This window comes from Alosa pseudoharengus, unplaced genomic scaffold, assembly GCF_046254945.1.
Source record: "Alosa pseudoharengus isolate Yale_2024_CS ecotype anadromous, Long Island Sound unplaced genomic scaffold, YU_APseudo_1.1 YU_APseudo_1.1_scf_19, whole genome shotgun sequence".
Lineage (NCBI taxonomy): Eukaryota > Metazoa > Chordata > Actinopteri > Clupeiformes > Clupeidae > Alosa > Alosa pseudoharengus.
The window spans coordinates 9,872,845-10,001,110 of NW_027468657.1; the positions used below are offsets into that span (position 1 = coordinate 9,872,845).

General features: G+C 41.3%; 1 protein-coding gene across 1 annotated transcript; it reads right to left on the reverse strand.

Moving 5' to 3' along the window:
- Positions 1 to 67,191: 67,191 nt before the first annotated feature.
- Positions 67,192 to 121,253, reverse strand: LOC143132845 (cadherin-related family member 2-like). The gene is made up of 28 exons (XM_076292669.1): positions 121,174 to 121,253; positions 117,851 to 118,060; positions 117,309 to 117,377; positions 115,654 to 115,657; positions 115,458 to 115,583; positions 115,133 to 115,276; positions 114,872 to 114,947; positions 114,277 to 114,395; positions 114,018 to 114,185; positions 109,852 to 110,007; positions 109,041 to 109,202; positions 108,724 to 108,785; positions 108,226 to 108,472; positions 107,856 to 108,095; positions 99,066 to 99,645; positions 98,549 to 98,620; positions 98,398 to 98,447; positions 98,125 to 98,282; positions 97,845 to 97,944; positions 97,640 to 97,728; positions 80,037 to 80,102; positions 79,450 to 79,594; positions 78,906 to 79,033; positions 70,629 to 70,703; positions 70,263 to 70,346; positions 68,867 to 68,927; positions 68,530 to 68,580; positions 67,192 to 67,314 (listed from the first exon to the last, which is right to left on the reverse strand). The coding sequence occupies exons 1-28, from the start codon at positions 121,251 to 121,253 to the stop codon at positions 67,192 to 67,194; spliced, it is 3,645 nt and encodes a 1,214-aa protein (XP_076148784.1).
- Positions 121,254 to 128,266: the final 7,013 nt, after the last annotated feature.

Below are 128,266 nucleotides of genomic sequence, written 5' to 3' on the forward strand. Positions count from 1 at the left end.
TATAGGCTAAGCAAGCGAAAAGCAGCTGCAAGGCATCTGGTCAGGTTAATTGGCCAGAACCAAAAACTAACGTTTCCGAAACCAAAAACTATGGTTCCCAGAACGTTTTGGAAACCATAAACTGTTAGCTGGGTAGTATAGGCTAAGCAAGCGAAAGGCAGCTGCAAGGCATCTGGTCAGGTTAATTGGCACGACACATTTCAGTGCTCGTTTTGAGAGATAGAGAGAGATTTATTACACTCAGCTCTAAATAACTAAATTTAGCCAGAAGGGCTAAATGCTTTCCCCCGTTGTTGAACATTTGTAGGCCTACTGATGTTCTGAGGTAGCCTCGTGAGACCATCCTGATCTCGCGAGCTTCAGGGTTTCACTCGCAGATCAGTCTGGATACTTTCCGTTAAAGAAAATTTGGAGCAGTTCACCAAACGAACGTCCAATCAGCGTTGGCTTTGAGGCGGGTTGAGGTGTGACGCAACGAACAACATGACGGGCATCCACAGAGATGAGCATAGCTATCGCGCAAGTTTTATTCAAATTAGAAAGTATTCCTGGGTAAACTGTGAAGCTATGAGTCTCAGCCATGCAGCTGGGAGGAATGAACGACACAGACATCCTCCACGGCTGATTCCAGTTCATAATGGAGGAATATACTATCTTCAGAAGTGTAGGGCCTACCGTGAAAACTTGATGGGAATTGTCGTTGATTAGGTTCATAAATGGTAAGTTAAAACATCTTAACGTTTGTCTTAATTGTATGTTAAACGGCATTAGAAGAATACTTTGTTCATCTAATTGGTTGATTTGGCCCGTCGATAACCAACAAAGGTGGTGATAGACAGATGGTTTATCCAATCAGCTAACCAGTATGTCCGCCCCTTCCCAAAAGTTCTTCAATGAAAAGTTCCCAGATGGATATGCGGAGCAAATCCATCTGGCGGAGTCAGGTTAGTTCTGAGGAGCAGACGAGGATGTTACACTCTCTAACACTATAGCAAAAAATTGCAGTTTTGATACACAGTAGGCCTGCAATGTAGGATTTTTTCGTAAGGGAGATGTTTTAACAGTGACCAACTATAAACCATTAAATATCTAGAGGGGGCTGAGACAGCTTTCATTCACCCTGTAATGAGCCATTTAACCATCAAAGTGATTACAAAGCTGATGACATAAACATAAAACAGCATTAAAAAACCCAAGTTTCATGGGAATGAACATGTTCCATGGGAATGTGTTTAAATGTCCACTGAAATGTATGCAAATGCCCTATGCATAAGCAAAGCATTTGTAATTAGAGCTGAACATTGCAATCTCAAAAGTTCTTTGTATCCTGCAATGTAGTAGGCTAGTATGTTTTTGTTGGTTTGCCACACACTGATCTGATTCCATGATTTTGTAGAGGGTAGCTGTTTTTTCTCTCTCTCTCTCTCTCTCTTTCTCTCTCTCTGTGTGCAATCCCATTTTAACATCAAACATTTTACTGTCTTTTTGGTAGATCTCTGGCATAGATCAAACAACAAAAGAGCAGTCAGGTGATGGAGAGAGAAGGGAGATCAACAGAAGGAGGTGCAGAACATTTGCTTAATGATACATTCCCTGCAACCGCACACTTAAACGTGTGCAGTATGCACCTAGTAATTCAATAATAAATAATTTGGGCAGTCTAATGTAGTCTGTTGTCTACTATAATAACACCTTTTATGTACTGTATATATATAAAAAAATCCTCAGATAATCTTTACAGTTACATCCGGTTCAGCCGGCCTAAGCCCAGGTTGTCCTTAAAGTCTAGAAACGCCCCTGTCATCTACACTACTTGCCAAATGTCACCTTCTTTCCTCCAACCCCAGTTGGCAGGACATATTAATTTGATATATACTTGCCTGGCCCCAGATACAGACAGCTTGATAGGTTGCACACTTCACAAGAGATGCCCTTGTTGGTGGAATGGCATCATAGGACCTCTGCTTCTGTGCAAACAGGTCAAGTCTTGTTTCATCAACTTCATCAGCAGTGCTGTTCTTGTTGTACATTGCTATGATCCACATCATCCATTACAGGTGGGTATTGACTGAGCTTCTCAAAGACATTAGACACTTCAGGGCACACTTCTCAGGATTGCCAGGCAGTCCACTGAGGGCATGGACAAAAAGCATGCCATCTGACAGACTTACCATGATCAAATTCAATCCACAGCTCCTCTAAGCCTGCATTCCATAGAGTCCCAAAAACACTGTGTGCAATAGCAAGAATATCCGTGTCACAGGCCTTAATCAACACAGATTTCTTCTGTTGCACATGTAGCTTAGCTGTGTGTGTGGAACGTTGGTAAACCTCACTCCCCGACGCCTCAAGAGTGCTGCTGGCATGCAAGCTAGTAGCCTGGGCTTTTAGCTCAATTGTCAGCACGCTCGACTCCCAATCCAAGGTGCTGCTGTTCGCGGGTTCGAGTCCGGGCGTGTGCAGGGCTGAATCGCACAGGTTCAACACAATGCAGGTTACACGCAACTGCATGAAGGGCATGCAGAAAGATTCTAGTGTCAGCCTCTTCATGGTTGCAGGGACTTGGTTTATGCAAAGAACATTTTCTTCTTTGGTCACAATCACCACATTGTCTGGACACTAAGTCACAGTCTTGTTGTCATTGTCTCGCAGGAGGCTTTTCCAGTTAGGTGGTACTTTGGTTTTGTCAGACACACATTAGGGCTGGTGGGTTCTCAGTTATTCCAATGGCACCACCATCACCTTTGACAATTGCATTGGCCTGTTCATGGGCTTGATCAAAAGCCAATCCGAAAAACTCTGTGGGTCTTGTGGACCACAAAGTTCCCTTGCTGAAATTCATTGGCCAACTGAGGATGTGTTTGTTGTAAAGAGACCAGGTCTCTAAGGTGTATGGAAAGCCATCTAGCATAGTTGACATTATTGTTTGCAAAGAAGAAGGGATTGAGTGCAGACAATAATTGACAATGCAAAGTGAAGTTTGCTTCTCTGAAAGACCTGATCAAAGAGAACATCACCAATTGCATTGACATCACAAGCTCCCAGAATTGAACTGTGGACTCTTCATCTGCCTTTTCTCACACCAGTCTTCCCAACTTAAGTATGATCCCAACAAGAAGTATGGCCTTGATCGATATTTGAGAGAGAGAATAAATGATATTCGAGTGAGAAAGAGGATCAACGATAATCGAGAGTGAGCTTCGATAAACGATTTTCGAGTGCAGTCCAACTATTTCTGGCCGCCATCTTGGAAACTAGCCTTGAAATAGATTTCTTTCTTTGCACCATTTATTTTGCCATGTTAAAAAACATACAAATTGATGTCTAGATCATGTAAATACGCCCAGCCATTAAAGTTCTACAGCAAAAAAACGTTTTTCTTACATTTGATGTGGCAGCCATCTTGAGAAATGGCTGCCATGTTGGATTTTCAGGTGGCTAATGTGCTTTCCTCAAAAAGTAGGTTCTAGTGATTATTCATGCCAATTTTGGTGCTTGAATCACAAAGTGAACGATTGTCCTGGAATATGGACTTAACCTGCCGCACTATCAATCAAAACAACACAACTGCATTTTTACTGATATTACCTGAAATACACAATGAAATAACATGACTTATTAATGTTTTCAAAAATGGATTTATAGCGTTTTGGAAAAGAGCTCTTCATATGCTAGCTAGGCTATATCATTTTCAAGACAGTATAGGCTACTGGGAAAGTATGATGTGATCAGAGATGGTAAAAGTACTCACTTCCCGTACTCAAGTAGAAGTACAAATACTTGTGTTAAAAAATACTCTGGTAAAAGTAGAAGTACTGATTTAACTTCTTTACTCAAGTAAAAGTAACAAAGTACAGGCTTGGAAATTTACTTAAAGTAGTCTTGTGAATGACAACATTTTTTATGCAACGGTACCTGGACCACACAAATGTTACCAGAGTGCAAGTCTCTTTTTTTAAATCTTCCCATAACCTGTTGGGCCATTTCTAGGCTCCCCCCCCCCACAACATTGCACTGCCTACTTCAGAGGGTGTTCTTTTGGCCTACCATCAAATGCTGGACATCTTTAGAAAGCTAAGATCCAGTAGTTTCTTAAGAAGCACTGGCACAGAGTTACAGAGCCTAGAATATTGTTTTTTCTTTCTGCCGGATAACAAGCATCTCTGAATTGACCACATTTCAGCCCTCTAGGTCACTTGATATGATTTTAGAAACACAACTGAGCCCTAGCACCAGGTCTTGCGAAGCTGTGTGCAAAAGTAGATCAATGTAGAACGAAAAATAAGTACTTTAGATCATTATTTGCCAAGCTATGCTCATGCGTTTTGTAATGCCCTATGGAAACTCGCCATAGGACTTTTGGTTACCCAAAATGCATACTGACAATAAAAGTATGCATTTCTGAGGTTTCTTGTAGACTATCTGGATTGTAGCCTATGTCAGGTTCTGATATAGAATGACTACACAAAATTGAATAATTACACCAAAGTCTCTATTTTTGCATTTTCTTTGTTGGCTTCATGGGTGTGTATAAGATGGACTATACATCGGTACAACTAATATTGGATAAAACAACATGAATATTTAATTCCTATGGATCCCTGTGAATATTTCAAGACCAGGAATGTAGTGGTAAACTGGTGTTACCACTACCAGGTGGGTAAACTATGAATTCTGTGATCATGGTAAGGTGGACTGCGCCATGCGATATCAGATTTTTAGAAAAGGCAGAACATGTTTGATGATTGTGGAGGTTATTGTCCAATGTATATAACAATACAAGTGGCATTAAGTGGTTCATAGAGTGTTGATGGGTGTACATATTGTTATTGTGGATAATACAGTGAGATTTTTAAATGTTAACAGTTGTATTGGTGAATAAACTCTTTTGAGAGGTGGATTAAACTCTAATAAGAGATGGATAAACTATTTCTGAAATTTCAGAAGTGGAAACTGTGTTTTCTTGCGTTTAGCCTCCACTACATCCCTGTTCAAGACCCAAAGCTGCGTCTACTTCAGTGTTTTTCAACCTTTTTTGTGCCACGGCACACTTTTGACACTTAAAATGTCCCACGGCACACTAACATCCTGTGTGAAGAAAAAATAAACATACCATAGCCTAAAATTTCAAATAATACACAGATATGGCCTTATTATAACTTCTATGCAAGACCTGCTCAATAAAACAAGCGCCCTCTGTTTCATTTGTAGGTGACTATATCTAATTTAATTGTTGTTATGAACTGGATATGTGGTGATTCTGTGAATACTGGACATGGGGCCCCCGTTGTACAATGCCTGCATACCACAAATAGGGCAATCATACAATCAATGAGAGCATGTGGTTATAAATTCTTTGAAGCAACAGTTGCTTTTCTGGACCAGTGAGTGACATTTGGGTAATTTTCTGCGGCACACCTGATGATCTCTCACGGCACACTAGTGTGCCCCGGCACAGTAGTTGAAAAACACTGCTCTACTTATTGCTAAGGATAGGCTAGATAGATAGATAGATAGATAAGATAGATAAATACTTTATTGATCCCCAAGGGGAAATTCAGGAAATTCAGGCTACACTGCAGCTAAAAGTTAGGGAAGCTTCAAAGGCGAGGAGAGGAGGAGGGCATTTTTGACTATATTTAATTAAGACATACTACTACATGCTAACGTTAACGTTACTGCAATCAAGCTGTAATGATTTGCCGCGAATGATTGCCGCCCGGCCAGGCCAAATCTGTCGAGTCATCTTGTGGTGATGCGTCGAGTGCAACGTATATTCCCATCCGCTATTGATGACGCGAAAAATAATAACGGTAGGCCTAGGCTAACTCCACTGAAACTAGATGTACCGCAGCATAGGCGTGCATACATAGACACTAGGTGGTGCTAAAGCACTAGGAAGTTTGCCCTTTATCAACGAAAATGCCCTTTTGAAACTTGTTTTTTTTTATTATTATTATTAATATTATTAAGATTTTACTGAGGTCGGTTTTGAAATGATCTTTTGAAAACCTGAGCCATTAAAAACGACTGAAACAATGCCCCGAAATTAGCTACCTCCTTGCGCACACCCGACCAGCCTATCTCTCCACCATAGCAGTTCAGTAAGCGTCTTCAGATAGCAGGCATGGTCGCTGACAGGCTGCTTCTCCCGTGCCCCATCAGCCAGGTAACATACAGATCAAGCAAAATCTTACAGTTTGCCCTCTAAGTCCAACATGTAATAATTTTGTTGTGCAGTAAAATGTCTCATTCAGCACCAAACAATAATTTTTGCCGACTGGTCACCTGATAAACTAGTTGGTAGATGAAGCGTTTTACGCTGTAGCTCAAATCAATGACAGATAACGTGACGACCACGATAATTTCGGTAGATTTTGCAATTTTATGTGTTAGAAGAACGTTTTCTGTTGTATATTTTTTGTTAGGCAACATGTATTAACACATTCATTTGTGACAGAAGAAACGGGAAGTTCCCCATTACCTGTGAAAAATGCCCATCTGCATTCATTTAATGACAACAGTCAGTAGCCCACTATAACTCCTTCTCGTACTGTTTGGTCTCTTTATTGTCTTACAGATCAAGACAAATCGTACAGTTTGCCCTATAAGCCCAACGTGTAATCATTTTGTTGTGCAGTAAAATGTCTCATACAGCATCAAACAACTAAGCATTTTTAGCCGACTGGTCACCTGATAAAGTTGTACGCTGTAGCCCAAGTCAATGACAGATAACGTGAGGACGACCACATAACCTACAAATAATTTCGGTAGAGTTTGCAATTGCAAATCTATGTGTTAAGACGAACGTTTTCTGTTGTATAGGTTTTGTTAGGCAACATAAATTAACACATTTTGGTCTCTTTATTGTCTTAGTTGTATATTGATTTACTAATTGCAGCACAAGTCAAATTTCATTCAACATGTGCGTGTAAATTTTTTTTTATAATTAAGTGTTCCACGTGCTCTAAAAAATGCCCCCCCCCCCCCCTCCAGAGCACCTGCGCCCCAAAATGTCTGTGCACGCCACTGTACCGCAGAGCGGTACAAAATATGACTGCCGCCCAGTCCAGCACATTTTTTCCACAAAAATAAATCACGCTGAAAGGCCTATATGATTCTGTCTCACTAAATTGCATTATCCACACTCAATTCTCACTGATATCTGCTAGACAACAAGTACCAAAACATGATTAGTTCATAGATTTCACATGTAAAATTAATTTTATACAACCCCACCTCCATCTTGCCTGTTCATAATTCTGAGAAATTCTTGAATTGTGTGCATGTACATGTTTATGTTGTGTGTGTGTGTGTGTGTGTGTGTGTGCTTGTGTGTGTGCCTGCGTATGTGCCTGTGCATGCAAGCGTACATATGTCTACTGTGTGAGTATGTGTCATACGTATGATTACTGTGAATGTATGTGTGTGTATCTGTTTGTGCACATGTGTGCACATGAAATGGGTTAACATGACCCCTGGAGGCAAACGTACGGAAAAAAATGGTCATCCTAGTCCCTGCAGTTCTCATGATATTCACAGAGAACTGTGTCTGCCCTACCCTCCTTTCGGGGGTCCAGTCCAGCGGGGGGGCTACAGATCAAAACGAAACACGACGGTTCCATGCTATCCATGTGGGGTTACATGCCCACCAAGTTTTGTGTACCCCGGTCTTTCAGTGTCCCGGGAATCCTTGTTGGTGTACGTCACTAAATGTACACATACATTATTTTATTGTAAGGCCCCCCATGAACGAAAGTACACAAAACTTGGCATGCATTCGGAGGGTGTCATAATGATCCTACACTTTTAATTTCGTGCAGTTTTGACCTTGTCAGCCAGAGATATTCTGATGAAAACACCTAATTTTTTGCTTTTTAATTTTTAACTAGGTGGCGCTATACATGAAATAAGTGGTAATGGGATGGGTTGACATGCCCCCTTACATACATACAGAGGGTGTCATAATGATCCTACTAGGGCTGTCAAAATAACTGATTAATTTCGATTAATTAATTTGAGAAAAAATAACTGATTAAAAAAAATAACGCAGATTAATCGATTCTGTATGACCTTTGACCCCGAGCCGTTCTAGTTAGTAACCATTGCTGTAAAATGAAGGAGAGAGAAGAAAATGTGCTGCCTAGATCATTGATTGGAACATTTACTTTTAAAAAACGGCCTGATGGTGTTGACAAAAATAAAGTGTTGATTAAAATAAAGTCCTCTGCAATGTCTGCAGCAAGGAATTTGCATATCACCGGAGTTTGTCAACTCTAAAGTCGCACATCAATGGAAAGAAATAGTGTTGACATTGAGGGGAGTGTTCATTTATTTTCATTGTGTCCCCTAGGTTATATCTGTGGACTGAAATGCCTTGTATGTGAAAACAACTTCTTCCCGAAGCACTTTTGAATTTATTTCCTCAGCATATTAGGTCATATCATAGATTATTATGGCCATTATTTGAACAGTGAAAATAATAATAAAAGAGTTTTTGAACTTTAATGTCACTAATGCTGATTATTCAATGATTCATTTCAATTTAAATATTTAAAATACTTTCTCAGCAAAAATTATATATGCGATTAATTAAGATTAATTAATCACAGAGTATGTAATTAATTAGATTATTTTTTTTAATCGATTGACAGCCCTAGATCCTACACTTCGAATTTCGTGCAGTTTTGACTATGTTAGGTCACAGATACCTGCGATTACAACACCTCATTTTTACTTTTTTTTGTTTAACTAGGTGGCGCTATACATGAAATGAGTGGTTATGGAATGGGTTGACATGGCCCCTTGAGATCAACATAGAAAAAAAAATTGTCCTCCTAAACCCTATGGTTCTCGAGATATTCACAGAAAACTGTGTCTGCCCTACCCTCCTTTTGGGGGGTCCAGTCCAGCGGGGGGGCTACAGATCAAAACGAAAAACGATGGTTCCATGCTATCCATGTGGGGTTACATGCCCACCAAGTTTCGTGTACCCCGGTCTTTCAGTGTCCCGGGAATCCTTGACGGAAATTTGGGCATGCGAAAAAAAAATCTGACTAAACCTATATGATAAGTGTCATTTGGTTTTTGTCATAACAAGTTAGGATTAGGATAGGGTTCATGTATCATGACAGTGTCATGTCACTATTATGTCGATACTGTCAAGTAAAGTGTCATCATATCAATATCTATTCAAAAGCACAGTTGATCAGTGCATGACATGATCAACATTTGATTATTTAATATGGAAACCAAGTTCATTAATTTGGGTTGCTATTACATTCGAATTTCAGCCTAAAGCTGAATACCATGTTGTCACGCCTGGCTTTGCCGTGCTGGGTGTGCTCACTCCACCTTTGGACAGAATATGGCAGCACCATCTTACTCCTTTTTGCCTTTTTTGCAATACACATAGCCTACATTTCACTGATTTGCACTACACTTTTGATTAGCCTTTTCTTGTTTCCCATTTACTGACTTGATATATTCACTGATTCAAATTATGCTTTTATCGTATAATTTAAAGTTTTAATAAATTATCTTCATTGGACTTAAAGGGAAACTTGGCAGGATTTCCCCCTCTGCTGGAGAAATTGTGCATTATGCTATTTCAAACTGTGGAAAAAGGTAACGATAAAGCACATGGATTTGTTTACAAGCTAGCAAAACGGTTAGCATAAGTTTGGCAGACAATGTGGATGTTACAAGGTAAGAAACACGATTTAAAACTAGTTTCTTGTTTCTCACTTATCTTTTCGGGACGGTAGTCTCAATGTTGCAAGGTTGGTTTTCCGCCTGGGGACGCTAGGGGCAGCGGGAAAAGTCACCATTTTCACCGGAACAGGTCATTTAACCATCCAAATGATTTCTAAACGGGTTTATTACATTGAAATAGTTGCCAAGTTTCCCTTTAAAGGAACTGTATGTAAGATTGTGGCCAAAACTGGTACTGCAATCACTTTCAAATTACTGTAGAGCGGTGTATCCCCTCCCCCCTGACTGGCAGAGCTGGCAACCGGATCTGGATGCCGAAACACTACTGACTTTGTGATTAGTAGATAGGTGGAGGGTGGCGCATCCGGCCAAAACACAACATGACAACATCAACATCAGTTGAGGGCTGCAACTTCACATTTTAAATGACAATATCCTGGCTGGACTACTGTTGTCAGTGATTTAAGTATTTGAAATGAACATGATGTATTATACAGTATTAACTTAATGTCTAGTGACATATCAGGGCCATTTTATGATTAATTGAAATACATTTCTTACATATGGTTCCTTTAACAAACGGTGTGGTCTCCCCTATGTCATCGCTACTGTGAGCTAGGTAGTCATGGCAATGTAGAAATTTTCTGCAATTTCAAAAACGGATAACTTGGGAACAGCTTACTGTACAGAGGAATACTTCATAACCTTGTGTTCGGTAAGGTCTGCTGTTTATTCTGATATCTGGTTTGCCATGTGTTGAGTGCAGCGTTCGTGAGATATACTACGGAAAGTAATGGGTGGAGATGGACAAAGCGCTGTGTGCAGAATGGAAATATGACGAAATTTCATGTATATCTAACATTGATGATCTCGCAGACCTTTTATCACAGCATCTACCCGCTAATACTGTATCATTGGAAAGCTCTGGTTCCACCCTTTAATGAGATATATGTGTGATATACAGTATGTGTGATAAATTCTCTGTGAGCAATTCAACAGAGAATAGTGCATGTGATAATGTGAATTTGGACACATATTATTACTATATTTTTTAGGGGGGATTTTGATCATCTTAAGGTGGCTTGATTGGGCCTCTTCACTTTCTAAGCACCAAAGGCAGCGTGGCACACGGACAAGAGACTGGTCCTCTTAGCAGCACTCGTCCACTGCGGTCAGCAGCACAGTCTACACCAAAGATTCTAGAGCGGAGCTCTCTCTGTTCTAGAATCTTTGGTCTACACCCACCACCTACAGTAGTTGGGGTATCCTGTGTCATTAACCAAACGTGTGTTTGAAGCATTCTATGTCTGGACTGGCTTCAAAGTTTCCCTTCTGTAAATTATGTTAGAAAAGGTGGCTGACAAGATTCAGACCCTGTTGAGTGAGGGAGGGTTTGACTTACGACAGGTGGCCAGCAAACAGACTGGCGTCATAAGTCACCTGCCCAGTGACATACCGATCAGTGAACACTGAACAGTGGTGGAACCACAGCGATGCGGATCCACTAGAGCCTGCGCTGGATGTGCCATACCGATACACTGTGAATCATGTCACGGTTGCTGAAGTCATCTCCCGTTACGATGAGGAACATAAACAAGGTCTTGGCTAGCCAGGCAGACCTGGGAAAACGAACTCCAGCACCTAGACTGTATTTGCTTACCTTGATGCTATGTGAGCCCTGACTTACATCACAAATTTAGCAGATGGGATGTGCACATCTTTTGCGATGCTTTAGAGTGTGCCTATGTGGGCCGAGTGGTGGTAGCATTTATAACGGCTCGCTCAAAAGTGGACCAGACGCCAACTCTCCATGCCACGCCTGGAGTTGTGCACCGCTCTCACTGGTGCACAGTTGGCTAAGCTGCTGCAGAGAGAGCTTAGCGTGACAGTAAGGGAAGTCATCATGTGGACATAGTCCATGACTGTCTTGACATGGATCAAGTCAGACTACTGTCGCTTCAAAGTTTCAGGAGCCAAAGAGGCGGAGATCAGTCTGCTCTGACCGGCACAGCTGGAAAGTTTCCCGGAAGAGACTGAATGTCTTACAGCTGGAAAAGCCTTACCATCTAGCAGCCGTCTGTTGACTCTGGCACCAGAGTTTGATCAGTGCCTGCAGCTGATCCGTGTAGGTGGCCGCCTGCGCCACACACAGCCGAGCAGTACACATAGAAGTGCTCTACAGTATTAATACTGACCCCCTTCCTCATGGCCCTGAGAAGATTCATCTCACAGCGGGGAAAACCCATGAGGCACTATCATGACAGTCTAAGGGCTTCTACATACTCGACGCACCCGACCGGTAGCGCGACACCGTGACGTCAAAATGACGTAGATCTTGCTGGCGCGCCAGGATTTTAACCAGGTAGCGCGAGGTAGCGCACCACTCATTTTTTTTCAGACGAGCGCGACAAAGCGGAAACAGGAAGATGGACTAGTTCGAGGGCAAGCGAGAGTTGCAGTGTTTTGATACAGTCGTGAATTTTTAATAGTTTGCTGGATAAGTTAACAAAGTTACCAGCGAGAGTTGCAACACATGGAATTAAGAGGAAAGAATAGAAACGATTTATTTTCAAACAAAGGATATCTATCAAGGCCTGAACAAAATCTCTTTACACAAACTCAGCCAGCTGCTAGCTAGCTAGCCAGCTAACTAAACTGTTTAAATTATTAAAATTTCCCTCAGGATGACTAAAGTATCTATCTATATATCCATCTATCTATCTACCTGTGCGCACACCTTGGAAACTAGATGATAATGATGGTGGTAGTTGTGAATAGTAGCAACCAAAGTCTGAAGTACCATCACAGAGGCTAGCTAATAGCAGAGCCTGTTTACATTCTCTGCTACTAGTATTTCTTAATGCAGCTTCTTCTGCTGTGTAACGTAGTTAGCGTTAATCTTTTCACAACAGCGACACCTCTGTTCAGGAGAATATTGCAACTAGTGTCGTGACCACGACGCGCGAGTATAAATGGTTACGCCGCTTCTGTGACGTCACATTGTCGCGCTACCGGTCGGGTGCATCGAGTATGTGGAACGTTTAAAGCGCATCGTCACTAGTCAAAAGCTTATTCAAATTTAGTAGGATGTTCAGTCCACATTGGGAGTGTTTTGGTTATCAAACGTCGAGCGCATGGCGCAACAAGGTGTTCCTAGGTTTCTTAATCAGTCATGGGTGTGTTTGGGGCGTAACATCATTTAAACCAATGAGAATGACATCTGTCATTCCCTTTAACGGCGCAAAGCGCGACGTCAAAGAATGCATCAGTATTTTGACAGTCAACGGCGCATTTGAAGGAGTCTGCTTGCGAGACCGTATGGAACAGTCATTCCACTAAACCATGCTTTAGTAAAACCTAGCATAGCCTTTATGCATTTGCACTCGTCTATTATTTGAACTCATTGGCAAAGTGAAACTTCACCATAGTGTCAGTCAACGACAAGGTGTCAGGATCTGGACTGAATTGAGTGAATTTGTGTCACCCTGGTGGCCATTTTGTGTATTGTCCTGTGTTTGCTTTTGCCTGTTCCCCATAGACCTCTGAAGTTCGCCTACAAAAAAGCTGCCATCTTTGACATCCGGTATCTGGTGATTTTTCCTATGGGAAAATAACATGGGGATTTTGAATTATCGCACCTGTTAAACTCTCGCGGGGGTGAAAAAGTCTGAAATGCAGACGTTTTCCTGAACCCACTTTTGTCTTCTGCCTTCGAGTGGATACTGTGATCTCCGGTATGTGAAGGTGGCACACTTAGATTTTTGCTACCCCAGAGCTAACTTGCAATGCAAATTGCCATAGGTAGTTCGCTTTAATTAACAACCGGATGTCCTTATATGGGCAAAGATGGCTGTTTTGGTTCTTTTTTGTAGGCGAACTTCAGAGGTCTATGAGGAGACATAGCACTCAAAAAATCCTCCATAGAAATGCATGGGGCTAGTTTGTAACGCCAATATGGCCGTTGTCTACACATATCCCACCCCTTCCTCGGCAAAACGTCGACATGTGAATACACTGAGCCAATCATGTGGTGTGATGTGAATACATTGAGCCAATCATATGATGTGTTGTGAAGACATCGTGCCAATCATGTGTTGTGAACTCGCCGCTGGAGCAAAATTAGTGTCATGAAGCCTTGCGCACGCGCATTTCTGCCAAATAGGATGCCCGATGAGTGCCCAAAAAGCATTGCAATATAGCTTTGACCATGTTCACCTGTCTGCTGTCATGTGACTGTCTCCACCCCTTTCCCCTTATATGGTCTGCACTTCCTGTTTTGTCAGTTTCCCTCCGTTTCTGCTCACACCTGTTCCCCGTTATTGTCTTGTTGGTCTCGTCCAGTCTTCTGTCTTTCTGTTAATTAGTCTGTGTATTTCTGCCTCCCTGTTTTGTCTGGTTGAAGTATGTCTGTATGTCAAGTTTGCAGTTTAAGATAAAGTGTGTTGTCTGAAATACGGCCTGTAAGAGTCCTGCGTGTGGGTCCTATCCTGAGAATCGTGACACAAGGCAGTTATACGTAGTGAGTTACTTTTACTATTGACTGACAATGGGTTACCATCGAAAACATAGGCTGGATAAAGCAACACTTAGGGACTGTTCGTTATTTGTAAAAGGGGCCACCGGAGGGATTTTGAGTGCTTCAATCAAAAGTTGCATGACCCTCCCCTGCCAGCAAGAAATTTTTCAACGACCCTCTAGCAGAATTTTCAAAAAAAACATGACCCTCTCCGGCCAATTGTCGATGTCTTCCGCCCACGCTCTTAAGCGCTATGAAAACACATTGACTTAGACTATACCGTTCTAAAATCAACCTCTGCTTTCTGATCTTACACTTTACCAAGATGGTGGCCATTTCAGTAGATTTACTCACTAACATTGTTGTGGAAACACAATAAGCATGGGAACTAAATGCACACTTTCTGCAACTGCATTAGCCTACTTGAACAAGTTACTCCTCTAGTAAGTATTCACATGTAATAAAACAATAAAACATTGAGACCATTCAACAAAGCACACTGGGTAATAACAAATTCAACACATGAACTGGTTGCTATGGACTCGTCTCTAGGTTTCCTCAGTCATTGTAAAGCTGCCGAAGCATTATCCAATACTCCATTTCTCAGAAGAGCGTCAATTTGGGAGCTTGCATGCTACCACTCCTTCCTTCTCAAATGACATGAAAAGGCTGTTTGCACAATTTCACAAATAATCACAGGGACCGAAAAATACCTACCATGCCAACTTTTTCCGGGTTTATCACGTATTTTAACTTTTTCCCCGCTGTCTTGCCGTTTTAATATTTTCCCGTAGAATATCCCATATTACTGTAATACTCACTAACATTAGTCCTGCCATTTACCCTGTCTCTGTGTTGTCCTGTTGTTACCACACTTACTCATCTCAGTGTCAAAAAGACAGTTTGTTTGTTTTTTAGTAAAACACACACAGAATCTGACTGTGATCCTAAAGTATATATCTGGAGAGATCATTGAAACAGTCTCACATATTACATATCTTGGTATTATTCTTTTCTCCAATCTATCCTCCAACCACTAAATATAATCTGGCAAACTTTAGATATATTAGACACTGTCTAACAACTGTAGCAAAACTGTAAATGAATGCCATGATCATCCCCCACCTATACTGCATGACAAGCTGGGCCCAGACAGAAAGCTCAACACTGAAGCCTATTCTCTCACTTTACAAGCAAGCTCTCAAGGTATTTTACAGAAAACACAAATCTTATCATCACTGAAATATTCTTGATTAGTATAATACCCTTAGCTGGGAAAATATAACAAAACACACTGACGCATGCCTGATTTTTAAAATTCTAAATGGTAAGGTTCCACCTCCACTCTGCTTTCATAAAATAAAATAAAAAACAATAGTAGAGCAACAAGATCTGCCCTAAGAGGGGACTGTGTAGTCCCTCTTAGGACCAGTGCTTTTAGTCACTGCTTCTCTGTAAGAGCTTCTACTTTCTGGAACACTGTACCAAATCATATAAGAAGTTGTACTTCCCTACACACTTTCTCTCAACATCTTAAGGACTGGCTTTTGAGCAGTCAGACATGTGAACACTTTTAACTCTTATCTGTAGTACATCACACCATGTATGCTGCCCGTTGCTAGGAGTGTCTGTTGATGTGTGAACGTCCTTGATTGTGTTTTTCCTTGTGTATTGTTTTTTATCTGTGAGAAAAGTGAGTGGTAGCCTGTCCTGTGTTGTTGTTGTGTCTTGTTTTTGTTTATTTTTTCTGTGTTTTTGTGTGCTTCTTATGTGCTTTTGTAAATTATATTTTAGTGCTGACTTGTCACCCAGGAACAACTGACCAAGTCAATTGATGGTTCTCATAACATCTTGCCAAAGGACTACAGTTGAAAACATGTTAATGAATGTGCACTGTCCTTGTAAATAAATAAATGAAATGAAATGAAGTACCACCTTGATTGAGATTGAATGAATCTTGAACTAAAAGCCATTAGGATACGTGTCTTCAGAAGGACCCAGTCACCCCAAACCTTCTGCTGATGGGGCAGCTGGATCCTTCACTCTCTCAGGTAATGTACCACAACTAAGATGTTCTGAGTCATAGACCTTGGCGAGTGTTAAATGTTGGCTGATCATTTCTGGACCCAGTTTCTGCGACACTACTTACCCATGCTGCAGACCCAGTCCGAATGGCAAACCGACACATTGCCACTCCAACTGGGCACAGTGATGATGATCGATGATCCCCAACTTCCCAGGGCATCATGGCCGGTGGGGGAAATCATCAAGGTTTTCCCAGGAGCTGATCAGTGGCGGAACAAGTCAGAGCCGGGCCAGGGGCGGGGCACATGACCAGGCCCTTTATTAAACTCATCATAACATAATTTTACAACATAGGCTACACATGCCCGCAACAGCGGGTCTTACAAGCGTCAGCGCCACGGAGAGCAACTATGTAATTTTGAAGTCCATCGAACGTACATGAAGTGTAACCAAGAGAACAACAAAAACATTAGGCTACATGACCCCTAATAATAAAACAACAATAATACGCAGATCTCACTGAATGCAGAAGTTACTGCTGGGTGGTTGCATTGGCGGAGCGAGGGGGTGGCTTCGGGGGCTCAAGCCCCGAATCTCTTTTTCAAAGCCCCGAATCTTTTTTTGTATGTGTTTTCAATTTCCAACGATTTCTAATTTAACTTCCCCTCGGTTTCTCTATAAATGTTACAAAATGTAAAAATAATCTGATTTCCCACACGATGAGTTTAGGCAATGCCAGAGCCGAGATGTAGCGGTTTACGTCATAAACCTGGCAGGAAAGTTCAGAGCGGCGCAGTCAGTTTAAACAGCAAGCCGGTAAGAAAAACTATTGTCAAGACATTAGGCTGGGGCAACCTATAAGCCTAATACGTCCCACTCTGATGAAAATGATTGAAAAGAAACCGTTTGCATGATCTTAGCTCCTCCGGCCTTGTGCCGTGGGAGAGGCCCGTCCCACCTTACCCGGAGGTGGGGGAGGGGCGCCCTCGCACTGGGCCCCTGCGGGTCCCGGGCCAGGGGCGTGCCGCACCTCCCCCACCCCCTCAAGCTCCGACTCTGGAGCTGATGGACTGATCCGCACGGCAGAGGTTCGTATCAAGGACCGCACCTACATCAGACCAAGGACCGCACCTACATCAGACCAGTCAGTCGACTCATCAGGCTGCAGGCTGTCCAGCCGTAGAGAACCTCAAATTCGGCCAGCGGATTTGTGGGAGGCTGTGTTGTGGAGATCACAATAATATATGGACAGTTGTAGAATGGTGCCCTTTGAGTTGGTGTATTGCACCTGATGAGTAGGGCGTTTTCTGTTAGAATTTAATTTAAAACATGGTGCAGTGGTCTGGCTGTGAACTGCAGTTAGGCTACTCTGAACTTACAACATTTTCGGTGTTAATGTGTGCGTCCATGTATCTGAGTTATGTGTATGATAAATGTTTGAGCAAGATAATTATTTGTAAGATGTTATAGTTGTTCTGTTCAGCTGTCATATACATGTAGCAGCTATGGGTTTATAGTTCATGTAGCATATGTTTAGTTGTTATAAGGGAAAAATACAGGTATGCTGAATATGCTAATGGGGATTCATATGTAGCATTCTTAACATATTTGTTAGTGATGTTGCTAATGTTAACGGCAAGATTACCTGGTGTCCTCAAGGGCATACTGTAATAGCATTCTGTATTAGCCCTCCATTTTAGCATTTCATTGTGTATTATATACTATGCTAGGCTATTGTGCAATGTTGGTAATTAGATTTTCCTTTATTTTGCTTGCTTTATAGAACCACACATATCTACAACCACCCACATTCACACAAGTGCATTATCTGGTGGAAGAATAAAGGAGAACCAGTTGTGAAGAAGTCTCGGCCTGCATTCTTACCGATGCACACTCAGTGATTGCAAATCCTGAAACCAGTAACCAATACACAAAGTCTGCAATGACACGGTCATTTCTACCCAGTTAATAGGTAATGGTAGTAATAGTTAATAGAATCGATGTCACGGGCCATCATGCCATACTGATCTTATCATATTCGACTTTGGTTTATGAGTTATTTGTTATAACGGATACACCTTCTAAAGGGGCAAGCTGAGTGACCCTTCCAGTAACAGGAAATGTGAAATGTGATAACATCACATGTAGTGATTATACCTGATGGCACACAAATGAACATAACATGAATAAGCAAAACGAAAGGAACCATGATAGGACCAGTTAAGTGGAGATAGGTGTAAGAGGCTTTGTAGCAAAGTCAACCAGAAATCTTTTGTTGTACTTTTTTTAGATAGTCCCAGAAGGGAAATTTGTCTTGGGCGTGCAGTGCTACATTTGGCTGCTTAACATTCAACACACACCATTGTAACGCAACATAACACATAGGAGTGTGGAATCAGTACCTGAATCTGTGCAAAAAAACTCTTATTTGTTTTATATACAAATATGTGCACTAACCCAGGTGTTCCCAAACTTTTCCACAAGAAGGCCCCCCAAATACCACTAGTATCTAGCCAAGGACCCCCTTGATGTGTTATTAAACCCATCGACAATACTACGGCAAATGTAAAAATACATTAAGCTAATCCTAATAATTATTTTAGCCACAAGCACTTTGTGATGGAGCATACAGTGTGTAAAAATTGCATTTGGGGCTTTCTGCTATATGAGACCTATCACTCTACTATTATTCCCATTCATTATCATACAAATTATTATAATGGTATTGTATAACAACCCTCATTGTAATAGTTATACTTTAAATGTTTCAAATGTATTTATTAGTTGCTTTTATTTTTCCTTCCAACTTGCTGAGGACCCCCTGGCACCCCCTCGCGGCCCCCACTTTGAAAACCACTGTACTAACCCAAAGTCAACATCCAAAATGACATGTCAAGTTTACTGATAAGGTGTTACGTCCCTGTATGTTTTATTAGTGTTTGTTTGCTTTGGTCTGTCCTGTGTGTTTTGTTGTGCTTCAGACAGTCCAGCAGGGGCCTTAATTGCTGGGCCGGCCTATATAAGGTGCCGGTTGACGCCATCCGGGAGCTCGCTCACTCGCTTTCGGGATTTTGGTTGGGGTTGCCGCTGCCATGCCACGCTATGCTGCTTCGCGCAAGCCACGCGTTCCAGCAGTTCTGTCTCCGTCGCTCCTGCCTGCTCTCGGAGTGAGAGTCCGGGAAAAGGCTGGGGATTGCCTGGGCCTGTGTTTGAGGCCTTTCGTTTTGGACTTTTGTTGCAGCCTTAGTTTTTGTTTTATAATACTTTTTCTTATATTTTTGTAAATAAATATTTTTTAATTGATGCTCCGCAGTAGTTTTTGGCCGTCTCCTATCTTTTGCTCATGTCCCACAAAACCCCTAGACTGGGACGTGACACAAGGTGCCAGATTTTATCAGCTGTTGTGATTCATCCTTTTTAAATATCAGTGCCAGTAAGACACAAGAAGATGATCATTGATTTGAGAAAAAAACAGGATGCGACTGTGATTGACAACAAACTAACATTTGAGCAACAAGTCGATAGTGTGTGTAAGAAAGCTCATCAACGCATGTGCTTTTACCATAAACTCTACTGTAACCACTTTTATAAAGATGTTTTACTGTTTTTTTTATTGAATCTGTTCTTACGTTTTCTTTTACATTACATTTAGCAGACACTTTTTGACCAAAGTGACTTACATATATCAGCTATATTACAAGGGATCACATTGTCCCCGGAGCAACTTGGGGTTAAGTGCCTTGCTCAAGGGCACAACGGTGGAAGCCGGGAATTGAACCGACAACTTTAAGGCTACTGCACGCTAGCCCAGCTCCTTAACCACTACACTACCACCGCCCCAATATTTTATTTGCTAGTATGGGTCTTTAACTCTGAAGAACAGAAACCATCTCAATTAGTTAACGAATTGAGCAAGATTGCTGGGGCTACCTTAGTTAACATTCCTTCCCTGCATAAGATCAAGAGCCCTCAAAAAAGCCTGGTCGTTCCTGGATGATCCCAGGGCCATTGAACTGTTCAATGCTTCACTTATAAGGGATGAGGAGAGAGAGCCTCAGTCATTGCAAGCGCCTCATGCTTAATCACCCCTAAGCACACTATGTGGATACTGTTTTAGACTTAATTTAGATTTAGTGTTATTTAGTATAATTTGTATTTTAGTATATTTTTTATCTTCTACTGTCCTTATTGCTTAGTTGTGTTTTTTATATTATATACTTTTATTACTTGTTCTGCTGTTAGTGCATGTTGTGTGTGATGTCTGTATGCTACTGAGATCTTGAATTTCCCTTGGGGATCAATAAAGTATCTATCTATCTATCTATCTATCTATCAGTCAGTTCTCAGAGTTTACATTCCTTTTGTCTGGCCGTACATTTGTGTCCAAGAGATGTAAGACAAATAGATACAAGAACTCTTTTATACCAACTGTGACCAGCTTTTTAAACACTCACTTGAGTGTTCTTACAAGTACTATTTATTATGTTCTTTGTTTTCTATGTTCAAACAAATTGTCCCTTGGGGATAATAAAGACACCTTGAACCTTGAACCATTATATTGCATAGTCCCTCTTACAATATACCAATAAATATCAATATTGCACATTTGCCAGTTATATTACACAGTCCCTATTACGCTTATAGATATTGATATTGCACATTTCCCTAGAACTCACATACACTAAAAATACAGTAAACTAACATAACAAGGATATAAAAAGCCACAGATGCCTGAATAAGTTATCTACAGTAAAACCATCACTCTAGGATTATAATAGCAGCACAAGTACTTGCCCCCAGTAAGTTAACAACAGCAAACAATCGACGAAGTACACCAAATAGATTAAAAAAGGACATGCACACCAAATAGATTAAAAAGGATATGCACAGCCAGCTTAAATGATTAGCAGGAGACTTCCTTTTTTTTTGTTTTTGCACGTTTGTTGTCATTTAGTATTTTATTGAGATTGGGATAAAAGAGAGGTTGTAGCGGTTGCAACGCAGCATTTACTAAGAGAGAATCATCATGAGAATTCAATTCATTTGTTCTTTAATATAAAAACCTTCATCAACATGTAACTTGGTGGAACATGTGGAAGTTAATGGAAACTGTGGGTGTTGATTTGGACCTCAAATGCACAATCGGATGAAGTTTGCTCAGTGCACATCCAAGTATTTAATGCAGCCCTGTATCATAGTAAGCTAATCCCACACGCCCTACCGGTCCTGGCTATACCAGGATCAACCTCTAACTGGGCCAAAATATTCTCCTTAAAGATATGAGAATTACAGTTCACTAATCCTCTCTGAAGAATTATTAAATAATTATCTGATGAGATTTAGGATAAAATGCAATTGAAAATCCAAAAGCACAATTCAATTAAATATAATTTTATTGTTGTTCATATGTCATATTATTACTGTCAAATAATTGACAGTCATGAGTAATTACAATTACATTTATAATTCATAACACAAGAGAGTTGGTATTTATTAAGGAGCTTAAGCCATTTAATTTGATTTTAGTATTTCAAGAACAAAGACAGTGCTAAAAGTATGACAATACTATTCCACAAGGTGTCTTCCTTCCTCTTCATTGGTGCTGTATGTTGCAGATATTCAAAATGTTCAAGGTTGCTTCACTGGGAGCCGCATCTGAAAGAAAGTTCACAAAACAAAAACAAACATTTGAATGTGGGGCTAATGGTGTGATAAGTTTTCTAACATACAGCTGAAGCAGACATGGAAAGTGACTGTCACTCACTGATCAATGCTATTTTTAGCCTCCTGTTACTGTCAGAAATGCGGGAAAAAAAACACAAGTGCACAGCTCTATAACAGAGAACCATGCAATCTTTTTAGGAACAGAAAATGAGGTCATGAGTACCAAGAGATTTACAACAGAGGAAATGCAAAGGAGAAGTTGACAAGTGAAAGCTCCTGCAGAGGAAGGTCCTATTTGTGAACGCACGCCCTGGCCTGCATTACACAGCGACTCACCCTTGACCTTTGTGCCCTGCGTGTGCAAAAGGGTGGCTTTGGTGGGTTCGGTTTGGTTTGGTCATTTTTAAGGGAAAACTCCAGTCTAACAACAACCTCTGGGTCTGTTTGTGGATGTGGCGTAAATATTCCTTTGGGACCAAAAAAACGTAAATTGGTGCACTTACACAAGACCTAGTGATCAACCACAGTTAGCCTACTGCCTAAAAAAGGTGTAAAATCTGGCATGCACAGATGAGTAAATGGGATGCATAAGCCTATTATTAGACCAATGCCAAAAGTCACGGAATTTGAAGGTCTGAAAGTGCAATTTTCTTTGCAGCTTTAGTTGCATGTTAAATTTTTATTCAATAATAATTAAATACTTCTTGTAATTGAAAACAAGTCCATATGGGATGTTTTGGTGTAGGACAGGTTTCGGCCTCAGGAGAAGCCTCTAGGATTCTTGGAAGCTGGATCGTCAGTTTACACAGAGTGAAAAATAGTTATTCACACAAATACAGCAGAGATTTATAGTTTCATGTTTTGTGCACTAGTGTATTTCAGCTACTTAATGACTCAGTGACGATGAAGTTCGGACTGACGTGGATGGACTACTTGTGGAATGATAACGGTACTTACAGAATATGAAAATCAGAAGCACGCAACATGCCAATGACAGCAGTCATAATCTAGCAGTCGTTATTTGCAGCCAGGGGCGGTTCTAGGGGCGGAGCCACAGGGGCCTGGGCCCCATCTGAAATCTCATTGGCCCCTGACTGGCCCCTGTACCGTCAATCATCAATTAGTGTCAAACTTGTTGAGAACGACGATCAGAGATGCAATTCCATTCCCAAACAACTGGTGGCAGTAATGCACCGATGACGCTTGAAAGCTAAAGCACACATGCTGTAAAAGAAAGAATACATTTGGCTAACCAGAAATGTCTCTGCTAATGTGAAGAAACGATACATTTGGCTCACGGAAGACTCAGCTAACGTGAAGAACCAATACATTTGGCTAACGAAAGTATCAGCTAGAATTCTAACGTGAAGAACCGATGGCAGCGTTTCATCCTCCACAGAAGTTTCTTGGTGAGTCACAAATCTCTATGTTGGTTATCATCATTATGTGAAAGGGACGTTTATTTGTTTCTGTCACAATATGTTAAGTTTGTCAATTAAATTACGATGCAGCAGCAAGCTTGCAGTGAACTGTTAACTGACTTAGTCAGTGAACTGTTAACATTAACTTAACGTTAGTTTACTTGAGTTGAGGTTTGATTGTTTGTTAGCATGCTGATAGATTTTATGTATGGAAAGGTAATGTATGAAGTGTTTGAAATGGTGTTATATGAAATGCAGAGAAATGGACATCCTGTTTGTTTGGGGTCCGAAATTAATAATATTAGCCTACATGCGCTAGTGCGCCTTACCAAATGTAAGTAACGTTCGATTTTTTTTGCTTGAGGAAAACGTTTGGCAGCTGCTAACATAAACATGAGAATACATGCCTAATAGCTAACGCTACGTTTTTGTAGTTAATGTGAGCTATCATTGCAAAGTTATTAACCACTATTCTGAGTTTATTTGATTCATGGGCTTCGCATGAATTCTGTCTCAAAGTGTTAGGACAAGGAGAGTTTCATTGAGATAAATTGGTTACATTTTCTACTCTATTCACTCAAGCTTTATATGATTTTAATAATAACTGGTTTTACAGTTGCCAGACGACATGCTGAATACAAGCATGGATTTTGTGAAACAACCATTTGTGTTTCACCTACAGACTGGGATGGCGCAGGAGCTGGTGACTATAACCCATAGTCTTCAGAACCACCAGTCACCAAGCATAGCTGCTCCTAATGGTATGATGCTATTTCCTATTGCCACTATAGTGAGCATATTTTGTCATTCATTTTAGAAACGCCAGGTTGACAGTGGGTTATGAAAGTTAATAACAATTAAGTTACTCAAACTTGTTTCATTTTCTTCTCTCCAGACATTTCCCATTCTAGAGCAGATGGTTCTGTGCAACCTCTCCTAAACTGGTATTCCGCAAGATGCAGCACGGAAATAGGAAGAGGCCACTCAATGACTTCTGATACAAAGACTTCAAATGGTAGGAATATTCCATCTTTAGTGTTTTGCTACCCCTTCCGTAATTTTCGCTTTCAAATGACCCATCTGACCCATCGTCAGTCTTCAAATCAGAATCAGGCTTTTCTAACTGGAAGCAAGACGGTGGCTTCAAAGACCATTCCAAATAAGTTGTTGAAAAAATTGTGTAAATATGATGTAGTTGTTGCTCACATGCTGTGTGTGTGTGTGTGTTTGTTTTAATGTACGCAAACTGGCAGTGACAGTGGTTTCTCTTATCAACAAAAGGGGAAACAGTTAAAGTAAAACTTGTTTAATTGAACGGAAAATGTGTGTATGATGATGTATGATTTCTGTTTAAAATATCAATGTATTTCCACTGAAGTGTCTATTATATTTATATTGTGTTTTCAATGCACATTATAAATAAATGGGAAAATTGTTAAGAATTTTATTGGCTTTTTTGTTTTTTAGCATTTAGCATTCAAGTATTTGAACAAGGTAAGACTGGTGAAATCGAATGTATGCACCTTACTGCTGTGGTGTAGTCTAGTTAGCTGTAGTGGGTATACTGTGATCAACCCCAAATATTAATACCTATCCTTGTCTGTTTTAAGTGGGTATACTGAAATGGTGATGCTTTTTAAGTGGGTATACCAGAGACTTTCTAATGAGGAGACACAGCACTCAAAAAATCCTCCATAGAAATGCATGGGGCTAGTTTGTAACGCCGTTGTCTACACATATCCCACCCCTTCCTCGGCAAAACGTCAACATGTGAATACATTGAGCCAATGATGTGGTGTGATGTGAATACATTGAGCCAATCATATGGTGTGTTGTGAAGACATCATGCCAATCATGTGTTGTGAACTCGCCGCTGGAGCAAGATTGGGGTTGTGAAGCCTTGCGCACGCACATTTCTGCCGAATAGGATGCCCGATGAGTGCCCAAAAGCGTTGCAATATGGCCGTCGAGTGGAGGGACTTGCCTAAAAGGACTTTGGGTATACTGCGTATAGTCCTGCATATCACGTAGACAACGTGCCTCTGCCTTACTGAACAAGGGATTTTCTGTGTATGGATGTTGACCGGTTCTTGGCCCCTCAGTGTATGATGTGGCCCCTTTATGGCCCCTGTCTCAGAAAAATCCTAGAACCACCACTGTTTGCAGCGGTCAATATCATGAAATATTGGGCCTCCAAATGTTGACCCAGTCAAATTTTTCTTATTAATTAATATTTAGAGAAGTTGTTGCACATTCCCAGGCATAGTGAGGCATTAGCCTATTTATTATGACTGCCGCGCACCGAAGCGGCGGTCATATAGGTTTAGTCAGAGTTTTTTTTTTTTTTTACAATAAATTATGTTTATGTTACTATACACCAAGTGGCCTGTAGGTGGCCGGACACAGTTTTCTGTGAATATCTCGAGAACCGTAGGGCCTAGGAGGACCACCATTTTTGCATGTTGGTCTTAAAGGGCCATGTCAACCCATCCTATAACAATTAATTTTATTTATAGCGCCACCTAGTTAAAAAATGAAAAAGCAAAAATCTCTGGCTGACATGGTCAAAACTGCACAAAATTGAAAGTGTATGATCATTATGACACCCTCTGAATGTAATGTTATAGTGTAATATAATGTAATAGTTTTTTTTCACAGGCGGTCAGACTGTTGAATAGCTGATGCACTTTCTGTCTTTTTTGTACTATGCACTTTATATGTACTGCATGTGAGTGACAGAGCAAAATGCATTTCATTGTATTGTAGGCCTACTAAATACATATGACAATAAACCGAACTTGAACTTGAATGCATGCCAAGTTTCGAGCACTTCTGTTCATGGGGGGCCATACAATAAATTAATTTATGTATACATTTAGTGACTGTACACTAACAGAGTTTTCTGTGAATATCTTGAGAACATTTTTTTGCATATGTTTGCCTCCAGGGGCCATGTTAACCCATTCCATATGCACACATAAACAGATACACACGCACACACATACATTCACAGTAATCATACGTATGACACATACACACACATGTACACATGCATGCACACACACAGGCGCACACACAGGCACACACACAAGCACATGCACGCACGCACACACACACACACACACACACACACACACTTAAACATAAACATGTACATGCACACATGCACACAATTCAAGAATTTCTCAAAATTATGAACAGGCAAGATGGGGGTGGGGTTGTATTAAATGTTTTACATGTGAAATCTCCGAACTAATCATGTTTTGGTACTTGTTGTCTAGCAGATGCCAGTGAGAATTGAGTGTGCATAATGCAATTCAGTGTGACAGTTAGAATCATATATGCGGGTCATTCCACGTCAATTCAACCAGGGCCAACGCACTTAGGTCTCAAAATATTCTGAAAAAAATACCAGGTGTACCTATGTTACCCAGGAGACTCACTGTAAAATTACTCTTATGTAAGATCAATACTTTCCAAGATACAGCCAGTTTTACAGGGGGAGGGGGGTGTCGATTTTTTTTTTTTTTGTCAAAGTTCACAAGCCCACAGCGCAAGAACTAAAACATGTAGGAGGCTCAAATTGCATGCTGGTACATAAATAGGAATAGTAGGTAGCAAAATCATCACGTTTGGTCTGGATGATTCTGCATGGTCATAGCTGCCCCTCAAAGTTGATCAACATTTTATTGGAGTTTTTGGCTGGGCTCTGTTTAGGCTTTCAGAAGACATATTTGTACCCAACACAGGCTCTTGATTTATTTTCCTTACTAAGATAAGTAGAAAAACTCTCACAAAAAGCAATGAACAGAAAAGAAATCCCTTCAGGGTCTGAACAGCAGACCTCACAAGTCTGAAAAATAATTTTGGTTCTCATTTTTAAAGCACCTTGTGGGAATATACCCGATTCAGGACAGTCTGCCCTACACACACATGAAATGCATGTAGAGCTATGAGCTTGCTGTGGTAAGATAAATGTCAAAATATAAGAATTTGTTTTTTTTTTTTTTTGGCCCCAGCTGTGGCGCAACTGGCTGGGGCACCTGCACCGTACGCCGGCGACCCGGGTTCGATTCCCGTCCCGTGGTCCTTTCCGGATCCCACCCTGACTCTCTCTCCCACTCACTTCCTGTCATTCTTCACTGTCCTGTCATTAAAGGCATAAAAAGCCCCAAAAAATATACTTACAAAAAAATATAAGAATTTTTATAATACGCTTTTTATATTTTAATTCTTTAAAAATCAAAATAAAATCAATGGTAGTACTAATACACTCTGCTGAAAAAAACAATATGTATATATGTATGTGTATAATGTAATATGTATAACATATAATATGTGTGTGTGGCACTTACAATGACCAGAACTAGATGTACCGCAGAGCGGTACAAAATATGACCGCCGCCCAGTCCAGCACATGTTTTCCACAAAAATAAGTCACGCTGAAAGGCATATATGATACTAACTGTCTCACTGAAATGCATTATGCACACTCAATTCTCACTGGTATCTGCTAGACAACAAGTACCAAAACATGATTAGTTCATAGATTTCACATGTAATATATATTTTATACAACCCCACCCCCATCTTGCCTGTTAATAATTCTGAGAAATTCTTGAATTGTGTGCATGTGTGCGTGTACATGTTTATGTTTATGTTTATGTTTGTGTGGGTGTGTGGGTGGGTGTGTGTGCGTGCATGTGCTTGTGTGTTTGCCTGTTTATGTGCATTTCCGCCATATTGGATCTCTGCCATATTGGATTTAGCCCAAACTCTACAAAAAGTTTCAGCGTTCACAAATTTCTTCCGATTTTCACGGAACTTGGCTGAGATGATCATCAGACCGAGCCGCACAAAAAATAGTTGCCAGATTTTTTTTTATTTCAAAATTGTTTTTTCCCGTGACAGTCAATCAAATATGGTGAGGAAGCGCCTAACAGGAAGTGGGCTAACATCTCAGCTACGCTTTCATGTATGAAGTCCAAACTTGGTGCAGGGACTTTGTATGTTATTGTGAGGACGCACTACGAAATTGGCATCATGTGGCCTCTATAGGGGGGCGCTGTAATAAAGGAAGTGAGCTTGTATCTCAGCAACGCTTTGGTGTACAAAGTCCAAACTTGGTATAAGGACCTGTTACCTGATTATGATGACGCACTACGAAATTGGCATCAGGTGGCCTCTATATGGGGCGCTGTAATACAGGAAGTGAGCTCCTATCTTAGCAACGCTTTGATGTATGAAGTCCAAACTTGGTACAGGGACTTGGTACCTGATTGTGAGGACACTGTAGGAAATTGGCATCATTTGGCCTCTATAGGGGGCGCTGTAATACAGGAAGTGGGCTCATATCTCAGCAACCCTTTGTTGTATGAAGTCCAAACTTGATGCATGGACATATTAGCTGATTGTGAGGACATGCAAGGAAAGTGGTCTCATTTGACCTCTAGGGGTGCTGTAATAAAGAAAGTGAGCTCACATCTCAGCAACACTTTGGTGTATGAAGTCCAAACTTGGTAGAGGGACATGGTAGCTGATTGTGAGAGCGCACAAGGACATTGGTGTAATTTGGCCTCTAGGGGCACTGTAACAAAGTAAACAAGCTTATTTCTCAGCCATACTTTATCCAATTGCAATCAAACTTGCTGTGAGTGCTTGCTCATGCCATGGCAACGCCATTCCTGCTATAGCGCACTGCTTGGCCCCCACATTGCTGCTTGCAGCTATATTTTACATATATTATTGTTTCATTTGTTTCTGTATGACCTGTGAACAAGGAGGCACTTTTTGGATTCATTTGACATGTTTTACCACTCAAAGTAGCTTCCCCAACACAGAGAGCAAATACATAAAATGTAAACTTTTAAATACATAAATTTTCAAAATTCAAACCACTGTCATACCTTCATGTCTTGTTTCCTCTAGTATGGTATATGAAAACGTCTGCAAAAAAAACAAAGTGTCTTCATTTGCTCAAATTTCCCCAATTTGAGAATCTTCACAATGTTCCAAATAATACTCCCATCTACTGTATTTCCCCTAATGCTAAAACACCGGTAGCAGACTGTGCAGTGTGAGAAGCTGCATAAATCAAGAAAGTACAGTAATACTCAGTTAGTAATCGGGTCCAAGTACATGCAGGACACCTTTATTGTAAAAATGTAAGCTATAACCATGTTGTAAACATGTTTTAGAGGGTGGCATACATTCTAAAAAGTTCTTCATTGCAAGTTCATTCGTGGTAACCTGACTCGGGCTTTTGTCTATAAATGAGATAGGACCGTGGAGACTGACTGGAGATGAGAGAGGGCGAGAGATGGGAGCAGTATCAGTAAATGGCTAAACAACGGAATGAAATTAATTTAAAATCCAAACCATTGGTCCTTTACAGAAGTGACCGTCATCATAGACCATCCCATTGATTGGCTCAGCTGATTGGAAATCAGTTTCAATGGGAGAGGGGGTCAGATGGATTTCCAGGAGCAAATTAAATTAACTCTCAGATTTGGTTGCTTCCCAGGCTAATCATCATCTCCAACGATGCAGTCTGTAAGTGCATATCAGTCCTGTGGACTGAACCTCCTCAAACCTGCAGCAAGCCGTTATGTACATTATAGAGATTATGGAACCAGGTACACAGCAAGAGCCCAAGTTAAGTGTTTATTTTTCACTCTAAAGTGATATTGGTTACAAGTTGTGAGGACTGTGCAAAACATGTTTCCAAGTTGTTGTTCCAAGTACTCTTTCAAGTTGTTGCATCACAATACATAGAAGCCCCCTACCCCCCTCTTATTTTTTTCTGGTAGACTTACGATGATAATCAGAGAACTCATTCCAATTGTTGCGGGCCCTGTAAAGAAAGCAGATAATGAAGACCACATGTAGCAAAGGGAGAGAGTGAAGGGAGGGAGCAGAGTACTAAACCTCGTTGACATGGCAGTCAGAGCGCATACTCAACCGTAGTGACGGCACTCAGTCACACTGCCCTCCCCCTCAGGAAGCGTGCCCATGCACTTCACGCACACTAGCGTCCCTCACGCATCCACCAGCCATACCTCTCCCATCCCAGGGTGCTCCACACCCATCTCTGGGGTCCCCCACACGTTTTGGTCAAGTTGCACGTTGATTACCCCGGAGACCTGGGTTTAAGACCGGGTGCGGTCACTGCTCTCTCCCTTCCCTACACCACAAGTGTATTCATATTTCACACCAGGGAAAGAGGATATATGACATTAAAACATTAAGCCCACACCTCAAAAGACTACCAGACAACATTAAAGGAAAATTCCGGTTTTTAGCACTTTAAGGCCCTTTTCTGGTTTGTTTTGGATGAACTAGAGTGGTGGACACAGAAATTTTGACGATTGGTCCTGTCTCGACTTTTCTGACTCGTTTTGAATCGCCTTTGACTTCTCAGGGTGGCTGGCAATGGGCATACTGTAGTAGGCTACTCAAACATGTCCTAAAACAACCCTTATAACGTTCGTTTTCAAAACTGTGCAACTCACCGAGTGGTTAGTGGTGTTCGTTGATTATTAAAAGCACATATATCGGCGCAATGTATGATTTCCAGCCATATTTGCTATTGTGGAACTATTCACAACCGCTCAATATTTGAACCTGAAGCATAGACGGTGGCACAGCTATCAACGTGCAATAAGTCTTCCAACAGAAATCAATGGGATTTTACAAAATGCCAAATAAAACACGACAGAAACTGTATTTCGCTACGCTACTTGTTTTGGAACATCAACGAACACCACTCGGTGAGTTGCACAGTTTTGAAAACAAACGTTAAGGGTTTGATTTGTTTTCTTGTTTACATAATTATTAAAGAAAGGCAGGGAAAAATGACATGGAAAAATGAAGAGTGATGAAAACAGTGAGGGAGTGAGTGAACAGTGAGATTTTTTACATTTACATTTACATTTTTACATTAGCAAGATAAGAAAACCAAATATGTACTGTAAATGATAATGCAAACATATAATGGCAGTCTCTTACCTCTTACGCTTGCATACACCTGTGAACATGTAAGGTTCAGAGTTAAACAGAGCATTTACAGAAGACAACAATGAAAACTATGATATGTTGCACTGACACTAGGAACTACGGAGAAGGGTCATTGCAATATATTTTTTGGTATATAAGAAAACGTGCGCTCAGTTTACTAAATTGTGTGCACATTTTACTAAATCATGCGCAGATTTTACTAAATTGTGCACTCATTTTACTCAATTGTGTTCTAAATTTAGTAAAATGTGCTTTCATTTTAATTGTTGTAAATCTAGCGCACAATTTAGTAAAACGTGCGCACAATTTACTAAATTGTGCGTACTGTACGTTTTACTAAATTGAGAGCACAATTTAGTAAAATGAGTGCACAATTTAGTAAAACGTGCGCAGGATTTAGTAAAATGAGCGCACATTCTCTCAATACAAATATCTTGCAATGACACCTCCTGGGCTCCGTAAGGAACTGAGTTCAGAAGTACCATTCCGCCAGAGCAGTAAAAGCAGAAGGACCAGCAGGAAGAAGGAGGGCAGCAGATATAGAGGGACCATCACAGCTCCACTGCACGCACAGGAAGGCCACTCTTCATTCTGTTCCCCTGTTGGACACCAAAGAGTTTAAATTGCTGTTAGCATTTCTAAAGTTAAAAACATTCACTTTGTATGTGTGTGTGTGTGTTTCAACACAACATTTCAATATGATATGAAATATCAAAATGGTTAATTATGATAATATATTATAAAATATGTAATATTTGCCCCAGTCTGTGGTATGCTTTGTATGCTTTTGTAATTCTCACCGTACACCTGCAGGGACACTGATTTCATTCCACAGGTGTCCAACTCTACTGCAGCCAGCGGACGTTCTGACAACACACAACTGTAGCTGTCTGTGTTGCCCCCCTGCGTCTTTAGATGGAAACTAGCCTGTTTCTTCTGAGAATTCCACATTTGAACATCGATGATGGTGTGATTCCTGCAGAGGTATGCAAGAAGGACGCTGGTGTCGGGCGCATCAGTAGAGGAGCAACTGAGATCCACTCCTGCCCCTGATCTCACTGTGGACTTAGCAGCTATGGCTGCTGGGTAGACTCTATCTACGCAACCACACACATGAGAAAAGGAGTCAGTACTCTTTTCATAAATTATAAATCATGGGTTTCAAGTAATAACAATCAAACTGAAGCTCAGTTGTTTTGATCAGTTTTATTTTTACTTAATTGAAACCAACCCAAAACATGAGTTTGATTTATCATGGAATACACAATAGAAAAAAGCATGCTTTTGCATATTTGTTCAAATGGAGTTATCTAGCAGCTAGGCAGTTACAGTGCTACACTCTGGGGGCAATAACATGGGGGCTCATGAACATGTCCCCAGAGTGTAGCACTGTAACTGCCTTGCTACACTAGCTGTTGGCTGCAGCTACTCAAGATAGGTAGAACCAATTGTTTTCGTTTTTTTTTCGTACCAATACTACTTGGTGACCTCGAGAAATAGAGAAAAAACACCGGAATTGTCCTTTAACTCTTCAAAAATAAAACTTATGTAAATAAAACAAGTCACAAACCTGTATACTAATTCATTTATATTTAAAAATGATGGCAAATATTACTGCGATCCTGATGCGACAAGAGCTCTTACCAATCGCTTCAATGGAGATGGGACTCACTGGGATGCCGTTTTGTTTTGGAGAACATGCAATTGTAGTTTCCGGCATCCTCTTTAGTGACACATTTAATTTGGAAAATGGAGTCGTCAATATTGGTTGAGGCCCTCTCAATGCCGACTCCGTTCTTACAGAGGTAAACAAAGATTTCTTCCTCGAGTTTCTTAAATCCAAATGTGCTGCACCTCAACTCAAAAGTTCCCCCAACTTTAACACTTGAGTAAGATCCATAAATGCGTGCAGGGTGTACAGGATCTACATATGCAGCCCCTATAAAATATGATATATACACATGGTGAATTTATATGGCTTTGACATTTCATACATTCCTACTTTTCTGTATCACAATGCAACTAAACAAATACACACTTGTGTGCTGGACCACTGGGGGAAGTGCCTCAGTCACAGTAACTGTAACAGAAAGAAAAAAAATTAACAAATGAATGCAAATACACTGTATGAAATCAATAGTTCCCTGACTTAATTTTATACAACCCCACCTCCATCTTGCCTGTTCATAATTCTGAGAAATTCTTGAATTGTGTGCATGTACATGTTTATGTTGTGTGTGTGTGTGTGTTTGTGTGTGTGCTTGTGTGTGTGCCTGCGTATGTGCCTGTGCATGCAAGCGTACATATGTCTACTGTGTGAGTATGTGTCATACGTATGATTACTGTGAATGTATGTGTGTGTATCTGTTTGTGCACATGTGTGCACATGAAATGGGTTAACATGACCCCTGGAGGCAAACGTACGGAAAAAAATGGTCATCCTAGTCCCTGCAGTTCTCATGATATTCACAGAGAACTGTGTCTGCCCTACCCTCCTTTCGGGGGTCCAGTCCAGCGGGGGGGCTACAGATCAAAACGAAACACGACGGTTCCATGCTATCCATGTGGGGTTACATGCCCACCAAGTTTTGTGTACCCCGGTCTTTCAGTGTCCCGGGAATCCTTGTTGGTGTACGTCACTAAATGTACACATACATTATTTTATTGTAAGGCCCCCCATGAACGAAAGTACACAAAACTTGGCATGCATTCGGAGGGTGTCATAATGATCCTACACTTTTAATTTCGTGCAGTTTTGACCTTGTCAGCCAGAGATATTCTGATGAAAACACCTAATTTTTTGCTTTTTAATTTTTAACTAGGTGGCGCTATACATGAAATAAGTGGTAATGGGATGGGTTGACATGCCCCCTTACATACATACAGAGGGTGTCATAATGATCCTACTAGGGCTGTCAAAATAACTGATTAATTTCGATTAATTAATTTGAGAAAAAATAACTGATTAAAAAAAATAACGCAGATTAATCGATTCTGTATGACCTTTGACCCCGAGCCGTTCTAGTTAGTAACCATTGCTGTAAAATGAAGGAGAGAGAAGAAAATGTGCTGCCTAGATCATTGATTGGAACATTTACTTTTAAAAAACGGCCTGATGGTGTTGACAAAAATAAAGTGTTGATTAAAATAAAGTCCTCTGCAATGTCTGCAGCAAGGAATTTGCATATCACCGGAGTTTGTCAACTCTAAAGTTGCACATCAATGGAAAGAAATAGTGTTGACATTGAGGGGAGTGTTCATTTATTTTCATTGTGTCCCCTAGGTTATATCTGTGGACTGAAATGCCTTGTATGTGAAAACAACTTCTTCCCGAAGCACTTTTGAATTTATTTCCTCAGCATATTAGGTCATATCATAGATTATTATGGCCATTATTTGAACAGTGAAAATAATAATAAAAGAGTTTTTGAACTTTAATGTCACTAATGCTGATTATTCAATGATTCATTTCAATTTAAATATTTAAAATACTTTCTCAGCAAAAATTATATATGCGATTAATTAAGATTAAATAATCACAGAGTATGTAATTAATTAGATTATTTTTTTTAATCGATTGACAGCCCTAGATCCTACACTTAGAATTTCGTGCAGTTTTGACTATGTTAGGTCACAGATACCTGCGATTACAACACCTCATTTTTACTTTTTTTTGTTTAACTAGGTGGCGCTATACATGAAATGAGTGGTTATGGAATGGGTTGACATGGCCCCTTGAGATCAACATAGAAAAAAAAATTGTCCTCCTAAACCCTATGGTTCTCGAGATATTCACAGAAAACTGTGTCTGCCCTACCCTCCTTTTGGGGGGTCCAGTCCAGCGGGGGGGCTACAGATCAAAACGAAAAACGATGGTTCCATGCTATCCATGTGGGGTTACATGCCCACCAAGTTTCGTGTACCCCGGTCTTTCAGTGTCCCGGGAATCCTTGACGGAAATTTGGGCATGCGAAAAAAAAATCTGACTAAACCTATATGATAAGTGTCATTTGGTTTTTGTCATAACAAGTTAGGATTAGGATAGGGTTCATGTATCATGACAGTGTCATGTCACTATTATGTCGATACTGTCAAGTAAAGTGTCATCATATCAATATCTATTCAAAAGCACAGTTGATCAGTGCATGACATGATCAACATTTGATTATTTAATATGGAAACCAAGTTCATTAATTTGGGTTGCTATTACATTCGAATTTCAGCCTAAAGCTGAATACCATGTTGTCACGCCTGGCTTTGCCGTGCTGGGTGTGCTCACTCCACCTTTGGACAGAATATGTTTGGGAGGTCTCTCTCTCTTCCCCAGTCTGAAGGGGGAGCTGTCTGTTTTTGGTCCATCTGGGCTAGACAGCAGCTGATTGGCGGGACTGTTCAAAAACATCTCCTGCCAGTTGTTCGCTCTCTGCTCTGCACTGCTCTGGCCTCTTTGCTGGTGGCAGCACCATCTTACTCCTTTTTGCCTTTTTTGCAATACACATAGCCTACATTTCACTGATTTGCACTACACTTTTGATTAGCCTTTTCTTGTTTCCCATTTACTGACTTGATATATTCACTGATTCAAATTATGCTTTTATCGTATAATTTAAAGTTTTAATAAATTATCTTCATTGGACTTAAAGGGAAACTTGGCAGGATTTCCCCCTCTGCTGGAGAAATTGTGCATTATGCTATTTCAAACTGTGGAAAAAGGTAACGATAAAGCACATGGATTTGTTTACAAGCTAGCAAAACAGTTAGCATAAGTTTGGCAGACAATGTGGATGTTACAAGGTAAGAAACACGATTTAAAACTAGTTTCTTGTTTCTCACTTATCTTTTCGGGACGGTAGTCTCAATGTTGCAAGGTTGGTTTTCCGCCTGGGGACGCTAGGGGCAGCGGGAAAAGTCACCATTTTCACCGGAACAGGTCATTTAACCATCCAAATGATTTCTAAACGGGTTTATTACGTTGAAATAGTTGCCAAGTTTCCCTTTAAAGGAACTGTATGTAAGATTGTGGCCAAAACTGGTACTGCAATCACTTTCAAATTACTGTAGAGCGGTGTATCCCCTCCCCCCTGACTGGCAGAGCTGGCAACCGGATCTGGATGCCGAAACACTACTGACTTTGTGATTAGTAGATAGGTGGAGGGTGGCGCATCCGGCCAAAACACAACATGACAACATCAACATCAGTTGAGGGCTGCAACTTCACATTTTAAATGACAATATCCTGGCTGGACTACTGTTGTCAGTGATTTAAGTATTTGAAATGAACATGATGTATTATACAGTATTAACTTAATGTCTAGTGACATATCAGGGCCATTTTATGATTAATTGAAATACATTTCTTACATATGGTTCCTTTAACAAACGGTGTGGTCTCCCCTATGTCATCGCTACTGTGAGCTAGGTATTCATGGCAATGTAGAAATTTTCTGCAATTTCAAAAACGGATAACTTGGGAACAGCTTACTGTACAGAGGAATACTTCATAACCTTGTGTTCGGTAAGGTCTGCTGTTTATTCTGATATCTGGTTTGCCATGTGTTGAGTGCAGCGTTCGTGAGATATACTACGGAAAGTAATGGGTGGAGATGGACAAAGCGCTGTGTGCAGAATGGAAATATGACGAAATTTCATGTATATCTAACATTGATGATCTCGCGGACCTTTTATCACAGCATCTACCCGCTAATACTGTATCATTGGAAAGCTCTGGTTCCACCCTTTAATGAGATATATGTGTGATATACAGTATGTGTGATAAATTCTCTGTGAGCAATTCAACAGAGAATAGTGCATGTGATAATGTGAATTTGGACACATATTATTACTATATTTTTTAGGGGGGATTTTGATCATCTTAAGGTGGCTTGATTGGGCCTCTTCACTTTCTAAGCACCAAAGGCAGCGTGGCACACGGACAAGAGACTGGTCCTCTTAGCAGCACTCGTCCACTGCGGTCAGCAGCACAGTCTACACCAAAGATTCTAGAGCGGAGCTCTCTCTGTTCTAGAATCTTTGGTCTACACCCACCACCTACAGTAGTTGGGGTATCCTGTGTCATTAACCAAACGTGTGTTTGAAGCATTCTATGTCTGGACTGGCTTCAAAGTTTCCCTTCTGTAAATTATGTTAGAAAAGGTGGCTGACAAGATTCAGACCCTGTTGAGTGAGGGAGGGTTTGACTTACGACAGGTGGCCAGCAAACAGACTGGCGCAAGGCCGTAGCCATGATGTCAACATTGGGGGGGACCAAATCTGTGGTGCGGTCTGAATTTTAATAACAGAATTTCAATACATTTCCTGCCATGCAAAAATATTATTAAATTCACAAACAAGTCATTAGTTAAGTCAGTCAATTAAGATATACCAAACTTTTGACGGACATAGGCACGGATGGATTATGAACCTCTGCGCATAGATGCAAAAAAACCCTCCCCTGTTAAGATAGGGGCGCCCGGGGGCATACTTCTCCCGGAAGACTTAAAAAAAAATGACCCTTTATATTATGACGACTTGTGAGTTTTGTGGAAATAGAAGAGAAGGGCGGAGAAGCAACTTCACACAGTCTTAGGCTTTAGGGCCCCCTGAGCTCTTGGGCACAGTAGGTCTATTCAATAATCCATCCCTGGATATAGACCTGTGGTATGACTCCATTTGTCTCCAAAATGTATATTTTAAAAGAAAATACAAACTAGAGTATCTTTGATAACCTCTATATTACACTGAATGCTTACTCATAGGTTTGGACCTATAGCCCAATAATATTTTGTATTTTGATTTTATTATTCTGGCAGCTAATCACACAATTTTAAGGTAATTTGAAAGGGATGGGATTCAAGATAGGCTAGCCTACTAAGTCATGTCCCTCTTCTGTCTGACTCACCCCAAGTAATGCATATAGGCTGGTTTCTGACAGAAATTACGTTTTGTGTTAACATGTAGAAACACAGCCTTTATTTGGTGACTGGAGGTGGAAATTCCTTTCTTTGGTTATTGTCCGCGATTCACATTAACTGTAGGCTATCACCGCCATTGTAAACGTTTTTTCAACTTTTGTGCCGTCGCCACATTTGAGTGCTACTATACGTTTTGCCTGCGTGGATGCGTGATTGAGCGCGAATCTAAATGTAACATGCAAGATGCAACAGCCATTTCTAAGGCTTATAAACCGGTTCATTTCTGACATTACTACTAGCATATGAATACATTATTTATGTTGTAAGACATGTGAAATAAATGAATGACACAGGCACGCACAAATTCAAATAAAAGGACACTTTCGCTTTTTCACTTTCGCTATCATTGCGAGAAAATAGGCTACAATATGGAATTGCTTCAAAGTTCCCTTTGAGTCTGATCAGCTTAAAAAATGAATGGGGTTTCCTTAGACAGTGCTACACCTTTCCAACAAGTTTTGTGAGAATTATACCGGTATCTTTTGCGATATTGTGACAGCCCGCACCGCAGCAGGGTGCAGGAAGCTTTTAATAGCGCACGCCTCAAACGATAAACGCAAAAACCTCCAGGACAAACCACTCACAGCAGGGCCGTAGTCACCATAGACTTTGGGGGGGACGTGTCCCCCCCAATATTCAGACGTGACCAAAATGTCCCCCCTAATATTCGGACATAATAAATAAAGAAAGAAACGCTATAGGCTTACAGGAAACCAACAAGTCCCGCCATCTGAAATGCAATCAAACGTAAATAACGCACAAATTAGTGACCTGTTGATGGTTTCAGAGAGAGAAGCCTACACTGTGAGTGGTTTGTCCTGGAGGTTTTTGCGTTTATCGTTTGAGGCGTGCGCTATTAAAAGCTTCCTGCACCCTGCTGCGGTGCGGGCTGTCACAATATCGCAAAAGATACCGGTATAATTCTCACAAAACTTGTTGGAAAGGTGTAGCACTGTCTAAGGAAACCCCATTCATTTTTTAAGCTGATCAGACTCAAAGGGAACTTTGAAGCAATTCCATATTGTAGCCTATTTTCTCGCAATGATAGCGAAAGTGAAAAAGCGAAAGTGTCCTTTTATTTGAATTTGTGCGTGCCTGTGTCATTCATTTATTTCACATGTCTTACAACATAAATAATGTATTCATATGCTAGTAGTAATGTCAGAAATGAACCGGTTTATAAGCCTTAGAAATGGCTGTTGCATCTTGCATGTTACATTTAGATTCGCGCTCAATCACGCATCCACGCAGGCAAAACGTATAGTAGCACTCAAATGTGGCGACGGCACAAAAGTTGAAAAAACGTTTACAATGGCGGTGATAGCCTACAGTTAATGTGAATCGCGGACAATAACCAAAGAAAGGAATTTCCACCTCCAGTCACCAAATAAAGGCTGTGTTTCTACATGTTAACACAAAACGTAATTTCTGTCAGAAACCAGCCTATATGCATTACTTGGGGTGAGTCAGACAGAAGAGGGACATGACTTAGTAGGCTAGCCTATCTTGAATCCCATCCCTTTCAAATTACCTTAAAATTGTGTGATTAGCTGCCAGAATAATAAAATCAAAATACAAAATATTATTGGGCTATAGGTCCAAACCTATGAGTAAGCATTCAGTGTAATATAGAGGTTATCAAAGATACTCTAGTTTGTATTTTCTTTTAAAATATAAATTTTGGAGACAAATGGAGTCATACCACAGGTCTATGTCCAGGGATGGATTATTGAATAGACCTACTGTGCCCAAGAGCTCAGGGGGCCCTAAAGCCTAAGACTGTGTGAAGTTGCTTCTCCGCCCTTCTCTTCTATTTCCACAAAACTCACAAGTCGTCATAATATAAAGGGTCATTTTTTTTAAGTCTTCCGGGAGAAGTATGCCCCCGGGCGCCCCTATCTTAACAGGGGAGGTTTTTTTTGCATCTATGCCCAGAGGTTCATAATCCATCCGTGCCTATGTCCGTCAAAAGTTTGGTATATCTTAATTGACTGACTTAACTAATGACTTGTTTGTGAATGTAATAATATTTTTGCATGGCAGGAAATGTATTGAAATTCTGTTATTAAAATTCAGACCGCACCACAGATTTGGTCCCCTCCAATGTTGACATCATGGCTACGGCCTTGACTCACAGTGTAGGCTTCTCTCTCTGAAACCATCAACAGGTCACTAATTTGTGCGTTATTTACGTTTGATTGCATTTCAGATGGCGGGACTTGTTGGTTTCCTGTAAGCCTATAGCGTTTCTTTCTTTATTTATTATGTCCGAATATTGGGGGGGACATTTTGGTCACGTCTGAATATTGGGGGGGACACGTCCCCCCCAAAGTCTATGGTGACTACGGCCCTGGACTGGCGTCATAAGTCACCTGCCCAGTGACATACCGATCAGTGAACACTGAACAGTGGTGGAACCACAGCGATGCGGATCCACTAGAGCCTGCGCTGGATGTGCCATACCGATACACTGTGAATCATGTCACGGTTGCTGAAGTCATCTCCCGTTACGATGAGGAACATATACAAGGTCTTGGCTAGCCAGGCAGACCTGGGAAAACGAACTCCAGCACCTAGACTGTATTTGCTTACCTTGATGCTATGTGAGCCCTGACTTACATCACAAATTTAGCAGATGGGATGTGCACATCTTTTGCGATGCTTTAGAGTGTGCCTATGTGGGCCGAGTGGTGGTAGCATTTATAACGGCTCGCTCAAAAGTGGACCAAAGACGCCAACTCTCCATGCCACGCCTGGAGTTGTGCACCGCTCTCACTGGTGCACAGTTGGCTAAGCTGCTGCAGAGAGAGCTTAGCGTGACAGTAAGGGAAGTCATCATGTGGACATAGTCCATGACTGTCTTGACATGGATCAAGTCAGACTACTGTCGCTTCAAAGTTTCAGGAGCCAAAGAGGCGGAGATCAGTCTGCTCTGACCGGCACAGCTGGAAAGTTTCCCGGAAGAGACTGAATGTCTTACAGCTGGAAAAGCCTTACCATCTAGCAGCCGTCTGTTGACTCTGGCACCAGAGTTTGATCAGTGCCTGCAGCTGATCCGTGTAGGTGGCCGCCTGCGCCACACACAGCCGAGCAGTACACATAGAAGTGCTCTACAGTATTAATACTGACCCCCTTCCTCATGGCCCTGAGAAGATTCATCTCACAGCGGGGAAAACCCATGAGGCACTATCATGACAGTCTAAAGCGCATCGTCACTAGTCAAAAGCTTATTCAAATTTAGTAGGATGTTCAGTCCACATTGGGAGTGTTTTGGTTATCAAACGTCGAGCGCATGGCGCAACAAGGTGTTCCTAGGTTTCTTAATCAGTCATGGGTGTGTTTGGGGCGTAACATCATTTAAACCAATGAGAATGACATCTGTCATTCCCTTTAACGGCGCAAAGCGCGACGTCAAAGAATGCATCAGTATTTTGACAGTCAACGGCGCATTTGAAGGAGTCTGCTTGCGAGACCGTATGGAACAGTCATTCCACTAAACCATGCTTTAGTAAAACCTAGCATAGCCTTTATGCATTTGCACTCGTCTATTATTTGAACTCATTGGCAAAGTGAAACTAACTTCACCATAGTGTCAGTCAACGACAAGGTGTCAGGATCTGGACTGAATTGAGTGAATTTGTGTCACCCTGGTGGCCATTTTGTGTATTGTCCTGTGTTTGCTTTTGCCTGTTCCCCATAGACCTCTGAAGTTCGCCTACAAAAAAGCTGCCATCTTTGACATCCGGTATCTGGCGATTTTTCCTATGGGAAAATAACATGGGGATTTTGAATTATCGCACCTGTTAAACTCTCGCGGGGGTGAAAAAGTCTGAAATGCAGACGTTTTCCTGAACCCACTTTTGTCTTCTGCCTTCGAGTGGATACTGTGATCTCCGGTATGTGAAGGCGGCACACTTAGATTTTTGCTACCCCAGAGCTAACTTGCAATGCAACTTGCCATAGGTAGTTAGCATCAATTAACAACCGGATCTCCTTATATGGGCAAAGATGGCCGTTTTGGTTCTTTTTTGAAGGCGAACTTCAGAGGTCTATGAGGAGACATAGCACTCAAAAAATCCTCCATAGAAATGCATGGGGCTAGTTTGTAACGCCAATATGGCCGTTGTCTACACATATCCCACCCCTTCCTCGGCAAACCGTCGACATGTGAATACACTGAGCCAATCATGTGGTGTGATGTGAATACATTGAGCCAATCATATGATGTGTTGTGAAGACATCGTGCCAATCATGTGTTGTGAACTCGCCGCTGGAGCAAAATTGGTGTTGTGAAGCCTTGCGCACGCGCATTTCTGCCAAATAGGATGCCCGATGAGTGCCCAAAAAGCATTGCAATATGACCGCAGAGTGGAGGGACTTGCCTAAAAGGACTTTGACCATGTTCACCTGTCTGCTGTCATGTGACTGTCTCCACCCCTTTTCCCTTATATGGTCTGCACTTCCTGTTATGTCAGTTTCCCTCCGTTTCTGCTCACACCTGTTCCCCGTTATTGTCTTGTTGGTCTCGTCCAGTCTTCTGTCTTTCTGTTAATTAGTCTGTGTATTTCTGCCTCCCTGTTTTGTCTGGTTGAAGTATGTCTGTATGTCAAGTTTGCAGTTTAAGATAAAGTGTGTTGTCTGAAATACGGCCTGTAAGAGTCCTGCGTGTGGGTCCCATCCTGAGAATCGTGACACAAGGCAGTTATACGCAGTGAGTTACTTTTACTATTGACTGACAATGGGTTACCATCGAAAACATAGGCTGGATAAAGCAACACTTAGGTACTGTTCGTTATTTATAAAAGGGGCCACCGGAGGGATTTTGAGTGCTTCAATCAAAAGTTGCATGACCCTCCTAGCCTGGCTAACGTCATACCCTCATCTCAAATGAGACGGGGTCTGGAAACTAGGCATTCATTTTCTCGTATTTGAAACATGGTTTACGAATGCCCAGAGCCGTTTATTGGGCGCTACGAATGTTTATCAAATGCGTCTGTACGTAGCTCATAACGGCTTCGGTGTGTCATCATAGTCTTGCTGCACCCTCCCCGCTCTGTGATTGGTCCCCTATCTCAGGCGAAAATTTGCTCCATGGTGTCCAGGCTGCTTTGCAGCGCGAATTAAATCGCGCGTGCAAGGCAGCATGGGAAAACCCAGGCTATGACCCTCCCCTGCCAGCAAGAAATTTTTCAACGACCCTCTAGCAGAATTTTCAAAAAAGACATGACCCTTTCCAGCCAATTGTCGATGTCTTCCGCCCACGCTCTTAAGCGCTATGAAAACACATTAACTTAGACTATACCGTTCTAAAATCAACCTCTGCTTTCTGATCTTACACTTCACCAAGATGGTGGCCATTTCAGTAGATTTACTCACTAACATTGTTGTGGAAACACAATAAGCATGGGAACTAAATGCACACTTTCTGCAACTGCATTAGCCTACTTGAACAAATTACTCCTCTAGTAAGTATTCACATGAAATAAAACAATAAAGCATTGAGACCATTCAACAAAGCACACTGGGTAATAACAAATTCAACACATGAACTGGTTGCTATGGACTCGTCTCTTGTAAAGCTGCCGAAGCTGAACATTATCCAATACTCCATTTCTCAGAAGAGCGTCAATTTGGGAGCTTGCATGCTACCACTCCTTCCTTCTCAAATTACATGAAAAGGTTGTTTGCACAATTTCACAAATAATCACAGGGACCGAAAAATACCTACCATGCCAACTTTTTCCGGGTTTATCACGTATTTTAACTTTTTCCCCGCTGTCTTGCCGTTTTAATATTTTCCCGTAGAATATCCCATATTACTGTAATACTCTCATAACATTAGTCCTGCCATTTGACCTGTCTCTGTGTTGTCCTGTTACCACACTTACTCATCTCAGTGTCAAAAAGACAGTTTGTTTTTTAGTGAAACACACTGAATCTGACTGTGATCCTAAAGTATATATCTGGAGAGATCATTGAAACAGTCTCACATATTACATATCTCGGTATTATTCTTTTCTCCAATCTGTCCTTCAAAAAACAAGTGAAAAAGGTTATGCAAACCACTAAATATAATCTGGCAAACCTTAGATATATTAGACACTGTCTAACAACTGTAGCAAAACTGTACATGAATGCCATGCTCATCCCCCACCTATACTGTATGACAATCTGGGCCCAGACAGAAAGATCAACACTGAAGCCTATTCTCTCACTTTACAAGCAAGCTGTCAAGGTATTTTACAGAAAACACAAATCTTATCACTGCAATATTCTTGATAAGTATAATACCCTTAGCTGGGAAAATATAACAAAACACACTGACGCATGCCTGATTTTTAAAATTCTAAATGGTAAGGCTCCACCTCCACTGTGCTTTCATAAAATAAAATAAAAAACAATAGTAGAGCAACAAGATCTGCCTTAAGAGGGGACTGTGTAGTCCCTCTTAGGACCAGTGCTTTTAGTCACTGCTTCTCTGTAAGAGCTTCTACTTTCTGGAACACTGTACCAAATCATATAAGAAGTTGTACTTCCCTACACACTTTCTCTCAACATCTTAAGGACTGGCTTTTGAGCAGTCAGACATGTGAACACTTTTAACTCTTAATATCTGTAGTACATCACACCATGTATGCTGACCGTTGCTAGGAGTGTCTGTTGATGTGTGAACGTCCTTGATTGTGTTTTTCCTTGTCTATTTTTTTTTCTCTGTGAGAAAAGTGACTGGTAGCCTGTCCTGTGTTGTTGTTGTCTCCTTAATGTGTCTTGTTTTTGTTTCTTTTTCTGTGTTTTTGTGTGCTTCTTATGTGCTTTTGTAAATTATATTTTAGTGCTGACTTGTCACCCAGGAACAACTGACCAAGTCAATTGATGGTTCTCATAACATCTTGCCAAAGGACTACAGTTGAAAACATGTTAATGAATGTGCACTGTAAATAAATAAATGAAATGAAATGAAGTACCACCTTGATTGAGATTGAATGAATCTTGAACTAAAAGCCATTAGGATACGTGTCTTCAGAAGGACCCAGTCACCCCAAACCTTCTGCTGATGGGGCAGCTGGATCCTTCACTCTCTCAGGTAATGTACCACAACTAAGATGTTCTGAGTCATAGACCTTGGCGAGTGTGTTAAATGTTGGCTGATCATTCCTGGACCCAGTTTCTGCGACACTACTTACCCATGCTGCAGACCCAGTCCGAATGGCAAGCCGACACATTGCCACTCCAACTGGGCACAGTGATGATGATCGATGATGCCCAACTTCCCAGGGCATCATGGCCGGTGGGGGAAATCATCAAGGAGCTGATGGACTAATCCGCACGGCAGAGGTTCGTATCGAGGACCGCACCTACATCAGACCAGTCAGTCGACTTATCAGGCTGCAGGCTGTCCCTGAAGATGAAGACCAGCCGTAGAGAACCTCAAATTCGGCCAGCGGATTTGTGGGAGGCTGTGTTGTGGAGATCACAATAATATATGGACAGTTGTAGAATGGTGCCCTTTGAGTTGGTGTATTGCACCTGATGAGTAGGGCGTTTTCTGTTAGAATTTAATTTAGAGGAGACCAACCACATGGTGCAGTGGTCTGGCTGTGAACTGCCGTTAGGCTACTCTGAACTTACAACATTTTCGGTGTTAATGTGTGCGTCCATGTATCTGAGTTATGTGTATGATAAATGTTTGAGCAAGATAATTATTTGTAAGATGTTATAGTTGTTCTGTTCAGCTGTCATATACATGTAGCAGCTATGGGTTTATAGTTCATGTAGCATATGTTTAGTTGTTATAAGGGAAAAATACAGGTATGCTGAATATGCTAATGGGGATTCATATGTAGCATTCTTAACATATAGTGATGTTGCTAATGTTAACAGCAAGATTACCTGGTGTCCTTGTCCTCAAGGGCATACTGTAATAGCATTCTGTATTAGCCCTCAATTTTAGCATTTCATTGTGTATTATATACTATGCTAGGCTATTGTGCAATGTTGGTAATTAGATTTCCCTTTATTTTGCTTTCTTAATAGAACCACACATATCTACACACATCTTACACAACCACCCACATTCAGACAAGCGCATTATCTAGTGGAAGAATAAAGGAGAACCAGTTGTGAAGAAGTCTCGGCCTGCATTCTTACCGATGCACACTCAGTGATTGATAATCCTGAAACCAGTAACCAATACACAAAGTCTACAATGACACAGGTCATTTCTACCCAGTTAATAGGTAATAGTAGTTAATAGAATTGATGTCACGCCACATCCCATACTGATCTTGGGTTTATGAGTTATTATGACCGCCGCGCAGCGAAGCGGCGGTCATATAGGTTTAGTCAGATTTTTTTTGTTTTGTTTTTCGCATGCCCAAATTTCCGTCAATGAGTCCCGGGACACTGAAAGACCGGGGTACACGAAACTTGGTGGGCATGTAACCCCACATGGATAGCATGAAACCATCGTTTTTCGTTTTGATCTGTACCCCCCCCGCTGGACTGGACCCCCCGAAAGGAGGGTAGGGCAGACACAGTTTTCTGTGAATATCTCGAGAACCATAGGGTTTAGGAGGACCATTTTTTTTTTGTATGTTGATCTCAAGGGGCCATGTCAACCCATTCCATAACCTCTCATTTCATGTATAGCGCCACCTAGTTAAACACAAAAAAGTAAAAATGAGGTGTTGTAATCGCAGGTATCTGTGACCTAACATAGTCAAAACTGCACGAAATTGGAAGTGTAGGATCATTATGACACCCTCTGTATGCACGCCAAGTTTCGTGGAATTCCGTTCATGGGGGGCCACACAATAAATTCATTTATGTTACTATACACCAACTGGCCTGTAGGTGGCCGGAGACAGTTTTCTGTGAATATCTTGAGAACCGTAGGGCCTAGGAGGTCCACCTTTTTTATGTATGTTGGTCTTAAGGGGGCATGTCAACCCATCCCATTACCACTTATTTCATGTATAGCGCCACCTAGTTAAAAATTAAAAAGCAAAAAATGTGGTGTTTTCATCACAATATCTCTGGCTGACAAGGTCAAAACTGCACGAAATTAAAAGTGTAGGATCATAATGACACCCTCCGTATGCATGCCAAGTTTTGTGTACTTTCGTTCATGTGGGGCCTTACAATAAAATAATGTATGTGTACATTTAGTGACGTACACCAACAAGGATTCCCGGGACACTGAAAGACCGGGGTACACGAAACTTGGTGGGCATGTAACCCCACATGGATAGCATGGAACCATCGTTTTTCGTTTTGATCTGTAGCCCCCCCGCTGGACTGGACCCCCCGAAAGGAGGGTAGGGCAGACACAGTTCTCTGTGAATATCTTGAGAACTGTAGGGCCTAGGACCATTTTTTTCCGTATGTTTGCCTCCAGGGGTCATGTTAACCCATTTCATGTGCACACATGTGCACAAACAGATACACACACATACACACATACATTCACAGTAATCATACGTATGACACATACTCACACAGTAGACATATGTACGCTTGCATGCACAGGCACATACGCAGGCACACACACAAGCACGCACACACACACACACACACACACACACACACACACACACACCCACACACATAACATAAACATAACACAAACAATCAAGAATTTCTCAGAATTATGAACAGGCAAGATGGAGGTGGGGTTGTATAAAATTAATTTTACATGTAAAAATCTATGAACTTATCATGTTTTGGCACTTGTTGTCTAGCAGATACCAGTGAGAATTGATAATGCAATTTAGTGAGACAGTTAGAATCATATAGGCCTTTCAGCGTGATTTCTTTTTGTGGAAAAAATGTGCTGGACTGGGCGGCGGTCATATTTTGTACCGCTCTGCGGTACATCTAGTTTTCCGCATGTTTGCCTCCAGGGGTCATGTTAACCCATTTCATGTACACACATGTGCACAAACAGATACACACACACACACACACACACACATACATTCACAGTAATCATACGTATGACCACTGGCGCCTTAATGCAGGGGCTTACCTGGGCTTCAGCCCAGGGGCCTCGACCAATGAGGGGCCTCCTAATAATAATAATGATAATCAATAATAAACGGCGTGTCTGTATTCGCGGCGTCATTAGCCTACTCTGGAGCTAGCCTAAATAATTGAGCACATCGTACTGCTCTACAATTAGGCTACATCCATGCAGAGGCCCCCTTTGTCTTCTCCAATTCTAAAGTGTAACAATCAGGGGCGTCACTAGACCTTATTCACTGGGGCACGTGCCTTAGTAAAAGTCTCCAGTGCCCCAGTAAAATTCTAGCTGGAAACGGCATTCATGAGTTACATCACTTTGAGTAAGTCGTCCCCTGTTTAATGTTACAACAAATTCACAACTTGTTTGACAGAAAAAATGACAAGTTGATAGCTGTTAGAGAGTTACCCACATAAATAGCATCTGTTTTTCAATGCTTAGCGTCATTGTAGCCTAAATTTAGCAACAATTTACCAGCTTGTGCTCTCTCACACACACACTCACACCATGCGTAGGCTGCATGCACACATGCGGACAATTTATAAGGATTTATACGTATACTGTTACTGCAACTGATACTGCTACAACAATTGAGGGAGAGTGCTGGAGGAGGAGGAGGAGAAGAAGGTCGAAGAAGGAGAAGAGAGGGGAGAAAGAGCAGAGGCTGGGCAGTCCAGTACCAGGCAGGGGGAGGAGGAGAAGGAGGAGAGAGGCAAGAAACGCATGAGGACATGATGGGGGCTAGACGTAAAACTTCAGAGTATGGAGGAGGATGTCTGTGACCTAGGGGAGATATGTGATGGTCCAAATCAGGCTAGCCATTTATTTCATATTGCGCGCACAGTTATTATTATTTTTTTAATGTATTGGGAGTTGGGGGCCTGTGCCCCAGCAAAGCTCTAGGTCTAGAATCGCCCCTGGTAACAATATGTAACAAAACGTAATAAATCCCAACGGGTGTAGAGGAGCTAGAGGAGTGGCTGAAACTGACTGACAAACTTATCATACAAACTCTGGAGATAACGTGGGTAGGATTGAAGCAACGTTAAACGAATGACGTCGATTCCTGTAACTGTCCATGAAAACAGAAGGCATAGCAGGTAAATATCGTAGCAAATAGCCTGGAAATGAAACGGCTTTAAAAACATGTATTTTATTGGAGTGAACACAGAACATGGGCTGTGGCGCAAAGAAATGAATTAGTGATCTGCATCTCCGTTCACCAACAGCTAAGTTTGTGCTAACCCATTCGCACATATAATAGCCTATGTTATGTGTAGTATATTGATACTATAAATGTTTAACTGCGCATTTCATATTATTTGTAGTTAAGCAGTGCCATCTAGTGGTGACTTAAGTTATGCTGTAATCCCCGGATGTTGACTACTTTTGCAGTCGGAGAGTTTCAATAAAGATATACAGACGTGTGAAAGTTGTCTCCGTCATACTTAACTGTTATGGATATATTAACAGTGTAAGATCAGTCAAAAGTTATTACAGTGGCGACGAGGATGGGATCCTTTTTAAGTGAAAAGGGGATTCCAGTTGCAGATCTTGTGAATTAAAGTGTTTAGACGAAAGTAACGTCGACGTGACTTTACAAGATAGATAGCTAGCAAGACGAGCCAAGCTCGGGTAGCTAACGGTGCAGCATGTCAGCAGCCTTCATCGGAAACCTTGGTGAGTACAAGGAAGGTCAAGAAGACTTCGAGTCATACCTCGAGAGGTTTGAACAATGGATGATCGTAAATGAAGTGGATGGAGAGAAAAAGGCCAACGTTCTCCTGTCTGTAATAGGCGCAGAATGCTATGGACTGTTAAAAAACCTCTGCATACCAGATAAGCCAAGTAGCCTTACATATGCAGTGCTGAGCGGGAAACTTACAGCCCATTATAAGCCCAAGCCATTAGTTATCGCGGAAAGGTTTAAATTTCAAAAAAGGAACCAGCATGAACATGAGTCAGTGTCGGAGTATGTGGTGGCGTTGAAGCACCTGTCCACACATTGTGAATTTGGTCCCCATTTAGACGAAGCACTGAGGGACAGATTTGTTAGTGGTTTGAGGGTGGAGGCTATTCAAAGAAAGTTGCTTACTGAACAAAATCTGTCATTTGCAAAAGCATGTGAACTGTCTTTATCAATGGAAATGGCATCGAAGAATACGATGGAGTTTGCCAGCAAAATGAAAGGACCTGCCACGGTGAATAAGATAGACAAGAAGAGAGCAAGCAAGGGTGCGTGGAAAAGCAAACCAACGACCAGCGAGTGGAAAAGCAAGACCACAAGTGACAATTTCAGACCACAGAGAACAGAAACGCACCAACCCTGTTACCGATGTGCCGGTAGCAATCATGCAGCGCAAGTATGTAGGTTTAGAACAGAGACATGCCACAAGTGTTCAAAAGTAGGACACATAGTAAAGATGTGTAAAACTAAAAATAGGCAGGGACATACACAGTATGTGGCTGAACACAGCAGTCCAACTGACACCGCAGGAAATGGTGATGAACTGTTCGGGCCTTATTTCATGAATACAGTGTACACCACGTATACCGTGGGAAATGAGAAAAAGGACATTAGAGTAAATGTCAAGTTAGAAGGAACCCCTCTAGAGATGCAGCTTGACACAGGAGCTGCCGTAACACTTGTTTCTGAGATAGTGTATAAGAAACATCTCTCTCATCTGCCACTGAGAGAAAGTAAAGTGCGTCTGTCAACCTTTTCCGGTGAGAACATTCCCTTGATGGGACAAGTGACTGTCAGGGCGAAATATGGGAACCAGAGTGGTGATTTACCCCTAGTGATAGTGAAAGGTGACCGACCAGCCCTCCTTGGCCGTAACTGGCTCACAAACTTCAAGTTAGACTGGGCAAGCATATTCTCAGTTATACCAGCAGGGGGTTGTAATAACGCAGATGTAGAGGCAGTGTTGCAGAGACATAAAGCAGTGTTTTCTGAGGAGCCTGGCACTATTCGTGAGTTTAAGGCCAGCATCACAGTAAAGCCAGATACCAAACCGATCTTCAGGAAGGCCAGACCAGTGCCATATGCACTAAAAGACGCAGTCGAGAAAGAGTTAGACAGGTTAGAAAAAGCAGGTATTATCTCAAAGATTGAACATAGTCAGTGGGCTGCCCCAATAGTAGTGGTACCCAAATCAGATAAGTCGATTCGTATCTGTGGCGACTACAAGGTCACAGTAAATCAGAGTGTCGAGGAGGAGAGCTATCCACTTCCGAACGCCGAAGATCTCTTTGCCACATTGGCCGGGGGCACTCTCTTTAGCAAATTAGACCTGTCACATGCCTACCAACAGCTTGAGTTAGAGAAGGACTCCGAGAAGTATTTGACAATTAATACTCACAAAGGACTGTATGTCTATCATAGACTTTCATATGGGGTGTGCAGTGCGCCTTCTATGTTTCAGAATGTGATGGACCAGATCCTACAAGGCTTGGAGCATGTGACCTGCTTCTTAGATGACATACTGGTCACGGGCAGAGCACCTGAGGAACCTAGAGGAAGTACTAAGCCGGCTGGAGAGCTTCGGGGTGAGAGTAAAAAGAGCAAAATGCGACTTCATGCAGGAGAAGGTAGAGTACCTGGGGCATCTGATAGATAAAGAGGGACTGCACCCCACTGAGACAAAGGTTGCCGTCATAGTAAATGCACCCCAGCCTACAAATGTCACAGAGCTACGGTCATTTCTAGGATTGTTGAACTATTATGGCCGTTTCATGAAAGACCTGTCGACCGTACTGCAGCCGCTACACCAACTTCTAAAGAACGAAGTCGACTGGAAATGGACACCTGAGTGCGCAGCAGCATTCAAAAATGCCAAAGAACAGCTAGTGAAGAGCTCAGTAGTAGTTCACTATGACACCAAAAAAACCCTGAGATTAGCTTGTGACGCATCCCCTTATGGGATAGGTGCGGTCATGTCACACATAATGGAAAATGGGGACGAGAAACCCATCGCCTTTGCATCGCGCACGCTGACAGGGGCAGAAAGTAACTATAGTCAGATAGAGAAGGAGGCTTTGGCCATAATATTTGGCGTGACCAAATTTCATAAGTATTTGTATGGCCGCAAGTTCAGTTTAATAACTGACCATAAACCCCTCCTTGCCATCTTAGGACCTAAGTCTGAAATCCCCACACTAGCCGCTTTGCGAATGCAGCGATGGGCCCTGAGACTGATGGCTTATGACTACAGTATAGAGTACAGGACGTCAGCGGAAAATGCAAACGCAGATGCATTATCTAGACTGCCAGGGAAGGAAAAGGATAATACAGCAGAGGAGAGTAGTATCTTTTATTTCTCATTAGTAGATGAGCTCCCCGTGCAGGCTACAGAGATTGCACAGAGCACTCTAAAAGACCCAGTCCTATGCAAGGTACTGGAGCTGACTCGGTCCGGTTGGCCAAGTTCTATCAAGGATGACACACTGAAACCATACTTCACCCGAAGGAATGAACTGTCTGTGGAACAAGGATGCATTCTGTGGGGAATTCGAGTGATCATCCCGCCAGCACACCGAGAACGACTACTGCATGACCTACACCAAGGGCACCCTGGAGGGTGCAAGATGAAGAACTTAGCCAGGAGCTACTTGTGGTGGCCCCAGCTAGACAGTGAGATAGAACATGCAGTACAGCAATGTGATGCTTGTCAGAGTGTGAGGAAACTACCAGCAGCAGCACCACTACACTGTTGGCAGTGGCCTGCTAGGGTGTGGCAGAGGCTACATATTGACTTTGCAGAGAAGGATCAGCACCACTTCCTAGTGTTAGTGGACACTCATTCGAAATGGCTTGAGGTAATTCCCATGGCAACAACCACAGCCGCAAAAACGATTGAGGTGCTGCGGAACATCTTTTCTTCTTACGGTCTTCCTGAGGAGATTGTTTCCGACAACGGTCCGCAATTTACCTCGCAGGAGTACAAAACATTCCTGCAAAGCAACGGCATAAAGCAGACCTTGGTACCAGCATACCATCCCGCTTCTAATGGAGCCGCAGAGCGAGCAGTCCAGACAGTGAAAGCATCACTGCTGAAACAAGTGCTCGATGAGAAGAAACATAATGTCACTATAACAATGCAGCACCGGCTAGCCAACTTCCTGGCCTACAGGAGTACACCACACAGCGTTACTGGTTGTGCACCAGCTGAACTGTTCCTCAAACGTCAGATCAGAACCAGGTTCAGTTTACTGAAACCAGATCTTGCTAGAGTGGTGGAGGCCAAACAACAAAAACAGAAAGACTACCATGATCAAACCGCCTCCAAGATGAGACATCTGTCTGAGGGTGATTCAGTTTCTGATCCGGAATTTCCGTGGAGGAAAGGAGAGGTGGACGAAAGGAACAGTGGAAAAACGACTCAGACCAGTGACCTACCTGGTGTGGAATGGAGTGAATCGACGCCCAGTCCACATCGACCATCTGCTGTACAACCGACCGTCCAGTCCAGAGACATTTGAGGTTCAGGATGAGCAGATGGACGTCACCAACAACTACCCTGCAGTGGTTCATGCGGACTTAGGGGGGAAAGGCACACCTGGAGCAGTAGGTGGTAGCCCGTACTCACCTGAAGCTACACCGTTGACACAAATGCAGGCTAAGGCGCTTGCAACACCCTTACCAGGCTCAGTGGCCTGTGACAAGGCAGTGACACCTGCCGACCGAGCAGCCATTTCCCCTGAGGTGCTTGGGCGCAGGTACCCTTCGAGAGAGAGGGCGCCTCCTAAACGACTGACTTTGTGATCAGTCAGTTTCTGAGAAACATTGCCCCTAAAACAAAAGAGTTCCTGTTCAGACACAAATGTGAAAAAGAGTTCCTGAGACTGAAATGTAAACGGCAATTATGGGTCAAATAGGTTGTGTTGGCAGTAATTATTTAGTTACAATATTGGAAAGTAATTTGCTGTAGCAAAGATTTTGTTTAAGTTAGGAGTTTATTATTAGGAGGAACTTCACAGCTTAAGGGGAAGGAGTGTAGTATATTGATACTATAAATGTTTAACTGCGCATTTCATATTATTTGTAGTTAAGCAGTGCCATCTAGTGGTGACTTAAGTTATGCTGTAATCCCCGGATGTTGACTACTTTTGCAGTCGGAGAGTTCCAATAAAGATATACAGACGTGTGAAAGTTGTCTCCGTCATACTTAACTGTTATGGATATATTAACAGTGTAAGATCAGTCAAAAGTTATTACATTATGTTTTCTCCATTGTTAACGTGAGATATGTCATGTACTGTAGTGATAATGCATGTTCACGTCACATGAGCCAGCTTGTTCTTTAGGCTAAAAGTATTTCTGTCCCTCCCAAACTGTGTTAAACTGGTGTGTTAAGTAAACAGAATTTCAAAAAAACTCCTGGGGAACCCCCCGACACGACAAACACATGCACTTTTGAAAAGCTTTTAAACGTCCATATGTGTACCCATCTTTTAACTTGTAAAAGTTCAACGCTTGTTTTCGTGCAGTAGGCTAGCCTTTTTGATAAGCGATGTCATGGGTTGGCTGACGTGATTCGAGGACTTTCTGTTCCTGTTTATGTAAAGGTTTTACATAGGCGCTCAATAGTGATAGCTACACTGCATGTTATTAACCAAAAGCGCACGCTATGTAAATAGGCGGGGCAGATCGCGGGCCGGGTATCATTTAATCATAATTGATATTTGCGGTTGGGGGGGGGGCTTAAAAAACATATAGCCCAGGGGCCTCAGGTGGTATTAAGGCGCCCCTGCGTATGACACATACTCACACAGTAGACATATGTACGCTTGCACAGGCACATACACAGGCGCACACACACACACACACACACACACACACACACACACACACACACATAACATAAACATGAACATGCACACATGCACACAATTCAAGAATTTCTCAGAATTATGAACAGGCAAGATGGAGGTGGGGTTGTATAAAATTAATTTTACATGTGAAATCTATGAACTAATCATGTTTTGGTACTTGTTGTCTAGCAGATATCAGTGAGAATTGAGTGTGGATAATGCAATTTAGTGAGACAGAATCATATAGGCCTTTCAGCGTGATTTATTTTTGTGGAAAAAATGTGCTGGACTGGGCGGCGGTCATATTTTGTACCGCTCTGCGGTACATCTAGTTTGTTATACTGGATACACCTTCTAAAGGGACAAGCTGAGTGACTCTTCCAGTAACAGGAAATGTGATACTCAATAAACATCACAATATTTATACCTGATGGCACACAAATGAACACAACATGAATAAGCAAAAAGAAAGGAACCATGATAGGACCAGTGGAAATAGGTGTAAGAGGCTTTGTAGCAAAGTCAGCCACAAATCTTGTACTTTTTTTAGATCGTCCCAGAAGGTAAATTTGTCTTAGGCGTGCAGGGCTACATTTGGCTGCTTAACATTCAACACACACCATTGTAACGCAACATAACACATAGGAGTGTGGACTCAGTACCTGAATCTGTGCAAAAAACCTCTTATTTGTTTTATATACAAATATGTGCCAAAGTCAACATCCAAAATGACATGTTGTCAAGTTTACTGACAAGGTGCCAGATTTTATCAGCTGGTGTGATTCATCCTTTTTAGATATCAGTGCCAATAAGACACAAGAAGATGATCATTGATTTTAGGAAAAACCAGGATGCCACCTCCCCTGTTCAGAGATATAAATATCTTGGGACTGTGATTGACAAAAAACTAACATTTGAGCCTCAGGTCGATAGTGTGTGTAAGAAAGCTCATCAATGCATGTGTTTTTACCATAAACTCTACTGTAACCACTTTTATGAAGATGTTTTACTTTTTTTTTTATTGAATCTGTTCTTACGTTTTCTTTTAATTGCTAGTATGGGTCTTTAACTCTAAAGAACAGAAACCGTCTCAATCGTATAGTTAACGAATTGAGCAAGATTGCTGGGGCTACCTTAGTTAACATTCCTTCCCTGCATAAGAACAGAGCCCTCAAAAAAGCCTGGTTGATCCTGGATGATCCCAGTCACCCCTCGTTGTCAGAGTTTACATTCCTTTTATCTGGCCGTAGATTTGTGTCCAAGAGATGTAAGACAAACAGATACAAGAATTCAAGAACTCTTTTATACGCACTGTGACCAGCTTTTTTAAACACTCACTTGAGTGTTCTTACAAGTACTATTTATTATGTTCTTATGTTTTCTATGTGCTAACAAATTGCCCCTTGGGGATAATAAATACGCCTTGAACCTTGAACCATTATATTGCGCAGTAATACACCAATAAATATCAATATTGCACATTTTCCAGTTATATTACACAGTCCCTATTACGCTCATAGATATTGCACATTTCCCTATAACTCATTAATCCACATACACTAAAAATAAAATAACATAATAAGGATATAAAAAGCCACAGATGCCTGAATAAGTTATCTACAGTAAAACCATCAATTGCAATAAATTATCACTCTAAGATTATAATAGCAGCACAAGTACTTCACAATCACAATGTAACAAATTACGTAGTCGGCTAAGCATTTTAAACTTGCACAAAACTGCATGAACCCAAAATCGGTGTGTCACATAAAACACAAATTGAAGCATCAGATTGACCATTGGACAATCCTACTGCATAGCCTTTTCATAGGCATGCTACGTTTAAGACATAAAAAGTGGAATATGAACGAATTTCATCACAGAGCTGACAATTAATTACGCAGAAACATTTTAAATGGAACACTGGACAACTGTAAAGCGTTATCATAGGCATGTAACTTTTATGACATGAAAAGTGGAATTTATTGAACGCTTTCGATCACAGCAATACGCCGTTAGGCCTACATGAATGTAGCTTCGGTGTGTCATCACATCAAATTGAAAGAGATTGGCCATATACATGGGTTTCATGAGGTCCCTTTCCACAGGTGTATAAAATCAAGCACCTTAATTATCAATTCAGACTGCATGGTGCTTGATTAATACACCTGTGGAAAGGGACCTGATGAAACCCAAGCCTACTGCAAATATGAAAACTTTGTTGGGGAGAGAGAGAGAGAGACCTCCACGGTTTGCAATTAGAGAGAGAGAGATCAGAGGTTATAAATAGCTACATGAATTTGAATAAATAGCTACATGAATCTAGTGGGGTCCGTGGACCCCAGGTTGGGAACCACTGATCTAAAATACTGTGCCCATTTTACTTATTTTATCCATTTCTAATATAAATTGAAGGGACTGATAGTTATAATTATTGATCACCTTTATGACCTGACAGAGAGAAAATGTCTGAGTAATTACATTTATAATTCATAACACAAGAGAGTTGGTATTTATTAAGGAGCTCAAGCCATTTAATTTAACAAAGACAGTGCTAAAAGTATGGCAATACTATTCCACAAGGTGTCTCCCTTCCTCTTCATTGGTGCTGTATGTTGCAGATATTCAAAATGTTCCAAGGTTGCATCACTGGGAGCCGCATCTGAAAGAAAGTTCACAAAACAAAAACAAACATATTTGAATGTGGGGCTAATGGTGTGAAGTTTTCTAACATACAGCGTGACTGTCATTCACTGATCAATGCTATTTTTAGCCTCCTCCTGAGTCTGTTACTGTCAGAAATGCGGAAAAAAAAAACACAAGTGCACAGCTCTATAACAGAGAACTATGCAATCTTTTTAGGAACAGAAAATTGGGTCATGAGTACCGAGAGAATATACAAAGGAGAAGTTGACAAGTGAAAGGTCAGAGGAAGGTCCTATTTGTGAACGCACGCCCTGGCCTGCATTACACTTGACCTTTGTGCCCTGCATGTGCAAAAGGGTGGCTTTGGTTTGGTTGGTCATTGTAAAGGGAAAACGAATATAAATAATTCTTTGGGACCAAAATAATGTAAATTGGTGCAGTTCTTTATGATAAGACCTAAGACCAGTGATCAACCACAGTTAGTCTACTGCCTAAAAAAGGTGTAACATCTGGCATGAACAGATGAGTAAATGGGATGCATAAGCCTATTATTAGACCAATGCCAAAAGTCACGGAATTTGAAGGTCTGAAAGTGCAATTTTGTTTTTCTTTGCAGCTTTAGTTGCATGTTACATTTTTATACAATAATAATAAAATACTTTGGTAACACTTTAGAATAACATGTGCTTATTAGGTATTAACAGTGCATAATAAGCAGTTAACAATTTGTTACTAACAGTTAGTTAACTGTTGTTATCCTTTAATAACATTAACTAACTGTTAACATGCAGCTTGTAAGTGTTAATAAGCAGCCTTTTAAGCTACTTACAAGCATATTTGTTAACAGTTAAAGGGGTGGTTCAGGATTTGTAAGTGTTAGAGGGGTGGTTCAGGATTTTTGGTTCAGGACCTCATTTCCAAGTAAGCAAGTTTGATATTTATCAGTGGAGACCGTTTTCAACACGTTTCATCCAGTCCTTCTAATTGCAGTTTGCAGGTGCTAGGCTAGCGCAAGTCAACGGTATGTGCTAGCCTGCCACTAAAAGCAGTCTTACCCACTCCAAAGTACATCCAAAATCCAAAATCCTGAACCACCCCTTTAACAAGCAGCTTGTTAATGTTGTATAAGACAAAGAGGTGGATAACTAATATGCGTATAAGACCTTTTTTACCTATTTGTAGTACATTTTGCAGCCCCCCAATCTAAAGCGAGGACCATGTAGCCTATAGTTCCACAAGCCCAACTTTCTATCTATACTACTGTATCGCTGAAATCGGGAAATGCACCTTCAAAATTTCTGCACCCAATATGGTTCCCTATGGAATTCATGGTTTCCCTAGGTCTTTACCCAGGAGCTCTAGTCGGCTACCGTAGCTGAATACACAAAAAACACAATTCAGTACTGTGAATACACAAGATAACCTAGTCACAACGCAAGAGCTTCAATACAGTGGCGTAAAGGAAACAGGAATTTTGGGGGAACCAAATTGGGTGCTTCAACGGCAATGTTTCACCTCATTTTTAGACACATGATGTGGAATAAAGACGTCTCCTCTCCCCCTGTCAGAATGTTGCGCCATCTCTATCTAAAAATGGCTTGCGATCCGCTTCCTTTTCAACTTTAAGGTATCATTTCAGATAACATCTGTAATATGGCTAAATTCTTTATCAGTAATCACACCGTTTCAACCAGAAACTCAGAATGCGCAAAAATGAAGCAAACACATTGCGACATCGAGAGTTTTTATGAGAAGAATGAGGTTATCACTGTTTAGCTTTCCACTTGAACATACCATACCAGACCATGAACATACACAAGCCAGACATGCATAGAGTTCTTCTCCACTACAAGACAGCTTTGTTCTATCATGTACAGTTCTGGCTTTGTTTTGAAGCCTCGAAACTATTCCAGCACAATTGCTTCGAACTGTTCAGTCTTTCAAAGTCTGGCTTTGGCCATCCCTAACTTTGTACAGAATTGTAACGATTTGATAGCGACACACTGAATTGTCCAATCAAAAGGTTTATTAGCTGAGAACGAGAGCAGGGACACAGACACAATACACATGGGGCAGGTCAAGTACACACACACACTACACATACAGGGGAGGACGCAGCCCCTCACACAAAAAGGATCACACACGAGGGAGAACTAAAAGGGAAACATGTTACAATAAAGACGCTAACATTACACTCAAAACTACGGGAATAACGACATAAACCCCCCCAAATGTTCGGTCTCGTATCCCAGGATCCCCTGCGCGGGAGAACGCTAACACTGTCTTTTGTGCCGACGTTACAGTATGAACCAGGGTAGGAATTTCACGGCGGCCACGACGGCCATGGCCGTTGTAGCCCCTTGGGTTGGCCGTGAGGCCCCTTTGAAAATCAGAGGTTTACAGGCCACGGGGGCCTTGGTGCCCCCTTCTTTCAATATTCTGCTTTGCATCCTACTAATAGCGATTTTTATTTAGCCTGTGGCCTGTCAAAATTATCTTAGCATTCACAGCGCAAATTAATTTAGTATTTTACGCAGTGGAGAAAGTGCGTCCAAATTCACCCATTCTCAGTTGAACTACTCACGAAGTAGTCTATTCATCACACAGACATCACAAGTATCACATGAAAGAGCTTTTTCTCAGATTTTAAACGATGTTAGCCAATAATTGCTGTGTTGAACGGTTTGCGAGAAAAGTAAATAATATAATTCAATTTAATCATACATTCTACTGAAGGTTTTGCGTACCATGATCTCCCTACCCATTCATCTCGGTGGAATACTTTACGAACCCTTCTTTTACAAACCAATATCAGAATAAACAGGAGACCTTACCGAACACAAAGGTGTAAAGCAGTACCCTGTACAGTTAGCCGTTCCAGAGTTATCCAGTTTTGAATTTGCAGTAAACTTCGACATACATGGATGTCTCCAAATTTGGGCTTTAAGTTTTACAACGTGTTTAAATTGTTCCGCATGATTTCATAACGGGCCAAATACAAAATAAATGTTACAAATATCGCCTAGATATTGGTAAATCAGAGGACAGCTGACTAAGAGTTTGTGAAAGTAGCCTTAATGATCACAAAATGCTAAGCATGCATCTAGGCTATTTGAGTTTCTTAAAGCTGAGCTGTGCTTAAATTGTTCAATACATGATTCCATAACATGCCAAATATAAAATAAATGTTATTTATAGCCTAGATATCTGTAAATATTAGATGATCAGATGATTTACAGTTCTACTGTATGTACTGTAAAATGTCATGTTTCATGTTTTTGTAATGTTTCACACAGTGATGCAGGTCTACTGCAGTGAATAGGCTAAATACAACTTTGATAATTTTTATAGCCAACTACTGTATAGTTAACTTTGGCCTTGGTGCCCTGACGTGTGGCCTTTGTGCCCCCCACCAAATATGCCCAACTGAAGGCCAAGTGGCCTTGCCCCCAGAATGGTGAAATTCCAAGCCTGGTATGAACAAAGAGTGTAAGTCAGGATAAGAAGGCCTATATTTTAGTTTGAAGAAAAAAAATCATTATTATTGACAAAATTAAATTTGTTGCTTACCTTTCTCCACATGACAGTAAAAGAAATGGACGAACAGACTCCGTTGCTTTGAATGGGAGGGCACTGAATTCAGTTGGTCCCCCCCAGTACAGCGCTAGCCTGGCCTCTGCCTGCCTACTGTACGTACTTCCGCTCGATTTCTTTTCCCTACAGTACTCAGTCTGGAATAGGTTGATTTGCCCTTGTTTACTTCGGAGGTTGGGCAGCCGAACCAACCAGCGAACAGAGGGCGTCCCTGAGAGCGATTACGTTTCCCAGGCATGGTGTTTTAATTACTACGTCCCCGCCCCCAAAGCAGACCCCATGGAATACAGCAACGTAGGGAGTGAAAAGAGCTTATACTATATCTTTGAGCAAATGTGAATAAAAGGCCCAAATAAGGTTGGTGTGAGTTATTTAAGCCTTTTTTTAGTTTAGCCTATTAACAGGAGTGTCACGAACGAAGTCACAGTCGAGTAGGATGTTATATCATCAGCTAAACTTTAGTCATAGATTTTGTCACTTGAAATAGGCTACGAACGTACCCAGAGTCAAACTTTAGTTGAGTAGACTACATGGTCGCGTCAAAATCTCTATTTTTCAAACACTAAGAAGGCTCGACATAACATGAAACTTTGATCGAAGCATCATCAGTATCTCTACATATGAACTCGAGCATTGAGAACATTGTTCATGTACACATAGTTTACTAAAAAGAAAGATTTTGGACAACTCACTCCTTGCCAGATGGCAGCGAGCAGAAAAAACAAGTGAGTTGTTCAAAACCTTTCTTTTAGTAAACTCTGTGTACACCAACAATGTTCTCAATGCTCGAGTTCATGTGTAGAGACACTGATGATACTTCGATACTTCAAAGTTTCATGTTGTGTCGAGCCTTTGTAGTGTTTGAAAAATAGCGATTTTGACGCGATTGTATCAAAAAAGTAGTGGCCCTGTAGGATTCCAATTCAAAAGGTCATATCACCCGAAAACGACAATGCATTCAAACTTAAAAGTGGCGCTTTGGATGTATTTATGCATTTATATGAAAGTTTGACTTGGGTACATTCACAAAACACTATATGATGCATTTTGGCGAGAGTTACACAGATGAAACGTGTGACTGTTTGCTGATAAGATGCACGCTTGCTTGTTATGGGCGTGATGCAAAGAAACTTCTCTGTATGACGAAACGCCGGTTGTTAGTGATTGGTTCAAAGTGGTTCAAAGGAACTCCAATGATTTTAAACCTCAAACTGTGCCCTCCCACCCGGAAATAAACGTACGTCTATGGATCTAGGCCAGACTCTCTGCAAAGTCAGAGTCTCTGGTTTCCAGGCTAGTACAGCGTAGACTCACTCTTAACTTTGTGTTAGCCATCATACTTAATCTTGTAACTCATATGATAGATGGTTCACACAGAAATTCTTCTCACTTCCTTCACCTTCAAAGTCATCAAAGTAAAATATTCATTTATGTATTATTAATATCATCCTCACAAGTAATATCAAGTTGTGTTAATGTTGAAACTACCAGACATGATTATCTTCAAACACAGTCATGGTAAAACAAAACTGAGTGGTTAGTGGTGTTTGTTGATTATTAAAATCAAATATATCGGTGCAATGTATGATATCCAGCTGTCTTATTTGCTATTGTGGAACTATTTTTTCAGACACCTTACAACCGCGTATAAACTTCCTGTTGGCAGCTACTCTGAGTAGTCAAAGGCGATTCAAAACGAGTCAGAAAAGTCAAGACAGGACCAATCGTCAAAATTCCGTGTCCACAACTCTAGTTCATCCAAAACAAACCAGAAAATGGACTCAAAGTGCTAAATACCGGAATTTTCCTTTAACATGCAATGGTATTGTATGCTACATAGCTTTGTTCATTAATTTCCGTGCTGGCTGGACTGAGCTTCTTATCCAAACAATATAGTTATCTCCCTACGGTGTGTTAGCTTCCCTAAAACCGGAAATTCTTATTAACGTCAATCTAGGCAAAGATCTAACGAAAAAAAAATCACCAAAATCTCCAGCAATTATCTATTTTTTTTGGGTTGTTCCAACTGACAGGCATGTATTTATGGTCTTGTCTAGAGAAAACTAAGCTTTTGACGATAATAAAGATACATTTTACCCATCTAGCCAGATAGACTCCCATTCATTCCGCACTAGCTAGCAGCGGCCCCTAGAGGAACAATGAGTTAACTGCAACCAGGTTTGATACAATGAAGTAAACAGGCTCTCCGTAGACAGGCTCTGGTTGAGGCCACATACCTCTTGTCTCGTTGTAATCTCACTTGAAGTTGCTGTAGATCTGTAGAACATTTACTTCTGTGCTTTAACATGGTCTGCTGGTTGTTACTTTTATAATCATGGGTCAATGCTTTTGGCGAACGAGACAAATGAAAAAGCCACGAGAAAGTTGATTTTCTGATGTTTCAACAACAAAACCGAGTTTGCCATCATTGTGAGAAGTTCCCAAATTTTTCTATCGCTGGGGATGGGCAAACGTTGCTAAATAAGTAACACTGACAATATGGGAGAACTTTAGGGCTTCAGATCCCCGCTCCAAGATGGCGGCGGTGTTGACGCATGCTGAGAAGCAGAAGACAACATCTAGTCAGTATATATATCTATGCCTCCGACCTCCATTGATTTTCTACTTCCGGGAATTTGCCTACCCCCTGTACCGAATTTGGTTGCACTTCCACCAGAGTTCGACTGTGCAGAATAGAATAGAATAGAAAATGAATGGGTTTCTATGGAGCTAGTCGGCTAAATTTGTCTCCTTCACCTGATTGTCGTTGAAAAATGGTCGATGTTATTGTAGTTTCTATAAGTTCAATATGGATTATACTGTAGGTCGAAAGTCTTATGAATGAGTACTTTCCATTTTCCTTTCAATTTCTTACAGGGTGGGTCGTTGTTGCCTGTAACATGCTAGCATTTTGCTAATTAATGACATCATTGGCACGTTTGAAAGGCTTTTTAGAACAAATAACATGACATAAACAAATAATGTGTGCCACATGACAGCAACCAGCCTTTCACACTGGGGCTCTTATACAGGGCTCTTCTTAATTTCCCAAACGTTTGGCATGATGGCAGGTGAATAAACAAATCGGATCAGACTCCAGTACTGTCACGGTTGCTAGGGGAGAGCTTGACCCAAAGGCAGGTCAAAGTACGGCAAGGCAAGGTAAGGTAATCTTGAACAAACCGTGTGTAACACAACACACACATTGACTAATAACCGACAAAGACTGAGGGGAGACAAAGGGTACACAGGGGTTAAGGCCTATTCACACCAAGAACGATAACGATAACTATAACTATAACCATAACGATAAAAGCGTTCACACTAAACAACGATAAACAAGGTCTCTCCTTGTGTTAATGAATGTGACGGTTAAAATACAATGGGTTCTGATTGGCTCTGAAAGTGATCCCCAACGATATCGTTCTTCATGTCGTTATCGTTATAGTTTGTGTGAACGTCGTCATTCATATTAATGAGAACGATATTTATTTATAGCTATCGTTATCGCTGTGAATGGGCCTTAACAGGGCACAGGTGGACAATGAACAAGGTAAAACAAGAGACAGGTGGAAACCATAATTAAACTAACAGACTAACGAGATCAGGTAAGGGGCGGAGACACAGGCACAGAGAACAGAAACACATGGCAAAACAAACAAAGGAACACATGAAACAGGGGCCTATTGCACAAAACTAGGATAAGGGATTGAGCCGGGATATCTTGGTTATCCTGAGGGGTATTTCACAAAGGCAGAATTAAGACATCCAAGATAAGTGATAACATAGCGTTGTCTGGTTATCCTAGCTCAACTCGTTTAACTAATGCCAATCTAGGATGAGTAGGAGCGACTATGTCAAGCCAGGGCCTATTGCACAAAACTAGGATAAGGGATTAAGCCGGGATATCTTGGTTATCCTGGCTCAATTTATCCGTGATCCAGTTGCACAAAAGCGGGATAGGGGGCAGCAGGATATGTTATGGTATAAGTTACCATGGCGATTTATTCTTTGGAGCTAGCCTGCTCCAGACCAGGCTAAGTTCCAGGATCTATTTAATCTCATCCCTTATCTCAGTCAGCAGTCACCACAAACGGAAACCAATAATTATTCCACTGCCCACTACACATTGTTATCACATATACCTAGACCCATTGTCATTATTTAAACGTTTGTGATCATTAATTAACTTTTACATACTCGCCATTCCCGACCTGTCATGCGACAATGTGACACGACGGGAGTGCCTAACCATTTCGCACGTGGTGGTCGCGGAACTAGTTGCAATATTCTCCTGCTGTTTGTTGCTGTTGTGAAAAGGCTATCGCTACCTACTTCACACCGTAGAAGAAGCAATGAAGCCGCTAGTTGCCATGGTGAATCAGTGAATCTGTGATCGGTGGTGGGGTCTATTTGAGGGAGACGTGAGCGCGCACTTATCCAGAATAGGTTTCACCTGGCTTGATGAATCCGTGTCTGCTCATCCTGGCTTGGTCTTTGTGCAACCAATTAAGCCTGTACGCTCTTGTTTTGGATTCATTGAGCGCAGCTCAGTAACTTATCCCGGACGTCTTAATTCTGCTTTTGTGCAACGGACCCCAGGTGTAAGTAATTCAGGATGTGTGGGCATTCTCGTTTCTGCTCCAAAGTGCCCACGGTTGGAATAAAAAAAGACACGGAAAATAGCGTAATTCACACAAAGTGAACCACCGCTTTTCCGCTTTTGATATGTAGACTAACAATGAAGTAAAGTTGTCCCTTTTGGATGGGGAATTATGGCTATTTGTGTAAAACAGCAGGAGTAGGCGTGGTAGACCAACTGAATGCAAATTTACGTTTTGTTTTTCGAGCAAATACATTTAGCAAATAGTATATAAATGGAATAAAGCTCCTTAAAAATGAGCACAGAGGTCTGATTTGAATGACAATTATGTTGTTATTGGTTCAGCTAGTTATCATTAGAACTAACATAGCTTGGCTGTTAGCCTGGTTGGGACCAGGCTAGGTGCAGAGAATAAATCCCCATGGTAATTTATGTGCTATCTCCTTTGTGAAACCAAGTCAAGGCTAAATTCATCCAGGATAACCTAAAAATCCCAGCTTAATCCCTTATCTAGGTTTTGTGAAATACCCCTCTGGCTCAATTTATCCGACTACACATTGTTATCACATATACCTAGACCCACTGTCATTATTTAAATGTTTGTGATCATTAATTAACTCTTACATACTCGCCATTCCCGACCTGTCATGCAACGTCATGGGAGTGCCTAACCATTTCACGCGTGGTGGTCGCGGCACTAGCTGCAATATTCTCCTAAACAGAGGTGTTGCCGTTTGTTGCTTTTGTGAAAAGGCTATCGCTACTTACTTCACACCGTAGAAGAAGCAATGAAGCCGCTCTAGTTACCATGGTGAATCAGTGAATCTGTGATTGCTGGCGGGGTCTATTTGAGGGAGCCGTGAGCGCACACTTATCCAGGATAGGTTTCACCTAGTTTGATGAATCGGAGTCTGCTCATCCTGGCTTGCTCGTTGTGCAACCAAGCCTGTACGCTCTCTATTTGGATTCACTGAGCGCAGCTCAGTAACTTATTCCGGATGTCTAAATTCTGCTTTTGTGCAATAGGCCCCAGGACACAGGAAGTAAACAAGAGGAGCAGACATGAGGAAAAAAAAAACACAACAGGACCTTTACATTACCCCCCCTCTAAGGGCCGGATTCCAGACAACCAAAACAAAAAAAGGTCCAAACAGGGTGGGCGGAGGGGGCTAAAGGCAGGAGGGTCAGGCGGGTGGCCGGGTGGATGACCGGTCAGGGAAGGCTGGTCCAGCGACTGGGCTGCCGACGCCGGGACTGAAGCCGGAGTCGGGACTGGAGCTTGAGCCGGCGCAGGAGCCTGACTTGGGCTTGGAGTCAGAGCAGAATCAGGAGCCGGCACAGGAGCCTGACTTGGGGCTGGAGCCGGAATCGTGACTGGAGCTGGAATTGGGACTGGAGCGGGAACCACAGAAGGAACTGCAAGGCGTTGGGGAGCTGGGACTGGAGAGGGACCTACCCGTCCTCCTCAGAAGACCAGTCGTCCTCAATGGTTTCCCCCTCCTCTTCATCCTCCCAGAACAGCTCCCAGGGTATCAGGTGCAGTGGCAAGTTGGAATCAAAATCAAAAAACTTGCATTCTTCCATGTTTGCTGGTCCTATATTCTGTCACGGTTGTAAGGGGAGAGCTTGACCCAAACACAGGGCAAAGTACGGCAAGGCAAGGTAATCTTGGAATTAGAAGAATCTTTATTCTGAACTGAACAAACCGTGTGTAACACAACACATACATTGACTATTAACAAAGACTGAGAGGAGACAAAGGGTTTAAATACATGGGTAACAGGGCACAGGTGGACAATGAACAAGGTAAAACAAGAGACAGGTGGAAACCATAATTGAACTAACAGACTAACAAAAACAGGTAAGGGGCAGAGACACAGGCACAGAGAAACACATGGCAAAACAAACAAAGGAACACATGGAACAGGACACAGGAAGTAAACAAGAGGAGCAGACATGATGGAAAACACTAAACAGGGAAAACAAAACACGACAGGACCTTTACAAGGACTTTCGCCACAATGGCATATTTATCTCCATTCTTTCATCGACTTAGGGGATGTATTTAAAAACATAATCAGTGTATGCCCTTCAACCAATAATGCATTATGGCATACCATCATTTCAGTAGGAAATATAATATTACTATGGTAGCATATAAATGATTTAAAAAACTAAACAAAAAACAAATCATAAACTAGTTGCTGAAAATGATCTAAACATCTAAATGATATTTGTAAAATTAAGGTTTTAACACATGCCAATATACAGTACATACATACATTTACTTTTAATCACCCATAATGTCTCATTTTAGTTTAAAAACATCGTGGCATCGTGGTTCTTCGTTGCAAGCGAAATACAATGTGACAGTAACACGACATTACCTGCCTATAATAATGCATTTGCTTATGTTTCGTCCTATTGAATGTGTTATTTTGCAAAGAAACATATGTTACTCAACATGTACCAATAGATTATTTAGCGTGACAGTGACAGGAACAGACATGAGACTGGATTACTGGCTCGTAGTAGCTATTGTCGTGGCCATTCTCCTCTTTTTCCTTGATTACCTATCAAAGAAAAACACACAAAGAGTGACAAATGCACATACACAAACAGAAGCATAGAGAATGTAAGAACACACATGCAAGAACACACATAAAATGCACACATAAACAAACACACAAGTTGACAACAAGGCACACAGACACAAACACAAAACCACCCATGAGAAAGTATGCACAATGTAATTTCTTAGGTAATATCTCTTCATGATTTCTCATCTATGTCATGTTTGGCACATGTCATTTTATCACACAGTTGATAGGACTTATTTTTTTAATCCAAATGTGTTACCATCACTGGCATAGTGTCTTTCTCAATGATGTCCATATAAATGTGGTCCACGGAACTGAGGCTAAAAATGAAACACAGATGACCACAGAACATCAGAATATCACAAAATAACACCATCTTAATGTAATAAGACAGAGGGTACTTAAGGGATGTTACCAGTATGGACAATTGATTTGATGGCTTGAAAGAAAATCAGATGAGGTTTAGTGTATCCACAGGTTTCTAATATCCCATGAGGTATTACATAAAAACTGGGTGCAACTTCCACTTTTTAAAAGTTAAATGAATGGAGGGCATTTGTGGGGCTTTTTTAAGTTTAAGTTCTGTAGACATATTGATTTTGATTGGATTTTGGCGATGGAATGTGCCATTGTTGGTAGGAACACTCTGATTTGTAGGCTTATGTTAAACAAAACGTATGTTTTAAAATTCTTAACTTTCAGCCCCATTTTGAGTGTTTTGCCCAACATTGCACATCATCTACTTAGGAGGGCACTGCTCCCACTTTGGCCCATCATCAAATGTTTGATCTCTTTTGAAAGCTGAGACCCAGAAGAATTCTCAGAAACAGTGTGACTGTGATGTACTGGCAACGAGTTACAGAGGTCGGATGTTGTTTTTTCTTTTAGCCAGTAACATACATCTCTGGAATTGCCCACATTTGGGCCCTAGGTCACTTGAAGTGAGGCCTAGGTCACAATTGAGGCCTGAAACCAGGTCCTCTGAAGCTGTAACTCAAAGTAGATGACTATAGAGTAAAATATGGATTTTTCACAAATTTATTTGTGTTGAAATACCTGTGTTTAGCTCAGTGTCATTTTTAGACAACAGTAGTAGCAGATTCATGTGTAAAATGCAAATCTCCAGAATGTTAGCTTTCATTTGACACCAAGATTATGCGGTTACACTTTACTTGACAGTGTCGACATAAAAGTGACATAACACTGTCATGATCGTGTCAAAAAGAAGTCATAAACGTTCATGACATAACGCAAAAGGTTTTTGTCATAACAAGTTAGGGTAAAGGATTAGGGTTCTTGTGTAGTAAAACTTTTATTGTCAGTAGGCATTAGTACATTTCCCGATACTGTTTGCATGATGTTTGAGGGGTGTTTAGGGGGGGGGGGGGGGGACTTGCAACGAGGTCGGTGCTGGTGGAGCTGGTATTATTAATCCACTGAATTAGTTTAGTCCAGTTATACTATATGTACAACCACAAATAGCACATGTTGTCCCTGAGCTACATGATGACATCTCTCATACAAGGTTTCAGACAAGGTTGATACACTGTTTGATCAAAGCAGTATCTCATACCAATACAAATAGAAGTCGAAGCAGTGGCATATCTATTTAAAGGACTAGTAGTACACAGCTTTCGGCTTCTGCCTTATGTTACCTAGCTCTGTAAGCATTGGATTCCTCCTCGTTGAAGCCCTTGTCCTTAGTTGTGTCAATATTGAACTTGTGCACCGGGTTTGCCCTGTGGGGATACAAAACATGCCCATGGCCTGTCAATCACTCATGTCTGAATTGTCAGCGATCCTTAGGGCCTATATTCTCAAACATCTCAGGACAGCCAAAACTGGCTTGATCCTTCACAGTTGAGAAATGACTGACTGAGCAAGTTATGACTGTCTGGTGTGATACATTGCCATTTAAGAAGACTAAAGGCCCTCATTTGAGGGAATAGAAACTCATGGCATTCCAGCAATTATCAAAACAGACTAAATAGGTGTCATGATGGTCATGCACCCTTACTCACCCTTTCCTTGTGTACTTCTTGGTGCCAGAGTTAGCGAAGATCATGGCTTTGGCTGCTTTGAGCTTTCTTGTGTACCTGAAAAGACACCAGACAAGTCAGTCTATATGTGACAAGCTTCCTTACACACCTCTGTGATAAAACATGATGAATGACTTGTGGATGAGGTGCCATCACACACACACACACACACACACACACACAAATACTTAAAGAGAAACTATGCAGTTGTGGCAATTTCTTCAATGTTTTCTCTGCAGAGCTCCCCCTACAGCTTCAGAGTATATATTTTATGACACTCCTCAATCAGTCAGTCTGCCGTTTCCTCTTTCCCTGTTCTTCTGACAACGGTTTACTAGCTTTCTGCTTCTTTTTGCTGGCTCTGCCATGACAAATGTCTGAGAAACTCCATCGCTACATTGTTCTAGCCCAGCGTTTCTCAAACTGTTATTTACTTAACTGTGTTATTTTTTATCTGTAGCCTGGGCCCAGGTAGCACCCGATTCGCAATGGACGCACTGTGTTATTCACCTGGAAGCGCTCGTGCCAAGGCAGCTTAGTTAGTCCCGAACTACATGAGATTTTGAACGTTGTTGTGAGAGTGGTGAATTTCATCAAAACCCGGCCCTTAAAAGCGTGTCTATTCTCCACACTTTGCGAAGAGATGGTAGCTGACCAAAAGGCTGTACTGTTTCACAGCGAGGCAAGGTGGCTTTCCTGAGGTAAAGTGCTGTCGCGCAAGTTTGAGCTCCGAGTCGCCTCTTCTTGGAGGAAGAGCGCATGTTTGAATCTGCAAGCACGTTCACTAATGAACATTTCTTGACGAAGCTGGCCTATCTTAGCGATATATTTGATATATCTTAGCGATACATTTGAGTTAAATGTCCAGTTACAAGGCAAAAACAAGCACCTACCTCACCTAGCAAATAAGATTACTGCATTCACCAAAAAAACTTGAGTATGGAACAGGTATATTTTATTTGTTACATAGCATATAACAAAGTACCAAAGGCCTCTTTACAGAGTAACCACAGTGAAAAATAATAATAATCAGCACACAAATAAAAAAAAAGTCCATAAGCTATCTTGAAAAGATGGGTTTCAAGAGCCGTTTTGTATTGTGAGATGGAGTAGAGAGCATGAAGGTGTGAGGGGAGTGAGTTCCACAGTTTGGGTGCAGCATAGGAAAAGTCTGGAGATGTTCCTGAGGTGAAAAAATGTAGTCTGACAGACATTATTGATGTGGTTGGAAAATGAAAGGGTATACTGTCTAGGATAACGCTGTGACTCTTCACCTGTTTAGAGACAGGTATGGTGGTCTCACCAAAGGAGATTGAAGAGATACTGATTTTTGCAAGCTAGTAGATGTGGTCCAATGAGTAACAGCTCAGTTTTTGTACTGTTGAATTTCAGGTAATGGCTTGTCATCCATGTCTTTATGTCATGGAGACAAGCAATGAGAGTATTTGGAGGGAGAGTGGTAGTTGGTTTGGTGGACACAGCTGTGCGTCATCAGCATAGGAGTGGAAGTGGATGCCATAGTACCTGAAGATGTTACTGAGGAGAAGGATGTAGATGATGAACAGAAATGGCCCCAGTATGGAACCCTGTGGGACTCCCTGGTCGAGGATGGAGCTTTCTGACCAGTGGTCCTGAATTTGGACATATGTTCTTTCTGCTAAATAGTGAGCATGAGCTGTGCCACAAATTCCAATGCGCGCAGCGAATCGGCGGTCATATAGGTTTAGTCAGATTTTTTTTTCTTTCTTTTTTTTTTTTGCATGCCCAAATTTCCGTCAATGATTCCCGGAACACTGAAAGACCGGGGTACACGAAACTTGGTGGGCATGTAACCCCACATGGATAGCATGGAATCATCGTTTTTCGTTTTGATCTGTAGCCCCCCCGCTGGACTGGACACCCCGAAAGGAGGGTAGGGCAGACACAGTTTTCTCTGAATATCTCGAGAACCGTAGGGTTTAGGAGGACCATTTTTTTTGTATGTTGATCTCAAAGGGCCATGTCAACCCATTCCATAACCACTCATTTCATGTATAGCGCCACCTAGTTAAACACAAAAAAGTAAAAATAAGGTGTTGTAATCACAGGTATCTGTGACCTAACATAGTCAAAACTGCACGAAATTGGAAGTGTAGGATCATTATGACATCCTCTGTATGCATGCCAAGTTTCGTGGAATTCCGTTCATGGGGGGCCACACAATAAATAAATTTATGTTACTATACACCAACTGGCCTGTAGGTGGCCGGAGACAGTTTTCTGTGAATATCTCGAGAACTGTAGGGCCTAGGAGGTCCACCTTTTTTATGTATGTTGGTCTTAAGGGGGCATGTCAACCCATCCCATTACCACTTATTTCATGTATAGCGCCACCTAGTTAAAAATTAAAAAGCAAAAAATGTGGTGTTTTCATCACAATATCTCTGGCTGACAAGGTCAAAACTGCACGAAATTAAAAGTGTATGATCATTATGACACCCTCCGAATGCATGCCAAGTTTTGTGTACTTTCGTTCATGGGGGGCCTTACAATAAAATAATGTATGTGTACATTTAGTGACGTACACCAACAAGGATTCCCGGGACACTGAAAGACCGGGGTACACAAAACTTGGTGGGCATGTAACCCCACATGGATAGCATGGAACCGTCGTTTTTCGTTTTGATCTGTTGCCCCTCCGCTGGACTGGACCCCCCGAAAGGAGGGTAGGGCAGACACAGTTCTCTGTGAATATCTTGAGAACTGTAGGGACTAGGATGACCATTTTTTTCTGTATGTTTGCCTCCAGGGGTCATGTTAACCCATTTCATGTGTACACATGTGCACAAACAGATACACACACATACATTCACAGTAATCATACATATGACACATACTCACACAGTAGACATATGTACGCTTGCATGCACAGGCACATACGCAGGCACACACACAAGCACGCACACACACACACACACACACACACACACACACACACACACACCCACACACATAACATAAACATGTACATGCACACATGCACACAATTCAAGAATTTCTCAGAATTATGAAAAGGCAAGATGGAGGTGGGGTTGTATAAAATGAATTTTTACATGTGAAATCTATGAACTAATCATGTTTTGGTACTTGTTGTCTAGCAGATATCAGTGAGAATTGAGTGTGGATAATGCAATTTAGTGAGACAGTTAGAATCATATAGGCCTTTCAGCGTGATTTATTTTTGTGGAAAAAATGTGCTGGACTGGGCGGCGGTCATATTTTGTACCGATCTGCGGTACATCAAGTTGTTTTGGTGGTAGGTCCAAAGTTGAGATGCAACTACCTTATCCAGTATTTTGGAAATGAATGGCAGGTTAGATATAGGATGGTAATTATTGAAATTGTTACAGTCAAGATCCATGTATGTATGTATGTGTGTATACGTGCCGGTGTACTTTTATATAAGCGTACACTGCTGTCACGATGTCGTCCATCCATGGGCCAGTCGAAAACTCCCATCTGATGGTGCCTGAGTGGCATTTGTAATTGACCTCTCTCAATTGGGAGCGTCCAGAGCTAAAGGGATCACTCCTGCTGGAGGTTGGCACAAGCCTTCTGGCATGTTCACACACACCACATTTAAACACAAAGCTTGCGTATGCAAAAATACTCCATCTTTCTCGCTTACGGTCAGATGTATCAAGAGTGATTTTTTTTTCCTCCACACCAACTTCATGTCTGGTATACGCACATTTCCAATGTGTATCATCAGTTGCCAACACTTAGAGGCAACATAGCACAACAACAGCCTAGTTTAGGGGTTCCCAACCTTTTTTGGCAGGTGACCCTATTTTGACGAGTAAGTGCAGTGCCAAGTTTGACGTTGTTTGGATAAGAAAAGCAAAGGCTATTGTTAAATATATCGGTAAAAGAAGCACACGTTGGCTTTCTCCGCTCTACTGTAGCCACTGCCCTTCTCACACAGTACAGCGCAGGACCAGAGGCAGAGAGGGTAAGCAGAGTTTTGGCAGCACTGAATCACGGGTCACAATAAAAGATAAACTAACTAAACTATGGTGCATTTCCATACTCATAGAAATTAACATTGTGAGACACTTATCTCTACTATGATCTCATCCCAGAAATATTTTCTTTGACTTGTTAGTTTTTTGAATATTTATGTTTTCTACGACTCTTCGACAGTAAACATGATGAATTGAATTCAGAAATCCTTGCACTATGCAAAACTATTTTCCGCTAGCCTGAAAGCTAATTGCCTTCATGTTCTTCTTAAAGTGAGTCACTCAATTAGACTTACAGTACACACCACAAATGTGATGATATTAAAGACAAGTGTAGCCCAATAATTTAAATACCAATATGATGTATTCAAATTACTAAATATGTTAAGCTATTAGTAATTATGCAAATTATAAAATACTATAAATCATATAAAGTTTATATGAATTCCAAAATATGAAATATAGCTGCAAGCAGCAATGAGGGGGTCAAGCAGACAAGCTGGAGTTGCCATGACAACTTAATGTTGTTACATTAGACATAGAGCTATAATAAGCAGTCACAACAAGTTTCATGTCAAACAACCCAAGATAGGTTGAGATACACGGTCACTTCCTGTTTGGTGGCATTGCCACCTATTTCGATTGGCTATGATGGGCAAACAATTTTGTCAATTGTTCCAAAAAGTAATGCACTGATAAGGCATTGTTTGAAGATGGTCTGTACCAATTTTGGCAAAGATCGGATCAAATGTGTGACCTGTAAAAATGTTTTTGTTTCCAAGATGGCAGCCAGATCATGTGTGTCAAGTTTCGTGTAGATCGGACAAAATTTGACCTGTGAAAATGTTGTTTCACTTTCGCTAAATTCCAATATGGCAGAAAATCCATCAAATGAAATTGAAATGCAGCATTGGGTGCATTGAACTCGGCTTGGTCCAAGGATTCCAATGATACCACATTTTTGAAAATCGAGCCAACGGGTCAAACGTTACGTGCGTGAACGCACATCCAACGTTGGCCTGTTGGTGGTGCTAGAGCACTCGAGGTGCCGACATTAAACTTAGTGAAATTAATCATGGACTGTCCCCAATCAGTGTGCCAAATTTCACAACTTTTTACCAGATGGTTCTATGGGCTGCCATTCGCCTTATTCACCCGGCTGCCATAACGAGGCTGAGGGGTACACTTGCCATTACACCTCAGTCCAGCAGATGGTGGTGGTAATGCACTTCGTTTGCAAACTGCCAAAAAAAGCTCACTGATTAAAGAAGAAGGGTTCACTGGCCTGTTCTTCTTCAGTGAATAGTTTTTTTAGCAGTTTGCAAACGGAGTGCATTACCACCACCATCTGCTGGACTGAGGTGTAATGGCAAGTGTACCCCTCAGACTCGTAATGGCCGCCGGGTGAATAAGGCGAATTGACTTCAATGGCGGAATAATAATAATAGGAAAACGTAGAAACACAATGGGTGCCTCGCAGCTTCACTGCTTGGCCCCCAAATAGAAACCAATGACAACCATCACTTTTTTATGCGTGTGTGTGTGTGTGGAGGGTGAATCAAATTCTATTATCACCACTGATGTGAATGATCACACAATATTCAAAATTGATGGTTTGGGGGCCCCCCCATCACCTTGACGCCATCAGTAATATTGAAAATTGTGTGATCATTCACATCAGTGGCGATCATAGAATTTGATTCACCCTCCACACACACACACACTACAGTGTCTTTCTCTGCCTTGGTCTATCAATTCAATTCAAGTGAGCTTTATTAGCATGACAAATGTTTTTGCATTGCCAAAGCAGAACATTTAAACATACATTTACATAGAGAATGCTTTGAATACATGATTTTATGGCATTCAGTGACGTATTTGGCAGCAAGACCAAAGTCTTTCCCTGCTGTCCAAGTAAGACTGCCAGAGACCACATATCTTTGCTCTCATGGCAATCAGGGTTTTTCTTAGTCTGCCTTTTTCTATGGTGAGACTGTGGTCACTGAGTCTGTATTTGGTCAGGGTCTGTTTGCTTTAGATCTCTAATAGTAAAGAGATATTCCTCCAATTGGTATTCAGATTTTATGGACCGGTAACATTCTAATTTGATTTGTTTTTTGTCTCCTTTTACCGATGATCTGAAAACAGCACTTGTCTGAGAGAAGTTATTAATAAAGGGGAGATTAGTTAGTCTCAGTACAAACTGACTCAGAGTACTCTTTTCAGGGTTCAGAGCTACAGGGGCAGCCGTGGCCTACTGGTTAGCGCTTCGGACTCCCCGACCAGTTGGCCACGGCTGAAGAGCCCTTCAGCAAGGGACCTAACCCCTCACTGCTCCCCGAGCGCCGCTGTTGTTGCAGGCAGCTCACTGCACCGGGATTAGTGTGTGCGCTTCACCTCACTGTGTGCTGAGTGTGTTTCACTAATTCACGGATTGGGATAAATGCAGAAATCAAATTTCCCTTACGGGAACAAAAGAGTATATATACTTCAGTTTTTACTGCATTAAAATGCAGTGTGTCAGTAATGCAGTTGTTTGGAGATACATCCGGAATTTGATAGCTCTTTTTTGCATGTTGATGGCCACTGGGAATCTGCCTAGTTCTGCCCTGCATGCATTGGTTGGCGTTTTCTTTTGGATTTTTAAGATCAATTGGCAGAACTCTGCATGTAAGCATTCTATAGGATGTTTGTCCCATCTAATGTGCTCATTGAGTGGACCCCATATCTCACTTCCGTACAGCGCAATGGGCTGGAATACACAGTGAAATATTTTGCACCAAATTTGAATAGGTATGTTTATGTTCCAAAAATGTATTTTTATTGCATATAGGGCTCTGCAAGCTTTTTCTTTTAGTGCATTCACTGCCATGCTGAAACTCCCTGATACAGTCATAATTAAGCCAAGATAAGAGTACAGCATTGTGTGCTCTAGGGCGTTGCTGCCTAGATTGAAATGGCATTTGTGGTACTGACATCTGGGCTTCTTTTGGACTATCATGGTATTTGTCTTTTTTAGATTTACTGTCAGGGCCCAGTGCTGAAAGTATTCTCTATCAGGTCCAGGTGCTGCTGTAGTCCCTGTGCAGTGGAATATATCAGCACCAGGTCATCTGAATAGGAGACATTTTATTTATTTCTCATGTAGAGCAAGGCCAGGAGCTGTAAACTGGTCCAACTACACCACTAACTCATTGATGTAAATATTGAACAGTGTTGGACTGAGGCTAAAGCCCTGCCTTACTCCTCCCTCTTTTTTGAGGCAAGGACCAAATTCTGTCGCCAATTTTCACAGTGTTTTTGTTTTCAGAATACATTGTCTTTATTAACTACCATCGAAAGCGTGCTCACCTGCTCCATCCTGGTCTGGTATGGTAGTGCCACCAGCCAGGACAAACAACAGCTTGAGAGGGTAGTACGCAGGGCCTCTGAAATCATTGGCTGTAGTCTGCCTACCATAGCCTCACACTACAACACCAGAATTTCCAGGAAAGTCAAAAACATCATCTCTGATCCCTCCCATCCATCACACCATTTATTCACACCCTTACCATCAGGGAAAAGGTGCAGTAGTATCACATGTAAAACATTACACCCTTACCATCAGGGAGAAGGTGCAGTAGTATCACATGTAAAACATCACGCTTTAGTACCAATCCACAAGCTATTCGTCACCTGAACATGCACTAAGCACTTTATGGTTTACTTCATAACCTGGTCTACCTCTCTTTGCACTTTTTTTTGGCACAATTGAACCATTCTGCTGCATTCTCTGTAAACCACGCACTTTCAATGTGTGTCAAGTGTTACACCCTGTTATTTATGTGCCTTTTTGTCTTTTGTCTTGTTATGTTGTGTTGCATTGTTGTGTGAAACATGTGAGCATACCAAAGCACATTCATATCAACTGTAGTATTATTGTTGAAATGCCCATAATAATAAACTTGATCTATGCTTGCAACATGCAACCTCTGCACTGGGCATCATAAAGAGCCATAAAGTCTCAGGGTGCGCACAAACACTGCCCAGCAGGAGGGAGATAAACTAACCTGGGCTTGTTAGGAGAGGGTGTGGGGATGATGTTATTGCATAGGAATAAAACACACACAGGCACAAACAGTCTTATATGTACACAAACACTCATACATGCACACACACACACACACACATATAGATCATTCTAACTGTATATTTTCTTGAAAAAGTAAGAATAATTTTAGTTTCTTCCTGTATTTGCCATGGTAAAACTGCTACTTACTTCCTTCTCATGAACATCAGCAAAGTTGTCGTCATGACAACCAACACAATCACCAGGCCTCCCATCAATCCCAGCAAGAGGTACAGCTCTGTATTCAGCTCTCCTTGGTTTTCCTCTAAATCAGTGTTCTTGACAGGTCAAGACCACAGAAAAGTAATCAGACAACAGATTCTAAATCCTCTCTTACACATTGTAATTATACTGTGATATAAGGTGATGGTTGTCATTTAGTGGAATGTTGTACATTTATAAAGTGCAGTTAATACATTGAAATGAACTATGTTGGAAAATATGTTAGACACTATAATCAGACTAGCCACTCTCCTCCAACCTTATATTGAACTAAATGTGTTTTGGCCAAGTCTGTCTATTTGGAGGGGGGGGGGTTCTTGTCAGGTGTACTTCCAAGCAGGCTGCAAACCAAGATCATCTTGACCAGGCTTGAGCAAGCTTTGACTGACACCTAGGATAGACTACTCGCCTGCTCAGCTCCTTGCTACTGTCAGTCTCAGTGTGGTGAAATGTTTTCTTCCTCAAAACTCACCACTCTTGAGAAACCGTTCTGGGTGAGTATGTCTCTGTACTCTGTATTGGGGTTGCCATTCAGCATGTTTGAAACGGTGTTGGATTTCAGGGCGGTCCCATTAGGGTAGATGAAATAGGTTTCCACAACAGTTAAAGCGGTAGCTCTGCCATAACAGCAAAGAGAGGAAATTACTTTCCCATACACAATATGGATGAACAATTTAGGCTGTTGTGCAAAACATGACATATTCATGTATTTAGAAATGGGTTATTCATGGTTGGTCCTTAGGCACAAAGGAGGAAAGACATCCTGTCATTTTGCTTGAAAACAAATATTACATTCTAATAAGACGCTACATAAATTTTCATCCAGAGCCATATAGTGGTGAATATTTGGTGATGTTTTGTGCAATTAACCCAAATGTACAATACTGTATACGTCTGTGTTCCTCTTAGATGGCAGAATGGTTGTTTAGATGATGGCCCGCCCTATAGTGACATTAGTTCTGCTACCTTGTCAATTTTACTGTGAATGCATTCTTTCCATTCCTTTCACAAACACATTCAATTGCACAGACTATTAAACTGTTGAATACTGGATAGTACCTCTGCTCTGTTCGTGCCGAGACTTTAACAATATGAACTGTTGTTCCAGTGGCCGACTCAAGTGCCCTAGAATTCAACAGAATCAACATCAAAATCAGTACATTGCAGTTTCCACACACCGAAACACAAAACATCACAAGGTACTAAAAAAGAAGACATACAAATTACCAAAATATTCATGGGCAAATGGCTAGGAAAACCCTCAGAGATATGTATAAAAGTGTAGCGAATGGAGAGAGAAGTGACCGCACCTGGTCGCAAACCTGGGTCTCCAGGGTACTTAACGTGCAGCTCGACCGCAACACCAAAGAGCAAGGCTTGTTAGTATTGTTAGACTTTCTGTTTGTAGATTGTCCTCCTAGTGTTTTGTGTATTTTTCCCCCTCTGCAGGAGCTGTTATGTATCACTGCTGTTGGTCTGAGTCTCCTGCTCCTGGGGCCCATTGCACAAAAGCAGAATTAAGACATCCGGGATAAGTTACTGAGCTGCGCTCAATGAATCCAAAACAAGAGGGTACAGGCTTAATTGGTTGCACAACGAGCAAGCCAGGATGAGAAGTCACGGATTCGTCAAGCCAGGTGAAACCTATCCTGGATAAGTGCGCGCTCACGGCTCCCTCAAATAGACCCCGCCACCGATCACAGAGTCACTGATTCACCATGGCAACTAGAGCGGCTTCATTGCTTCTTCTACGGTGTAAAGTAGGTAGCGATAGCCTTTTCACAATAGCAACAAACATAGGAGAATATTGCAACTAGCGTAGCGACCAGCACGTGCAAAATGGTTACGACGCTCCCGTGACGTCACATTGTCGCATGGTCGGGAATGGCGAGTAAGTAAAAGTTAATTAATGATCACAAACGTTTAAATAATGACAGTGGGTCTAGTTATATGTGATAACAATGTGTAGTGGGCAGTGGAATAACTATTGGTTTCTGTTTGTGGTGACTGCTGACTGAGATGAGGGATAAAATTAAATAGATCCTGGAACTTAGCCAGTGGGGTATACTACGAATCTCGATTAGTGGGTTAGCGAGGTATGTTGCGCTCAAAGCCAGGGTATGCTGTGACACGAAAGTGGATCTGTTTTAGTGTCGCTATATCACCATGGTATCTTATGCTGTCAACCAAACCTGGTCGGGAGGAGGTTATGTGCTAAGTTATAGCTCAAATCGTGTAATCTACCGCCCACTGACCAATCAATTGTCTTAAAAACGAAGTTCTCACGCGTGTAGGATTCTGTCATATATCTTACAGGTGGAGCTCCGCCTCTACTAACATTTTGGATCTCGAATGCGCTTTAATAGTGCTGTGCGTGCAAATATCCCACTATGGACGTGCATACCATACAACAACATTGTTGTTGATTGATTTTTTTGATGTTATAGGTTAGATACAAAAAATAACCGCAGTGTAGATTAAGCTATCGCTCATGAATGCGGAAGTAATTGTTTTTGAGGTGGTCTTGTGTGTCTCCACATTTCACGATTGGCCAACGTCATCCCAACACTGAGAACGCGCACAGATCTGAGCTGAAAGCCTAGTTTGACAAATATATCACATAACTGCTATCGTAGTTTCACTTAACGTATACCCCTGAGTCAAGGCTTTGTGAAGCCTCGATATGTCTACATAGCCTAGATATGTCTAACGTGCTTCGTAGTATACCCCACTGGTCTGGAGAAGGCTAGCTCCACAGAATAAATCGCCATGGTGACTTATACCATAACATATCCTGCTGCCCCCTATCCAGCTTTTGTGCAACCGGGGGCCTGTTGCACAAAAGCAGAATTAAGACATCCGGGATAAGTTACTAAGCTGCGCTCAATGAATCCAAAACAAGAGCGTACAGGCTTAACTGGTTGCACAACGAGCAAGCCAGGATGAGAAGACACGGATTCATCAAGCCAGGGGTCCGTTGCACAAAAGCAGAATTAAGACATCCGGGGATAAGTTACTGAGCTGCGCTCAATGATTCCAAAACACGAGCGTACAGGCTTAATTGGTTGCACAAAGACCAAGCCAGGATGAGCAGACACGGATTCATCAAGCCAGGTGAAACCTATCCTGGATAAGTGCGCGTTCACGGCTCCCTCAAATAGACCCCGCCACCGATCACAGATTCACTGATTCACCATGGCAACTAGAGCAGCTTCATTGCTTCTTCTACGGTGTGAAGTAGGTAGCGATAGCCTTTTCACAACAGCAACAAACAGCAACACCTCTGTTTAGGAGAATATTGCAACTAGTTCCGTGACCACCACGTGCGAAATGGTTAGGCACTCCGTGACGTCACATTGTCGCATGACAGGTCGGGAATGGCGAGTATGTAAAAGTTAATTAATGATCACAAACATTTAAACTAGATGTACCGCAGAGCGGTACAAAATATGACCGCCACCCAGTCCAGCACCTTTTTTCCACAAAAATAAATCACGCTGAAAGGCCTATATGATTCTAACTGTCTCACTAAATTGCATTAGCCACACTCAATTCTCACTGGTATCTGCTAGACAACAAGTACCAAAACATGATTAGTTCATAGATTTCACATGTAAAATTCATTTTATACAACCCCACCTCCATCTTGCCTGTTCATAATTCTGAGAAATTCTTGAATTGTGTGCATGTGTGCGTGTACACGTTTATGTTTATGTGTGTGGGTGTGTGTGTGTGTGTGTGTGTGTGCGTGCTTGTGTGTTTGCCTGCGTATGTGTGTTTGTGCATGTGCATGCATGCGTACATATGTCTACTGTGTGAGTATGTGTCATACGTATGATTACTGTGAATGCATGTGTGTGCGTGTGTATCTGTTTATGCACATGGAATGGGTTAACATGACCCCTGGAGGCAAACATACGGAAAAAAATTGGTCATCCTAGGCCCTACGGTTCTCAAGATATTCACAGAAAACTGTGTCTGCCCTACCCTCCTTTCAGGGGGTCCAGTACAGCGGGGGGGCTACAGATCAAAACGAAAAACGACGGTTCCATGCTATCTATGTGGGGTTACATGCCCACCAAGTTTCCTTACGGCCCTACAGTTCTCGAGATAATCACAGAAAACTGTCTCCGGCCACCTACAGGCCAGTTGGTGTATAGTAACATAAATGAATTTATTGTGTGGCCCCCCATGAACGGAATTCCACGAAACTTGGCTTGCATTCAGAGGGTGTCATAATGATCCTACATTTCCAATTGCGTGCAGTTTTGACTATGTTAGGTCACAGATACCTGTGATTACAACACCTCATTTTTACTTTTTTGTGTTTAACTAGGTGGCGCTATACATGAAATGAGTGGTTATGGAATGGGTTGATATGGCCCCTTGAGATCAACATACAAAAAAAAATGGTCCTCCTAAACCTTACGGTTCTCGAGATATTCACAGAAAACTGTTTCTGCCCTACCCTCCTTTCGGGGGGTGCAGTCCAGCAGGGGGGCTACAGATCAAAACGAAAAACGATGGTTCCATGCTATCCATATGGGGTTACATGCCCACCAAGTTTCGTCTACCCCGGTCTTTCAGTGTCCTTCGCAGCGGTCATAATAATGACCGTGGGTCTAGGTATATGTGATGACAATGTGTAGTGGGCAGTGGAATAACTATTGGTTTCCGTTTGTGGTGACTGCTGACTGAGATAAGGGATGAGATTAAATAGATCCTGGAACTTAGCCTGGTCTGGAGCAGGCTAGCTCCACAGAATAAATCGCCATGGTAACTTATACCATAACATATCCTGCTGCCCCCTATCCTGCTTTTGTGCAACTGCATCACGGATAAATTGAGCCAGGATAACCAAGATATCCCGGCTTAATCCCCTATCCTAGTTTTGTGCAATAGGCCCCAGGTAAAATCTATCCTGGATAAGTGCGCATTCACGGCTCCCTCAAATAGACCCCGCCACCGATCACAGATTCACCATGGCAACTAGAGCGGCTTCATTGCTTCTTCTACGATGTGAAGTAGGTGGCGATAGCCTTTTCACAACAGCAACAAACAGCAACACCTCTGTTTAGGAGAATATTGCAACTAGTTACGCGACCACCACGTGCGAAATGGTTAGGCACTCCTGTGACATCACATTGTCGCATGACAGGTCGGGAATGCCGAGTAAGTAAGTTAATTATTGATCAAAAAAGTTTAAATAATGACAGTGGGTCTAGGTATATGTGATAACAATGTGTAGTGGGCAGTGGAATAACTATTGGTTTCCGTTTGTGGTGACTGCTGACTGAGATAAGGGATGAGATTAAATAGATCCTGGAATTTAGCCTGGTCTGGAGCAGGCTAGCTCCACAGAATAAATCGCCATGGTAACTTATACCATAACATATCCTGCTGCCCCTATCCCGCTTTTGTGCAACCGGATCACGAATAAATTGAGCCAGGATAACCAAGATATCCCGGCTTAATCCCTTATCCTAGTTTTGTGCAATAGGCCCCTGGTTCTCACCTGCTTCCATTGGTGTCTCTGATCTCCCTAACAATCAGCCTCGACTGTTTGCAATCTCAGCTGGCTTTAAAATGGTCAGCTTTCTGACCATGCAGCGACTCCCTCTCCACACTCCGCTCCTCGGGAGCCCAGGCTTCCTCCCCCTGAACATTATGCTGGGGAGCCCGGTACATGCCGATCCTTACTCACTCAAAGCTTGTTAATTTTTGAGTTGCAACCTCTAACCTTTCCCAGTGATCGTTCTAGGATTGCCTACATTATATGCCTACTAGTGGGCAGAGCACGTGAATGGGGAATGGCTGTGTGGGATTCTCGGTCTCCAGTCCGCGTGGATTTTTACCGAAGAGATGAAGCATGTCTTCAATTGGTATGTTGTTGGAAGAGAAGTGGCCAGGGAGATTCTGCATCTTCGCCAAGGTAATCGCCCCGTCTCCGATTATTCATTCATTCATTCATTCATTCAACCTTTATTTATTCTCGGAGGGTCATTGAGGGAAGCCCTCATTTTCAATGAAGCGGAGATTACAGAAACAATGGAGTAACAAGATGTAAAAAGAGAGAAAAAAGTATAGGTATAGGTCTAGCACTATAAATAAAATAAAACAAAGTAAAATAAATAAATAACTAGATGTACCGCAGAGCGGTACAAAATATGACCGCCGCCCAGTCCAGCACATTTTTTCCACAAAAAGAAATCACGCTGAAAGGCCTATATGATTCTAACTGTCTCACTAAATTGCATTATCCACACTCAGTTCTCACTGGTATCTGCTAGACAACAAGTACCAAAACATGATTAGTTCATAGATTTCACATGTAAAATTCATTTTATACAACCCCACCTCCATCTTGCCTGTTCATAATTATGAGAAATTCTTGATAGTTTGTGTTATGTTTATGTTATGTGTGTGGGTGTGTGTGTGTGTGTGAGTGTGTGTGTGTGTGTGTGTGTGTGTGTGCGTGCCTGCGTATGTGCCTGTGCATGGAAGCGTACATATGTCTACTGTGTGAGTATGTGTCATGATTACTGTGAATGTGTGTGTGTGTGTGTGTGTATCTGTTTGTGCACATGTGTGCACATGAACTGGGCTAACATGACCCCTGGAGGCAAATATACGGAAAAAATGGTCATCCTAGGCCCTACAGTTCTCAAGATATTCACAGAGAACTGTGTCTGGCCTACCCTCCTTTCGGGGGGTCCAGTCCAGCGGGGGGGCTACAGATCAAAACGAAAAATGACAGTTCCATGCTATCCATGTGGGGGTACATGCCCACCAAGTTTTGTGTACCCCGGTCTTTCAGTGTCCCGGGAATCCTTGTTGGTGTACGTCACTAAATGTACACATAAATTGTTTTATTGTAAGGCCCCCCATGAACGAAAGTACACACAACTTGGCATGCATTCGGAGGGTGTCATAATGATCCTACACTTTCAATTTCGTGCAGTTTTGACCATGTCAGCCAGAGATATTGTGATGAAAACACCTAATTTTTTGCTTTTTAATTTTTAACTAGGTGGCGCTATACATGAAATAAGTGGTAATGGGATGGGTTGACATGGCCCCTTGAGATCAACATACAAAAAAAAGGTGGACCTCCTAGGCCCTACGGTTCTCGAGATATTCACAGAAAACTGTCTCCGGCCACCTACAGGCCAGTTGGTGTATAGTAGGGGTGTAACGGTTCATGTATTCGTATTGAACCGAAACGGTACGGGCGTCACGGTTCGGTGCATAAATTTACACTGAGAATACACGGTATAAAAATACATAAAACTCGTGTGCGCATTAATTAATGCCATGCGCAATTACTGTTAAGTAGCGAGAGTTACGGGAGTTCTTTAGCGACACCTAACGCTAATCTGTAGCCTCGCTTTAGCTCTGAAGCTCTGATTGGCGCCTATGTTTTTTTTGTCAGGTCGTCGGTCGAGTCCGTCAGTCATTAGCAGCACTAAGGTTAGACCCACAAGAGTTAGAGGATCCGCTGGTGTCTTTAATATTATCGCAAGTTTGAGAACTTCAGTTACAGTAACGTTAGTACAGGCGAAAGAGTGGTGGATAAGATGAAACTGTGTGTCGGCGTTGTTCAGCAGTTGTTGGGTATGTGAGTGGAAAAAATGCTACACATATTCGAAGCCATCACCCAGATGATGTAGGCTACCAATAACTGAAACGAGGGGAAAAAACTTCCCCTGCTCTTCAGCAGCCTTTGGATACACATACAAATAGGACCAAAACCTATGGCTTAAATTAAATGATTTCGTAATGACAGAAAGCTATGTAAATCGCGTGGTAATTACCTTTATGTTGGGGTAACTTGTAACTTCTCACATGAGGAGCTGGTAGTGTTAAGTGCATAGACAGTAAAATAAAGCGACAACGCTAACCAGGCTAATAAACAAACCATGCTACGGTGAGTTAACGTCAAAGGGCAAAGTCACGTGACTTCTAGTTGTAGTCTGTTTATGAAATGAAAGGAGCAATTTCGTTTTTTAAAAAAAGGCAAAATAGTGTGATATTTTCACAGTTAGTAGGCTAGATTATTACTTTACACACAATAAAAAAAATATTGAGGCAAATTGTAGACCCTTCCATATACAACTAAACACAGATATTGAAGGTCTTGCTTAAGTAGATTTTTAAAAATCATTTTTCTATGTAATTTGCACTTTCAGAAATAAGAGATGCTGTAGGCCTATTTTCAGTTTTATAGCTGATTGTCTTATTTTGTTTACAAGTTACAGATGGAGTCTACTGTACTGTTTAGCCTACATCTTACACACTTCAGGCTGTTGCAAATAGCTCAGGGAAGAGACTGTATGACACTAGGTGGTACAGCCTGAGACATGTACAAAAAAAAATGCTTTCTGCATTTTTGTTTTGCTTTTCCCTCCATTGTACCGAACTCGTACCGAACCGTGATGTCCGAACCGAGGTATGAACCGAACCGTGACTTCTGTGTACCGTTACACCCCTAGTGTATAGTAACATAAATTTATTTATTGTGTGGCCCCCCATGAACGGAATTCCACAAAACTTGGCGTGCATTCAGAGGGTGTCATAATGATCCTACACTTCCAATTTCGTGCAGTTTTGACTATGTTAGGTCACAGATACCTGCGATTACAACACTTCATTTTTACTTTTTTGTGTTTAACTAGGTGGCGCTATACATGAAATGAGTGGTTATGGAATGGGTTGACATGGCCCCTTGAGATCAACATACAAAAAAAAAATGGTCCTCCTAAACCTTACGGTTCTCGAGATATTCACAGAAAACTGTGTCTGCCCTACCCTCCTTTCGGGGGGTGCAGTCCAGCGGGGGGGCTACAGATCAAAACGAAAAACGATGGTTCCATGCTATCCATATGGGGTTACATGCCCACCAAGTTTCGTCTACCCCGGTCTTTCAGTGTCCCGGGAATCATTGACAGAAATTTGGACATGCGAAAAAGAAAAAAAAAAAAAAAAAAAAAGAAAAATCTGACTAAACCTATATGACCGCCGCTTCGCTGCGCGGCGGTCATAATAAGATAACATACATTACATTAGAGGAGGAAGGGGAAAAATACATAAAATCTTAATAATAAAATAACTAGATGTACCGCAGAGCGGTACAAAATATGACCGCCGCCCAGTCCAGCAAATTTTTTCCACAAAAATAAATCACGCTGAAAGGCCTATATGATTCTAACTGTCTCACTAAATTGCATTAGCCACACTCAATTCTCACTGGTATCTGCTAGACAACAAGTACCAAAACATGATTAGTTCATAGATTTCACATGTAAAATTCATTTTATACAACCCCACCCCCATCTTGCCTGTTCATAATTCAGAGAAATTCTTGAATTGTGTGCATGTGTGCGTGTACACGTTTATGTTTATGTGTGTGGGTGTGTGTGTGTGTGTGCGTGCTTGTGTGTTTGCCTGCATATGTGTGTTTGTGCATGTGCATACAGTATGTCTACTGTGTGTACACACGTAATGGGATGGGTTGACATGCCCCCTTAAGACCAACATACATAAAAAAGGTGGACCTCCTAGGCCCTACGGTTCTCGAGATATTCACAGAAAACTGTCACCGGCCACCTGCAGGCCAGTTGGTGTATAGTAACATAAATTAATTTATTGTGTGGCCCCCCATGAATGGAATTCCACGAAACTTGGCGTGCATTCAGAGGGTGTCATAATGATCCTACACTTCCAATTTCGTGCAGTTTTGACTATGTTAGGTCACAGATACCTGCGATTACAACACCTCATTTTTACTTTTTTGTGTTTAACTAGGTGGCGCTATACATGAAATGAGTGGTTATGGAATGGGTTGACATGGCCCCTTGAGATCAACATACAAAAAAAAATGGTCCTCCTAAACCTTACGGTTCTCGAGATATTCCCAGAAAACTGTGTCTGCCCTACCCTCCTTTCGGGGGGGTGCAGTCCAGCGGGGGGGCTACAGATGAAAACGAAAAACGATGATTCCATGCTATCCATATGGGGTTACATGCCCACCAAGTTTCGTCTACCCCGGTCTTTCAGTGTCCCGGGAATCATTGACGGAAATTTGGACATGCGAAAAAGAAAAAAGAAAAATTCTGACTAAACCTATATGACCGCCGCTTCGCTTCGCTTCGCTTTGTTTATTATTATGACCGCTGCGCAGCGAGTTGCACAGTTTTGAAAACGAACGTTAAGGGTTGTTTTAGGACATGTTTGAGTAGCCTACTACAGTATGCCCATTGCCAGCCACCCTGAGAAGTGAAAAGGCGATTCAAAACGAGTCAGAAAAGTCGAGACAGGACCAATCGTCAAAATTTCGGTGTCCACCACTCTAGTTCATCCAAAACAAACCAGAAAAGGGCCTTAAAGTGCTAAAAACCGGAATTTTCCTTTAAGTAGACTAACCATAGGTTAATAATGCATTTTGGTGCAAAACGGTGTTTTGACCGCAAGTGCATGGTAACATTATGGGATTCCATTCCCCAGATTTCGCTCATAGCCTAGCCATAGAAAGAAAGAGCCGTAAAAATGAACAAAATCTCCGTGGACCGCCCTTAGTGTGCGTCCAGCTGCCGGTGACCTGGAACTATGCCAATTTTTTTTTTCTAAACTTGATCATCAGACTCTGCCCCGCCTATTTGTCAACCCAGGAGCCGCTACTGAAGGTTTGTGATTACAGATATGAATTGATTATAGGAAAGTATAGGAATTAGGGGCACTATAACAAAAGGCCGACTTTCCCAACTCCGAGTGGATACGAGGAACCTTGAGCATCAAACAGTCATTTGATCTGGTCATGCCATTGAATTTCGGACTCTGGTTGCTACCTGCTACTAGAATGACGATGCACTGTATGATGCATTTTTGAATGATGCATTTTTGAATGGATTAACTGGGTCAGTAAAGGACGAATTAGCCTCCTGTGAGTTGCCAAAGGATCTGAATGCTCTGACTGACCTGACGAGCCGCATTGACACAATGCTCCGCTTACGCTGGATAGAGAGGGGTCAGGGCAGATCCGGACGACTCAATTTTGGTCCTAGTCCTATGTCTGGCACGTCTTCAGTGTCTGCTTCACCTTTGCCAGAACCCATGCAAGTGGATCATACACAAGTGTCAAAGGAGGAGAGACAACGCAGGATCTCAGCCAACGCCTGCCTTTACTGTGGCCAAGTGGGCCATTACCTCTCTTCCTGTCCGGTAAAAGCCAATTCTCACCAGTAGCCCGGAGTGTGGATTTTGTGACCGGCCTTCCAGCTTCCAAGGGTAACACTGTTATAGATAGGTTCTCCAAGTCAGAGGCAGACGGTAGCTTGGGTAAGGGCACAAAATGGACTGAGACCACACAGCTTTTTATAACCCATGTTTTGAGTGCATGTTCTCCCAATCTGTGTTGTGTCTGTCCAGGGCCCTCAGTTTACCTCAAGATTCTGGAAGGCTTTTTGTAAACTGCTTGGTATCTCTGTCTGTTTAACATCTAGGTTCCACCCTCAGGCAAATGGGCAAGCAGAGTGTGCAAATCAGTCTCTGAAGACGTCTCTTCGCTGCATGGTATCTCAAAATCCTTCCTCTTGGTGTCAACTGTTCCTCTGGGTTGAATATGCCTGTAATTCTTTGCCTGTTTCTTCCATTGGCATATCTCCTTTTAAATGCTGTTTTGGATACCAACCCCCCTCTTCCCGTACCAAGAGATGGATGTATGTGTTCCCTCAGCCCAGGATTTTGTCAGTCGCTGTCGCAGGACCTGGAAGAGGGCGAGTGCCAAGCTCTTGCATTCTGCTGCTCAATACAAGGTCCAGGCTGATTCCCCCCCCCCCCCAAGATTTTGTACTTTTACAGAGTTTTTTCTGTTTTAGCCTGCCTGTGTTTTTGTTGTCAGTGAATAAAGACTGGCCTGCTGCCGTGAAGGAGGATTGACTTTTGTGTTTTGCCTGCACCCTGTCTGGAGTGTCCAGTTGCCTGTGCCCTGTTTTTCTCCTGCCGGTGTTTTGCCTTCTACGACTGTTTTTCCTGAACTGTTCTTGTTTGTTTTCTGAAGACTGCTTTCTGTTGAAGATTGGCCCAGTGTGTTTATCCCTGTGGATTACTCTCAGGACTGTGGAAGCTCTGTTTTTTGTCTCTGCTAATAAACCTCCTCCTCTGAGTCAATTCTGGGTGTTTGCCTTATCTGATCCTAAGTCCCTTTCTCTTAAAAAACATGACGGGAATGGCAGAGCACATGCTCAACCAGGGGCCTGTACTACGAAGCGGGGTTACTGGCTTATCTGGGTAACTTTGAGAGTAACTTGGATCACGTGTGGCGTAACTTCCCGATTAACCCGTACTACGAAAGGTGGATAGGTTTTAACCGAGGTATGCTGCCATGGCAATTTACGCTGCATCTCAAACCTGCTCCGAGCAGGTTATGTTCTTGGTTAACCCGAGGTTTCCGTTAACCACACACTTTATAAGTAGTCTACCACCCCTCCACTAACAATTCGAGACAATGTCGGCGTACCTGGATGATCCATACGACATTGGAGCGGAAATTGTGAGGGGCTCTCTTCGCAGGGGTTTTAGAGACCGCCATATATAGACTATATACCAGGACGATATTCTATATGAAGATATAGATTGTCAGCCGAGGGAATTCATTATCTTTGTCAGATGATCTAGGCAGAAGGTCTCTAATGTCACCCGTCATAGCAATGCCCTTATGTGGACATTCATGTATTCCATCTAATCGGTGATGCTGAACATCTGTGCAAGAATACTGTATGTCCGAAAATAAATCGGACATAGGCCTAGCCACAGTAGGCTATGCTGAACATCTGAGTAAGAATAGCCTAAAACAAATCGGACATGGCCTACAGTAGGCCTAATAAATTAAAATCACCATTTTAACAAACTTGTTGAATTGAATGTCATATTACTGTACCCTGCACATAAAGGCTACACATTTCCACAGCACCAGAATCCGACCAAATGCCTCCCTCAACCCCTTCCATAATCGGCCTTCCACTATTATTTGCGATGGCCAACTCCTCTGCTACTGTAAAACACTCCTTACAGTAGTGTTCAAAGACACCTTTTTCTTGTTAGCTGTAAAACAGAGGCCAAGTGAAGGCTATAAGCATACTAGGCCTACATGTTTTCATAATTAAGAAATATTAATGCAAGCTAAAACTATATAAACCTACTATTCTGAATAATGTTTTTGTGTTTTATTTTCACCTGCTGCCATGTGCGTTTGGCAATGGTGTTGCATCTGAAATGTTCACAGGATTAGGCATACACTAAATCAGTCAATGGGGGCTACTTAAACATTCAATTATCCTTATTACTGTAATCTATATGCCCACTTCTGAATTGTGTTGCATCTGTAGGTCTTTCTATGAACTCAAAATAGGCAATTTAATTATTTCAACTCATTTCAGATATTCTGCAAGCTATTAATCCTCCGTAACACATATTTGAAGAACCTGTGGAAATAAAACTTTACTTTTGGGCATTTAGACTACCCACTCGGCAAAACGTTGCCAACAGCCTTGTCTTGCTTTGTTTGCTGCCGACGTATATTTGATTTTTGTCGTAGAGTGAGTTTTAATTCCTCGTAACTTGTCACAATAATTGTGCGTTCCTCGTCCGTAAAATAAGATGATCGCGTCATCATTGAAAGTGGTGACTTGCGCTGCAACCCGCCCCTTTTATGTGAACGCGCCACAACTCCAATTAGGTTAACCCAGGTTCAACAAATCAACTTCTTAATCGGCGTTGTAGTACCGATTAACACCACTTATGATAACCAGGTTTTGTCAACCCCGGTTTAACAAAATAACCCTGGGTTACATCTGGGTAGGTTAAGCTCCCTTCGTAGTACAGGCCCCAGCACTTCATCACACTGCTCTCCCCTTCGAGGAAGCATGCCCTTGTGCTTCACATACACTGGCATCCCTCATGCATCCACCAGCTGTACTTCTCCCATCCCAGGGTGACCCATACACCCCATACATGGGTGCTTCACCCATCTCTGGAGTCCTTAAAGGAGAAGTTCGGTGTGAAATTGACCTTAGCTGTACTGAAAGATGTTGCCGAGTACTTACATGTGTCCAATAGGCACCTTCGCTCACCCCCTAGCATTCCGAATTATGACGTTTTTAGCCGAGTAGCTGTGGGGGGCATAGCGTAGCCTATGCAGCTAAATCGCTATTTTTACACAATTAAAAAGGTTCCAAGACCCTCAGAAGTCTACCAATGCAGTGTGGAGTTACTTGGAACTTTTTTAATGGTGTAAAAATAGCGATTTAGTTGCATAGGCTACGCTATGCCCCCACAGCTACTCGGCTAAAAACGGCGTAATTCGGAATGCTAGGGGGTGAGCGAAGGTGCCTATTGGACACATGTAAGTACTCAGCAACATCTTTCAGTACAGCTAAGGTCAATTTCACACCGAACTTCTCCTTTAAGACAGGTGTCAGCCTATCCTGGGAGTCCCTCATACAGCTTACAGATTGGGCATGCCTCTGGTAGCCATCCCACTTCTGACACCAAATTTAGTGAAGGGAGAGAGCAGTGACCCCGCCCGGTCTTGAACCAGGGTCTCCGGGGTACTAAACGTGCAGCTTGACCGTCTGGGCAGTGCCAGTTTCCTAACAACACTAGATCTCAGTAAAGGATACTGGCAAGTAGGGGTGCACCGAATCCAAGGTTCGTTTAGGATTCGGTCGAATCTTAACCTTTCAGACGGGATTCGGTTTCTGCCGAACCTTGTTTTAAAATCGAACCGAATCCTACTCAGTGTTTCTGCCACTGCTAGAATATGAGTGCCATTGCAATAGGCTACACAAGACTTATCTCTTATGATCCAAAATAGATATTCTTTGAGTTGTTAGGTTTTTGAAACTTTTTTTTAACTAATGACCAGCAGCATGCGGTCCATATGGGCAGGTGGGGCAGCGAACTACCTGAAGCATCCTCCACAAAAAATAGTTCCTCAGTAAATCATTGCTCCAAGTCTATTTTTAATAATGTGATTGTTTCATTAATTATCTATAGCTTCTGTAGGCTTTCCAACTATTTTTGGTCTATTGACATCAACTTTTGGATGATTGTGGCGATTCTCGTTGAGTTTAATGTGTCATGCAATGTTGGGGCAGGGCACCTTGACGATCGCATTCCTCAATAATTTATCGTATAACCCTGGCGGCTTCAATAAGGATTGCAATCCGCGCTAAAAGACGCCTGTATGGTCGTAAAGTAGTCTGCCCCATGATCATATTCTAGAACTGCTCAAATTATTCCGCCAGTTATAAATTAGGCCTATCGTTTCATTTCAAGATGCAGAAATGGCGAGTAGTGTTGTACCTGTTAACCGTGTTGAGTTTCTGTTAAAAAAAAAAAAAAAAAACAATTTGAGAGGTTGAAATTAGAATATATGTTAGCTAACCCTGGTGTCTTCCTTTAGTAGCTAGCTTCTAGTGGATTTAATAGCATCTTTTGACAGCGCAAAAACGAGAAGGCAACGTTGTTCAAAGGTAGGCCTAGCATAGGCCTAGGCTGCTGCATTCAGAATGAGATATCCTATAATATAGCCTAGTTTCTACAGCGAGTGGTCAGACAATTATCCATAACACCCAACTGTCTAGAGTTGCAGTTATAAAACCCAACTACTTAAAAATATTAGATAGTTAGCAGGCCAGACATAACACAAAAAAATAGTTTTGTTATGCTTCGCTGGTTTAACGTGATGAGAACGGTGCAAACTGATGGGTTACTGATCTACAATTCTGACTGTGACATGATTTAAGCATACAGCAAAGTCCTGTAAAAGTCCTGTAAAATATGACTTTCTGCCCTACCAAAATGTATGGTCACCGCACACTACTGCTAATGACATAGAAAACATGATGAATTGTATCCACATATCAGTTGCCTAAAACTATGATACCCAGCCTTCCTCAGAAACTCGCAGAGCTCTTAAAGTGACAGGCACTAATTAGCCTCACGGTCTTAAAGTGACAGGCACTCAATACACACCACCAATACATTGTAGCCTAATGACATTAAAGATAAGTGAAATAGTTTAGCTCACAGGCAGAATGTGGTTAAAATGTTGTTTCATATCAATTTCTACCAATAATGTAAATCATAGGTTCTCAAAGTGCGGCCCGGTAGCCAATGGTGGCCCGTGGAAACTGTTCTGTGTGCTTTGAAAAGAATGAATCTCTGTTTAGTGGCCGTCAGGTTTTCCTGTGGTGCTTTGGTAGCTGGAATTGGCCCTGAATAAGGCCTATGCTGATAAGAAGCAAGGCACACTGAGACTGTTTGCTCTAAATAAGTTTGTACTTGAAACGGACTGCAACCAGAACAGTTATATCCCAAATTTGTCTGTTGAGGGTAGAGAACCCCAGGGATTGTGTGTGCATTGCAATTTTTCTTAAGATTTTCACAAGTTTTGCCAGGTTTAGCCTCAGTTATGAATTTAAATGTGTTTAATGCAATACATATAAACTGTAGAGATGCAACCTGGTAATTAAAATGATTACAAATGGGATTTTTTTTTTCTCCCCCCCCCTTTTGGCGGCCCTCAATTAATGTTGGGTTCCTGAATTGGCCCTCACCAATCAAAACTTTGAGAACCCCTGATGTAAATGAAAAAGTTGAACAGAAAAAACATGAATAATCCTGTCTATAATATGACCAGTTCACATGCTGCAATAATCATTCTTTGTAAATGTAATTTTTCCCCCACAGTTTTATGCATGCAACACATGACTGGGATTCGGTATTCGGTTTAGTATTCGGACGAATCTTAAGGAAGGTATTCGGTATTCGGCAGAACCTTAAAAATCAGGATTTGGTGCATCCCTACTGGCAAGTGTCCATGACAGAGGATGCTAAAGCTCTAACTGCTTTTAGAACACCTTTTGGCTTTTACCATTTCTGTTATATGCCCTATGGTCTGCAGGGGACACCAGCAATGTTTCAACACCTCGTGGACCAAGTGCTGGAGGGGGTGGAGGAATACTTCTCTGCCTACATAAATTATGTGGTAATCTTGAAGACCAGAAAGAAAAAAGGCCGCACTTTGCATATACGTGTTTTATTGCACAGACGCGTTTCGGCTTAGCGCCTTCCTCAGTGCACATTTAAGTTTGGCCAAGCACTCTAAAAAGTAACATAAGAGACTGAGTGAAGCCTGCTCCTACCTTGAAGACCACCTGGTCCATGTGAAGGATGTGCTGAGACGGTTGAAGGAGGCAACACTTACTGTCAACCCTAAAAAGTGTGCAGTGGCCCAGTCAGAGGTACAGTACCTGGGCCGCCAAGTGCCTCAAGTGAGGAAAGCGAGTGCCATCATGGAGACCCCTGTGCCGACCACCAAATGCCAAGTCCACTCTTTCCTGGGTGCGGTGGGTTGGTACAGGTGGTTCATTCCGCACTTCACCACTAGGACGAGACCTCTGACTGACCTCACACGAAAGTTGAGTCCTAACAGAGTGGCCTGGACAGATCACTGTTCCAAGGCTTTTGAGGATTTACGGACATGTTTGACCAAGGACCCCATTCTACAGTCCTGACTTTTCTCTGGCCTTCCTAGTTCAGACAGACGCATGTAGAGTAGGGCTGTGATGTCCCTGAGCAGGAAATTGTTTCCAAGGGAGGCTAGGTATTCCATGGTGGAAAAGAAATGCCGCGCCATCAAATGGGCATTAGACTCTTTGAAATATTACTGGGTGGAGAAAGACTTTGCTCTGGAGACAGATCATTGGGCCCTTCAATGGCTCGATAAGATGAAAGACACAAATTCCAAAGCGACCAGGTGGTATTTATGACTACAGCCATTTAGATTTACTGTGAAATACCGTAGACCGACTGAAGCATATTCTATTTAACACAGCTATGTATTCTATTTAATACAGCTATGTATGTAAGCTATAAGTGTGCATCTTAACATTAAATTCTTACTAGCTGATAAAGTGGAAATACTATGTCTGTATGGAGGTATGTATGGATGTGTATATGAACTAACTAACTGTACTTACCTGTCTGTGCTTGTGTTGCATTTTGGGTACATGGGAGAAAACTTGGGTGCAGGGCACGGAGAACATTTATGCACTGTAATTACGCACTCTGGTTTGGGAAGCGCTCATTGGAGCAGGAATGTTTAGAGTGTTATTACTTTACTGGCTTAATGAGGTTCTGTTGGGCAGTGTAATTGAATCACATTAATGTCTCTTAGTAATGTGAATTGCCTGTGTGTGTTGTGTTATCTGAAATGTTGTGCAATTGATTTGTGTCTATGCATGGTTTAGACCAGTGGTTTAAATAGGAGCTACATAGCTCAAACGAGAGATTCCTCTGTAGCGAGAGGTCATGCCAAAAGACCTCCAAGGTAGGCCTAGTTACATGTGAGCATATTCCCTGTGTTTATTTCTTCTTTTGACTCAGTGTTTTGTTTATTTTGTCATCATTATTTTTGTTTTGTATGAACCTGCCGGTAGCCTAAGAAAATTAATAAAATATATATTTTTTTAATTCAGTGCAGCATTTGTCCCATCATTCAGTTCTGACCAACCACCTGCTCGGGCACACTCTTTTACAATATGTAGAAATTAGCTTTTTGCCCCCACCCCAAACAAGGCATCAGTCAGACATTATCCTACCATTTGATTATTTCCTGATTCTTGTCAAATTCTTCCACTGTAGTTCGGAATTCCAGGGAGACTCTAAAAGACTGGTCCACTGTGAAAATCTACCACAAACACAAACAGTTGTCAATAATAAAAGCAGAGTTCCTGTTGTTTCCCCACAGGTCCTGTGTTACACAGATGTGTATATAATGGGTGTGCAAAGGAAAGGGATGCTTACCACAACGTCTGAAGTTGAATTCCGCTCCTCGTTTATGTTTTTCACCTGAACTGTGACCACATATTTCCCTTTCTTATTAGGGTCTAGGCTCTGGAGAGATCTGAAGGACGATATATGGAGCAAGATTTAAGAGTTAAATCAATTGTTATTAATTTTCATGTTTTCCTAATCAAAATGTGGATAAATGAACAAGCTTGAACTAAAAGCTGATAAATGACTTAACACGTTTGGTTCACATGTCAAATACATGTTACAGATATTAATTTGCTAAATCTCTTACTTTATTATTGCTAAGCGATCTGTAGATGTTTGTGGCTGGTCCTCCGCCTGGAAGATTTTGCTCATCCCTTCAGTCTGATTGTTATTGCTGACGAACTTCACCGCCAGCACTTCAAATGTCATGTCTATGTTCTCCTTGTCTGTATCACGGTCTGTTGCCTTCAGATAGACCATTTGAAAATATTATTCCAGAGACAGTCAAGTATTCATGGATAGAAAAGACCATAAGTCACCATAAGTTCCCAACAACAATGATGAGATGATATGAACTCACAGAAACACTGGCCACTGAGGTGCCCTTTTCTGTGCTTTCAGCAAGGACAACTATGGGAAAACAGAATCTCCTCACAGACACAGGAACATTTCATATTTACAAGAAAATGGGTAGTATAATGGGGGAGAAGTAAAAATCATAAATGTGTTACCAAAGTTGGGTTGCACTTGGATGAACTCTGGAGCATTGTCATTGATATCCTTTATTTTGATGGTAATTGTCCCTGGAAATGCAACATTTATTTTAAATCCCATTTTGTCTTAGAAGTGCAAATAAAATATAAATACACATATTAATCTAATTAGGTAAATTGCCTTATGATAACAAAAAAGTAGAATCCATAAGATATATTACGTTTTTATTTATTACATGTTGTCCATGTATTTATCTCATGGAATTGTTATTATCCACCAGGCTTGTGCAAAATTCCAGAATTGAATTGAAACTAGCTCTTAAATTCCAATTCAATTCTTTTTTTTGGACTTCACTTGCATTTCAATTGAGGTAGCAAACAGGAAACAGAATTGCATTTCGAATTGTGTACAACCCTGTTATCCACGTCACCTTGAAACACAGGGTTGTGTACTCCCAGTGTATTAGATCAAGGATTGAGACATATATTCATTAACAAAGTAACTAACAAAAATATACTGTACATCTTCACTTACCCTCACTGCTGTTCTTGCCAAGCTCTGTTAAGACATCAGTCACTTGCACATGCAAGAGGACCTCGTCGCACATTTCATAGTCAACCACATACTCTGGATTGAGCATCACCTGCCCTGAAGGCTCCACCAGGAACCATTCCTCCTGGCACACTCCAGTCTCATTGCACGGACACTCGGTGCTGAGAAGCTCATACTTCAGCTCGTTTTTGGTGTCTACATCCTTGCCTACGATCACACCGACCTTTCCTCCAACTATGGTGGTGTTCTCAGTCACTAACATCACGATTCCGGTACTCAAGCTCGGCGTCTCGTCGTTCACGTCCTCGACGGTGAGGTGCACGGTGGCCGTGTCCGTCCTCTGCTCCGGGTCCAAGGCTTCCACTGTGAACGTGTACGTCTTGCGTGTCCAGCGTGCAGTCCTGATCCACGCTGATGTTCCCCCAGTAGCCTGCATTGTCTGGCGCTTGGACGCTACGGACGGAGAACGTTCCCGCGCCGCCGCCAGTGATCCTGAATAAGATCCGGTTGTTCTGCACTGTCTGGTCCAGGTCTTTGGCAAGCACCGAATTGATGAAAGCACCTACGGGAGGTAAACAGCGTGACATTACATCAATAAGATCATTAATATGTCAAAATACAGCCATGACCTCTCCTAAGTGGGAAATACATAGGCTGCAGAAGAATCTAGAGGACCTACCTTGTTCACTTTCTTTCACAGTAAATGTATACTCTTTTTGCTTGAAGAGTGGCTCGTTGTCATTGATATCCTGAAATGAAATCCCATTTTCTTATTAAATACAATTGTGATGCATCTATTGCAAGACAAGATGACCATGAAATTGTAATTAATAATTTGTAATTAACAACCTAAGCAAGTGGGGATAGCACTGGTTTGTTCATATCATGGCAGATGCATGACATGGTAAAGGTTAAAAAAACTAGATGTACCGCGTAGCGGTACAAAATATGACCGCCGCTCAGTCCTGCACATCCATTCCGCGAAAATAAATCATATTAATGAATTTGTCTCCATCTTCTACTCCATTCCCCACTCTTGAAACTTTTGTGTATGCTTGTTTGAAATGTGTGTTTGCACACATTCCGCACACAAAGTAGCCTACTGGCGCTGCAAAGGTGAATAGATTTGTTTCTGGGCCAAAAAATCTGTAACATTGTTATAAAACCTTTAAAATCTCTAAACAATCACAAGTAGGGCAGTTCATCACAGTCCATCCATTCCACTGGACTGATGAAAGGTACACCTGTAGGCTACATTGTATTTGGGAAAAGCAGAAGGTAGCAGCATAATGTATTTATTTATTTATTATTAAACAAAACAATCCCTGTCAGTTCCATGCAGTTTTCAACAGCTATCAAGAAGAGAGGTCATGTCATGGATTTTTGTGAATGTTTCTTCTTCTACATATGCATAAGTTTAGTCATCTAGTTCAAATGATATTCAGCTTTATTGTCAATGCACAAATGAAATACCAGTAGTCTAAAACAAAATGCCGTTTTTCCCAGTGGTGCAAATAACTGACATGTCCAAAGGGCCTTCATGAAATGCGTTGCGAGACTGTTCATACACATTTTAACGGGCAAAGTTGAAGAGCTACTCTCCGTTATTGTTTGTGCAAATAATATGCTGATTCATGTTCCCTTTCATTTTGCAACCATGAGGTCAATGGTTAAGCTCAATCTTTTGACGCAATCTTTTGATTTTCACCCAGCCTAGTCCATGGTAGGCGCCCGATAGAAATATTGTTTAATTTTGCGATTGAGATATCCACGCACTGGCGCCCCCCCTGCGACGTGTTCGCCCCCTGGTTTTAGAGCTATTCTAAATGCAAAAAGGCATAGAGGGAGTTATGACAAAACCGTGACTGTTAACAAACTATAAGCTATATAAGGTAGGCCCTATGCTAGGCCTATTACACAACACAAATTGTCGCTGGGCTATGCTGGCGACCCAAATAAAATCTCCGTTGGAACCAATGGCTTACACCTTACAGTATCAAGCTGCCACCTCTTGGCGAAAAAGTTAATAGTTTTGCATATCAGTAGTAATACATTTCACGTAGCTGTGAATCACGGAAAGGGCGAATGAAGTGGACACTTCTAAACGGAACCCAACCCACTGTACAGTAGCTCAAGGTCTGTGGCTAAAGCAGCCATAATGAAAGCGTTATCATTGTTTGGATACTTCACACACACGTGTTTTTTTAATCGCATAGACTACAACTACCAAGCTGGAATCAAAGCACATCGACTCCCCTCTCACACCCTAAACACGCACTTCGAACAAACAAAAAGCGCCTCAGTCTCACGGAATAGCCATAGGCAAAACTGTATCTGACCCTTGTAACGTTGGTACTAAATCATTCATCGCAAAGAATGATTTTTGTAGCACGTGCAACAAATATGTGTAGGTACAGCCCTGCCCTGAATACATCTCAACGTGCGCTCTAAAACATCTGGTTTAAATGGAGATTGTAGATCATCACGGGATCATAGACAGGTTATCTTTCAGGTAGCCTATATATTTTCCATTAAAAACCATCACGTAGCGAACGTGTTGTGGCTAACTCACTTAGCTCCTGTTAGTAGCCTAGGTTATGGTCATAAGCAAATGAGATGACAGTCGAAAGATACAATTAGTGCTGTTATCGATTTGCTTGGTAGCTTATAAACGCATTTATGGTTTTCTACAAATACATCAATAATCAAATTGGCCTCCATCACTCAACCATGCTAACGGTAACATTATTTTACCTACGTTCTGCTATTGATAGGATTAACGTAGCCTACCTGCAGTAAAAAACAAGCATGTCCGATAAACATTCTCAGATTTATTTCGGCTTCAAGAGGAAATGGGAATTACATGTCATGCAGAAATCATCCTACCCTTAGACGTTCTCTGCGGTAAACTACTGTAGCCTACAGTCTTGTCCTTGTAGGAAGCATAGTGTCTTTCCAACCCATTTAAGATTAACTTCCAACAAAATTACGTCTCACTGCAACGATGCGCCATCTAGTGGACAATTCAATTTCAATTCAATTTCAATTTATTGTGCTTATAGAGCGCCAAAACATAACACATGTATCATGGCGCTTTACAGAATGTAGGCAATCAGAGAAAGAAGGAAAGAAAGGAAGAAAAGGAAAGCAAGAGAGAGGCCCATGGGTAACAGGGGCGAGGAAAAACTCCCTAGAATTGGAGATATATATAGGAAGAAACCTCGAGCAGATCCACGACTCAAGGGCCTGACCCATCTGCCTAGGGTCAGTACATGACAGTAAGGTCTGTATACATGACAAATGCATATGATAGTCGGGTGTAGAGAATAAGACATGGTGTTAAGCACTTGAGCTGAAAGTTACAAGAGGTGGGATGATTACGTATCCGTTATGGTAATTCGTTATTCCTGATTTAGTGACAGAAAGTTCAATAGTCCAGCATTGGGATTGTCCAGGGGAAGGGAGTTTCCGAGGGGCATGTGGTGGGTTGGTGGATGGGCCAGTAATCCAGGCAGAGTTGTCATAGGCTGGTGGTGGGTCGCTAGGCTGTACGGGCCAGGAGTCCAGATAGGGGGCAGTAATAGGGCAGTCGAGGATGGGACTTCAGGTGAGATGGGTGAGAGGAGGGCCAACACACGGATGGTTGATGGCTGGTGATGATATACCTCACAAGTGAGGTACAGTAAGGGGGAAGAAAGAGAGATGTAGAGTGGGTTAGTATTACTGAAAATCAGAATGGTTAATGTCAATAAGTAATCAGTAGTACTATATATTGTTACAGTATACCATGGTGGGAATAGGCAAGAGAGGGAGAGTTGAGAGAGAGAGAGAGAGAAGGGGGGAGAGGAGAGGGGGGGGGTTGTACGGCGTGACACATGAAAAGTCCATGACAGCACTATGCTATAGCAGCATAACTAAGGCATGGTGAGGGGTAGTCGACACCAGCGCAGGTATGGTCAGTGACCACCATCGCACGTGCGACTGGGGTGCCAGTCACACGAGGACTCAGCAGGGTGGTCCATTCCAAAAAACCCTGAGGTGGGTGAATTTCCACGCACCATACCTAACTATGGGAGGCAGTAAAGAGGTATGTTTTAAGTCTAGACTTAAAAATAGGGAGGGTGTCTGCTAGTCGAATTGAGGTAGGAAGATTATTCCAGAGGAGGGGTGCGCGATAGCTGAAAGCTCTGCCTCCTACTGTAGTTTTTGAGATTCTTGGAATTACAAGAAGGCCAGTATTCTGTGATCGTAGCGGTCTGGGTGGGTTATATGGAACTAGGAGATCTTTAATATATTCTGGTGCCTGGCCATTAATGGCTTTGTATGTTAGAAGTAATATTTTGAAGTCAATGCGACTTCTAACAGGCAGCCAGTGTAGAGATGCCAGGATAGGGGAAATATGTTCATATTTTTTAGTTCTAGTGAGTGTGCGAGCAGCTGCATTTTGTATAAGCTGTAAGCTCTTTAGACAGGTGTTATTGCAGCCAGCGTATAGAGCATTGCAATAATCAATCCTTGAGGTGACAAAAGCATGGATTAATTTCTCAGCGTCTGGTAGGGATAAAGACTTCCTTATCTTTGAAATGTTCCTTAAATGATAGAATGAAACTTTGGTAATCTGTTTTATGTGATTACTTAGTGATAGGTCTTGGTCAATTGTAACTCCTAGATTTTTAACACATGTGGATGAGGATAGTCGGAGATCAGTAAATGTAGCCTGTGATGAGGATAGGATATCCCTCATCTTTTTAGGACCTAAAACCATGACTTCTGTTTTATCTGAGTTCAAAAGCAGGAAATTGTTTGTCATCCATGTCTTTATGTCTCGTATACATGTGTCAAGTTTGGCTAACGGAGTCAATTCGTCAGGTTTTATGGAAAGGTATAGTTGTGTATCGTCTGCATAAGAATGAAATTTAATGCCGTGTTTCCTAATTTCTGAGCCTAGAGGAAGCATATAGAGAGAAAATAACAGGGGCCCTAGTACTGAGCCTTGAGGCACCCCATATTTTACCATAGTCTGGGTAGATGGTTCATTGTGAACCTGTACAAATTGTCTGCGGTTGGAAAGGTATGATCTAAACCAAGCGAGTGCTGAGTCTTTAATGCCTATCGAATGTTCAAGCCTGTGGAGTAGTATGTTGTGGTCTATGGTGTCAAAGGCAGCACTGAGGTCCAGGAGGACCAATATTGATATATGTCCATTATCGGCAGCGATGAGGAGGTCATTAAAAACTTTAACTAAGGCTGATTCAGTACTGTGGTGAGCTCTGAAACCAGACTGATATAATTCTTGGATTTTATTCATATGCAAGAAGGTACCAATTTGTTTCGACACTATTTTTTCTAGTATTTTTGACAAAAAAGGGAGATTAGATATAGGCCTATAGTTGGCCAGGTTGTTAGGGTCAAGGGTAGGCTTTTTGAGGGATGGCTTAATGACAGATAACTTAAACGACTGTGGTACATGGCCTGATAGCAGTGAGTTATTTATAATCTGGAGCAAAGCATTATCCAACAAAGGAAGAGCAGTCTTCAGAAGATGAGTAGGAATAGGATCTAGTAGACTAGTTGTAGATTTTGATGAAGAGATTGTGGAAGTGAGGTCTAATATGTCAATAGGTGTAAATGAATTCAACGTTGTTCGTCTCATCTGTGATTCAATTATGTTTTCGCTACCGTTCAGCAATGGAGTATAAATATTTGGTGAGACTGACTGGATATTAATCTTATCTCTAATTGTTTCAATTTTGTCATTGAAAAAGTTCATGAAGTCATTACTGTTTAGGCAAATAGGGATAGATTCGGTTACTTCGGTGTGGTTCTTCGTCAGGCGGGAGATTGTGGTAAAGAGAAATTTTGTATTGTTTTTGTTTTCTTCGATCAGCGAGGAGTAGTAAGTTGACTTGGCTTCGTTGAGTGCTTTTTTGTAGGTGATAAGGCTATCTTTCCATGCTTGGCGAAAAACTTCCAATTTAGTGGTACGCCATTTTTGTTCAAGTTTACGCGCTGTTCGTTTGAGTGTTTTTGTCTGTGTGGTATACCATGGAGCACGCCTTACTTGTTTTCTCATTCTCTTTTTGAGTGGTGCTACTGAATCAAGGGTTGAGCGTAATGAGTTCATCACATTATCAGTTAACAAGTCGACCTCGGCTGGATTAAGGAATGGGCCTTCTGATAGGCCTACTACATGAGTCCGGAATGGGGCAAGCGTAAGCGAAATTTTTTCTAGAAAGTCTGCATTAGTTTTTTCAGATAAGCCGCGGCTGTAGTATTCAGCTAAATTGGGTACTGCATGTTGTAATGTCATTGTAAAAGTAATTAGATGGTGGTCAGTTAAGGTCGGGTGTTGTGGCAAGATTGTTAACTGCTCTATGTTTATGCCGTATGATAAGACTAGATCAATAGTATGGTTATGTCGGTGCGTGGGCGAATTAACATTTTGGCAGAACCCGACATGGTCAATTAGGGATTGAAATGCAATTGTGAGACAATCGTGCACATTATCCATATGAATATTAAAATCACCCAATATAAGTATTTTTTCTGTTTGGATAGTTAAAGTAGAAAGGAAATCAGAAAATTCCTCTAAGAAATCAGTGTAGGGGCCAGGGGGTCTGTACAATGTGACCACAGTTACAGGCTGATTAGTTTTCCAGTCTGGCGGTAAAAAATTGAGGACTAGAACTTCAAAAGATTTAAACTTGTGTGTGAGCTTGGGAGATGTGAGAAGACTAGATAGATAGATTGTAGCTACTCCACCTCCCCTGCCAGTGTGGCGTGGTACATGATAATTCAAATGGGAGGGAGGTGTAGACTCATTTAATGGAAGGTATTCATCTGGTTTAAGCCAGGTTTCAGTAAGACACATAACATCTATATGATTGTCAGTAATAATTTCATTAACCAAGGCAGTTTTACTTGACAGTGATCGAATATTAAGTAAAGCAAGTGTAAGTTGCGTTTTTGGAGGAATTTGCTTCACCGAAGAAGTTTTTATCGTAATAAGATTGCTACGAATAATTCCCCTAGTGGGTCGAGTAAGAGTTGACAGTCTTGGTACAGACACGCTCTCTATTTGGCCTTGTGTGCCCTGTATACCTGGGTGACTGTTAGGACGGCAGAGATCTGTGTAAGACCTTATCTCTGCTTCCTGGATCTCTGGTTCGTCAGGAACTAGCCTCGGTTAAGTGACGGTCTATGTTCCTTGAAAGGAGGGCAGTACCCTCCCATGTGGGATGGATACCGTCTCTTTTCAACAGTCCAGGTTTCCCCCAGAAGGAGCTAAAGTTATCTATGAAGCCCACATTGTTATTGGCACACCACTTTGACAGCCATCGGTTGAGGTCCGAAATTCTGCTGAGCATTTCATCACCTCTTTTAATGGGTATGGGTCCAGAGAAAGTTACAGAGTCAGACATCTGTTGCGCGAACCTGCACACGGAGATAAAGTTTTGTATGGTGATCTCCGATTGACGCAATCGGACGTCATTAGTGCCAGTGTGGATAACTATTTTCGAGTATTTACGATTAGCTTTAGCCAGCACTTTCAAATTTGATTCGATGTCGTTAGCTCTGGCCCCAGATATCGATTTTACTATGGCCGATGGAGTCGCTAGCATCACGTTTCGTATAGTAGAAGCGCCAATGACCAGAGTAGCAGGTTTCTCGGTTTCTCTAGCTAGGGGGGAGAATCTATTAGAAACATGAATAGGTTGGTGGTTAGCAGTGGGCTTCCTTCGTTTGGATTTAGATCGATCCAGGCGAAACAGGCCCAACGGGCTGCTTTCGCTTGGGTCTGGCTCCCCTAACAGTCACCCAAGAACTATCCCCTTGCTGCGAGGGGGCTGTCATGGTTGCGCTAACTGTGCAGTCGGCTGGTGCATCCACACAATTTACCAAAGGTTCTGCCACTAGCTGTTTGCTAATCTGATCCAGTGTGTGGATACGATTCTCTAGTTCACCTATCTCACAAACGACTACTTATCGCCAATACTGGAAATGCAGCCATGATGATGATGATGAATATTTATTTTGGTTTTCTTTTAATCCTACTGAATTTGTAATTATGTATCGGCCGTTCTAATACCGATAGTATGTGGGTGCCTGTGTGTGTGTGTGCATGTGTATATGTGTGCACCACCATCTACAGGCCAATGAGTGTAGAGTCACTAAATGTACACATAACTTAATTTTTTAGACCCCCCCATGGATGAAATTCTACGAAACTTGGCATACCCCCAGAGAATGTCAGGTTAATCATACACATAAAATTTGGTGCAGTTCTGAACGTCTTTACTGAAGAGAGGGGCGATTAAAGCAGAATGATATTGCATTTTCATTTTTTACCGGGGGGGTGCAAATCACAAATGAGTGATTATGGGCTAAGTTGATGTGGGCCCTTGAGACCAACATACCATAAAAATTTCTTCATCCTCGGTGCCACGGTTCAGGTAGTTATTGAGGAAAAACTGCATTTTTTGGGTTTCGGGGGGCCCAGCGCGGAGGGGGAGTGGCCCCCGGGGACCAAACGAAATTTTTCCGTAAAAGTCTAGTGGGGCTACATACCCACCAAATTTCATGTGCCCTGGTGTTTCGGTGCCCCGGGTATCGTTGACCAAAATTTCAGGAAGTAGATGACGGGAAAAAAAAAAAAAAAAAAAAAAAAAAAAAACTTTGACAATCCCTATATGACCGCTTCGCTAGCTTTGCTAGCGGCGGTCATAATAATACTAAAAAATGAAGTGAACAGGCACATAATCCTATCATTACCTCAACATTGATCTCCACTTTGACCCAAGTCCCAAGGGGTGGTGTTCCTTTGTCAAAAGCAGTCACATTTAGCTCAATCACTCCGTTTAAACTTGGGTCCAAAGCTTCCCTGTCCAGAGGCCCATTCAAAGTTAAAACACCAGTGTCCTTGTCAAGTTTGAAATAGTTACTGAATTCATCTGGGACAATTTGATACTCGATCTTGCTGTTGTCTGTGTCAGGTTGATCAAAATCAGTAGCCTGTCAAAAGAATAAGACAATCACCACCACCATCATTATCAGCAACATAATTTTCATTGTCGTCATCATGATCCAAATGATTTAAGAGGTCACAGTGATACTTCACTGTCAGGATAAAGTTGTCACGTACCCGGATTTTCATTTCAAAGACCACACCAGGTCCCTCTTTGACAAAAGCGATGTATGTCTCCCTGATTTGTGGCGCGTTGTCGTTCTTGTCCAGGAGTGTGATCTCCAAGTTGGCAGTGCCAGTGTTGTTGGCCTGGTCTTTTGCTTGCAGCGTGGCAGTGTAAAAACTCTGACCCTCTCTGTCCAGCCTGTCACCATCTCGAACTGTGATTTTCCCTGTTGCGGGGTCAACAGTGAAGTACTCCGTACTGAAGAAAAGAGAAATCAGGCAACACACCTCAGAGGGATACACAGATGAAATGTTAAATGTTGTATGTTATGAAAATGTTAATGTTATAATGTTATTTCAGAAATAACAAAAAGAAATGATTTGAGGAATATTTTTCACATATTTTGGAACGAAAGCTAAAATGTGCCCTAATTGTTAAATGAATCTGAATTTTAGTCATCATTCCAAAATGTCTGCCTTTTACCATACAGTACAGAACACTGAACCTACACGTTCTCTGGAAGCAGTCGGTACACAATCTTCCCAGCATCGTCTTTGTCGTCATCAGTTGCCTGTCAAACAAACAGCCATATTTAATACATGGTGCGCTTTATTCACAGACTAAAAGAAATACTCAAGATTAGCCTGTAAGCATAGGAATAAAATAAGGATGTTGTAATAGCAGAATACATTAATCAGACAATAAAATAGTTCATTTTGGATGACATAAAATTACGTGTGTGTGTCAAGGAGTGGTCTGTAGAACCAAAGCTATATATCGTCATATGACCACAATATACAAATTGCTGCCAGTGTATTAGACTTACTGTGATGATTGCTATTTCTGTTCCTGCTGGACTGTGCTCCTCGACTGTTAGTTTGTAGGTCTCATTTTGGAATTTGGGACTGTTGTTGTTGATGTTGTTGATTGCAATGGTGACAGTGGCTGTAGATTTGAACTCCTCTTTGTTGGTATCCACAGCAATCACCTGAGAGAGAGAGAGGGAGAGAGAGAAGAGAGAAAGGGAGAGAGAGAGAGAGAACAAAGAAACATGTTGAGTGCTCTGTTCTCTTCTCCTTCTTCCTATCCTATCACCTTATTAGTGCTAACTAGCCATCTCAGCCATGGTCACTTCAGTTCTGCCCAGCCTCCCCTCAGACTGTTTCAGACTTAGCCATGAGCTAATGTGCCATGTGACTTAGGTATTGTTTGAAACAGCTGAAAGTCAGGGTCTTGTACTACTGTGTGAATCGCGTAAAATCTTATCCTTTTTGATGTGGTGTCTTTTTACAGTTTTGACCTTTGACCTGTCTGTATAGCTGACTTGTGTGCTTGACCTCCAAATCAGCTTCTGACTTTTGGATTGTACTTCATGTGGACTGGCATTTCTGCTCACAAAAGACTTCTTGAACACCTCTGGGTTTGAGTCATCACACATCCCCTCCTGATGGTAATAATCCCTTTGTGTGCAATTGATCTCATTCACAATTGCTTGTCTTAAATACGCAAAGCCCCTTTTCCTTTAAGCCAGGATAATTCTGGCCAGTGGAAATCCCAACCCATTTTAGAGCTGGGATTGGTGTTGATGGACGGGTGTCTTTTGTGCGTGCCAGGAGCCACTGGCTCAAAACACTCACCGTCAACGTAATGGACGGGGTCTTTTCGTAGTCAACGTCTGCAGGGCTCCTCATCAGGATCTGGACATTGGCACTTGATATGGCGAGTACTGGGGAGATAGAGAAGGCATCCTTGCCTTGGCCGTCAATACTTAGGCTGAATTTACTGTTGTCACCCTGACAAATGTAAAATTAAACACATTTGTTGTTAAAAAAAACAAATGAGAAAAAGCATGCCACTAATTTCAGTATTCAGATTAAAGAAAGAAAAAGATGGGAAACAATAAAGGTTATTTGAGGTTTGAGGTATGCCATCTATGGTAAGCTTATATATGCAGCAAAATTATTAATAAAACTGAATACTAACCTTATCCTTGTCTATCACTCTCATATTTATGCCCAACACAGGGAGGCCAATATGGAGTAAAACTTGTGTCACCTTAAACCAAATTTGAATATGAATTTGAATATGAATTTGAGCAATTGTATTGGAAAACCGAATTTGAATAGTATATATTGAAACTGAATTCATTAGATTGGAACTGAATCTCAGTCAACTTGAAATTGAATATAATATTTTGAAATTGAACTAATTTGCTCTGATACATAAATTATCCTGACTGAAAATGTCGCTCTTGGAACTTTCACATTCAGTTCTCAAAATTCAGTTTCAAAACGTGAAATTCAATTTCAGTCTACCGAGACAAAAACAGCTGGTAGCTAAGGAAGAGCAATCGAGTGCAGAGCTATTGTGATCGCGTGACAAGTGCCGAGCGCGAAGCAAAGAGCATAGCACCCTCTTAGCAAGCTGTCTCCTGAACCTCCTTACAGTGTCGAACAGAGAAAGAAGAGATGGAAGCGACTGGCACATCAGAAAACGTCCAAGTAAGTTGATATCATATGCCATGTCTGTTAACGTTACTTTGTATATAATGTACATTATATGCTAGCGCTGGCTGGCTAGCCAGCATAGTTTCATCGACTAAGTTAAAGTTTTTTCCATAATTCAGAACCAGTTAGACCAGTGTTTCTCAAACTTTTTCAGACCAAGGACCACTTAATCAATAAAAATAGCCTCACGGACCACCTAGCTAAAAAAAAAAACTATAACGTTACTCTTTCATAGAACAATATGATTGGTCATTGTCATATCATTGTGCCTTTTAGGCCTGTAAGAACACGTTACAATCTCAGGTTAAACAGTATCATTCATGGAAAACTGGATATGTCCCCCTAGTTAAGCTTTTTTCATCGTTGTGTTGTCTGTTAGCTAAGGCTACGTGGGGCAATTTTTTCGTGCCGTGATGTTGCCAGACAACTGGATTGCGATAACTTTGTTAGCAAATGGTAACTAGCTAGCTTCTAAGAGTTTCAAACTGAATATGTTCTATATCGATAATATGATCGATCAAGACTCAAGAGACCCTAGTTTAACAGTATTTCTACAGGCTGATTTATGCTTCTTCATCGACTCCATGCAGATTTTGTAAAAGTTATTGAGAAATAGACACAGTATATTACAATAACCTAATTATTATACTTTAACTGTGTGTTGTCTTGATACTTCTGTTTCAGTAATGTGTGTGTAGATTGCAAATAATGTGTTGTATGACGATAGAAATGTCCTTGGTTCTTAATTAACTCATTGTATTGACCAAGTCGTGTGTGTGCAGAGAAGGTGTAATGATATTTATTATGATGTATACGATCCAAGGTATGAATGTGTGTGTGAGAAACAACTGATTGTCTCTTAGGTGCACAGACTTGTGTATCCTGATTGCCTGATGCTTATGAGACCTCTTTGCGCAGAGATGAATAAACAATTAACGAGAAAGACTCACAGTAGACCTTTAAGCTAAACACTGATTGTTTGTTGGTTTTATTTTCATAGGTTGAGAGGCCTCAATGAACAGTGGACAGTGAGATAGACTGAGGACAATGGACTGGCACCGATCAGACATGGACACCGAAGCTTGATTTCTCTTAATAAATATCTTTGCAAGATGCAACACATATTGTAAAACCCTTTACACACTAATAAACATGTCCACTGTTGTTTTCTCTGGAATTGATTTGTTTGCCATTGGTGGTGATGGATTTCCAAATGGATTTCCAAATGTATGGGCAATCTAAATTTTAGTTTATGTGTGTAATCAGCTGATATTAGATATGATATGATGCAATTGCAAAATCATGAAGGTTTATCCTTTGCAACATAAGGAAGAACAGACCTTATCTGACACAGGATTCCACACAACTTCTTGTTCAGGCCATGGTCATCTCCAAGCTGGACTATTGTAATTTACTATTAGCTGGTTTACCTGCTTGTGTAGTAAGATTGTTACAGCTGATTCAGAATGCTGCCGCACGCCTGGTCTTTAATCAGCCAAAGACATATGTAACTCCTCTCCTAGTTACTCTCCATTGGCTCCCTATTAGGCAGAATTAAATTTAAATCTCTCACTTTGGCCTATAGGACACTGACCGGATCTGCTCCTTGTTATTTTAATTCAATGATCAAGACGTACATCCCCAACTGCCCACTGCGGTCTTCTGAAGAGTGTCTGTTGTGTCGACCAGACATAGGTCAAATTCAAGACTTTTCCTCAGTGGTTCCATGTTGGTGGAATGAGTTGCCCAGTGCTCTCTGTTCCTGTGATAGTTTTGGGTCTTTTAACAGGGGTCTAAAGACGTATCTGTTCAACATGCACTTGAATTAACACTTATGGTTTGTATAGTATTGTTTCATTTTCATTAGGCTGTTGATTAATTTGACATTGTTGTTTATTATTGATATTCTCCATAATGTAGTCTTACCATGCTATTGTTATTTTTATTATATTATTGACTGAATGTACATTATTGTTTATTATTACTATTTTCCCTTTTTTCTCATTGTTTATGTCATTAGGCTATTGATTGAATTGACATGGTTGTTTATTATTGCTATTCTCTTTATTATAGTCTGACCAACATCTTCATTTGTTCCCTGTTCAATTTTAAGTATTATATTGTTTTGTATTTATGTTGCTTTGGACAAAAGCGTAACCATAACCATATGTAATTGGAAGCAAATAAAGGTAGCCTACACATCATAGTATTACAAGAGTGGCTTTAAACGTAAGAAAACGGTAATGATTTGTCCTTTTTTGGTCATTCAAACATGTAGATTTTTATTCACATAATTACTAGGTTGTTGCCTTTTCTATCCAGTAGGTGGCAGTCCAGGATAAGAAATAGAGCAGTAGTTGAGTAGGAAAAACGAAAACGAGAGAAAGTTATGCCCATGACATTTTAAAGAATGACAGGCTAGAAGTTTGCAATTGGTAGACAGTACATTGATGTTTGATGGCTAGCTGAGTAGTTCTGTATGGACTGACAGGCTGGAAGTTTGAAATGTAATACTGTAAAAAATGTTTTAGCCTATTTAAAATTACAAAAACGGTAGGTAAGACCATACATCGATGTTTGATGGCTAGCTGGGTAGTTCTGTACTTCAAGGATTGACAGGCTAGAAGTTTTAGATGTAATACTGCAAAAACATTTTTATTTGTTTAAAATTACAAAAACGGTAGGTAAGTAGGCCTAGGTTACATCGATGTTTGATGGCTGGGTAGCCTAGGCTAGTTCTGTATTTCAAGGATTGACAAGCTAGAAGTTTGAAATAATACTGCAACAAATGTTTTATTTGTTTAAAATTACATAAACGGTAGGTGAGACAGTAGGCCTACAATCGGAATGTGTTTTATGAATCGTGTGTGCAGATCTAATAAGCATGCAAACCAAGTGCCCACACTATGCTCTGCTTCGCGCTCGGCACTAGTCACGCGATCACAATAGCTCTGCACTCGATTGCTCTTCCTTAGCTACCAGCTGTTTTTGTCTCGGTAGACTGAAATTGAATTTCACGTTTTGAAACTGAATTTTGAGAACTGAATGTGAAAGTTCCAAGAGCGAAATTTTCAGTCAGGATAATTTATGTATCAGAGCAAATGAGTTCAATTTCAAAATATTATATTCAATTTCAAGTTGACTGAGATTCAGTTACAATCTAATGAATTCAGTTTCAACATATACTATTCAAATTCGGTTTTCCAATACAATTGTTCAAATTCAGCAATTCAAATGCAAATACAACATATTCAAATTCGGTTTAAGGTGGCACAAGTTTTACTCCATAGGCCAACAGCTGAATGCTCATTGATATTCCCAGTGAACGTATTCTGAATCGCACAGGGTTCTGGGGTGCAGGAGTAGAACTTTGGCATTTCGTCATTTACATCTGTGATAATGATCTGAAGTTCACTGTTTGCAACTGCATTAACATTATTCACATCCAGTATGGTCTCCTTTGCCTAAAGGAAGAATAATTTCCAATGACTCACATGCATTGGGGTGAATGGAAAATTCATGTTTTGCAAAACAGAAGAAGCCTGTGGAAGATACCTCTATTTCCAGAGTGACAACTCCATCTGAATCCAAATACTGCTCCCGATCTAACAAGGAACGGACAGTAATGAGCCCACTAGTGGGATCGATTTGGAAGAGGCCATCCACAGAGGAGTCTGAGATAGGAGGATATGGTTGAAGAATATACACATAAATGGAGAGGACCTCTACTACTCTTGTAGGTATTTTTTACAGTCTATGGTACCCACCTCCTACGGATGGGCAGTTAATAGGAAATATACAGATACCATCATTTATGACAAAGATTTATTTGGTTTGATTAGTTGTGATTGGTTGTGATAATATTATCCTGTTCTTGATAAATTTGTGAACCAATGATATTTTAAAAGATTATGATATTTGACAGGTGATTATTTTCCCCAATATATCAAAGTGATATTTTGAAACTGTCCAATACACAATAAATTAATTTGAATTTATTTTCACCAAGGTAAGGCTGTGAAATAAGACAAATCTATTTTAAGTTATATTACTCAGCACTATGCAGCAATAGAACAGCTCTCCCTTTAACAATACACAATTTTACAGGGCACGGCACGCATGACAATACAATGATTGACAATTCACTCACGTGTAATGCTGTACAGTATTGGTGAATTGACGCCTATATCAGGGTCTCTGGCTCGCACAGTATACACCTCTGTTCCCTAGGTTACCAGAATGGCAGGGAGGACATCACGCGTTTCAAGCATATCTTATTTATTTATTTGTTTATTTATTTGTTTGCTTGTTTGTTTGTTTAATTAACATAATTGTTCTGATTAACCGGAGTGTAATGTTTTGGGACATTCATTATCATCATTTTCATGGTACAGAATGTTAAATCACTCACAACATCAGCTCCTTCTGCCACAGTGGCTGTGCTGGGAAGATTAATGAACTGAGGGTCCAAATTTGGAACATCCTCCACGGTAAGAAAGATGAAAGTTGAACTCGACTGGATGATGAAGTTATCTCCAAGAGGCCCGCCACCATCCTTGTAAATGAAAATAATTGATACCACATATAAATGAGATATATTGAGATTTATATACTATTTCTTATAGATTTATTTTACATTAAGGGGAAATTTGTGTATGGAGCATTCCTGGAAGACATACAAAACTGAAAAAATGAGACAGGGTATGATAATAGGTCATGGCCATCTTCACATTTACCTTTGCTGTGACATTTAACAGATAGAAAGTGCTTTTCTCTGTGAAGCTGAGCTCTCCCGTCAGACTGATAACCCCCGTGGATGGACTTTGAATGGCAAAGAGACCTTCTCCATCAGGTGGTGAAACCTTTGGGATCAGTTGGCATTTGAATGATTCAATTAGTAACTGTCACCAGATCTTCATAAATATGGCTTACCCCACTGAGAGAATAGGACACAGATGCAGCAGTTCCTGAATCAGCATCACGTGCCGTTACACGAAAAATAGAACTGCCAATGGCTGTATTCTGTCGGGGATGTAGCAAAGAAGATTTTAGAAAATACCTTTATCCAAAGTAAATGTTATCTGTATGGATCTTTTTTCTAAAATGGGTTAGGGTTAGAGTTAGTATATCAAAAAATGGCCACGTAAAAGTAAATGGTTATAAGGGCCATGTTTATGATGCTTCAGCTTTCCTTCCCTAAGCCATATTAATCTTCAAGATTCAACATTTACAAAACATTTAAACATTGTGTATAGTTTATCTATGAATTCACCTGCTTATGTTTCAGCATATTGCATTAACACATCAAATATACAACAGTGGTCCCAACAGGTCAAATTGAAAATGGCATGAAGCAAATGGAGTCATATAGTGCAGTTAGATTTCAAGGGACTTCCATTGTTGCAAATGGTCAATTTATCTTCAGTCTTTGTTTTTAAAGTACCACTTTTAGTTTTGAGCCAGTTGTATGCTTTTGTATGGACACATCACTCTCAAATCACTTACCTCTGGAATTCGTACATTATATGGTGTTCCTTGGAATATTGGGAAGTTGTCATTGGCATCAATTAGTATAACATTAACTGACTTTGACACCTGAAAGTATTTAAATGCATTAGAAAGGTAAAATAAACATTACTACTCACTGGAAAAGAATAAAAAAAGATGCAAAATGAAGACTTACTGAAATATTATCAGAAACTATTACATCGAATGTCAGCACTTCTTTCGCCTACAGGGGAAACAGTAACAATAAAACATGTAGTATGAAATCAACATTCAGAGATGTTTTTGTAAAGTTTGATGTATAACATCAATGATGTTCCTATATAAAGGTTAATATAAACTAACCTCTCTGTCAAGCCAAAATGTAACTGTTACCGTCCCGGTCCCTGAGTCAGCACTGAAGAAGTTAGAATCAGACCCAGATAGACCATATACCAGCGTATCCCCATCGGCATCCGTTGCATTGATTTGAAATGCAAAATCACCTGTTCAGAGAAATCAGTTTTAACCCATGGACCATGTTTATAACACTTAAAGTGTATGAATGATACGACATGTGGAGGACAGAACATACTGAAATGGCTGCCGTTAGGAACACATACGCACCAGCAGGGATATCCTCACGAAGATGAATGATAGGAATAGTAGTAGTAATATCTGGCACCGTATTACTATGGACTGAGAAACATATGAAAAACATCAACTAAGAAACAAGCATACTGCCCCAGCCGTGGCGCAACTGGCTGGGGCACCTGCACCATACACTGGCGACCCGGGTTCAATTCTCGCCCCGTGGACCTTTCCGGATCCCACCCCGACTCTCTCTCCCACTTACTTCCTGTCACTCCCCACTATCCTGTCACATTAAAGGCATAAAAAGCCCCCCCCCCCCCAAAAAAAAAAGAAACAAGCATACTGGAACAAAAATTCTTTCACTTTCACTGCTTTCACATGTCAAATTTCAAGACGGTAAACTTGATTTGTTACAACCATAGACGGTATATACAGTCTATGGTTACAACCTAACTAATTCAAGCAATTATGTATATGGTAATAAAAAATCATTAGAAAAAGCATCTCACCTTTGGCAGTCAAAGTCACTAGCAGGAGAAAGGATATCATTGTCACCTGGCCCATTTCTGCCTGTAGTGCTGTGGATACACAACAAAACTACTCAGTACACTTTTACACATATTCAAATTATTTCAGTATATCTATTGGTTATTATATTATTATTATATTAATTATATATATTATTATTTTAATCAATTCACACCATAGTTGAACTGGTAAATTGTACTAGCAAACATTTCCTTTGAGGTTTTGTTAAATAGTGACTAAAAGCCAGAAAAAAAACTTTTTCCTTAGGTTCCATTAATTAACAGCTGATTCGTTTCAAATGTGTTTTCAGTATTCACAACAAGCACATACACACAACCATTCATGATGAACATTTTTAAATACTGATGACATAGACATGTTATCTGGTAAGTCACTTTGGATAACAGTGTCTGCTAAATAACTAAATGTAAATGTAAAGATAATGGCAGAGGACAAAACCAACCCGAAGAGAAGAGGCAGCTTTTCTTTCCCTGAGAAAATGAGATTGACCATAGAGACGTACCTGACAGCAAATTTGATGCTGTTGGAACAGATGCCTTCTGTTGAATGAGAAGCTGTGGGCAGAGGTAGACCTTTGCCTGATGCAGCCCTCTTGATTACAGTCTCCCGGCTGTAAACGTCCATCATTAACACAGTGTGAGTGCCTTGATTGAGCCTCTTCACTTTCTCATAGGCGCAGAAAAGCAGCTTAACGCTGGCATGGGATCTCTTCCTAAAGCGACATAGCACACAGACAAGATAAGAGAATGGTCCTCTCAGCAGCACTCGTCCACTGCGGTCAGCAGAACAGTCTACACCCACCACCTAATCGGGATATCCTGTGCCATTGACCAATAGCGTGTTATAAGCATATTTTTGCTGTAGAAGTAAATGGCTGCAAAACACACACACACACACATCCCAGATACCCAGAGGCTGGCGGCCCACTCGAGGCAGATCTGGCCGTCCGCTGGCGTTTTGCTTAGCTGTTTTCTGGCTGTGCGCTGGCTGGTTGCCGACAAATGCCCCAATATTTTGACACTATTGGTTTAAGCTCTTTTTCATTTTTTTTCAGTTATACTTCAGCGCTCATTAAATAACATTTAATGTCTTTACTTAATATTCATAACATGTTAAATGTAAAGTACTGTTGGTCCAACAGCAGACCAGAAGAGGCATGCCATCCTTTCAGGACACAGCCCTGTGGCCTGACTGTCACCTGAGGCGGGGGGACATTCCAAGTCAGGCAGAATCAGAAATTGCAACAGCATACAACGACAACAAGAACAAAAAAACAACATACACAATTAATGTGTCATCACAATAAAACACACAACTGTGAAACAAGTGAAATAAAGTACAAGAACCACCACAAGAACAAGACCCTTTTAACACGCAAATTATGCCAGGCATTTACCATACAGGGCTGCCAACTGAATGACACATTGAGAGTGAGATTCATTCATTTGATTGGCTCCACGTGCTCTTACACCAATCAAATGCGTGAGGGTTGGCAGCTCTGACCATATATGATTTCATATATGATTGACCATTTATGATTTCAGCCGATTTCACAGTCAGCGACGACAGCGACAAAGTCGGAATAAAATCATCTGAGTTTTATTGGAGTAGTGGCGCCCTCCCGTCAACAAGATCATTTAGGCAGGGATCACATTAGCCTGCGGCAAGCACAACACAGCACTCAGACCATAATAAGGTCGTTCCTATGGTAACACAAATGGTTTGCCTTATCTGACTATTGATCACATCTCCAAGATTACCTAGGATTGAATTTCCAGCAGTCAAATTGTCATATTGGGTGGCAAGAAATCCAATGGTACTAATGTCAAATAGATGTAGATGATCATTGGCCCATGATGGGTTAAACCCGGGTTACCCAAGTGGGCCCTATAAATGACATCCATAACGTGCCCATCTGGGGAGATTAGGCCCCAGTTGGGTTAAACCTGGGTTACCCCTGTGGGCCCATAAAGTCCCTATCATCAGCTCATCTGGGTTAACCCATGTAGGGCCACCACCAGAATCAGGTTTTATTGCCAAGTATGTTTCCACATACAAGGAATTTGCTTGGGTCTCAAGGTGCATGACATACCATAATTAAAGTACATAAAATACAATAACACAATAAATATACAACATATCAAAATGAGACAGACAAACATAAGTGACAACAAAGTGGAAGGGATATGTAATCACATATCTCTTATTAGTGCGGCGTGACTGTATGGTGTCAGTGGTCAAGGTAAGAGATAAAGAGTTAGTGATAGACACAGTGGGGGACCCGGGTTTTGTTGGTGAGGCCAACTGCAGTCGGGAAGAAACTAATACAACTATAAGTTTATGCTGTGAGGTTTTGGTCCTGATGGACCGCAGCCTCCTGCCGGAAGGGAGTGGCTCAAAGACAGTGTGTCCAGGGTGGGAGGGGTCAGCCACAATCCTACCTGCCCACCCCAGGGCCCGGGAGCATGCAGGTTGTGGAGGGATGGCAGACAGCAGCCAATCACCCTCTCAGCAGAGCGAATGATACACTGTAGTCTGTGCTTGTCCTTGACAGAGGCCGCAACATATCAGATGGTGATGGAGGAGGTGAAGATTGGACTCGATGATGGAAGTGTAGAAGAGCACTATCATTAGCTTTGCCAGGTTGTATTTCTTCACCTGTTGCAGGAAGTACATCCTCTGCTGTACCTTTTTAGTGAGGGCACTGGTCAGGACCGGAGTGGGGCCACTTTTCAGCCCTGGAGTTTCAGGCCCAAGACTGGCCCACATTTTTAGAGGTGGTGGAAATTGGATAAAAAAAGCAACAGTTCAGCTCTTAAAATCCTGTAGTTTTTATTAGTACCAATATTCCACAAGGATAGGTTGATAAGTTAACAAAAACAGGAAGAAAGAACTAAAGCATTTGAAATATATCTCACAGTTCCACAAAGAGGCATACTGAACTATATTGTTTACATGTTTTTCTGCATGGGTCAGCTATCATATTGTTGTTTGGTGATTTAGGCCCACTCCTTTACTACACCCACCTCTGAGCAAACAAGGTATATAGCTGTCATATACGTGTACTTTCCTACATTAAATAATTGTTCTTTCTTACATTAAATAACAACATTTCATATTAATTCATACGGTTATCCTCTCTAGGCTACTTGTCCCTCTAGCTAATATGGGCTCATCATTTTCAGCGGGGGACTGGTTGCTCAGAGGCTACTTTTGTTTTTAGGCCTACTGTATGAGATCAAGCTTGAATTTTGTTATCAATATTTTCATAATATTTGCAAAGTCTATGAATCGCCATATTGGACGATACAAAAAGGCTAACATTTTAATTAATTTAATATGATGCTTGTGAATAGGTTGCTACAACGTCCAATATTAGTCCAATAATTACGTCGCTAATAATCATGGCTATCTCTCTTTACCAGTTGCCACTTATGTCTGTTACCTTAAAAAAAAATCTGGAAGCTTGGCACATTTGGCAGCATTTTCCTCGAATACTTTTAGTCTTTTTTACCTGGCCTTTTCAGTCCCTCATGGCCTCTTTCAACCATCCATCCTCCCTGACACTTATCACTACGGTAGGGACGGCCCGGCTATGGTATCTGAGAAAACTTTTTAGAAAAGACGAGCTATATGGACCCAACCAACTCTTCTTGGGAGGGGAGAACAACCCATGCAGAGGCTGCGGTGTTATGCATAGAATGTGGAACGTGTGTAGCCTACTTTAAGAGAAGATAGTTTAACGTGGCAAATGTCAATATTTTCCCCCCGACAGACCCAAAAGTGAAGCGGCCCACCGGGAATTCTCCCGATTCTCCCGGTTACCCACTCTGGGCCAGGCACTGGGGTTCAAGCTCCCACTTCAGGTCCTGGGTGATGATGATGCTCAGGAAGCGGAAGGACATGAACTTAGTCAGGGTCAATAGACCTCTGAAGTTCGCCTACAAAAAAGCAGCCATCTTTGACATCCGGTATCTGGCGATTTTTCCTATGGGAAAATAACATGGGGATTTTGAATTATCGCATCTTTTAAACTCTCGCGGCGATGAAAAAGTCTGAAATGTAGACGTTTTCCTGAACACACTTTTGTCCTCTACCCCAGAGCTAACTTGCAATGCAACTTGCCATAGGTAGCTTCAATTAACAACCGGATCTCCTTATATGGGCAAAGATGGCCGTTTTGGTTCTTTTTTGTAGGCGAACTTCAGAGGTCTATAGACCATCAAATGGACCACTGTAAATGTTAGTTTAAACACTCAAACTTTTCAGGTAGCCGACAGGCCAACCGCTAACGTTAGCATTTCCGGACATTGTATTTCATTGTAAGCCTAGCCAGGCAGCTAACATTAGGCCACATGCTGCAACACAGGTATGAAATATATTATGTCTTTGTGACCTTGTTGTTTCTATGAACATGAATTGTTGTTTAAAGGCAACATCAACTTAGTCGAGGCATAAAGACCCCTGTATATCTTCATTAAGTTCTTGTGACAGAGTACCGTCACTACAGTTGAGTTTGCACTCTGACTGCCATACCAATGGGCCTGGCTCTTTGGTGTTGCGGTCAAGCTGCAGGTTTAGTGCCCCGCAGACCCGGATTCAAGACCTGGTGGGTCACTGCTCTCTCCCTTCGCTACAGTACTTAAACTTTTGAACTAGAAAAACTAGTAAACTAGTAAAACTTCTTCTGGTCCAATCAGAGCAGGGCTGTGTGAGATCTGACTGTCAATCACAGTCTGGTGCAGTCTGGTGCGCACTGACGAGCACAAACTCGATGAGAGGGGGGTCGGTGGTAGTGTTCACGGATTGGGATAAATGCAGAGATCAAATTTCCCTCACAGGATCATAAGAGTATATATACTTATACTTAGGTAGTGCAATTATCCGCTTGCCCTGGATGGCCTTGATGGAGGGGAGTGAGGAACCGTTGATGCGTTGGGCAGTTTTTACCACCCTCTGCAGTGCTTTTCGGTCATAGGCAGAGCAGTTGCCATACCAAACTGTGACAAAGTTGGTGAGGATGCTCTCGATGGTGCAGCGGTAGAAGTTCACCATGATCTGAGGAGACAGATGGACCTTCTTTAGTCTCATCAGAAAGAAGAGATGCTTGTGAGCCTTCTTGATCAGGGTATAGGTGTTGAGGGTCCAAGAGAGGTCCTCAGAGATGTGGACACCCAGAAACTTGAAGCTGGTGACATGCTCCACCTCAGTCCCGTTTTTGAGAATGGGGGTGTGTGCTACCTTTAGAATTAGAAGTCCACAATGAGCTCTTTGGTCTTCTTGGTGTTAAGAGCTAGGTATTATGATCATATGATATTCAACTTTGGTTTATGAGTTACTTTTTATAACGGATTCACTGTCTAAAGGTGACAGATGAATGGCCCTTCCAGTAGCAGGAAATGTGATACTCAATAAACATCACGATATGATGTAACAAATGACACAAATGAATATAACATGAATAAGCAAAAAAAAAAAGAAAAACATTTACCAATATAACTGCATAGCAGCAATTGACGGGGTCCAAGCAATTGAAGCCTTGATACTTTTGGACTAACTTGTGATTTGCAGTATTTGTGACAATCGTTAACATGCTCGTTTAGCATAGCAGACCCTTCTATAACAACACAGTGTGACTACCTTGCCAAGTTAGAGACAAGACACAGAATGTGTGTACACTCAGTGTGTGTGTGTGTGTGTGTGTGTGTGTGAGCAACAAGATCGTGACAGTGAGTGTTATTCTAGCTGAAGGTTACAGTATGTAAAGGTCATGACTCTTTAAAGCATTTTGTGTAGTTGAAAACCTGTAGACATAATCAGGTTTTAAAATCATTGGTGTGTTTGTTTGAGAACAAGAGAGTTGAGGTTAACTCTTTGACAGAGACAGTAGAATTCAGTTTGTGCGAGAGGGACAGAACAGTGGCCATCAGGTGAACACAGGCAATACAGTAAGATGGGGCAAAGCTCAGGATTGGACATTTCGGATGGATGTCAGAAGGCTAGTGCAATTTCCCCAGTGTATTGTGATGACTGCTTTGAGAGCAGACTATTCTAACTATTTCCTGAAGATGTGATGGAGGAAGCCTTTGAAAGGGAAAAGTATGCAGAACTGATAGCAGAAGGAAATGTGGCTGACAAGCACACACAGGACCAGTGGAGATCAGTGTTGGAGGCTTATTTTTATTTTATTTTTTTACTGTTCTGCTCTAGAATCTTTGGCGTAAAACTGAAGCAATGTTTCAAACCTATATGCATTCTGAATAATGCCGTTGCCATAGTGAATCTTTGGTTTACGCTGCACAAATACTTTGTAGCGTAAGGAACTGCAGTAAGGTCTTACACACGCATGACACAGTCATTGTTAGTTTACTGCATAAACATGAATCCTAGCATGGGCCAGTGGTTGAGTTTGTCAGTTGGTGTGACAGGTCTTTTCTTCAGTCTTTTCTTTTCTTCTTAAACATCTCAAAGACAAAAGATATGGTCATTGATTTTAAAAGAAAAAATATTTTTCTACACCACTGACTTATATAAATGGAAGCTGCATAGAGATGGTTGACCATATCTGGGCACAATGTTAGACAACAGGCTCAAATTTGATGTAAATACTGAGGCCATTTGCAAGAAGGGACAACAACGGTTGTACTTCCTTAGGGAGCTTAATTTGTTTAATGTGGATAAAGTTATGCTGTCTTTATTTGACAAATCTTTTATAGAATCTATTATCACCTTTTCTTTTATTGCCTGGTACGGAGGGAGTTTTAGGGACAAAAAACATCTTATTGTGAAGGTGGCTGGGAAGTTGATTGGCTGTCCACAGTTGTGCTTGCGGACCATTTATGAGAAGCAGGTCATCCAGAAGGCAAGGTTTATATATTGGACTATAAAAATCATCCCCTTCATTGTTCATTTGAAGCTCTTCCTTCAGGCTGGAGACTAAGAGTCCCCTTTTATAAGTCCAATAGGACAAAAAAAAACTCTTATTCAGAGCAATACGCCTGCTAAATTTTCACAATTTTGCTTTATTGCACAGTACACTATTCTGATGATCATCTGTCAGAAAGATAAGACAGTTTCTTAACTTTCTAACTTATATTAACCTGTGTCTTTTTTTCCCATCTTGTGTATTTGTATATCTTGTATGTGTACCTGACTGTGAGAAAAGTTTCCCTTTGGGACAATAAAGTTAAACTGAACTGAACTGGATAAGGTGCTAATTTGTAGCATAAGGAACTAAGAACTCTTACATACGGATAAATTTAGCACTTTAGGGAACAAGGTCTAAATACTAAATACATAGATACTAAATAGGTCTAAATATGTTTATTTCTTTTCATCCCTGTTTTAATATGTCACTGTTTATGTTTATGTCATGTTAAGTCCATATTGTTTGTCCTTATTGTATATTATTGTATTGTACGTAGCTCTTACGGTGGTCATAGGATTGTCTACAGAATAAAGAAACCATCAGTACGCTACAACTGTCCAGCTCAAGTTTGCTACAATGTAACTTGTGTAAGTTAAAGGAAACTGTGAGTGTTCATTTGGACCTCAAGTGCACAATTGCATGAAGTTTGCTCAGTGCACATCTAAGTATTAACAAATGCAGCCCTGTACTGTATGTCATACAGTACCCTCCAGAAAAATTGGCACCTCTGCTAAAGTTGACTAAAAATCGGTATAAAAAATAATCTGTGATTTATTGCAATCTCACAATGAAAAAAAAAATATGAAAAATCCAAGCAAATTTCTTTTGAGAAAAAGGAAAATCTCATAAAGAAATAAATATTTTTAATGAAAAATGTGCTGTCTAATTCAGATCAGAGTGTCTGTGAACTTAGTAGTTCATGACTTTCTTTTTCACTATGGTAAGAAAATAAAGTCACACAGAGGCTAAATCCTCTAGTCATTTTTCAACATCGGAAAGACAAGAGAATACACTAAATTTAAATAACAAGAAAGTGTGCTGACATTTGTAAGTCAGGGAATGTATATGAAAACTAGGTACTTTGTTGAAAATGCCTATATTTACAGTTAAAACAATGATTAAAAAGGTTCTAATCATCTGGAAATGTGACAAATATGCTTGGACAAAGACCCATGGTTATCTTGCCCCCACATACAGTATGGAGGATGGTAAGATAGGCAAAAAATTCCATAGGAACCACTGTTGGAGAGTTACAGACAAAGGTGTCATCTTCGCTTCACCAAGTCCCCCAAAAAATCTCACTGCTAATAGATTATTTGCCCGGCATGCCAGGTAAAAGCCTGTCCAGTCATTTAATTACCAATGTAAACGGCAGGAGTTACTGAATGGTATAGTGACATTGTCTGGAAGTGTAGTCTATTGTCAGATGAAATGAAAATTACGCTCTTTGGCTAGAAACACTTATGAGAATTATGGTGGAGGGGCTGTGCTATTGTGAGGCTGTTTTTATTCCCAAAGGCCTTGGGAAAAGGTGCATGGTATCATGAATACCAAGAAAAACCTGAACAGTTTCAAAGGAAATCTGTCAATCTCTGCCAAAACACTAAGTCCAGATCAAAACAAATATGGTTTGCTGAACCCAAAATCAAGCTTCGGACATTGCCATCTCAGTTCCCTGTTCTAAATTCTATAGAAAATCAGTGGGATGAGTCAACGGTCTTAAATCCCTGCTTTGTATTCTCCAACTTTATGGGGTGTCACAGCAGAATATTACAAGCTGTTTTATTGGCAAAGAGAGGTATTACAAGCAGGGGTGCCAATAATTGTGAGCAATGTGTTTTTGTTAAAAATATTTATTTCTTTATGAGATTTTCCTTTTTCTCAAAATGTTTTCAAGTTTTTTTCATTGTGAGATTATAATAAATCACCAACAGATTATTTTTTTATACCAGTTTTAAGTCAACTTTAGCATAGGTGCCAATAATTCTGGAGGGTACTGTATAGTATCAAAGCCAATCCCACATGCCCTAGGCCTGGCAATAACTGGATCAACTCCCAACTGTGCCAATTGTTCTCCTTACAAGGAGATACATAGTCTCTAATCCACCAATGAGTCTCTCTAATCCACTAATGAGTCCTCTCCACTGAAGAATTCTCAGACCATTCTCTGATAAGATTTAACAAGGTCCTAGTGAACTTTTGGATAAAATGCAATTGAAAATCCAAAAGCACCATTCAATGAAATATATACTGCTCAAGAAAAGGGATTAAGGGAACACTTACATTTTTCCACAATTGTTAAAACACATTTTTTGAAACCTTCCACCCTTTTTTCCATTCTCATACTACTTTCACAGAATGTCTGACAGTTCTTGCAAAATAAAACACTCGCTTCAAAAGTTTTACTGATCCAGTGTATGATTGAAGTGTTCCCTTAATTTTTTGAGCAGTATATTTTCATATAACTTTATTGTTGTTCATATATTATATTATTACCATAAAATAATTGACTCAGGAGTAATATTTCTAATTCATAACACAAGACAGTTTCGAATTTATTAAGGACCTTAAGCCATTTTATACTATATTCATCTGACCGAAAGCTTGCACATAGAGTAAAAACCTGTTTGCAAAGACTTGAGTGTGCGGATTTTTCTTTACTTTTCATTGAATTACTTGTTAATCCAGCACCTCAACAGATGAGCGGTGATTTTTTTTTACTTTTATACTATATTTCAAGAACAGGGACAGTGCTAAAAAGTATGGCAATACTATTCCACAAGGTGTCTTCCTTCCTCTTCATTGGTGCTGTATGTTGCAGATATTCAAAATGTTCAAGGTTGCTTCACTGGGAGCCGCATCTGAAAGAAAGCTCACAAAAAAAACATATTTGAACATGGGGTCCGGTTGTGATATGTTTTCTAACATACAGCTGAAGCAGACATCACTGTCACTCACTGATAAGCGCTATTTTTAGCCTCCTCCTCAGTCTGTTACTGTCAGAAATGTGAAAAAACACAAGTGCACAGCTCTATAACAGAGAACCATGCAATCTTTTTAGGAACAGAAAATGGGGTCATGAGTACTGAGAGATTCACAACAGAGGAAATACCAAGGAGAAGTTGACAAGTGAAAGGTCCTGCAGAGGAAGGTCCCTGGCCCTGGCCTGCATTGCACAGCGACTCACGCGTGACCTTTGTGCCCTGCATGTGCAAAAGGGTGGGTTTGGTTTGGTCATTGTTAAGGGAAAACTCCAGTTTGTCTGCTTGTGGATGATAACGGGCGTAAATATTCCTTTGGGACCAAAACAACGTATATTGGTGCAGTTTTAAATGATAAGACCTACAACCAGTGATCACCCACAGTTAGCCTACTGCCTAAAAGGTGTAAAATCTGGCATCCACAGATGAGTAAATGGAATGCATAAGCCTATTTTTAGACCAATGCCAAAAGTCACAGAATTTGAAGGTCTGAAAGTGTAATTTTGCAGCTTTAGTTGCGTGTTAAATTTTTATTCAATAATAATATAATACTTCTTGTTATTGAAAACAAGTCCATATGGGATCTTTTGGTGTAGGACAGGTTTCGGCCTCAGGGGAAGGCCCTGAGATTCTTGGTAGCTGGATCGTCAGTTTAGAGTGAAAAATAGTTATTCACAAAATACAGCAGAGATTTAAAGTTTCAGGTTTTGTGCACCAGTGTATTTCAGCTACTTGAATGACTCAGTGGCGATGAAGTTTGGACTGACGTGGACGGACTTCTTGTGGAATGATAACGGTACAGAATATGAAAATCAGACGCACACAAAATGCCAACGACAGGCAGGGCTTGAAAACGAAATTATTTTTCAAACGTTCCGTTCCGAACGGTTCAGGTAGGCCTATGTTTAACGTTTTCGTTCTTGCATGCGTTCCGCCACCAACATATCGGTCCTGAACCGGTTCGGAACGCAAAATATCGTTCGTTCTTAAAGTTCCGGCAGTGTTTGGT

What these genes read in the sequence shown, in the direction of transcription:
- LOC143132845 (XM_076292669.1), bottom strand. Translation starts at nt 121,253, where the DNA reads ATGTCCTTCCGCTTCCTGAGCATCATCATCACCCAGGACCTGAAGTGG. An exon ending in CCAAGTGCAACCCAACTTTG is followed by an intron (nt 98,448 to 98,548) that starts GTAACACATTTA and finishes GTTTTCCCATAG; the next exon opens with TTGTCCTTGCTGAAAGCACA. An exon ending in AAGAAGTACACAAGGAAAGG is followed by an intron (nt 70,347 to 70,628) that starts GTGAGTAAGGGT and finishes GTATCCCCACAG; the next exon opens with GGCAAACCCGGTGCACAAGT.